Consider the following 138410-nt stretch of genomic DNA (forward strand, 5'->3'; position numbering starts at 1 on the left):
TTGGCATTACATGGTTGTAGCAGGTGAGATAAATTGAGGCTCTAAAGTAGTCCTGTGCATTTAGAACACTGATGTTCATTCACAAGGCTCAGCTGCCAAGCGATGCACAGACACATGGGAAATAAGCCATCATTACTGACTATTGCTCATTTATCTTTAAATGGCTGCATTTAAACATAATTATCTCTATTGCAGAGCCCATCAAGACGGGATGACTTAGGATGTGTGTGTGTGTGTGTGTGTGTGTGTGTGTGTGTGTGTGTGTGCTTACACATGTGCCGTTAAGCCTGAGGAGAGCTAGAAAATTGAGATGATGACGTTCCACGTTTTTCTTGGTCTGAAATTGCTGTATTTTTCACTCTCTCTCACATTAACACACACACACAACAGATGTTTTCATGTGTACCGCCTTGTTTTTACAGCTTTGAAATAGTCACGGCCCCTTCTGATAATTCATCTAATGCGCTGTCGTGTTGTGCTCCGACCCGTAACTTCATGCTTGTTAGTGGACTGATCCGCTGTCTGAAAGAGCAGTCTACGTTGAGTTAACCATTATCCATGTTTGGCGTCTTTTAATATACATTTTCAGGATTAATGGATTAATCTGAGGTTTTTTGCTGAAAACAGCTGCTTTTGCTTCTGGAAATGAGGTTGTGAGGCTGAACCACAAAAGTAAAGCAGTGGGCCCTAAATTCAAAACAATGAGCTAAAAAACACTAAAGCGCTCTGAACTCAGGGCAAGTCAAGGCAGCTTTATTTATATAGCACATTTCAGCAACAGGGCAATTCAGTGTACAAAACAGTTAAAAAATAAAAACAGCTTAAACACAAGAATAAAAGTTACAATGCAGTTTAAGAAATTAAACATTAAAGAAATGAACAACCATTTAAAGAAAGGCAACATCAAAAGGAAGGTCTTCAGCCTTGATTTGAGGGGGAAACTACAATACGTCAATACGATCGACCCCTTTCAAATTACACAGACATTAGTCTCACATTGCCAGACCGTCCTCCACAGCATTCCGGGATGGGAAAAAAAAAACGTGTTCTGGTTTATTGACATTTCTTTAAACCAAACACAATTGTCTTGGGGGGCGCTGTGCGCCGGGAAGAGCCACAATGTTGCTGCAAATTAGCCTCGGGAAGGAACTTCTTTTGGTAGAACATTTGTACGTTCAAAGGTTATTTTAGTCGTGCAACAGAAGACTCAGATTGGACAGATAGTCTAGCTAACTGTCTGGATTTACCCTGCAGAGATCTGAGGAGCAATTAACCGTAGTTTCAATAAATCAACCGTAGTTTAGAAGAAGGTAAGGGGACATCCGGCAAAATTTCCGGCAGCACCTGAACAGCCCCAGAAGTAAAACGTTGTTAATATAGACTACACAGACTTTAACTATTTTAAATGAATGAACGTCCGTTTCATTCAAGCCGTTGTCAGATGAGTTGATACAAATTTAATTAAGCCTATCAGCTCCACAAAATTCTGTCTGTATTAGTCAGTATGGCTGTGTTTACAAAATGGTGTAGTCTGGCGACATTTGCGTGCAGCAGCTCGAGTGATGTGTTTTACGTCACTGCTAGATTTTATCTTGTTAAAATTACAAGATAATTACCCTTTCTGAAGAGTCCATTATGTTTTTTAATCCTCCGTGTGTGTCCTCCTGGATTTGACTGGTTAGCAACCGTGCAGAGGAGGGGTGGGGGTGGTGCACAATCGCCAAAGACTTGCATCATGTGGATTAACGGATCAAATACTCCGTATGTAAACTTGAATGTAGTTGTATTACTACTGGTGTATTTTTAAATAATTTGTATGCCCCATTTTACTTGGACCCAACAACTATTCACACAAAATTATTTGCCCATAAATGTAGGATATCATTTAAAATTAGCTTTAAATGACTTTGGGCCAATGAGCAATCAGGCCTCATTGTGAAGATGTGGAAGTCACCCAAAAGCTGTTTAAATGAGCTATGCAGCTTCTATAGAAAATGCTTCACTGGCCACACAATATGTACAATAGCCTAAAAGGAGGAGGAATGTGTGCAGCAACATGTTCAATGTGATGATTAGGCTGGATCCTATACAAAACAACCCAGCTGGAGGGTAGCTACCAGTCCGGAGGCACTTGTAGCACAGGTGCAGCTCTGGTGTCTCCCTCAACTAAAAAAAATATCTCGACCCTGTGACATTCAAAGAAAAACAAACACTAAGCTGTGCACCGATGGTGGCCATGGTTATTCTTTCCGTTTTTCTGCTTCAGCATTTTTTCAGGGCAGCCTCCCCTCACAAAGCTACAAAGCAAACAGAGTAGTGTGAACACGGAGTGGAATAAGAGTAAACACGGGTTGTTGTGACGTGTGTGGTGAGTGAGTGACTGTGTGTGTTGGACATTCCTGATATTGAGCCTGTGGTGCTATTTCTTTTCTTGCAGGGTGAGATGTTTTGAGAAGCCTGGTCCCCCACCCAGGGCTCACCTGTTGAGCCATGACAACAAAACAAATGGCTTCCATAGCTGCTCTCAGTGACCTTTAACCCCTGGGCTTTGAGTTGCCCTGCAGTTTGAGAAGCCTTCCTGGTTCAATAACATATTTTGCCCCAGAGCAGCTAAAGCGCTTAGCTGTTTAACACCTGTGGCTCCATCCGTTGAGCTCCAACACAACTGCTCATATCTTCCCTATATCCTCGCACAATGTGCAGTCGTTTGTCATGCTTGTTTTTTGGACACCTGAACGCAGCGGCAATTTGTTAGATTTGTGTGCGACTGACGAAAGCTGCATGAGTCTGAATCTGTCTTGGAACCATTTCAGGATTTGAAGTTCTGAAAAAAGTTAGAACAGAAATTAAACAAGTCAATGAATATATGTGTAGACATATTTACAAGCAAACCACATTATTAGTAAAACCATAATTTACAGTACTACTGCACTTGGCTTTTTGCATGCCTCTAAAAGGATTGGGCAGATACCAGTCAAACATGTCTGTATTTTCATATTCATTTTGTGCAGCTGCTTGTTCATTTTCTAGTGCATTCATCAAGCCATTTAATGTAACTGTGGCTTCTGCAGCAGGGTGCCAAATAGAAAACAAATTACATTACTAGCTTGGTAATTTAACAAATTAATGTGACAATGTGACATTACAGAGATGTAAAGTATCTGGCCGGGATATAAAATGACAACACAATAAACCACACTGTGCCACATGCTTATTGCAAGGTAATGTCAACCTAACAACTTCAATGAACTAATTTGTAACACAAATATTTAAATAGAAGATGTGAACAGAGCTATGTTGGCTGATGTTAATCTGTGGGATGACAGTTCTTAGCGGAAAAAAATACACAACTTAGAGAGCTGATCAAAGTTAGTAAAGTTATACAGATGTGTGCCCCCAGAGGTTTATTGTTGTGTTTGTGAACCCAAAACATTTGAACAGCAGTACTATATACTTTCTCCTCTCTTCTCCTAGCCAAGTCTTTCTTCCCCCAAACCCACTTCCACTTCCTTGCACTACACCAACTGTGTCATTGTGGACACATCCACCTCCGATGTGCACGCCTCTAGTTAAACATGCACTGCTCATCAGCCTCTAATTGGAGAAAATGACTCCACACTCACACATGAGTACAGTCAATCTGAGGCAGATATTCACTCACCTACTGCATGATTGGTTTGTTAACGTGTGATGTGCAGATTTATGAGCAGCAGGACCTATAAATGTTACTTTGTGGCCCATTCTCGGAAACCTTGAGGAAACACACTATTTTCCTTCACACCTAGATGATGTGGTATAACCACAGGAACGACCACACATACTCTATGTGCACTCACATAACGGTATGCAGATGCTTACACAAGTGCACACACACAAAGATATTGAATGCAGTTAGGTAACTATTCTGTCATGTGGAAACAGTTCTCTGAGAGGCATGAAACATTCATAGACTCCTCATTCAGATTGAGAAACAGTTAGGCCCTGTGAGTTAGGTCTGCAGCATACCACTAGGAACACGTAATTGCTTGTATCAAGCTGAGACAGATGCACCAAAATGCTGCAATCCAAGACTGTACTGCCAAACGTCCAACAAACAACAGCAGCACCTGCCTGAAATCTAAGAGTGAGTGTAGCATAATGCCTTGGCTTCAGAGAGGGCATGAGTATTTTAGGTGTATGCGTGTGTGTGTGTCTGTATGTTCCTTCAGGAGTGATCATGATGAAGCAGGGCTAGCATTAGGTCACCAGTTCTGCTGGCGTCTCTACAGCTGCTGGGCTTGACTGGTTGAGACATGTCCACATATGGAGGTTCTTGCTGCTCACAAAATATTTCAGATGAACAGCACTTTGCTCTGAATTGGAACCAGAAATATTACTTTCTGGGTTATAATGGGTCAGATGATTGGCTACAGCTTTTTGGAGGTTTTTTAGACTCAATTACAGATATTAAATGCAGATGATGCGGCTCGAGTTTTGAGTTCTGTATACTGCATGAAAGATGTTTTCATCAAAGTCAGATTCCAGTTTTTGTCAAATTACTACTACTACTACTACTACTACTACTAGTATTTTTGTCCATGATGCAGTTTTTTTCACCACCTTTAAAACTGTGGCTAATCACACTTCGGCAAGGACAACGTCAATCGGCACAGGACAAAATCTGCCTCCTAGCTTCCCAAAAACTTCTATGGAGCAGAAATAATCTCAAACACTTGCAATTGAGTCCAACCAAAAGTAAACACTGACGGGCGAAGTCAAATATTGTCTTTGTGTCAAGAACACAGTAGGCAGAATGGCAAAGAGAAAAAGAAAAAAAAAAGAAATTTGACCAACAAGGTGCAGAGGCATTCCTCAAAAAGTCAGGGAAGGAAACATGAATAGAGATTAACCGTATTTGGAATTTAATATCCTACTCCCTGTCTGTCAGTGCTGTTGTGTGTGTGTGTTTTTAAACACACAACTTCAGTCTATGAAAAAAGATGTTATGATTTTAAGTGGAAGACACCCCTTACATGTGTGCTTCAGTTACCATCAACTCTCTGAAGATGCTAATAATGTCACTGTAACTGTGTGGCTGTTAGAGCTGATCTTTGTGAATTGGACTGTTTTTGCAGTAAGGCTCATCTGCATAAAAAGGGGGCAATTTTGCACCAAAAGTTTGCAAATTACATAATTTAAATAGCTGCAGTTAGCACAGAAGCACCAACGGCCAGCGCAGTTAGGGTGAATTTCACACACACACACACACACACCACACACACACACACACACACACACACACACCACACACACACACACCACACACCACACTCACACACCACCACATAACCACCTTCCTTTGTACTCCACTTCCACAACCAGAAACCCTTACACACAGTCAAACAGTATCAGTGCTGTTGCTATTCCGCTGAAGCTGCTGGGTGCGAATCTGTGCTGTGTTTAGCGAAGAGAGATTGTGTATTTTGAGAGTGTATTGGGAGTACAGCAGGTCAATAAATATTTGATGACAGTGCCACCTCGCCTCAGTGCCCAAGCCCAAGCAGATGATCTCCTGACCTTCAGACACCCAGGGCCAGATGAATTATTAAGAGCAGAGCTGTCAGTCATGAGCACCGGGTCAGCTCCAGGTGGAATAGAGAGGGAGGGCTATCTGTGATCACATCTCACTCAGATGTCAATCACCACACCACCACCTACTGATTGGACACTTTGACCGAGAGGAAAAGGAGTTTCTGTAAACATAGCAGAATTATCTTTGTAATAAATGCACAATGTAAGTGTTATTCAGTATTCATAGATAGTGAAAAGATGTATAGATACGTTTCCTTTTCATCTTTTAGCATGATGATGGATGCTTATGATCTGACATCAAAGATTAATGTGATTCTTTTATCATTGTGGAGTTAGGAATGCTTCCTGCATCATATTGAAAGCCTGTCTTTTGATATGCCAAATGTTTCAATTGTCGTTGAAGAGACTTCTGCGTTATATTATCTTATTATTTCCTGCTCAGATATTTTCAATGGCATGAGTGTAATGTCTAATGTTTGATGAGATTATAAATGATTGTTCAGGATTTTGCACATGGTGTGGAGTTCCTGTGGTCCAGCGAGGGACAGCTATTATTGAACAGCAACTATTAAACTAATTGGGATCTGCTAAGCTTTGTTTGGGTGGAACCCTACAATTTCACCTCTCAGCTGTTAGAAGCGGCTGTGTTTGTGCTAGCCCATATGGATTAATCAATGAGTGTGTGTGCTGGCAAACGGGACTTGCTGAGAATGTGATCCGATGCCTGCCTTCACCTTTGAATATGTGTGTGTGAATATGAGGAGAGAGTGTTTGTGTGTTTGTGTGTGTGTGTGTGTGTGTGTGTGTGTGTCTGCATATCGGTCTGTGTGGACTTGTGTATCTGTCAGCTTTTCCTGAGGCCTGTGGTCCTGGAGGCTGCCTCAGCCCGGAGTAACCTTCTCGCATGAAGGTGTCGCATGTGATACTTCCTCAGGCCTTGGCCAAACATCACTCGATCCCACGTCCAACACTCCAGCCTGATCCCTTCCATTGCCCGTATTCTCTTTCTGAATTCCCACCACCGCCGCTGCCGCCACCTTACCACTGCTCCTTCCCTTCTCCCCGCACTGGACATTTCCTCGCCACCCCACCCTGCTCTCTGCTCCAGCCCCAGCAACAGCTCGGCTCAACTTGCAGCTGATCGGCACTTTTGCTTTGTTTGGCTGTGACTGGATGCTGTAGCTGGGTGACATGGGAACAAGGCCAGCTTCTCGGACCAGAGAAGATTGTGTCTTAGGCTGAGGCACACATTTTAAAAGTTATGTTTTTACAGAAAGAAAACAAGATTAAACTGTTTTGATTGTGAACTTTAAGGATTCATGAATAGGAACTCTCATTTCTCTCCGGGAAGTTCAAAGTTTAGGGTCAGCTACTATACACATTTGAAGCTGGGTGCGTTTCGGAGACTTGCTAAGCAACAACTTCAGCAGGACATACTACATGTGTGCTGAGTTGAAGGAAGGACTCTTTCGTCCACCCTGCTGCACTTTTATTACTTTGTTACTATTGCTAAAATTGGCAAACATTCAAGAAACAAGAATGATCATTCTCAAAAGTCATAAGAGAGGAAATTATTTGACTAGCACGTAACTTACTTTATTAATCCTTTCTGAGTACTTACTGCAATTTAACAAAACCACACACATTTCAGAATTAATCCATGCATCCATGAAAGATTTCTATCAGACCAAATCTCCATCTGAGACTCAGTATCCACCTTGTCTTTCTGGCAAGCTTCTGTGTGCTGTTGACTGCAGGTTTTCAACCATGATAAGCAGGGACAACAGCAGGGCATCTCATTTTCTTAGTGAGTTTAATGCTGGCAGGCCCCTCTAATCAGATCTCTTGGGGGCCTGATTGATTTAATAGCGCTCGTGAGTGACAGGTGACATTGTCGTTTCTCAAAGGCAGATGTCCGTGAGAAGAGGTGGGTTGGCGTGGTTGATACACAGCAGATTGCCTCCAGCTGTCATTGTGCGGTTGGAAATGAAGGGCTAAGGATGTTCCTTTGCTTGTATCTGACAAACAACATTAAACTGAAGTGAGTCTTATGGATTGGACTTCAAAAGAAGCCGATTGGTATGACAATCACAAAATGAACGGTGGAGATGAATGTTTTTTCTCCTTGTGGGTTGGCATGAGAAGGTTGGAGGAAGGGTATCACATTAATGTGATGTGTCCTTGAACAAGGAAGCACATGCATCCTTCAAATGTGCACACAGACACACACACACACACACACACACACACACACACACACACACACTCTCTCTCTCTCTCTTGTTTACAATATAAAGAAATTATTCTCTTTTTTCAATGAGAGTAATTAAGCCAGCAACAGTCTTATTGCGCCCAGTGGACACAGACTTGTGTTTATTTCAAACACAGTGGCCCCTGTGCCGTCTTTGCTATCTCAGATATGGGTGTCAGGGGAGGCATTCTGCTCAGGGCTTGGATTCTTATGGGTTTCCTAAGTGAAAAGACAGGCCCTGCCAGGATTACTCCTCCACTTTACTGCAATGGTTTTTCCAGTGACTGGACACTTGCATTCACTAAAGGTCTTCTGTAAGGGTTCTGTGCTGTCAGCACTTTTTTGGACAATGCCTTCACAAAAGCTCATGTTCAACACTGGTCTGTCTGCTTTTTACATCTCTTGTATCTGGCAGAGAAAACTAAGACATATTTCATGTAACTTGCTATCAGCGTGGACCACGGAATCATTTTTCAGTGTCTAATGTCTCAAGCAGTGCATTACTTTATGACTTTATGTAGAAGCTCAGAAAAAATAATCAGCCATATCATTTTACCTCCATCAACACAGTGAAATATTATCAAGTTAAAAACCCAGGTGTCGGATATGATCAATCACGGGTCCATTTTTGTAACCTGTGAGGAAGACATGTGGCTGGTATCAGTCTCTTTGTCAAATGATCTCCCCTACTCCATGTCTTGCTTGATTTTCAATTTCATATTTCTCACACTCTTGGTGTCTCTTTAACACATAACTCTATCCATTACTATTTCCCCTATTCACCTTTACCATTTCTCATCTTGTCTCTTGTCTTTGTTTTTGTCCCTCTCTCTTTCCTCTTCTGTGCATCTTCCCTCTGCTGCTGTGTGGCTGGTCATCTTGTCACAATCAAACTGCTTGTGCTGGTGTGTGTGTCTCGCAGTCGCACCTATGGGGTTTTGGATTTCTGTCATTGCACAAAGAAACACTTTAATACAATAACACAAAATTAAACCGGGCACAACCAATTAGCACAAAGCCTCATGGGCACAGCAGTAACATATATTACTGAACAAATTCTCCATTCACTGTTTGAAATTACCCTGTGATACTGTAATACACAAATAAACAAATAATAAGAAATTAGAATTTCAACCCTCGAGCATTGATTCTCCACTGTGCTCATTTTATCACCCAATCAACTATGTCTAACTCATGATAAATCAATAATTTCTTAATTCCAATGACTTTTTCCTCTCAGGATGAGAATACCAGATAATTACAGTAGACGAATCCAAGGAACATACTTCATCTTGTATTTCAGTGGGAGGCTCTAAGAAAGAAATTGAGGGAGAGATTGAAAAAGAGTTTGGCGGCTGTGATGTTGAACTTTTACCCAGTTCCACCTGGCTGCGGCGGAGGGCTTTTCTGCCATGACCGGCCCTTGGGATCTGGTGCTCAGCGGAGCGGACCTTGCATATGGGCTGTGATCCTGGGTGTGTGTGTGTTTATATGTGTGTCTGCAGAGACAGCTGTCCAGCTCATCTTCCCCCCTTGTGGCCTGCTACATTTATAATTAACCCAGATGACCAGGTGGCTATGTCCCTCTGTCCCTGCCAAGGCATGCTTGTTTCTGACCTCTGAACTTCTATCAGACATTCCTCGGCTCATGTTTACCGCTCATGTACTGCTTGGTTGACCAGACATATTTGCCCTGGTTTTGGAACAGTACTCTGTGGATACATAATGAAAAATTATACAAGATAGAGTAAGGGCAACAGTTCTGAAGTCGGGATTGTCGGGAAGTTGAACAGTGTCGGAAACCCTGTCCCTCCACAATCAGACAATTTACTGTACAGTCATGCTCGAAGGTTTTGGCACCCCAGGTCAAAATTTGTATCAATGTGCATAAAGAAGCCAAGAAAAGATGGAAACTTTTCCAAAAGGCATCAAATGACAGATTAGACATTTATATAATATGTCACAAAAAGTTAGATTTTATTCCATCATTTACACTTTCAAAATAACAGAAAACCATAAAATGGTGTCTACAAAGGTTTAGGCACCCTGCAGAGTTAATACATTGTACCCCCCCCCCCCCCCTTGGCAAGTATCACAGCTTGGAAACGCTTCTTGTAGTCAGCCAAGAGGTTTTTTTCAATTCTTCTTTGAGGTATCTTCGCTCATTCGTCCTTACAAAAGTCTTCCAGTTCTTTGAGATTGTCTGTCATGCACTTCTCTTTTAAGGTCTATCCAAAGGTTTTCAATTATGTTGAGGTCAGGAGATTGTGAAGGCCATGGCAAAACCTTCAGTTTACGCCTCTTGATGTAATTCACAGTGAATGTTGAGGTGTGATTAGGATCATTATCCATTTGTAGATGCCATCCTCTCTTTAACTTCAGTTTTTTCACAGATGGCATCAAGTTAGCGTCCAAAATTTGCTGAAATTTTATTGAATCCATTTTTCCTTCTACTCGTGAAATGTTCCCTGTACCACTGGTTGCAATATAACCCAAAGCATAATTGATCCACCCCCCTGCTTAACAGTTGGCCAGAGGTTCTTTTCATTAAATTCTGTGCCCTTTCTTCTCCAAATGTACCTTTGGTCATTCTGGCCAAAAAGTTCTATTTTAACCTGATTGGTCCACAGAACAGGGGGAAGATTTTCTTCTGATGACTCTTCCATGAAGACCATATTTGTACAAGTATCTCTTTATAGTGGAATGGTGTACCACTATTCCAGTGTCTGCCATGTCTTTCTGGATGGATTGCGCAGTCAAAAGTGGGTTTGGACTTGCTTTTCTCACAATCCTGCGAGCTGTTCTGTCTGATATTTTTCTTGGTCTTCCAGATCTTGCTTTAACTTCCACTGTTCCTGATGACTGCCATTTCTTAATTAAATTCCGAACAGAGGATATTGGCATCTGAAAACGCTTTGCTATCTTCTTATAGCCTTTCTCCTGCTTTTCAATTTCAGTTTTCTAGACAACTGTTTAGAAGAACCCATGGTACTGATTGTTGGGGCAAGGTCAGATGAGTCTGGGCATTTAAAACTTTAAGATTGACATCAACTGGTCTTTCCAGACGATGATTGAGAACAATCCATTACGCTGTAAGGTCTCAGCTTTCTAAAGGGGCGGTGCATGCTAGAAACTCTGCAGGGTGCCCAAACTTTTGCAGACGTCATTTTTTTGTTTTCTGTTATTTTGAAAGTGTAAATGATGGAAATAAAATCTAACTTTTTGTGACATGTTATACAAATGTCTAATCTGTCATTTGATGCCTTTTGACTGAACATTGTTCAGTATTTGCACCATTGTGATCAGGTTATTTCTTCCATCCATTTTGGGTTCAATGTTTAGCAATGGCCCAACAGGTCGACAGTCAAAAGCCCAGAGTAGACAGACAGGCTGTATGGGTCTGGACCTGCATGATTATAGTCACAGTCCTTTTAGCTAAACTTTGGCTTCACAAGTGCTCTTGCTCCTCTCCCAGCCTTTCCTAACTCAACGCCCGATTCCTCTGCATGTCATTGCCATGGTAACATTAGATTTTTCCAGATGTGTCGAGGACATTTAGCTATTTACAAGCTTTCATCTTCAAATATGTCCATACAGCCAATAGCGCTGCTCACCTATGTCAGTCCAGAATAGGTTGAAACTCACACATTCTCTGTGCCCTTCTTTCGTCACCCTCATAATGGTACAAAGGGGGCTGAGGGCAGGACTGGGACCCAAGGTTGGCGAACAAGGCCTATCCAATTTCTGTTGTGTAACAGTAATACCTCCAGGCTTCCTGTGCACATGTTCTGTGTAATGCTCATGTCCTGGTGATTGGGTGGGCCATTAGAGGACATGAGGCAAGTGAAACTCTACCTGATTCATACTTCCTCCCACTTTTGCTGCTGCAAGTTAGAGCTGGACTTCAAAGTTGTCTTACAAGTGCAATTGGATGAAGAGTTGATTGCCCTGCAAACACTGCCTCTTTGTTTGGCTTTGAAATGAAATCTGACTTGGACGTTTCTCATTTTCTGTCTTGCATTATTTCATACTGAACTCTATTTTGAGGTCAGTCATTCGGCACCTTGCTTAGAAACACACAGGCATGATGCAGCAGAATGTGACCCTTTGTCCTGACACCTCTCTTTTTCACTGCCCACACACCCATGTGCTCCCTCCCCTTCTCCTATCTCTTAAGGGCAGGACCATGGCACACTAATCTCCCTATACCCGCTTTACACTTCTGACTGCCCCACCCTGACCCCACCTCGCCTCCCCGTGTTTGCTTTGGCACTCCACGGGACATCCGTCACAGCACCTGCCACTGCGGCCGGCAGCCTGCTTTCACCCATACTCCTTCAAGCGTGCTAAAGGCTGAGCCACATGTCCCCAGCACCCTCTAAATGGGTGACAATTCCACTGTCCTCGCCTGTCTGGATTAAGCACCAGTACAATCCACTCTCTATGCCCCTGTGGCTGGTCCAAGGGGAGGGCGTGGGGAAGGCGTTAAAAGGGGGGAAACAGGTGTGTGTTGTTTTTTCTTAGCTGTCCCCTAGGCTCCCACACAAAACATTCCCCTCTGTCCCAGCAAAGTAGCACTGGGGTTACTCGGAAGGGTCACAAACTAAGGGGCTAATCATAGTCATGGCAGTAATTAATTGAATTGTTTTTTTTAATTTTTTATTTTTTTGTGGCTACTAGACATAATATCCTGTGGCTACAGCCTGCTGAATGTCACAAGATTTCAGGATCTAAATTTCGATATGCCATCCACTTTACACATCCGGTGGTCTACATAAAGACATTTTGAATGGCCAAAGTAGAAAAAGGCCTAGCCTTTTGGGGCCTCTGTTGCTTCGTCCCTTAGTAGAAAGTAACCTAAGGATGAACTCAGCACAAAAACTAGTCAAAATGACTGGCACCTCTTGATATCGGCATCAAGGCCTCTTTGTAGGTACCCATATGTGCAGCGTAGTGACCCTGCATTGCCACAACCAGAACAGACTGAAAGGGTGAGAAGCTGCTTTTGTCCTCAGGGGTCTGTAATGGACTGATAGCATCGTGCTGACCTCTCTCCGTCCCCACCTGTTTCTTTTCCTCTCTTTAGTCTGCTGGCTGTTAAAGGCCCCATTTAGGGCTGCTGATATTCCCAACCTTTGGCAATCAGCAACTGAGGGCCAGTGATAGGTGCAGATTGTGTGCTCTGATAGATGATGTAAGAGAATGGGGAGAATACACAGGAAACTCTTGTTCTTAGTGAACTCTGTCTTGAACTAGTATTACACATTCTGTAATGTTATATGGTAAGCATTTATCTTCACTGATACAAACTCAGAAATGGAGATTGAAGGACACAATTTAAATTACAATGTGGAGGTGATATCTGAAGGGTGGGCCAAACTGAAAACAAGCTCCTTTTCAATTTGTTGATGCATATCTATGAGTTAGATTCCTGCCAAAAGGTTGTACCAAAAAATGTGTTCACCCAAAAAAAACTTGTTTGTACATGAAAAACAATGTGTTGCACACAATCAAACTTGTTTGCAAACTGTCTTCAAACGTTACACACACATACACTTGTTTTAAAACTGTCCCCCAGAACGTTGCACTCAAATATCATTTACAAAGTCCCGATACAAACGGTCTCTGCTCCTCACAACAGCCCTCTCCTCGAGTACAAACAATTCCACACCCCTCTGTGGCAAATTTCTGCCAAAAGTCACTGATACATTGGGATAGTTCTGACTTTGTGACAGCAGGGGGCGCTCTCAAACATTGAAACGCCCGGTTTGGCTGAGGAAGACAGACGGCATTTCACAGCTAACACCATGAGCACCCCACAGGGAGTTTCCAAACTTTCACGGTGAAATATTAATATCTGACTATGCCATAACTATGCAGATAGAGCATTTACAATTTCAGTTAAAGGCACCGCTATGTCACGGCAAGGGACCATGTTACTTTCAAATCAAATATTGTTGTAGGCTTCAAGTGCCTATACATAGACAGTTATTTTTTTGTTAAAAAACAACCATAAACCCGAATTATGATCTGTTAACAATGCCTTTATCTTGGTATCCACTCTGGTTCTATCTATTTAAATACCACAATAAGGGAAGCTAACCAAGGGTCAATATTAATATTTCACCGTGAAAGTTTGGAAACTCCCCTGTGGGTGCTCATGGTGTTAGCTGTGAAAGAGCGCTCCCTGCTGTCACAAAATCAGAACTACTCCTAATGTATCATGTGACTTTTGGCAGAAATTTGCCACAGAGGGGTGTGGAATTGTTTCGTACTCGAGGAGAGGCTGTTTTGAGCGAGCAGAGACCGTTTTGTACTCGGGACAATTTATAAATGATATTTTGAGTGCAACGTTGGGGACAGTTTGTAAAACAAGTTTTATGTGTGTGTAACGTTTGAAGACAGTTTGCAAAACAACTTTTATTTGTGTGCAACACTTTTTTTATGTACAAACAACTTTTATTTGTGTGAAACACATTTTTTTGTGTACAACCTTTTGGCAGGAATCTAACTCCATACATATCAGTGCTGATGGCTTTGCAATCCTTGTGGACTTCATAACATCACCACCTTAGAAACTCCGCCTCTTAGACCAACTTGGAAGGGGATAACAGAGGAGGGATCAACCCTATGTCAGACCTCCCGTGGGGGTGATTAGGTCCCCCGACCAGTCTGACAGCCAACTTCATATCGTGACTCTTACTGTGTGTGAGAAGACCTCTGTCATTGCAACCCACAATGAAAGAGACCATTCCTTTCTCCCCTTGCAGGGCCATCTGACAATTCAATCTACCAGGCCAGCAGTAACATAATATCCTGCTTCTGATAGGGGCTCTCTCCCACTCTCTTTACCCCATTTGCTTTTCTTCTCTGTCTTTTTCTTCTTCTTGTTGTGGCAGGGATCTGCAGAAAGGGGTGAAGGTTGGCAGGGCAGGTGTCTGATTTTCATTAGAATTGCAAATAGGAGTGAGTGGACGCCCGATCAGATAAGAAGTAGAGGCAAGTACAATGAGGAAGAGGAGAGGGAAGAGAAGAGGAGACGGGAGGAGAGGAGAAGAGAGGTCGGTGTTTGGGTTCGACTGTTCTGCCTTTGATCCCTGTGGGGTACAGCCAAGGCTCATCTAACTCCCACCACACAGGGGACGGGACGCCTTACCTAACGTATTTTTCCTCCTTCCTTCCATCCATCCACTGGAGTCCCTATAGGTCAGAGCAAAGGGAGGAAGGGTTGATGACACACAAACTTGGTTAAAAACATCTTTACATGTTGTGATTTTTTCCTGTGATCTCCATATCACTAATATGTCACACCTCCTTGCCGCTATCCAGTCTCTTTCAAGCTTCCACATCTCATTTCAAAGGCATAATTACTTGGTGAACATTAAACTTCATTAAATCAGCTATTAACAATTTTGCAAAATTAAAGTAAATGGACTAGGGACGGAGCCGCTGAATAAGTAATGAACACTTGTATGGGCATATCAGCCACACAAACACACACACAAACACACACACACACACACACGCACAGACCGAGACCAGCTGTGCCCTAAAGCTGTCAAACCAAACAGCTGGACTTTGCAATTCTCCCCTCTCAGTGAAATATCACACCACATTTCTGGCACCAAAACCCAAATTAACAGAAAGGATTTGCTCAGCGTGTCTGAATAACCAAGTTTTGGAGGAAGGAGCAATCGGTAGGGTTGTGTGAAAATCAATGGGTTTGGGGAGTGCTTTGCCCGATTCAAGAATTTTCCATAATAGCCCTAAATTTAATCATTGTTTTCTATGTAATAGTTTTTTCTTCGACGTAGACATACCTTGCAGTCCCAATTGACAGCAATCTACACACTCCCAGATAGTGAAGTGTTGAAAATCATCAATTCCACTGGGCTTGTTGCCGTGGTAAAGGCTTGCAGCAACAAGGTTGGCAGGGTGTGTTTGTGAAAGGACAGGACAGGCCGGAACGAAGGAACAGCTATGTCAATAACGCCAAAATGGGAAAAACAAACACTTCTGGTTGAAGTGTCGTTTCAGTTATTTTTCCCCCTGAATAGTTTTCCCTCTGTAAATGTCCTCCTAGTATGCAGACTAAATAGCCAGACAAAACTTTTTTCCTGCAGATATTTCAGTATTTTTCCTCTACATGTTTGACGTATCCTAGAAAAACTGTAGATAAGACAACCTTTTGCTTGCTTTGCATTAACAGCAATTATAAAGGAGTTAGAAAAATCATGGTGAGTTACCCCTTTCCTATCTGTGCAGAGCCTCATGAGGCAATGTTAGCCTGCGTGGGTGAGCTGGCCCTGTGTTAAACTCTTCTCTGTCCCGGATCAAGTTTACAATTGTGCTTGGTTTAATAAAGCGGATTCCCCCGCAGATGAACATGGCTCTGGAGCACCTGGCTTTGCCCTTTTCCCTGCGGGATCTGTGTTCTCACGACACTGTGCCGCTCTGCAGCACCTGTTGGACGGAACTCGGGGAGCAGATGTTCCTGCTACATTCCATCCAAAAAAGCATGACTATTGATTTGAAGGAAATCCCTGCCAGAATCCATCATGTTGTTTGCTTCTGAAAGTGCTCTGCACCAATTTGTCCTGCTTTTAAATGGCTGGAAGTGCACATCCTTTTTGCAAGGCGCTGGAAGCTATTTGTCATTAGAAATAAATGATTGGTAAATACAGATAGTATCTGTATTACCAATCTGTCAGATACCCATGAACGTGTGCATTTAAACACACACACGATTATAAAACACACTTTTTTTCTGCCCTGCTCAGTAAACTGTCTCTGTCATACAAATCAACAATTTACTGCTATCTGATATCTCTCTTGGGACATAAATCGTATTCCCATGTCTTTAACGATCACAATAACGGCATTTACCATGAAAGGTGGTGTTTTTCCTGCCGCTGTGCTGACACAAAATGAGTTCAGCGTGACTCAGGAGATATGTATCGCAAAGCGTGTTTGCTGACGGATAGGAGTGTCCAAACCAAGCCGATTCGACAGCCTGACAAGTGGGTGACTTATGGAACAAATTGGCTGTACAGTGCATGGTTATCTTGTCACATGCAGACATACCTGACGGGCGGGGGGGGGGGGGGGGGGGAGAAACACAAGGGGAGTGAATGAGAGTGAGTGAGTGAAAAGAGTAAAGAGGGCATGTGACATACCTGCTGACATAGTTGGGGATAAGGTGGGAAAGTGAGTGAGTGGCAGGAACAAACGGTGAAAAATAGGTGCAGAAAAAGATGAGGACAAAAAGGAGGGACAATTTTGATACTTCTCGAAGATGAAAAAAGTGGGAAGCCCCCATTACACACACACACACACACACACACACACACACACACACACACACACACACACACACACACACACACACAACACACACACACACATCCCCAAACTCCCTCTCCTTGCCATTATCCCCAATGGCCAAAATAAGGCTCTGTCAGAGAACAGCCCATGCAGCTGCAAGCTCTAAAGTACTATTGGACAATTACTGGCTCTGGTTGCCTTGGCAATATGTTGCTTTCTTCCAAGCTATTCTACTTACCACAATGTTCAATAATATGAACAAAGCCAAGGAAAGGCCAAACAATAGACCTTTGAACATTGCCTTTCTCTCTCCCCTTTTCCCCAAAATGATGAATCCCCCCTTAATGACTTCAAATATCCCAGTTACAAAAACATTATTGAATGTTCTGTGCAACCCAGGGATTCAGGGGTGCAAGGCCACTTGTAGGGACTGAGGGCTCCCCAAACTCCCTCTCTTGGTATTGTGCTACTTTTTTTTTTATTAATGGGACATTAGAAGGGTCTGGCATGGGTGTGTGTGACATGTCCCGTGGACCGTTTGTGGCTGTTTGTGGGCAGTGTGTTTTGTGTGTGTGTGTGTGTGTGTGGTGTGTGTGTGTGTGTGTGTGTGTTTGTGTGTGTGTGTGTGTGTGGTGTTTGTGTGTGTCCTCTGCATACAGACCCCATCTGTTTGTTGGCCGGACACAGTCTGGGAAAGTGTGTGCAGGCGAAGAATTCACACACAGCACAAAGGTCCAATTATGAGCCCCCACTCGGAGAAGGAGAAGGGGGGTGGACGGGGGATAATAGGGGCTTGTCCATCTCGGAAGGGGGTATGATGGTTTCCTTGCCTCTCACCTCGCCCCGCTCTGTCTTCCCTGACCCACCACAAACAAAAATGTGTCAACAAGAACTGAGCATGCTGAAATTCCTTTGCAGATAAACAGGCCTGCTATTTGAGCATTATTTGTGCTGTAAATCAACAGTTGTAAAAACAAGGCTATATAAGAAATTATAACATGAAGCGTATATTCAAAATATACAAAACACAAATACACGGCATATACCTTCTACAAATAGTTTTAATCTCTCATGTACATGCAGAGAAAGTGCCACTTCCACTCTATGGTCCTTCTGTCTCCAGCTTCGTCTGATGTGAGTTTAATCTCTGGCGTCTAAACTGCTTCACCTTCAGTCCGACTTTAATGTAATAACTGATTAGATTAGCCAGTATAGGAAGAAAGTGATAGTAGCTCTGCTAGCGTCACCTTTCAAGCCCCAACGGTGGTTCAACTGGTGCCAGCTCAACTTGGAGTCCTTATCTTTAACTTTAGCCACACACTTTTTGCTGTTTGATTCAGGATTGTGACGTGCCTTTTTTATCTCAACAAAATGTCAGGCGACAACAATGCTTTACTTTGACATCACAGACCTGTGGTAGTTATGAGTCTAGACACTCTTTGATCCTACGTGTCCTGTTTGAAGCGGTCAGGACAATGTGTGAATTCCCTTAACGTGCTATCAGTGAAGAGCTGTGTGCATGGGTGCAAACCTTAACAATTGTGGCTTGGTTCTCGGCTGGGACCAAACAGCAAGACCAACGTGACCAAGTTAAAAATGATGAGGGTTGAGCTGTAGATAATTCACAATGTCAAAGACACTGTTAAAGTGTGCCTACCTCCAGCCTTCATACTGGGCCTATCAATCGTTTGCCAAACACCATAAAAATAGCCTTTTGCAGTCAATAGGTACATTATCTGAGAACTTTTGAAATTAACACATTTTTTGAATACAGGATAAGGTAGATCAGATTGCGATGCTCAAATTTGCATTTCCCATGGATGGCGAAGGCATGACCTGCCTTACCCTGTTTCTGGTTGGGAATTACTTGCTGCCTTTGTTAGTTGGATTGGTTTGGATTAGGCATTAGGCGGAAGATGTTTAAGGGTTAGGGTAAGAATTCCAGGGTAAGCCAATCAGAGCCAAAGTAGGGCCATGCCTTTGCCATCCTAGGAAAATAAATATTACTTGGGATGCTCTCCAAATGAGAAGGCTTCTGGATTTGTGTATTATCACTATGATACAAATGATACTACAAGGGAAGTATCTTAGTAATTATGAAGCTACCAGCAGCTGGTTAGCTTAGCATAAATACTGTAAACAAGGTGAAACAGCTAGCCTGCCTCTGTCCAAAGGTAAAAAGAATCCACTTTGTCATCACTGTGAGGTTGCTAGGCAACCAGCGGAGACTCGAGGGAGGTACTGCACCTGGCTAAGAAATAGTCCTGTGCATAAAATAAGAGATTTCTTTTTAATTACTGACCTTTAGAGCTGTTGGTACGGGGACTTTGTTATGTTAGGACAGAACCAGGCTAGCTGTTTCCATCCGTTTCCAGTCTTTATGCTAAGCTAAGCCAAGCTAACTGGCTGTTGAATCCAGTTTTATTTTAACAGGACAGAAATATAAATCTTCTCATCTAACTCTGAGCAAGACAGTGAATAATAATATTTCAAACTATAACTATAAAATTAAAGGTGATATCTATTTTCAGTATTTCAGTTTTATTTAACATTATAGATACTGAGGCGAGTAACACATATGATATTTGTTAGGCTTCCATTATAGCACTGTACTGGATGTATTCACAGATTTTCTGATTTGTAATAGTCAATATCTACTTATAACAAATTCAATAAAGTATACCTATATATCAATCTCCTGTGTTTAGAACAGTTGGCAGAACAGCCTGTCATAGAGTGCATTCAGGTTCATTGTGTTCCTGGAGGAACTGCATTCAATAGCTTATTGCAGTGCGTGCCATTCTTTGTTGAGAATGTGAATGTAGAAATATGCATTCATGCATTATATGCCATGCGTGACACGAAGGAGCATATGTCAATGCAAGGGTGTATGTATACATGCACGCGACGCACATTTGTAAGGAATGGAATGAACAAATATACCGTTGTGTGCATACAGAATAAATGTGTGTGTGTGTGTGTGGTGTGTGTGTGTGTGTGTGTGTGTGTGTGTGTGTGTGTGAGCATCTGACACTCAAGCATCAGCAGCTGGTGAACTGCTCTCACACACCAGGTGTGACTTGTAGCTCTAGGCGCTGTGTCAGCACATAGTGCAGCAATATGAAACTCTAAAGCACAAACACACACAACACACACACATACATACACACATACACACACACACACAACCACACACACACACATACACACATACACACACACACACACACACACATACATACACACACACACACACACACACACACAACCACACACACACACACACACACACCACACACACACACACACACACACACACAGATTTTTACCGTACTGTATGTACACACAGAGTATATGGTAGAGGTGTGAATCTTCACTAATCTCCAGATTTGATTAGATCACAATTATCATGTCTTCGATTCAATATCACGATGCATTACGATGCATCAAATATATTTTTTTATTAAAGCCATATATATAGGATATTTAATTTATAGCTTTTCAAGATAAAAAAAACAAAACATTTTGCAGGGCTCTAATATTAAATAAATTGGATGAATAAAACTGCAGCACTGAGCACATGGTACTTCCTGAATGTGCAAACCATAACTGAATATGTAAACAGAAATGTTGTTATGTCTACAATAAATTGTAAACAGAAATAATCGATTATAGCCCAGTCGATTATTGATGCATCGTCCATGTCCGCCATGCGATGCATCGGTTATTTGATTAATTTCAACACCTCTAGTATATGGTCACACAGATATAAACATAGACAAGAAGACACAGATGTGCAATCAGAATGCAGCAGATTTAAGTTTGAAAAGCATAAATCACTGCTTGCATTCATTTTGATCTGATAGGCTGACACCCGGGGGGACTTGTAGACACAGAGAGAGAGAGAAGAGGAGGAGAGAGAGGAGAGCTTATTCAGTATATTGCAGTGTTCCGACTGATGTGCCCGGGACCCAAAGTTAAGGCGGAAATAAAAGGCTTGGTTGCATCTGTTCGTGGTTTTCATTCAAACGTTGGCTGTCAGGTCATGCCATAACAAAACCAGGTACCTTTAGCCATAAAAAAGGCCCCTTTATAGACAAAGGGTTGGGTTTTCTATGGTCTGTCTGTGGTAGATAGTGGCCATAAACAATGACGTAACTGTTCAGTAAATACGGGGCAAAGGGAACGGAACAAAAAAAAGGGCCTTAAGGGGAGGGTTTGTTATTGTAAAAGAATATCTTGGGACTTTGGGAATCTATTTCTTATTTACCACCCCCTTCCCTGGGTTTTGCTTTTTCAGGGATTTTACATCTAGGATAATTGTGGGCTTGCTTTTTAACCCAAAAGGGGAAAGCGGGGAACATTTCCCTCTCAAAAAGCCCACTATTGGGACGTTTTCCCTTTTTAGGCGTTTGTCAAAGGGTTATTTGTTTATTAAAATTTTTCCCCTAAAGGAACGTTCAATTTACCTTTAATTTTTTGGGAATGTTAATTTTTTTATTCTTTTTCTTTCTTTTCTTTTTCTCTAGAAGCAACGGGAGGGGCAAAGCATTAACTTAGATATATCCCACAAAACTAAGCAGCCTAAAGAAGGGCCAAGATAGGGGGAAATGATTTTGACCATGCGGCCACAGGTGTACCGCCCCAAAAATTCTGTAAAAACGAAACGTTCGACAGTTTTTTTCCCAGACTAATCCTTTTCGTAAATAAACAAAATGTTGTGGAGCAAACATTTTCTTTTTTTAAAAGTTCCTCTACAAAGCTGCACCTTTTATTAAACTTTGAAAATGAAATCTGTTTTTGTTTTTTTTTACAGCTTTTTTACGCTTTTTTAGCTTTTGGATGCTTTTTGATTTTTTTTTTCCCGCTTTAAAAAGCTTTTTTTTTTTTTACATTTTGATTCTTTAATCCATGCTGGTTAAAAGGGAGTATGAACAGCATTAAACTTGTTTAAAAACGTTAGTTTGGGAGCATGCAGATCATGTCCCACAGCAATCAAAAGAAAAAAACAAAAATTTCCAAAATGACTCACGTTCTAAGGCCAATTTCTGTTAAAATTACGATTTTCAACGTTTTTCACGGCCCTTTCCCTTTTTTGACCGCCCTCGGACTTTGGACAAGGCATAAACTTCCCCAAAACCACGGGGTTACAGTAATACTTTATTGAGCTTGTAATCCAAATTTAAATTTTTTTTTATGGGGAAAACAAGTGGTGAAACAGCGTGAAGACACGTGGGGGACCCAGACCGCCGCCTCACATCTATCCCTCTCGACAGCAGACTTCCCCATCGTCTCCGGCTTCCTAACCAGTCTTTGGTTTTGAGGTTTTCTTTGTGCACTCTTTTTTGTCTGAGGATCATCCTTTTGTTTTGGGTGAGATCGGGGTGAACCAAGGAATGCGGGGAATGGGTAATGCAGTATGATTTTGAAAAAAAAGCTGAACGACTCAATTGAGGGAAATAATCTTGTGCCTGGGATGGGGGAATTTCCTAATTTTTGTCAGGGGGGAGGGAAAACTGATGGGAAAAAGGTAAACAGCTTTGGGGAATCGCCCCCCCCCTTGAATGCCCCTTTTTTGGGGCCTTAGTTTTTTGAGCACTGAAGGCGGGGAAACCTGTTCCCGCTCATCCCAACTCAAGTGGTCCTGGAAGGGGTGGGGGGTCTCAACCCCCACCAGAGCGTAGCACAAAACCTCCTGTGTTCGTTTCCTGCCTCGAGCAAGAAAAAAATTCACTGAAAAGGGGATGAAACAGCCAAGTTTGTATATAAGGGTGGGAAATTAATTTCCGAGGTGAAAGGAAAGGCATGCATGCCTTTGAAGAAAAAAAAGAGTCACTCTGCTTTAAAGCCTTGTTTGAACAGCACACTCAAACTGCAGGCCAGGCTCAAACTTGAATACTTGGGCCAAACAATTTTGCCACTTTTGTTATACTTACAAGACAGATCTGTTCTTTGAGCAACTGCAGCGTACTGTATTCATGACTCTGGTTGTAGCAGGTCCGCATGGACCTACATTTAAAAGGGGAGAGTTTCCCCCCTTTGGGAGGCGATTGCACCCCTATGTCTGACAAGGAACCGAGCCAGAAACTCCAAACCCCCAGAATAATAAACATTTTGCAATGTAAAATTGTTAAATACAAATTTCCCCTTTTAATAATCAAAACAGCCACAACAAGCAATGTTTGCCAAAGGCTGTCTGGTTTTATTTGGGGCTTTCCCGTTGGGGAAATTTTACCCGTTTGTGCGGTACTGCGGGAAACCGTGACCTCTTTTTTGGTCGTGGTCACACCGGCCCCTTTTTTTTTTTTAAAATTGGGTTGAAAAAAAAAAAAAAATAAAATAGAACACCTCAACAACCACAGATTTTTCGCCAACAGACCGGGATTTTGGGGAAAGCTCTGCAAAAGCAGAAAATCATCTGCTCCCAGTGTCTTTAATAGCCTCCTGTTTCCCAGCTGACTTCTCTGCAGCTGAGGCGTGAAACTGCTCCATGTTAGGCCCGGCCTGGCCTAAGCCTCCTTACATGCCACTGTGCTTGCAGCTGTATCCTGACCATGCTAACCTCACTGGGTTTTTCCCCTCCCAACCTCCTCCCCCTTCCTCTTCTACTTTTCTTTCTTTTTTTTTTCTATGCCCCCCCCTCATCCCCTCCAAACCCCTTTTAATTCGTTTTAATAGCCTCTCTCAAACTTGCCCTCGCCATCACAAAATGATTATATGGTTTTCCGAATGCATCCATATGTATGCCACGCTTCCTGAGAAAACTGTGTGACCCCTTTCCAAAATATTGTTTTTCTAATGAAAACAAAACTACCTTTAAAAACTTTTTTTTTTATTAAATTTTGAATTTTGATTATAAAAAAAGAAAAAATCATTTTTAGACCTGAAACATCTTACAGATATACTTGCAGACACAGTGTGTGGACAGGCAAAGCTGTTTATCAATATGTGTAAGAATATACAACAATACTTTGAAACAAAAGAGTAGTTTCTGCTCATATTTCATTAAAAACCATTCTGGGGGAAAAACCCCCAAAGGGATCAGGGGCCAGACCTCTCTGACCCAGCTCTGACCCCTTTTAGGGTTGGTTGTTCAGCTGGGGCATTAGGGTGCGATGAAATTAATCTAACCTTTTCCCCCCCCTCTGGTTTATTTACCCTAATCACTACCCTTTCCCTGTTTACCGAAAGGGGGGTCAAACATGTAGCAAAAAAATACTATTTTGGGGCTGACACGCCTCTTACCTCAAGTTATGGGTCCCATGGTGCACTTGACCTACAAGCAAACTGTGTCATCCGGAAGGGAGTACCCACGTTATATTCTAAATCCCCATTAAAAACACGAAAAAAAAAAAAAAAACAACTACACAACCGGGTTTTTTAATTTGTGACTTTATGTCAGTTTCTTTACTTTTCCCCCCCTGTATCCGGTTTTGCTGGAATAGCCGTAATGGGAGCTGACGCTGTTTGGGTTACTGAATTTTTCAGCCAAACGGCAAACCCCCCCCCGGACGTGGGAGGGTTGGGGAAGGAGTGAAACATTTACAAATGCACACACATCTGGTTTGCTAGCGCCCAAAATCTTCCATCTTTTTTTTTCCCCAACGAAAAAGCAGGGCGCAGGTTTTGTCTCTAATCTGAGAATGAAAAGTGGCAATAAAGAAAGAAAGAGGATGGGGGAAACAGCTGAACCCAAAAGGAACAAAGAAGCGCTAATCCTTTGTTCCTTTGGTTCAAAAGCTACCCTCGTAATAGTTTAGTTTTTTTTTTGGCATAATTGCCCAATCTGTTCACTTGCTTTTCTTTTGGGTTTGCATGCAAATTGTTACTTTGCCAATCACAAAATCAGCTAAGGGTGATGGGGAAAGTCATTTTGGGTTTTTTAGGGGATTTGGTCATAACCAAAGTATTACACATTGAACTTTTGACCTGACAATGGCACTAAATAAAACGTTGCAGGCTCACCAAAGTTATTACAATTTATCCTGAGGAGGGAGATTATTGTCTGCGCCAAATTTCATGGAAACCTATCTAAAGGTTGTAGAGATAACGCCCTTCAAAACCACAAAATAGACAAAAAGTTATTGGTTATTGTCTGGTAACTAGGAATGTCCGTAAAAAATTATGTGCCAATCTAGCGGATATTGAGAATAACTTTACAGAAGGTACTGAATTAGGGGACCGTCAATTTCCGAATGCATATGTTGTGTATCTTCAGTTAGAAAAAGCTACGCAGGAAGTTCTTACTTCTGGTGTTGGTGGATTACTTCGAGACAGAAGCAGGACTCTCTAAATTTGGCTCATCAGAGGAACTTATCGATTTGGCTGCAAAAGACCTCGTTTGTTTTCCACTTGGTGAAGTCTCAGATGACAGAGCTCTTGCATTTTACCCCCTGCAAGTGGCAGCCAACATCAGACAGAGAGACTGAGTATTAATCAGGCCTCGCTTTCCCCTCTGCCGCCCCTCTTCTCACCCTCACATCTCTAGATGCTCCCACAGAATGGGCATCTGTGGCCAACGCTGGAAATGAGCCTTGAAAGTGTAATTAATGAGTGCAATGGTGAGATAATTAGAGAGAACAAAATTATTGATCAGGCCAGCAAACTCCTGAGTCTTAAAAAACGTCTGACCTGAAAAAGTCCTACCTTATACTTGTGTCAGGAAATATGGTGAGTGAGGTAATGCAATACAGTGGACGATATTTGGTATTTTTAATCACTCCTGGGAGATTATTGGGACTCATAAAGAATGTCTCTAAGTGAGAAAGGTTCTTAAACTCTGACCTTTGATTCATCGGGAGTGGATATTTGTCTTTGGTGGAATGATTGATGATTTTGACTTGAGGGATTATGACAGCAGCACAATGCCAAAGGTTATCTAGGAAGTATTTGTGGTAGCAGTGTAACTCAGTATTAAATCAAAAAAGATTAAGATTAAATCCTTTAGCAGTTTGTCCAAAATACTTTCTGGGTGTAACTACTGACTAATGATACATTATCCTTACATTATATGTTTTGATCTGTGAATATAAGAACATGATGTCTGCATAATATCTTTAATAGTGTGACCTCCGGCGGCTTCAGTTTACTCTACCAGGTTAGGTATACGTGGTATTTAACCAAGGAGTGTATACATGCTGTAATTCATTGGCATCCAAACTCTTGTAGTAGGCCGCTTTAGAGTAAAGTGTTGTGATTCTGGTGCTGGCTCTAAACTCTACACTAATAAGAAAATCTGTTGACATAACATCACAGGATTTTTGGTGATGTTAAGGGCATGGCTCAAGGGACAATCTATCCTATTGACTTTGGCAATCCCCTGACATTTTTTCTTCATGATTGTGAGTGAAATCCCTCAACAACAATTGGATTGATTGCCGTGAAATTTGGTCATCCATTCCCCGCCTCATGAGAATTGCTTCGTTGATCCTTTAACATTTTATCAAGTGCCGTGCCGACGTCAACCTTTTAATTAAATATGTTAGTTTGTGACCAAATACCTGCAAAACTGCTTACTTTCTAATTATCAGATGGTGTTTAGTAATTAGTAAATGTTAGCGTGCTAACATACTAAACTAAGAACGTGTTGAACATTACCTGCTAAACATCAGCATGTTAGCTTTATCATTTGTCAGCATGCTTATTATTTATGGAAAGTTAAAATCTATTTTGTAATGAAATGTGCTAATGTTGACTTATTGTTTCAAATGTTGAAGAAATAAAGAAAACTAATAGCATTACTACAAATATTCCATTTTTGGACCATGACTTTTTTGAAGATAGTTTTAGGCAGTATGGGTCTTGCACATTTCCTTTTAGTGTGTGTTTATGTCAAATTGTTTTTGCACTCTATCACTTAAAACGACTACATGTAGTGTAGCCTACTAGATCACGTTTGTATTAACAGAGTTTCGCTTTGCCAGACCATCTTCCAAAGCGGGAAGTAGTCTGGCTACTCCACATAGCATTCGGGGATGGGAGGAAAACGTGCTCTGGTTTCACCGCGTTTCTTTAAACTAATCAGAATTGTCATGGATGGTGCTCATCTCCGCACAGATCCGCTGCAAAAAAGTTGTGCAAGAAAGCTGTCTCAATTTACCCTGCAGAGATCTGAGGAGCAGTCACCAATAGTCTTTATAAATCCACTAAATTCAAAATTCCAATGGAATCCAAGCGGAAGGAAACTGAAAATCTGGCAGAATTTCCTGCAGCACAGGAGCAATCCTGGAAATCGTACGCAAAGGATTTCGCTTCCCTGTGAGAGTCGAGTGCAGAAGTGCTTCGCGCATGCGTCACTTTGGAACGAGTGCAGATGTGAGATGCGCATGTAGCCTATATGATGCTAACGAGAAACTTCTGTATTGTCAATACAGTAAAAATGGACCTACTTAATGAAGTCCGTTCACTGCTGGCTACAAGTTAGCTATCAAACACAACAAAGGCTGTCAGTTGAATGAAAAACCAGGGAAGCTCTTACATTGCATTATGGGTACTGTACTCTCTAATCCTACACCTCCTCTTTTTAGATCATTAATTGACTTTTAAACATAAGCCATACTTTTAACTTAACTGTGTAGGCTTCTTTCCATTAATTATTTAATTATTTTATTTATTTAAACACTTAGGAACAGTATTACCTGTTTAACAGATTTACATGAACTTTTAACTCATAAATCAAGTCTCTCAGGAACCTTTGAAATTCTGCCTGCCCTAGTGACTGTCAGTTGTTAAGGAGTATTTCCTGTGTCTCTAAGGTGGTTTCTGTTCTTCCAAGAATGACCTTGGCGTTTGGCAGGTCTCAACACAGTTCCTAGAGCTTCCTCGGTGGTGATCCACACTTTCTGTCCAGAGATACCTGGCCACCATACTGATTCCTGGGCTCTGGCACTTGGAGATGCCTTGATGACTTTCATGGAGCTTATTCATTGTGTCCAATCTGAGTACCTGGGGTTCATGATGTTTTCTGCAAGATGCTGCTCCATTCTGACCTGCCAGTAGGGTGCCACATCTCGTCTCAATCCAAGTTTGTCTGGCCACTCTGTTAGACAGTAGTGTGCCAGTGCCACTGTTTTGCATATTTCATCTGTTTGTTGCATTTGTTTGATTTCCTCCAACCGCTTGTCTCTAGCAGAGAGTGGAGACACAGCAGAAGCCACAAACACCCGGACCTCTTTCTCCAGTTGTAGGTCATCAGAAGACGGCATGTCTCTCAGTGGAGCTCTAGACAATGTGTCTGCAGTGATGAGGCTTTTACCTGGGACATGGACAATGTCATAGTCGTATCCAAATAATCCCAGACGGAACATCAGTACCCTGGGTGGCAGATCATCCAAACTTCTGGTGCTCAACATTGGAACAAGGGGTTTATGGTCTGCTAGCAGTGAGAAGAGCAGACCCTGTATATAAGAGGTTAGTCTTTCACACGCCCATGTCACTGCTAGAGCCTCTTTCTCGATCTGCACATAGTGTTTCTATGTGTCCGTCAACCCTCTAGAGATGTATGATGTATTGTGTGAGAACAGCCCCTATGCCGTACGCTGATGCATCTGCTGCTACTTTTGTTTGTGCTGTGTTTGAGCAAGTTCTTTTTGCGAGCTCAATTCTTCTTTCAGCATTTGAAAAGCTCTCTGCTGAGGTACACCCCAGACCCACTAATTTTTCTCTCTCAGTAGATCTTTTAATGGCTTGGTGAAGGTGGCCAAATGTGGCACAAACTAGGCCAGATAGTTTGCCATGCCCATCAGGCACCGCACGTCTTCCACGCATGTCGGCCCTGGCATCTGTAGGATCGCTTTAACTTTGTTTGGATGTGGTTCAATGCCTTTTACCGTTACTTTGTGACCGACAAAATGATGTGCTCTTTAACAAACTTGCACTTCTCATTTAGAGTGAGGCCTTTGTCCTGCATTTTCTGGAGTACACAAAGTAGTCGTTGGTCCATGACATACCATGCCCTCAAAACTCTCAAACATCTGCAACATCTGTCTTTGAAAGTGTTCCTGAGCCGATGCAATGCCAAAGGAGATTCGGTTGAAGAGGTATCTAACAAAAGGAGTGATGAAGGTTGTGAGGGGTTGTGACTCTGGTGTTATGGGGATTTGCCAATATCCGGATCAAGCGTCCAGTTTTGCGAACACTTTTGCATCCAACATCATTGCAAGCCTCAACAGCCGGTAGAATGTGATGTTCTCTCTTCACAGCTGTATTGAATGGTGTGAGATCTACACAGATCCTGAGCTTGGTGAACTAGTGTGTGTTGTAGCAGTGTTTTGTCATTGAGAATGAGCTAGCATGCTAGCGCCACCTTGTCTCGGCTAGTTACGTAGAAAGTCGTGGAGATTTTGAGCAGCTCATCAAAGTTACGCACTAAAGCTTTAAATTATACCTCTCCTTCTAAATTATTTAATTAATTTGATGTATATCAGTATATAATTTAAAGAAAATCATAATACAGGTGTAACGCTGGGCTGAACCTTAACCTGTTACATTAAGTAACTATACTGTAACTAATGCACTGAAGATATAAATGTTGTTAATTGGCAGACTATGTTACTATATTCATGCATAAGTATGCATGCTAAGGGGTTTGGCTCATAGCCTGTACTTTTAGCAGGTTAAACTGTTTGTGTCTCATGGCAGGATTACTTAAAAATACCTACTTGAGATTTGTATTTGATGATGCAAAGTGAGCTGTAATATCTTAGTGGTTTAGGATCACGTCTGTAGGGAGTTGGGTTGAGAAGTCCCCTTAAAGAACAATGTACGGAGTGTGGATTAGTAGCTGGAGAGATGCCATGTCACCTCCTGGGCACTCACTCTTTAGGTCTTTAGCATGTATTTCAGGCCTGTGTGTAGTGACTACTAACCAAACAGAGTGTAAATTGTAATTTCCCCACTGGGGATCAATAAACAGTATACATCAATTAAAACAATAATGATACACACTTCAAGAATGTACATCCAATTTGTCAAATAGTAACTACCATAAATGAACCGTCTTGTACAAAACACTTATGTGTAATGCATCACAACTGTAATTTGAAAGTGGAACCAAATATGTAAGTGAAATATTGATTACAGGACAGAGGAAAGATGATGATATGGCCTGAAATGAGATCAAATTATCTGACATAGTGCCTGTACAGTACCTGTTAAGTAACTGTGTGTGTAAGAGAGCGAGCAAGAGAGGTAGAAAGTATGTACTGTATGTGTAAAAGTGTGTGTCCTCTCCGGTGACTTTTCCTCCCTCACCTGTAATGTGTGGGTAATGAGGTTGTAAGCGGATGGCCAGATGAAAGATGGACAGTAGGTGTGACAGGTTTATTTTTGGCCTTCTGAAACAGCACCAAGTATAAAAAATGACATGCCAGCTTGAATAATTAAGTATCTTCAGAGCTCCACTGATCCACCTGTCCACAGATTAATAAACAACATTCAGATAGAGCATGCCATATGTTTTAAAGCGGCCCACACCACCACAAACCTGAGAGAGGGCAGCTTAGCAGTAATGAAAATGCGTCCTGGATAGTTTAACAAATTTGGGCATCAAATGAGCTGATTCTTCTTTCAGCAAGAGGCCTGGTATAGTATCAAGTTGTTAGACCAGCAGAGGTTATGAATGTCTTGCTCTAAACACAACATCATATCTAATAATAATTCCATAATACCCTTCCTTCCCTGTTCTCTCATGGGCTAATACCTAATGAATACTCGTGCTGTCATTGCTATGTTCTCAGGGCTTAATTTTCTATTCCATTTCTGTGTATTGAACATCAAATGCTGTGCAGGGCCCCTGTGTTGGATTAGAGGGCTTGTTCCTTTCTAATAGGCCCTTGACCTTCGCAGCTCCCTGACAGGGCTCTGGCATTAGCCCTTTGCGGTTGCGTCCGCTGCCTGGGCTCCTATGATGCAAATTTCATGTCACAACATCAAACGGTGTGCTGATCAAAGGTCAGCCCTCCTTTGTGTAGGTGTTTGATATCAAATTTTCTATTTCATCTCTAGCTGTCAAGGGCTGTTAGAGTTGAAGAGCAAAGGATGGAGGGAGGGAAAGGAGAGCAGGAGAGGCTGTCTGATTAAACTATCTACACTGCAGATTTAAAGCATTGCAGAAATGATAGTGAGTTGCAGTCAGTGGTGTGATCAAATGCTACATAGCCATAGTCCAACTGTTTTTATGGGGAGTTTTTCTGCTTTGATTGTGTTTCTGTTTCCTCATGCATTCCTCATAAGCACTTGAAAATTGAGGAGCAAAAGGAAAAAGGAAGTTGGAATCGATGCCTCATTCCGTTTAATTAGGGACATGATTTGCCGAGGTGTCTCAGAAATAAACCAATCTGAAAGTGGAATTAGGATTCAGAGGAGAACAGTCGGGTTGCACACGATCCGGATCTGTGACATTATGCATGAAATTATGTTTAAGAAAGAAGCCATCTCTCTCAATCATAATGACATACTCCTGTGGCATGCGCTGAGCGTGTCTCTGTGTGTGGATGGATGCACTTTACATGTTTGCATGTGTGCTAATAAAAAAAGAAAGGTCATGCAACATACACTCTGATGTCACAGCTGCCATCCTAACAGAGCAAAGCCACATCAACCACGTTTAATCACCTGCACCACTTTCCATTGTAATCTCTCACACAGACAGACAGGCCACTCAATAAACTGTACTCTTCACTAAATTAGCCGGGATAAATTAAATCACATCTACACAAGGCACCGGTGGGAATTTTAAGACCGGCAGCAAAGCAGGATTATCATTTGACAATGTGGCAGCATCATCGCATCCCATGCAAATACTCTACCTGAGCGCAAGCCTGAGGAATAAATCTCAGAGAATTCCCATCCAGGGCCAAGCTGGCTGCATTATATGCATAAGGAATGTCAGTAAGTAGACCATCAGCATGTCAGTCAGAGCAGAAGAGGGTGCATGTTTGGCTTACATAGAGTCTACTTTTTATCACAAAACCGTAATTTTGAGGGTATATCAATCACTTCAAACCTACTTGGTATTCACTATGATTTATTCATTTACTCTTGTTGATTATATTTGATGTTTTTTTTTCTATTATAGCATACAGACCAACAAGATACCACAGGCATGGTTTGGTCACATTGTTTTTGCATTTCGTCCAAAGTCCTGATTTGTTTTATTACTATCTTTATTTGTAGACTCAGTGTTAGTTTTTTGTCAGGTCATATGCAATTCTGTTTCTCAGTGATAGATGGCAATGTTGCTCTTCCATAGAATACCAGCTACTCTTGGAGGTTTGGATATTTTTAAATAGCTGCTTCTTGCGAACATTACATTCCGTAATTGTTCAATTTAAGTCTGCCAGAACGCACTTTTGGCAAATATACTGTTATAGGGAAACACAAATGAATGAAACACTTTCAAGTTATGAAGGTAGGGAACATGTATTATGAAGGCTTCCGAAAGGGATCCGATAAGTCTCAGTTGATACTGTAACTCCAAATATGTTTTAATTTTATACTTGAGCAGTCACATTTAAAACATTATGATATTTAAAAATAAAAAAAGTAAAACCTATTAATTTGCTATCTGTGCATAATCCATTCAACGTCCCAATTCCCTTTGGGGCTCTTTCTACATGTTTTTTTCCCCCTTGTATGTTTTGATTACAATTTGAAACTTTTTTTTTATTTTTTTATTTTTAACTTTAAATTTTTTTTTGTGACTTTCCTCTCCCATATTTCGTCATACAACCACTTTTATCCACAACCTATTGTCCTGTTTATTTATGTTTAGCGAAATTGGAAATATGTATGCTGCATCATCTACATCTATTGCTGCACTTGCCGTTCACAATTTTGTCTCTGTAATCCGTAATGTTTCATGGAAATTTGAATTAAAGACAAAAATGGGGGATGCCTCCTTAAAAACGTTGCCACATAGAAGAAGAATCAGTGGATGCAGAGATAGATTAGTTGCATGTGGAGTAATTACTCTCCTCCTGATACAAATGAAGGCACGGGGGTTATCTCCCAGCTCATGAATAGGCTTTGTTTATAATGGAGAGGCTCTCCATAGCCGCAAAGAGCTACATTAATTGCCTGACAAGCCTAACCTCACCATGTCCATGGAAAGGCATGAGGAGCAGAAAAGGGGGATTAATCCCTTTCTTTACTTTACTTTCTTTCTGGCCTCCCCACCTGTGGAGAGACAGGGAGAGAGGGAGAGAGAGAAGGAGGTGGAACAGAATTTAAATGAAATTGGAAAAGTTGAGGAAGTGAGAAATGATAGGCAGAGAAAAATGGGTGATACAGACTGACAGAAACATAATCAGCGGCAAAATGATACAAAAAACGACCACAGAAGAGGACAGGTGAAGGAAGGGACGAGCAAAGAGTATTGAAGAGAAAAAAAGAGACCTTGTTTCCAGAGGCAGTTCAAATCCTCCTTGATAAACTACAGTATGCCTCTCAAGGAGCTAAAAAAACTGACATGTTTCCAGTAAGTGAGATATAATGGAAAACATCTCACTCTTGCTGCTGTGAATGTAGAGTTTTGGGGATTATGTCCCTTCATAATCACCAAAAAATCCTCATAATAGGACAAATGAGGCAATTGTTTTGCCCCTTCTGACCCATATCTATGAGGATGATAACCACTGATAACAGCCATTCAATCGAGTGATGGAGTGAACCTTCCAAGCTGGTGATCAGCACCAACCGACTGAGGGCAAGCCAGGTCAGAGGTAATAAACTCTGACATTTCCAGTCCTATTGTGGCAGACGCTGCACTCAACCCCACAACCACTGTGCTCTATTCTGACACTTCAGGTCAGTAACTTTGACTCACTAACCACCCTCATTAGTATTCTGGAAAGCTCTGTGGCAGACATCCAGTTTCTGTGTGGGGGAAAACAAAGGATGGTGGTGTAGTTGTACTGTAGAATTCAGCTACTTCCAAATTGCTGTGATATGACTGCAGTGGAGCTGAGGATGGAGGCAGAGGGCTGAGAAGAATTGGGAACTGTCTCTATAATACAAGTTGTAGTCTCCAACGGAAACTCCTGTAAAAAAAAAAATCAAAATCTAGAAACGTGTGTGTAAAGTGAAGGGCCATGTTTTTGCCTCGCAGGGTGTTGACACCTCTGGTGGAATGCAACTAAGCACATTTACTCAAGTTCTGTACTGAAGTACAATTTTCAAGTGCTTGTACTTGACTTCATTTTATCAGATACCAACATTGTACTTTTAGTTTATTCAAGAGCTTTTAGTTAGAAGCTACCTTGAATATTTTATATGCAAAATACTGATGTTCTTTAAATGCACTGTAATGCAATGCAGTTTACACTGTGGTATTTGCTAATGGGGAGGCTGGTGATTTTCTACATTATCAACAAATCCCTTGAAAAGACCAAAACTAACAATGAACTAATCCTGCTAACAAGTACTGTTTGTGTAGCTAAAGCCCGTTAAATCATATTCCTCCCCATATTACTCCTGTTTGAGTAAAGTTAGCTCATAACTACAGTACCCGACTGTATATTTGTGAGCTGTTGTTAAAGATATCCATCTTCGATGTAATAAATAGATCAATCAAATGAAAGACAACCGACAGAGAAAGAAGCACTTTGAATTTTAGGCATATGCCGCAACAGACCTGAAAAAAATCTGCTTCCAATTTCTTGACAGTGTGGAGTTGAGCATTTATAGACATTTTATATTTATATTCAACATAGCGCCTTAACATTTATTTTGGTGGCGCAGCTTAAAAACACAGCCATCTACAAACGTTAATGCTTCGCTTTCATACTGTACATCACATGGAGTCGGAAGGAGAAATTAATGAAAAAAGGGTGTGAAAAAAAACTGTTTCCAAAAAATAAACAGTGTACAGGATATAAATGTGATTCATCTTTAGTATAAATCCTACATGTGCTTCTTTTAGATATGTCCTAAAAACATCACCAAGCTTATTTATCACACAAATAGCTTTTGGATAAATCTTCTGGTTAAACAACCTTGCCCCTGAAGTTTAAGCAGCAATGTTATGCCTTGCCCACTAATTCAGTGACTTGGCCTGTGGTCATGGGATTAAAAGAGATAATCACTTGTGAATATTCCACAGCTTTTGAAATGGAAGTCTGCCGTTTATCACCCAGTGAGACCAGTGAATAATACATGGGCTTGTCCAGTCCACACACAGTAAAGCAAGGGCACTTGTGGTAAAAAAGTATCACCCTTGTCTAACCAGTTAGGCCTCCCCGAGGCTTATTCCGACAGGTCTATTTGGAACAGACTAGTTTGACCTCTCCCTATGTCTTCCCCTGGAGCCATACGTGCACACACACACACACACACACACACACACACACACACACACACACCTCCCTGTTCATTTCTATGCATGTACTCCTACTTTTTTTCTTTTTTTCTTGCAACACATTATGTCTTTACTATATTTGTTTCCCATCAATGTGCACTCTGTGGCCTTGAAACACGAAACAGCAATGTCTGGTATGCATGTAAGCCAATATCAATAAAGCCCCACATCACTCTGCTCTGGCATGCATGGTCTTTCTCAGTGGCACGGCATTGATCACACTAGAATGAATCTGATTGCCGTGCACTCCTCAGTGAAGAGATGGGATTCATGAATCCAAATGTTCCAGCAGGTGCCGGCAGGTAACATCGCACCCAACTGAGGTCTTTTTTCGCATGGGCTGAATTGACATATAAGCACAGGTCTGAGGCAGAGAATTCGCTGATCTTCAAATGGGAAGGGGGGATATGGAGGGCTGAAAGCCCCCAACCATGGGGGACACACAACAGAATGCCCACCATGAGGGATCTGGTTTCATATTGTGTGGAAAACCTTCCCATAGACTGGTGTGGCAGCTATGGGTGAGATGATTAAGTGCTAAAGTTGCATTTTCTCCTCCGAGCAGGCAGCCCTGAGGCCAGAGAGGCTGCATGATTGCCTCTGTGTGCTACATTACATTGACATGATGGAGAATACTCTCCTGGGGCCTGAAATAATGTAAAAGGAAAGTGGGAGAGAGGAGAAAAAAAGCCCATTCCAGCCGTTTCTGCCGGGACCTCAGAATTCTCTGCGTGCAATCGGATTTGCTGATAGATCTCCCCGCGCCACCGCCTCTATATTGATGACAGGCAGAGCATTCACACACGGGTGCATGACAGCACACACCAGGGGAGTCCTCTAATCCGATTCTGCTATTAGAGACCCAAACCTCCCTGCTGGGTTTCTCGAGCCCCCCGGCCACTCTGGCTCACCCTGACACATAGAGAGCCTAGCCATGCTGTGGATGCACAGGTCTGTGAAGAAGACCACAGGAGAACGATTTAGAAGGAGAAAAAGGAGGCTTGTCAAATTGGACAAAATGTGTGGAGTGCGTGTCTTTTTTTCTCCCTTAACTAATTAGCGGCAGGCTAAAAAAAGCCAAATTTTATAAAACCAAATCCATCAGCCGGACAAGTGGAACAAATGAGTCGACCTCACAGTGGGAGGCAGCGCAGCCTTATTTGTTTGCTTTTACAACTTGAAGGGCAGACTATGCACGGTCACCCAGCCGCAGTTTACTGAAATTGTCCCCGAAGTTAGAGCCAATGTGAACCTAGGCTTTCTACTAGTCACTGTGGGTTTTAGCAGACAGATCAACACATGAGCTCTGGTCCAGCGTTATCAGTGCGCTTACATTTTCAGCACAGTGTCAACATAAGATAGGACCACCCACTCTGATTGCAACAGACTGGATAATACTCAGGCAGCTCCAAACAGATATTTGTACAATCTTATCTTTCTTTAAATAGACTCAATCTTGAGGAATCCTAGGTTGGAGTATTGAATTGTAAATATAAATCTTTATCTCATACCTTTCAACTCCTTGGTGCAAATTAAGTTTGATGAAAACTAGACAGAATTAAGTCACACCATTTAAGCGGATAGTTTGGCATTTTGGGAAATAGCTTTATTTGCTTTCTTGCTGGAGTTAGATGAAAAGAGTCTTACCACTCTCCTATCTGTCTGCAGCATATGAAGCAACAGCCAGCAGTTAGTTAACTTATACAAGGTAACGACTAAAACGGGGGAAACAGCTAGCCTGGAATCTGTCCAAAGGTAAAAGTCCACCTACTAGCACCTCACATTTAATATTTTGTTTGTTTATGCTGTACAGAAATCAAAGTGTAAAACCACATTTGCCGTTTAATAGGGGGTTATGTGCGGGACACCAGAAAGTTACTTTTCACAAGAAAGTATGGCAAAACTATTGAAGTTTTTTGTACATTTTGACAGAACCAGCTGTTTTCCCCTCTTTCCAGTCTTTATGCTGAGCTACGATAACCGGCTGCTGGCTATAGAGTCATATTGTGTGTACAGACACGAGAGTGGTATCAATTTTCTCATCTAATTCTCTGCAAGAAAACAAATGAGTAAATTTCCCAAAATGTCAAACTGTTCCTTTAACATCCAAATGGGGAGTTATCCAGCTGAAGAACTACGATTAGCAAACAACTTTGTCAGCAGTTTGAGTTGCTAGCGTGGGATTTTGCAGAAATTAGGGGCTTTTGGGGAAACTCAGAACATCTGCTCATCGGCTCCTCAGTTAGAGTTAGTGCAGTGGTGTAGCGTAATGTATTGTAGTGGGTATACTGTATCATGTTTATACATTATATATATTTATATATAAAAAATTTAAGTGGGTATATGGAAATCCTGGATCTTTCTTAGTGGGTATACCGCGTATACCTGTGTACTGCGTAGACTACACCACTGGGTTAGTGAGAAAGAAAGTCAGAGGAAAATAACAAGAACTTCTAAACATGGAGAAGGACCTCCAGGTCTGTATTTACAGCAGCGTCCCATTGTGCTCCTATTTGTCTTCTTCAGAGTGGCGGGGTGGGGGAGCCTGTGGCTCTTCACAATATCTGCAGGCATTCTTATACAGGCCCCCAGAAGCATATAATAACCCATTACCTCCATCTCTGACAAAAACACACATTTAAACTACAATTACACCCCCTGCTTCCTCTTACTCATGCATCTCATCTTATCTCCTCTTCTTCTTCTGTTCTGCAACTTAAACGTTGCCAACCTGAGACTCCACCATTTAACCCCCCGCACTGTTTCTCTTTTTTCAAGAGATAGGCTGAAAAAAAGAAAGACCTTGTAGAGAATATGAGAACACTTAGCACAATTGTAGACCCTTTGTTTTCATACAGAACACAAACACTCTTAATCTACAATTAATCACTTTTACAAAAATATCAACTGTGATTGATATAGACCTTTATTTAACTGAGAACCTGACAATGACAATTCTACTTCAAATAAAAACACCAAACCGCAGCTGTTTCCAGATCTGAGATTAAGTAGCAAAAAAAATTATCCTATCTATTCCCACATATTCTCTGGGAACACCTTTTCTAATCCCATTGGGTACAGCCATTCTTGCATTTTTTCGGGATGAACCAGTACCATATTGTGGATGCACGCTATAATGATACATCTTTCGTTCAGATTGCTGTGACCAGAAAATTCTGTGCAAGATGGGGATGAAGTAGAAAGTGCAGATATCAGGTGATCAGTTTCAATGTAACACAAGGACATCTGTGGAGGCGTAAACAGAAACCAGAGCTAGCATCAAATAACAGCAAATCCAGGAAGCCTTTTTCTCTCATTCAACAATAGGTAGGCCCAATTTCACAGGCAGCACTGTGGTTGAATGGGAAGAAATTGGAGAAAAAAAAGTGAAATCGATTCCTCAGATTGCAGTTGTACTTTTCGTTGTCTCCCCTTCTGTCATTTTACAGCGTTAGAGTGCATTTCCAGCCTGCACAACATTGATAATGGCACTGCAGTAAAGGTGTTACTTCAAGGTTTTGAACAACCTACTTCTGAATGCAGCAAACAATGCGAGAATGGGCCTAATGTCGGCTGCTAGTGTTGGTTCTGACTACATGCTTATAGACCTTTTGTCGAATTTATGTACTTGTACAGTATCCGTTCAAAATGTGCCTGTTTGGAACAGGCCAATTACTTGGCTTGTAGTATTGCTGCTTGTAGCTTTCTCCTGAACCATTGTACCCCAAAATTACAAACAGAAGGACCTCAAAGCACTTAGGCAACCCCACTGTGTAGCCTACTGACTTACTGTGTATTTCTACTTCAGACATTGTACATTCATACATTTACCTGACAGAGAACATGGCAGATTCAGAATTTATTCACAAAATATCACAATAATAAATATAAATAAATGTGGAGTTAATCACAGACATTTTCCTCGTGGGGGGTGGGGGATAAAAGGTGGAAGGCAATGGAAATTATGACAGTTTTTTAGTGTTGTCTTTTTTGTCAACGATACATGTTGATATCAAAACAGTCAGCGTCTGTGTTGTCTCGTCTCTTCATATATTTTTAAGGAATTTAACACTTAAGCAGAGGTGTGTTTTCAAACAGGCTTAGTGGCTTGACGGTTAATGTTGAAGTATGGATTTGCTTCGCGGGGTATTTTGCCAATGGTGATGTTATTAGTGTTATAAGTTAGCAGCACACTTCAACAACTGGACCCAGGGTGAGTCTGAGCGGGAAGGAGGAAGACTGCTGTGACATTATCTTCTGCTGTGCGCTTAGAAGTGGGGAATTTATAGCTCACAACAATATAATAAGATATAGTTTAGGGCTTTTGTTTGACATCTAGTGTCGGTAAAATTAATTTTAATTGAGTTTCCTTTTAGTGAAATGCTCTGAATGAATTTAAGCTGGGCTTTTATTGTGAAGGGTGGAACTGCCTTTTTAGTGACTTTCCTCTTAGTGAAATGCTCTGAGTAAATTGGAGCGAAGCTGGACGTTTATTGTGAATGACACAGAAGAGCCAGCTTAATGACAACACCCCTTTTTCCTCAACCTTTATTGTGCGGTCATTTAGTTTAATTCCCAGTTTATTATTTTCCCATATCCAATACTGTCCAAAAAATCAAATTCCAAAAACCAAGTTCATTGGGTATCTAGGAAACCAAGTGTGAAGTAGATTGAATAAAAGGTTCATGAGATGTTTCAAAGACAGACAGACAGACAGACAGACAGACACACACACACACACACACACACACACACACACACACACAGGGAGATATATCCCAATTTATTAAAGACATTGAAACATCTTCATAGAAAACACTAATAACAATGAATAACATCTTTACAACATCATCAAAGTCAAACAAATCCTGATAGACAATGCTCATGATACTGGTTACGTTGGGGCTGCTGGCAGTATTCTGCTGAGCCAATACTAGTTAAGTTGGAAGTTAAACAATGACAAATCCATTATTTGCTTTGTACTTGAGCGACTGCATTTGAAATTAATTTGAAAATAACAAATTTATAGTCCACTAAATTTAAATAGTTAGGCAACACCACCTTTCCAAGAGTTTATCTAATGTGGATGTAAACACCCTCAAATCAAAACCAAGTCAGCATTTCAACATCCTTTCATGCAACTTGTTTCATTTCAAATCCAGTAAGTACTTAGAGCCAACACAATAGAAAATATTGTGCTATCTAAATACTTATGAACTGCACTGTATTTCTAACTAGAAAAGAATGAGTTTTCTAAAGAACATTTTCAGATGAAGCTTTTAAAATGGCTAAAATAGATTCAAATACAATCACTGAATAACAGTTGAAATGACAGTTCAAACGGAAGTCCTGATAGAAGTTAAAGTTTAAGTGCTGAGTGAAGTTGAAGTTGAAGGCACTGAAAGAAGTTGAAGTTGACAAAGTGCGAGTGATCAATTAAACTACAAATTGATGTCAGTTGAAATCAAGGCCATATAGCCAGGGTTTAGAAATGAGTGAGGTCCAGATTTTTCTCTTTCAGTAGAGATTATTTACTACATTTCTGGATGTGCAAAATTCATACCAAAAAGACACATGTACAAAACACAACCCGTGCTATACACTACACACAAACTCAGCATCTATAATTAAATACATACATAAGGACCTTGTGGGAAAAATACAATTATATTATAAGTACTGTACTTAAGCCCAGTTTTGAGGTACTTTTAATGTAATGTACTTTACTAGTATTTTCATTATATACTACTTGGTACTTCTACTATATACATACATTTAGTTTAGTTTGTTTCTTTTATTTTCAGTGTATAAATCTAAAAGGAATTGTACTAATGTAAAAAGGGTATGTGTAAAAAGCTAAGGCTTCAGGCTACACCGTTTTGATGAGCATTAACTTGCTTTGGTGCATCACTTCTTTAAAAGTAATGACTTATTATTGTTTATTTAATATTATTTATTTGTGTATTTGAGCTGCATAAGTTGAAAACAACAGAAATAAACTAAACAGGAAAAATTCCCTGAAGATTCTTGGGCTGTGTGGCAGCTCTAAAATGTTAACATACAAGCTGAAATGAAATACAAAAGGTTCCACTTGTGACTTGTTAGAGTATGCAATATGATGGGGGGCTGAGAATGGCATTTAAACAGAAATCCTGGATGATTTGTGGGGGAAACATTGTATTCCTTTTTCAGATATTCAGATTTTTAAGAATATCATGACCATTTTCATAATCACCGGGTTATTTAAGCCAATAAATGTAAACTGTGGCAAATGTGTAACAGTTATGTCTCACAAAGAAACAACATAATTTATGTTTTCAATGTTTTTAAATAGTATGTATTATAATAAATGTATTAAATACATGAAAAAATTAGGAAAAACACTTTTCCATCCACTGTCCCCGCTGCTCAAAAATTCACATGCCTCTCCTAGGTAAAAATAAGAATGCCAGGCTAAACAAAACCCACCTAAAACACTTTATTAATCATTGAAAACATGAAATACAGTTATGAGCCTTTCAAGTACACATAATCTTGTGTAATCTCAAATGCACATACGATGAGTAAAACACGTTAAATGAGAGGTTGTATAATTCTTGAACAAAAACATGAAAACTCGCTGGGGATATAACAAGTTTGGTAACATTTACACTTTTGGTTTTATTGCCTTTGGGTATGCAACAAAAGCTGTACAATCAGACATTTACCATTTAAAATTTACCATTTTTTCATGATTAACATGTTTTGTATTATTTTTAACACAAAACATACAACTCATAAAATGGACACATCACATCCCCAATACAATACTATGCAATAAAATTGCAAAAGAAACAAACTCTAAACCAAATAAACATGTACTATATATAACACTGTAAACACATTGCATATGCCTATCCCCAGTACATTGCATCCTAGGACCAAAGAGCTCAGGTACCCATTTTTAGTGTAAACATTTAATCTTGACCTTTTTTCAAATGCTTCTTCTCTCGCCATCTCACAAGCCCGTATTTGAATTAAATATACGCCTTTGTTTCTCCATACTCTCAGAAAAATCTGTCTGGCTATCAAAAAACTGGTTTGGACCCAACTTCTTGTGTGCTAATCTATCCCGTTTAAATTTGACCTTTCTCCTAGATCAAATAGTCTTGGGCTGAATGGTACCTGGGTCCCTGCAATCTGACATAGGTTATCATGTATCCTTGTCCCAAATTCCTGGACCTTGTTACAGGACCATAGGAAATGAAGTAATTGGCCGTCCTCTGTCTTACACATTTCCGACACTTTGGTGTGTCTCTTAATCCAAATCTAATCAATTTGGAGGGAGTCCAAAAGAAGCAACGCATAATCTTAAACTGAATGAGGTGGACCCTCATATTGCGTGACATAGTTTTATTATCCCCACCAATTCTGTCAAACTCCCCATAATTCACTGTTACATTCAGATCCCTTTCCAATGTCTTCTTGAGGGCAGACCAGGCTCCATCCCTGAAGTTCTGAATAAGCATAGAATAATACTTATAATAATAGCTTCATGCCCTTTTCCAAAGTTCATCAACACCTTATCTAAACATTCTGATGCCTTTGGGGCAGATGAACTAGATCCAAAAAATAGAGATGGTGAAGTTCAAAATAAAAAAATAAAAAATTGGAACCTGGGGATTCCAAATTGTTGTACCACACCCTTAAAGGATTTCAATATCCAACTGAGATACAGATCCCCCAATGTAACAATTCCATTTTCCTGTCAGTGCCTCCATAAAATGGGAGATCTACCAATACATTTCCCATGTTACCATTTGAAAACCCCTGCCCCAATAATTGTGCAAGATGCAGTCTCAAAACTTTACAGGAGTGTAGTTAAGATTAAAAATGAAGGCAAAGTTTATAGATGGGTGAGTCTAAGGCTTAGACTCACCCATCTTTAAATTTTCCCTTCATTTTTAGACTCTAAGCAATGGTGCCAGAAGTGAACCCAGGAGCATGATGGCTGCTGAAGGGTTGGGTAGTTTGTCAGGCTCCACTCCAATCCTTTCTAACTCATTTCTGCTGCTAATTGTCAGAATAGCCATTGCATTTAATTATATAATTACTGGTTCAACGACAAAACAAAGAAACCAGTCAAACAACAATCATGGAGATGAAGGAAATGTTTGTGCATTACTGCTCTGCTGTGCTTTACGGCTTCTGCCACTACCACTTGGTCAACACCTAAGTGCAAACAAACAGATGTCCCAGGCTGATAACAACCAGTTGGTAAATGGGAATGAAATTTCTGAGACTGAACTTCTTCAGACATGCTATCTACTTGATCATCAAACAATCTGATCACCTAGCAAAAAAAACAACATTGCCATCTGCTAAAAAACCTATGTCTAAACCTAAGGGCATTCTGGGTGGACATTCAAACATTCGGAGCATATTGCCAAAATGTGATCAGATTCAACATCTGCTAACTAACTCTAATTTAGATTTTTTTAGCGTTGAGCAAAACTTGGCTGCACAGCAACCTCCTGATTTAGAAAATTAATGTAACTCCCTGATGAAAAACCTCACAAATACTAAGACATGTAAAGTTAAACAAGGAAAAGTCTCCTTACCAAGGGTGTACAATGACACTCACCAGCTAATGGAAAAAAAAGAGACTATGCATTGAAAAAAAGTAGGAAGTAAATGGAGTTACCAGCACTAACAATTCAGCCATTGCAAATAAATTCAATAACTTTAGTCAGTCAGTGGAGAAGCTTGCTGAGTATTTTGAATCCGCAACCCTAACACAGACTATAAAGTCTGAGCCATCAAAGTTTTTCCAAATTAAGGAGGTCACTCAGGAAAAAGTACATAAAATCCTTAGTGAACTAAATAAGTCTAAGGCAAAGGACGTGTTTGGGTTGGACACTGCCTTTACCAGAACTAACTGCTCTGCCCTGGTTAAACCTGCAACCCACTTGGTAAACCTTTCCATCAGCAAATTCCCACAAAGTTGGAAACAAGCCATCATTACTCCAATTTTTCCGTCTGGTGCAAAGGATCAGCTAGGCATTTATAGGCCAATCTCAATATTGCATGATCTTTCCAAAATTTTAGAAAAGATTATCACAGAACAGTTAGTAGAGCATCTTAAAAGCAACAAATTTATCAACTACAAACAGTTTAGATTTAGACTAGGGTACTCTACAGAAATGGCTAATTGCTACCTTACCGAGAACATCAAGAGTAAGTTGGACGAGGGTAATGTTGTGTGAGCCATGTTTATAGACCTAAAAAAGATCTTTGACACCGTGAACCACAATATACTCTTGAATAAACTCACCACCTTCAACTTCTCTGAACATGTAATCAGCTGTTTTGCATCATATCTGGGGCATTGAGAGCAATGTGTTAAAATAAACACTGAACTCTCAATGTCATTACAATCCACAATGGGTATAATACAGGGCTCCATCTTGGGGCCTCTGCTCTTTGGTTTATACATACATTAATTACCAACATGCTGTCAGTCAGCCAATTGTGAAATATATGCTGACAACACAGTAATTTGTGCAACAGCTGGGACACCAAGTGCAGCAGCAGAGATCTTGACCAAGGAAATGTATATACTAGTGGCTTAAAGATTACCATCTAACACCCAATGTCAAAAAGACCTTATCTATGCACTTTTCTATTAGAGGGAAGGCCAAGTGTACGATCAAATTAGACCAAGAGGCCATAGAGGAAGTCGAGGAATTTAAATTTTTAGGTGTCATTTTGGATTTTCAACTCAAATTTAATAAACATATTAACAAACTTTGTAATACTGTCCGGACAAACCTGAACTGCTTCAAAAGGACAAGGCAAAAATCACTTTTGGCCAGTCATGTTTTTCAGTGTTAGGGACACATTTTTGGAATCATTTACCAACTGAGATAAAAACACAAACCAAACTGAAAACCTTTAATAGAAAGGGGAAATACTGGCTGAAAGAACACCAAAGAGAGATGAACTTTTGGCAGCCCAGGCCCCTCACTATCGGGGTGGATATGGGTGAGCAGGTGCAAGCAGCTCGATGCTTGGGGTTTGTGCTGTTACGTGATGTGTTGGTTTGTGTAATGTGGTCTCAACTTTGTGAAATGTTGATGTAATATATTAGTGTACAATGTATTTGCTGCATGACTATGTAACTCACACTATGTAGTTCTTTTAAAAAATTTATTTGGATTATATCTTTTTAGAAAGGCCTGACCAGGGATTGGGGTTGCAAATTAGCCTATTGGCTAGAAACCTTTTATGCAACACATCTACACATATTGTTATGGCCTTGACTGTTATTATTATGTATGTAATAATGTGCGCTCTATTGTCCCTGACAAATAAATTGATAAAAAATAAAAGTAAAAAAATAAAAAAGTAGGGGTTTAGAAAGTAGGGAAAGGGCCATGGCACCCCGACTTAAAATCCCTGGCCCGATTTGGCATTGCCGCCGGTGTGATCTCATTGCAAGATGGTCTTGAGTTTAATCACTTAAGATATTATATCTTAAGTGTGATTCTGGTTCCACATGCCAGAACACTGCTGCTGCCATGGGACTAGTAACACAAAATGGTAAGATCTGGAAAAGAGATTTATGTCCATCATGCCAGATGAATCGGGAGCCTCTCAACTCACAACAACGTACAGGCCAAAACAGAAAGCATGGGGTTTATGATTAGGCTACAACATGTAAAAACAACAGTTTTAGAAAATCAACTGGGAACATAGTAGCAACTTACAACATTATGCACAAACGTGTGATTCAATCTTTGGCCTTTATGGCCACAGCTGCACTGATACATTCACTGTACATAGAAGCAGCACGTAACTATAAGAGGTGAACTAGCGAGGCAGAAGACTTTTACCATTGTGAATTTAAAATCTAATCAACATACCAAAACTCCTTTGACTGAGTGCAACAGATGTGTTCAATGCAAAGAGAGGATGTACAATCACATTTACATCTGAGCTTTAAAAACTCAAACAAAATCACGTACATTCAAAACTTGTGGCCTACAAAATGTGTTACTACAAATCAACATTGGCTAATGTCTTTTGGAGGAAATGTAGGCCTACTGATCTGCCTAGATCTGGGCATATTAGTAGGGCCACAATTCAGAGCTTCTTGATTATGTTAGGTTAGAGTATAATTTGAAAAATATTCTGAGCTCTAGGGGTGCCTGGAACCCTTTCAATGTAATTTTTTGAAATGTTAATCTACTGTGCTAACTGTGCATTTTAACAAGATTTTGGAATATCATGATAGGGGAAACAAGGAATTATGTAACTAGAAAGACACCGAGAATTCTGAGAAAACAATAATGCTGAGCCAAAGCGCCAATACTACAAAGATGAGTTGGTATTACAAATGAAATTGGATATTCATCTATGGAGAAGCAGACATTTCCAAAATGCAGTTTCAATAACTTTTGAAGTTTTGAGTGATCTAGGCATCTAGATTTGGGGTTTAGTTTCATGATGTTGTGATATTCCTATAGCAGAACTCCTTAGCTCACAATAGATTAACACAGACTTTATTTTATAGCAATAAATTTTTTTTAGGGGTGCCAGGATCAAGTTTAAAAAGGGTTAAAATCACCCCTGTCATTAAGTCCTCTGTGTACTTTTAATTTTAATACATAAGACATTGGTCCAAGGGCCGATTAAAAGACTGTAGGCAACTGTACAACCATTGATTAGAACAGTCTATTGGCAAACCAGATGTTGCATAATACAACAATACAATTTGTAAGAAAGTTTGATTTGATTTTGTCACTCACTTTATTGTTTTAACACATACTCAAATTTATTTTATTTAATCTGTACGCCTAGCTATATGACTAAGTATACAGGGATAATACAATCCATGCAAAGTAAAATGATTCCTCATCAGTTAGTAACATCTACCCCCAATGCTTCAACTTATTTATAGTACTAGACAGCTCAGGTCACTGCACTCAGAGTGCTTTCTCTCTGCTATGGACTACTCTTTATCCACCTGTTCCATTCCAGATGGGCTGCTTTGACTTTTTTTGGGTCAGTTATATCGAGTGAAGTCTGTAATTCTGTTGCTGTGAATAATTTGCCCATACGGCTCCCAACTTTTTTTTTCTCCCTATTTCAGATGAAAGCAATACGATTGGCTGTGAGATCCGAGATTCTCTTGTGATTGGTTGTTCCTTGTTTCCGGGGCCCCGCTGAGCCCTCACTGACGTTTCTCGAGTCTGCCCCGAGATAGACTGGAGAGAATGGCTGCCAGTGGAGGTTAGCAAAAATCTTCCTTGTTTTGTGTACTAGTCGGACTTAAATACGCCTTTTAAAGTTAGAATTTGTGTGTTTGTATGTTCGTTGGGTATAGTCTTTTAGACTAATAGAAATGGTCGTGACATGTTGCATCCTCGTTAAAAGAGGTCAGGCTCTAACGACTCCTCAAAAGTGTTGGTTATCCTTAGCCTCGCTATGCTGCTAATGTTAGCTGTCTGGCTAACTTTCGGCCGGTTAGCCTGCTATCCAGCTGATTGTGTAAACACTTGTTTATTTCAAGAAACAGCCATGTGGTGGTTACAATTGCGGCTACCAGTAGAAATGCACTAGACATTGCGTTAAATACTAGTATGTTTTTCTAAAATTGAAACTTTAGTGCTGAAAGCATTTAAGTTTGTCTCACCATTTATATCTCGCAATGTTGTGTCAAAGAAAGCTTGCTAACATTAGCTCGGTGCTTAGCTGTCTGCTAAAAGTTAAGCTTGCTTGTCAACTAACGTAACCGCGAGCAATGCTGTTTGTCGTGATAATCAAACATTCCGACGAACTATTATACATTATTAAATAACGTTAGTTTGTATTATTCTAGTACAATTAGCCCTCCACACAGTTGCAGTCGTCGCAAAAGGATTTGGGATGTTATCAAGCTAGCTACCACCTTGCGAGAGAGTCGTTTTCTATTCACTCATAGCGAGCCTTTGTCCTGTCAAGGAGTTAGCGTCATACAACACGAGGTATTTGTTGGAAAAGTTTGTGTTCCTTAACAGCTGAAAATACAAGACTGTACTGAAACAGTACAGAAGGCATAACGTTGGGCAGCCACTTGTAACGTTTTAACTTGCCACAACACGCCTGACAAGGAACACGTTAACTTTGCTATAGGTAAACCACGAGTATATAGACTCACATGTTTTTCGTATGTTCAGTCGGTCAGTGAGAACATGAATAACTTTGGCCCAAAGTAATAAACAATCAGATGAAGAAAAAACGAGTAACGCAGATTAGACGTTTTTGTAGTTGCCACGATGATTAATGTAACTGGGCCAAACATACTCTTTGCTCATACACGATTTTTCAGACCAGAATACGTAATGTACCTTTCTCAGTAGAACACTTCCTCAGTGACCTTTGCCGTATGTATTTGCAGTAAAACTTTTTTGTCAGAAATTTTGGTTTATCACTATTGTGTCAGGTTTGTCAGTATTGTTAATAGTCACCTTTTCAACATATCAAACTCTACCATTTGTTTCATCTTGTGTTCTTTTAAAATGCATGGCACAGTACAAGTTTATTTTTAGATTTTCATTAGACTGCACACCTATATAAAGTGAATTATATCAAGAGTTTGTCAACAGGAATACTTGTTTACCAGTTAGAATTTTATGACCCTATCAAATCACATTTTTTTAAAAGAGTACTGTAACTATCTCTGAGGTACTGTTGTTTAAAACTAAAAGAACAGAGATCTTTTTTGTAGTTTTTACTGATTATTTGAAGGTAAATTGTTAGTGTTTCTGCTGACCTGCAAGTGTAACACTTATTTTGTTGCATTTCTATGTTCTTGAAATTAATAATAAAATATTGGTCAGTATTTTGTCATTTCATCAAGAATAGCATTATCATAGATGAATGTTTGTTTGTGTTTTTGTTGTGATATGGATCCCTCTGGTTCAGAAATAAAGTTTAAAGTGAAGTATACTCTAAAAATGGCGTGATATCATTTAGGGGTGATGTAGTCCCCCGCTAATGTCTACACTGTTACCAAAGGTGCTATTGTGATATTTTTCTCTCTCTTTGTGCTGTGTTGTTCAGAGGTAGGGAAGCTGTTACAAGTACAAAATGGGACACCACCGAGCACCAACTACAACGGAGTAGATGCTGTTCATGCCTGTAACATCCTTCAGCAGCTCAAAGCCTTGTATGATGAAGCACAGCTCACAGACATTGTCGTAGAAGTGGACCATGGCAAGACTTTCGCATGTCACCGGAATGTCCTTGCAGCAATTAGCCCGTATTTTAGGTGGGTAATGTGGGATGTATACAAATATTTGTATTTTCACAATTAAGAAGCCAAAAACATACTAAAAACAATATTCAGATCAAAGTTCTTGTCAAGTTTTATTATGTTTGAATCATGCAGTTGTTGTGTGAGAATTGATCAATATAGTTATAGCATTTGTTTTTTTTGTTTTTTTTCTACCATCACCACCAGGTCCATGTTCACCAGTGGCCTTACAGAGAGCAGCCAGCGTGAGGTCAGAATTGTTGGGGTGGAATCTGAATCCATGCACCTCGTCCTAGACTATGCCTACACATCCAAGGTCATGCTTTCTGAGTCCAATGTCCAGGCCCTGTTCACTGCAGCCAGCATTTTCCAGATTCCTGCATTGCAGGACCAGTGTGCCCAGTTCATGATCAGCAGACTAGACCCCCAGAACTGTATTGGGGTCTTCATGTTTGCTGATGCCTATGGACATCAAGAGCTGAGGGAACGCTCACAGGACTACATCCGCAAGAAGGTCAGTTTAACATGAGAACAGGATTGGTTTCTTAAGTTATTTGCATTGTGATTTTGCTTGCTGCTGCCATAGTCCACTTTTCATAAAAAAAGCAACAACCTCAGACTTGTTTTATTCTGGCCTTGAAATAGTGCTTCCTTAGTTACGAGTGTGTTTGCTTCCTAAAATCTGAAAACGTTTATCTTTTTGTGGTAGTTCTTGTGTGTGTCAAGAGAGCAAGAGTTCCTCCAGATGACCAAGGAGCAGTTGGTCAGCATTTTGAACAATGATGACCTCAACGTGGAGAAAGAAGAGCATGTCTATGAGAGCATTGTCCGCTGGCTGGAGCATGATCTTTCTGGCCGTGAGGCCCACCTAGCTGAGGTTTTTTCCCAATGCATCCGTCTGCCCCTGCTGGATGAGGCCTTCCTCAGTCGGATACCTGCCTCTTTTGCTTGTGCCCTATCCCTGTCGAAGGACCCTGCTGAGGCCAAAGCTCGCCTCACTGGCACCAATGGTTGCCCACAGCGCCTGGGTATGACTGCTTCTGAGATGGTCATCTGCTTTGACGCAGCTCACAAACACTCAGGGAAGAAGCAGACAGTGCCTTGCCTAGACACAGCCACAGGAAGAGTGTTCAAGCTCTGTAAACCACCCAATGATCTCCGGGAAGTTGGTATCTTGGTGTCCTCAGAGAATGACATCTACATTACTGGAGGTTACAGGCCGAGCAACAGTGAAGTGTCCATTGACCATCGGGCAGAGAGCGACTTCTGGCAGTACGAACACGCAGGCAACCGATGGCTTCCACGTGCACCTCTGCTGAGAGCGAGGATAGGCTCCAGGCTTGTGCACTGCTGTGGGAAGCTTTATGCATTGGGAGGCAGAGTATATGAAGGTGATGGGCGCAATGCATTAAAGTCAGTAGAGTGCTACGATGCCAGGGACAACTGTTGGACAGCAGTCAGTCCTATGCCAGCCGCCATGGAGTTTCACACTGCTGTGGAGTACAAGGATCGCATCTATGTCCTCCAAGGTAAGTTTAGGTTTGGGTTACTTTATTTGTACCCTTAGGTATAATTAGTCAGCAGCAAGAGTATGACATCCATCATAACACACAATAAAAAAAAAAAAAAAAGACAAGTACTTAAAATGTAATGTAGTAATACTGCTTATATGAAACAATGCAATGTCTACAGTGAGCTGAAGTTGATTTGATAATGTCATAATTCTCATTCATTTAAAATATTCTAAAAATATGTACAATATTTGACATTTATGTCATACAGTATATGACAAAGTATGTTAAAGCAGTTGACCTAAATATAATAATAATAATAATAATAATATTTATTTTTGTTTTCTGCAGGTGAATATTTCTTTTGTTTCGATCCCCGTAAGGACTATTGGAGTCATCTTGCACCGATGACTGTCCCTCGGAGTCAGGGTCTGGCTGCCTTGTATAAGAACTGCATCTACTACATTGCCGGCATCTGCAGGAACCACCAGCGCACCTTCACTGTGGAGGTCTACGACATTGAGAAGAGCACATGGAGCCGCAAGAGAGATCTGCCCTTTGACCAAGCCACAAGCCCGTATATAAAGGCCATGCTGCTGCAAGGCAAACTACACCTGTTTGTACGAGCCACACAAGTGATGGTTGAGGAGCATGTGTTTCGCACCAGCCGCAAGAACTCCCTTTACCAGTACAACGATGAAGCAGACGCATGGACCAAAGTTTATGAGACACCTGACCGCCTCTGGGATTTGGGTCGCCATTTTGAATGTGTCGTGGCCAAACTTTACCCACAATGTCTACAGAAAGTGCTTTGAGGTAGCTTGGTTTTTGTAAACCAATCTATAAGGCAGAGGGAGTAGTGTGTCCTGCCTGCCTTGTGCCTGGTGTTACCTTGGGTTTGCACCGCAAGGACCATTTTGGGCTAAGTCTTAAGTCGTTCAAACTTTGGTTCAACATGATCAAAATGGGGGTGCTTTTAAAGATTGCAGTATTTTTTTTCCCAGACAGCACCAACTACCCACACAGATGCTTGTTTAAAAAACAGTACAATGAATCATAAGTGCAATTATCCTATTTTTTGCTTGTTGTTGAGCCATGTTCTATTTTTGTTTTAGATGCATATAGGTAAGGATTTTTACAAATCATAAGCATGCGAATGAGGGTGTTGGCAGGATAAAAGTGCCCTCTGGAGATTTGGATGCTATGTGTCGGCATAAAGTGAAAATCTATATATATATATAAATGACTATATAAACTATGTATTCATACGGGTAAGATGAGTACTATAGCTCATTAGTAGGTTGCTGGCTCTGAAGCTTTTGTGTTTGTGTGTGTTTTTACTATTATTTTTCAAGTCTTTCATCTTATTTTATAGAAAGGTTTTGAAGTGTGCTTATGATTTACATTACCTTAGTGTTTTTGAAGCTTATATGATATATTTAGGCCCCCTCTTTCTTCATATGCGTCGGTGTGTCAAACAATACACAAGTGTGGCTTCTGAGCTATTTTTAAGTTTTGCTTGAGATTCCAGTTGCATGGGGGTCTTATACCTTCCACTCTTTGAGTTGGCATCCATTTTGTGTCACATGTGAAGACAACAAGTGAAATTGTCACTCCCCGATGTAAGTTGAGCGCAGATTTGAGTCGCGCATGCGTCACTTTGCGACGAGTAAAGATGTGAGTTGCGGATGTGTCACTTTGCGCCAAGTAGCATACAAAATGCTAACAAGAGACTTCTGTAATGTCAATACAGTAAAAATGGACCTACTTAACAAAGTTTGTTCACTGCTGGCTACAAGCTAGCAATCAAACACAACAAAGGCTGTCAGTCGAATGGCATTTTGAGCTAACGTTAGCAATCAAATAATCATAGATAGCTAAAACTTTATTGCAATGATTCCTATCTTCAGTTATTGTTTGTAATGAGAAGTTTATTATTTCACAAATTTCAGGAGGACACTTTATGCCGTAAACCGTTTAAATCTGAGCATGCGCGACTCACATCTGCGCTCACCACACATCGGGGAGTGGCAGAAATGCTAGAATACTCACTCTCCACATTGGAGAAACAAGGACAGAGTCAAATTTGTGTCAACACTAAGTGGAACGTTCAGACCAACTAACAGGCTTACCTCAGAAACTTCAGATATGTTTGATTAGGAGAAAAGGGACATTTCAGGCCATAGCGTTGATTAAGCAACTGTGTGAAAAGCTCAGTTAAGCATCAAGCTCTGTTGAGGTTGTTTTTTGACATTGGATTAATAATCATTTGAAAAAGGTTGAAAGAACCTTCATCTTAAATGCCAAAAAAAGCATTTGAGGTCTTGTTATAGTTGATCTGGACATTGAAAAGAGTTTTGTGGTAGCAATAAGTCATGGAACTGTGATTAGGCTATATTACATTATATTACCTTGGTTAAAGTGCATTCATTGTTTTGTGTGCTTGTCTCTGCTAGTGAAAATCCTAGTAGTTCCAGTGATTGTGTGGCTGTTGCATGGGTGCAGGCTTGAAGTGATGCGTAATTTAGTGCAGATCATTTGGGATGCCGATGTGCCTGTGGCTTGAAAAGGGGCCTCAGAATCAAAAACTGTTCCTCCTGATGAAGAATATCTGAAAAGTCTTACTCAGCGTTGCACTGAATCACTCTCCACTTCAGCAGTCCTTAACTGCAAACTTTACGAAGCACCCTCTTGAACAAGTAAGGGTGCCTCAGGTTGTGTGCTAGTTCATCTAACCATGAGCCATCAATACGTCTTTACACGCCATCACACAGAGGACACAAATTGTTGGTGCTGCTTATTGTTTTGTTGACAATCTTGTATAGAAGAATTAATACAACCACTGAGTGGCGTTCTTGTAAAAGTGGGACATTTTCAGTGCCGTCAATTTCCTCATGCAGGTTCCTGTGTCATCTTTGCACTACACATTTCTCTTGTATTTTATCTTAAAGAAGAGTACCCTTCTATTACAAAAAAAGGTTTTGGTAACCACATAGCAATCATCACATGACATGGAAATTAACACCAGAAGAGTCACATTCAATAAGGACTATGATGTAACTTCTCCAAGAGAAGATCCACTGTTGTCAGACTTGGAGCTCATTTTGAATTGACCCTGCTTGAACAATGCCCTCAAAACAGCCCTCATAGAGTGTGAGAGATGGTTTGAGCTTCATCCACATGCCTACAGATGGCCATTTGAGAACCAGGAACAGAGAACTCTCAGGATTTCTACTGATACACAGTACTGTATTAACTTTTTGTTTGTTATGTGTAATATACTGTACTATAGGTTTGCTGTACTTGCACAGTTTTTTTAAACTTCTTTTCAGTTTCTTTTATAACTTGAAAAAAATAGATGTGATTTTCTTTTTGTTGTCTCAAGTGGCTGTTTTTTTCTTTATGTTATTACCTATTTAGTTATGGTAGAGTAATCCAGCTCTGTTGAGAAAAAATGACTACCCGCACGTGTGATTTCCCCCCCCCCCCCCCCCCCCCCCCCCCCCCCCCTCTGTAGTACAGTAGTATTCCTTTGTAACATCTCACGAAACTAAGCATTACAGATCTAGTAACTGCATCGTTACATCACGATTTAAACACCAGTCATGTAATACAACAAGCTAAAAAACTGCTTTCTATGTTAAAGAGTCATTGGCCGTTGGCTGCAATACATGGGTCATTCTGGTCATTTACATGCATCACCTATGGGTGCTATTCTATTGTGTTCATGCTTTTCTTTAGCTGGTTTGTCTGTTTTGGGTTTCGGGTTTTAGTGGTGGTTGAGGTCTAACTGTGAAATTCACATTGCACATAATTTGAAAATAAAACTATTAAAAGTGAAGTGTGTGTATGTATTCGCCACTGTTAACATTTCAACATAATTTGTGTCACACCCTAGTTAGTCACAGGATTTTGTAAGCTAGTGTTCCAAACCCTTTTCCTTAAGGGACTCCTGTCATTAAGTAAACTGACAGCCCTAAGTGATACATGTTTTTACAGTAAAGAACAAGTGATACACTTTAAATTTAAACCAGATAGTGAATGCAGTGACTGCAGGAAGCCAGCAGATGAATGAATGCCAGCATTTGAATGTATGAAAGTTTTCCTGTTATGCTTAGGAATGTTTAATACATTTCTCTATAATATGTATCATTGCTATCATTGCATTAGCTCTCTGGTTGTTTCAACAGAGTACTTTTCTAATGCAGGGTGTGGCTGTTTAGCATAGATGGAAGGCTTGTGTTCTTCAACGTACCCTGTGGGCTTCCTCAAAGTTTGGATCTTTTCTCCACAAAGTATGAATGAAATGCTGAAATACAGGACAACTGTTTTTGTAAGAAAAGAAGAAGATGAAGAAAGTTGTCAACCCTGCACCCCAAGGATCTTGTAGATATTGTAGATTCTGAAACTCGCCAAAAAGGCGAGGGAAAGCCCCCCCCACCCCCAGCCATCAGTGAGCACGTGACCTGATGTCAAATAAAGCAGCAGGCTGCAAATTTGTTCAGTAATTACTGTGGAGACTAACGGGCTGCGAAGGCGCTCAGTGAAAGGTAACGTGCACTCGGGCTTTGTATATGTTTAGGAGCTAGTCTGTCTTTAATGCTTTGAAAGGTACAGCTTTACACAGCAGTGACGCTGTGTCACTGATTCCGATCATTGTCCACGTGTATAGTAACGTTACATCTCCTTCCGTCTGACTCCGCGTGGAGATGCAACCAAGAACCTTTCTTTCACTGAAAACGCTGTTTTGACCCGATCACATCTGGAATAGCATTTGCAGACTTGTGCACTGGTTTGGAAAAAAACAACTTTTAAGTTAGTAAGTGTGATCCAGTCTCAATTAAGTGACAACGTTAACTAAGCGTCTATTCCAGCGAGCGCTCTCGCTGGAATAAGAAACATTACTTAACAAACACAACCAAAACTTCAGTTGTTTATACTGCATTTATAAGACATGTTACACTTTGCTCAATGCTGTAAGTCTCATAAATAAGGAACACTGTCACAGCTACGGTCTGTACTCGGCAGATCTTCGTATTACTAATATTACTAAACTTATTTAAAGGCGCGGTGAGTAATTAGTTTGACCATATAAATTAGGCCTACAGGTTTATTCACATTAAGATAACCGAGGAGCTTGATGAAATGATGAAACCTCAGCCTTTGGTGTTTCTCATCATTATGACATTTTTTTTAGGCCAGTTGCACTCTTGTCTTTACAAACATAACTCATGTAAACCAGTATTTTACATCCTCACTTTGGTTTAATTGGCATATTGTATTAATCCATGTAAGACCTGCAAGTTTTGGAAGTTATATGTTGATTCTTTTATTTTGAAATTTGGCTACTCAGTTTGCTGACGAAGTTCACACACAGTTTAAATATAAATGCCTGCGGTACATCATTAAACTTTTTATTTTTTACATATATAGTGTACGCACACGCACACGCACACGCACACACACACACACACACACACACACACACACACACACACACGTCCACACACACCATATATTTTGTTGTTTTGATATACAATACATAATATAATACAATGTTATGAATGTTTTTCACTCTTTTAACAGGAACATGTCCCCTGCTCCAGCAGCTGAGTTGGACTACAAACCCCTGGATGGTGGTTGGGGTTGGGTGGTGGTGTTTGGAGCACACATATCCATTGGATTTGCATACTCTACGCCCAAAGTCCTCTCCATTTACTTCAAAGAGATCCAGGAGGATTTAGGAGCTGGCTCCAGTGAAATGGCATGGATTTCCTCTATCATGCTAGCTGTCATGTATGCAGGCGGTGAGTTGATTCAATCACTAACCCTAGCTCTTTCATTGTCTGCTCATAAGGAACACTAATCACTATCAGTAGCTTTCCTCGTGACAAAATTAACACAAAATCGCTCACACATCATTTGCTTATACTATTTGAAAAAGGTGGGTAACTCCCTGTGAAGTTTTTAGTGATGGAGTTCACATTCATTCCAGTGGTTTCACACTGACCCCTTTTCCACCTGGTATTCTAATTCGCCCTGAGTAATCCAATCACAAGTGGATAGCTTTAAGTACGTGTGTTCATACTTGACAGTAGAATGTGTCTTCAAATGCGAGTGACCACATGTGATTGGATCTCACTTCACCGCTCTTGATTGATCAGTGTTTTTTAATTTATTTTAACAGAATTTCCAACAAATACAATGATATTCAGTTTAACCAATTTTCAGCCATACATACAACCATTAGTTCAGTATAATTCATAATAAATGAGGTCCTTTTTGTGTTGAGGACATTTTGAAACGATTTACTAAATAGTAAAAAGGCCGTTATCCTTTTTCTGAATAGTTTAAAGAAGAATTGTTCCTTATGCAACTGCTAAACATGTTATGACTTTTAGTTCATTGGAAGCATAGAATAAATCACCAAAACTACGTATGTAAACTACATGCAAGTTGATGAATCAAAGGATAAAAACAAAAAATATGTGACCAAGATGTGTCCTGAATGGGGCATTTTACAATTCGGAGCAGTTGTCTTTGATGGATAAACTATCTAATTTGTGACACTTTTTCTAAGATACCTAAAACATATCTTTGGCATTGCTGTACTGCAGTTTCTTGTTACTCATCAAGAAAACCACCTGGTTACCATAAATACAATAACTTCAAATCCAGAGTTTCAGCAGATCTGTTTGGAATTGAGTGAGGTCATGTACCTTCAACCCGTTCTGTAGCCTCTAAATCAATACTCCTTTACAGGACTAGAGAATGCATTTGTTGTCTTCTCTTGACCTCCGAGAACCAGCACTGATATCGGTCTGCTGATCAAAGACTCCTTATTAAAATCCCTATGAACATTGCACTTGAACACACCACAAAGACTAAAGCTATTGGTCAGCTGGATGCAGACATGTGCGCCGGCGTGAGTGACTCCAGTTATAAAGCAGATTAAAACAATCTTTTACTTATATGGCATCTGTCTTCTCTACAAAGAAGACCACTGTTGTGCTCATTTGGAAGAGATAGATAATTAATAAACTGACATCACATGAGTAACTCACGTGAGTTACTGCACCCACTGAAATAGTCTTAAGCTGCCTAATTTGGGGAATGATGTTAGCATGTGTTGCTCACCTGACTTAAATTCAACTATCCACACTTAGACAGTTTCATTTATGAGAAGGTTTTTTGTTTTGTTTTTCCTTCAGCACACATGCTTATTCAGAATGTATATAAGTAATTTCATGTCCAATGATCTAAGACCCTAAAAAAAGAGCTTTGGTGTAATGTGCTGTCATGGTTGGATGCCAGAAGATGCTTTCCCTTTCTTATAATAACATTACAGTTGGCTGTTCAATGTGTGCAATTACACTCTGGCTTGGAATGGCACTAAACACCCAGGCCTGAAATGGCACTCTGAGACTAGACAAGAGTTGTCAGCATCCAGGCACTACTTCTTGCAACGTGGTTCTCAACGGCTTTTGACCTTTCTTAGCCAAACAAAGCTGTGAGTAGTTAAACCAAACAGTGATGTTCCTTTCTCAGAATGTTTATAAAGAGGTGAATCTCTGTCGTGCAGTTGTCATAGGTCGCCGCCTATGTTTGCCGCACAGGATTGTTACAGGCCGCTACAACAACAGCAGAGCACTTCAATTAATTTCCAAACATTCCGCTGACGGTGAGTGTGAGGCACATCTGCAGCCTGCAGTTCAGTGCGGCTGCCAGGAAGCGCAAAGCTCTTAAAAAAAAAAAACAAAAAAAAAAAAAGAGTCACAGAGCGCACCTTTACTTTTAATTAAATCAAACAAAGAGAAATTTTAAGTCTAATTCGATACTAGAGTAGCCTACTTCCTTGTCCGGCTGCTGCAATACATATGCAGAGCTGAGAAATCACTCTGCACAAAATCATCTGAGAAGTGCTTGATGAGTTATTTAGTTGTGCTTTAGAATGTAATGACTGCAAAACAGTCGTAAAGTAAACTTTGTTTATCTTCCCCTTCTGTACAATGACAAGAAGCTACAAAACGTTAGTTCTGCTGGTACACAGCTGGACTGGAGTATGTGATGTTAGCTGTTCACTGAATGACGTGTAAAGCCCCCCCCCCCCCCCCCCTTTTCTAGCAGTTAGGGTAATTTGTTATGCATTACTCCCGGGTTGACCAGTGATATACCCATGTATGTAGACTGGCTTGGTTTTAATTTCCAAAAGGAGGGTTGAACCCTGACAACCCTAGCCCAACTCTGGTTAGGTGGTGTGAAAAAGTATTAGTGCCCGTCTGTGTCTTTTGGCTTTTGGGTTTCCTCCATCTTACACTGGCTGGATCTACGACTGGTTGACAGATATCAGCTCTGAGTTGCTGGATTCACACTATATCTGGCCTCTCACGGTTCTAGTCTGATCCCATTTCTTTGTTTCAACCACAAAGTACAGCAAAGTACTTTGTTTCACCAACATGGATCACAAAGTACCTTTTTTTTGTTTTTTAAATACTGTTGGTTCAGTGGTTAAAATGTAAGCAACATTATCATTTTAAAAAGGATACACGCAACATTATTGTTGTCACAACAAGCAAAACAATCTGAGAAACCTAAGTTGACTTTTCCACTGTGGAGTTCCTTAGAGATCCGCTTCCACCATCTTCCACTCCAGCCTCAAGACCCATCTCTTCATCTCTGGCTATCCGTAGCCCCACGCCCCCCTCTCTTTTCATCAGTGCCAAATCTTGTTTTTTGTTTTTCTACCTTGCCCTGTAAAGCGACTTTGATTTTTGAAGCGCTATACAAATTCCTATTATTATTACTATTATATATTTGAAACTATTAATTAACAAAAACACACCAGGACACCAGGGTGTGTGACTCACCTGCACTCACCTTTAGAGAAGCCTAACTGATGAAATATTCTTCTCCACTGTGACTCAGGCACAGGGCTTTATCATATTGTCCTTGGCAAGGCTTAAGCAATGTCACCCAGTGGAGGACAGAGACAGGGGGAATATATCAGAGGACGGTTCAGCACACTTGGGTCTGACACCAGGGCCCCATGGGAGAGACATGACAGCCTTTTCAGAGAACCTCTGACTCAAGGAGTCCGAATGATAAAGTTATAATGGAAGTAGAAATGGTGGCAGTGCGGGAGATGCCCTATTGTGACACAGTTACATTAAGAGAAATGATCTATCTTTGACCCCCTGCAGGCACCTGGTTAACTGTATAAACAGCAGGATGTATATTTTTTTATTGCATGTACTGTAGTGGTACAGCGGCCATACAATTCTTTACAGCTCATCATGGAATAAGGATAAAAACTCTCCTATAAACAAGCTCCTAGTTGAGATTAAATAAACAGACATGTATAAATGTGTGTATGCTTTTAGGCATCAATGTGCTTTTTAGTGTACAGTTAATGACATAAGCACATACGAGGACTTTTATTAATTTGTGTATTTGAATATCTTTTAGTCCTTTTTATTATAAAGGACAGCTGAAGATGTGTAAGGGGAGAGAGAGAGGGAATGACATGCAGCAAAGGGCCGCAGGTCGGAGTTGAACCTGCGGCCTCTGCAGCAACAAATGAGCTTTTGTACGTGTGGCACACGGTCTTCAGCCGCCCCTTATGGGGTCGTTTTTTAAAGCGAAATTTCAGATCTCAGTTGTGATATTAGTGCATGGACATTAGCCCAGTCGGTCTGTAATACGCACCCATTTCAATTATTGTTTTTAAGTTGTTTTTGAGGCAAAGGTGCCAAACACATTGTGGTTGTCTTTGTGAGGTATTACTCCATACAATGTTAAAGTAAACAGAATATCTTTTGTGTTTTGGAATGATATGCAGAACAAGCAATTCTAGGACATCACATTGTGCTTTAGGAAATTGTACCTGTATATATGTTTTGATTTTTCACAATTCCTGACATTTTATAGGCCAACAATTGTTTGATAAAGTAATGAGAAGGTTGATTTGATAATGAAACGAATAATCTTTTGCGGCCCTGTATCTTGGAATTACACTGTGTTTGTTTGTGGAAGAACACTGCAAAGCAATAATGTTTTAATGTGGTCTTAAATGTTTTTGTTAGCTTGGCCTATGGGCTTCTGCTTCTGTTTGACAAACTGCTGGCTTGATGCTAAATCCTTAAAAGTCCATGCATGGATATAATGTTAGTACTTTGATATTTTGTTGGAAATTTTCAAACGTGATCTATGCTTTTATAAGTAGTTGTGTATATCTACGTTTAGAAATTCTCACTTGATATAAAGAATGTGGTCATAGAAAGCCATAACTGGTTGTAACCGTATTCTAATATAATCACTATAAAAATATATGCACTTACTTTCCTAGTATAATTTCTCATGTACTGAGAAGTTAATCATCAGCCTTGTCTTGAAGACATGTTTATCATGATTGCACCCGGCATATAAGTAAAGTGTCTTTGCTAGTTTAAGACCAACGTTGTTTAAAAAGCAAATGCACCTGCTCCCACCTCGTAAGCCCATTGGTGTGCAGGTGTTACAGGGAGGTGTTTTTCAGGTGCATTCTTGACATTTTGCTAGTTTAAAGCAGTGGATTGCGCCATTGTCCAACAGAAACCTGGTCTAAATTCAACAACGCATCATTTCATTATTTTAACAGCCCATTAGTAAAATGTGCCTAGGTTCGTGCACATTTATGGTTGTTACACACACACACACACACACGCACGCACGCACGCATGCACGCACGCATGCACGCACGCGCACAGGGACGCAGCACAGCAGACAAACATGAAAAACAAAAAAATAAAAAAATATTACAACGTAAGATGGTATTATAAAATGATCTGCTCACAAACTTTCACTTCACGCACGGGCAGATCAGTTACTTCTCCTGAAAATCTCTTCTTCTTGCTTATTAAATCCGCCATCATAACAGCAATGCACCAAGGTACAAACCCGCCTGGCTGTTAAAGGTGATGGGAGAAGACACTCTGACTGGTTTATTGCATATTATGCCCAAAAACACTAAGTACAACCCTTTTGAACCATGCACCTGGCACACGGACCCTTTTTTCAACTGTTAAACTACCAAAAGTGGATTTGGACAGGCCCTAAACACACCTGTGCCACGTGCTTCATGCCGTGCGCTTAGATCATTAAAATAGGGCCCTAGGTGTTTGCCAAACATGTAATCCTCTTATGGCTCACTGGCCTGTTTTCAATTATCACCATCCACATTAAAGTACTTCCTACCAGTGCATTAAAAAAAAGCTAGTTTTATTGATGCACTTCCCATTTTTATATATGAATTGAGTAAAATAAATGTATAGTGAAACAATTGGTCTTTATCCCAAGAAGAAGAAATTTTCGTTATGATTGCCTACAGAAGGACTGGAGGTTCAATGTCACTTTTTCAGGCAAGGTTATAAATGAATGGAAAAGTGACAGCATATAAAAGGCTGTTTTAATTGCTGATTGATCAGAGTGTAGCATTTTACATTATAAGGGGTGAGTATAATGAGTTGCCAAGTTGTGTCACATTGGACGCAAAAGTTTGAGGTTTCCTTTTGCCCTTGGTTTAGACCTAGAGTAGAAACTGCTGTAGGAACCCCCTGATCGCTAGCAGTGGGTACATTAATTACAGACTAACTGTTTATATTGAGCTGTAACATGCAATAATACTGAACCTCTCTCTCTCTCTTTCTTTCTTTCTTTCTTTCTTTCTTTCTTTCTTTCTTTCTTTTTGTCTTCCTCCTCCTTGCAGGACCAGTGAGCACTGTGTTGGTCAATCGCTTTGGAAGCCGGCCAATAGTAATACTGGGTGGACTGATGTGTGGGCTCTCGATGGTAGCTGCTTCTTTTGGGAGCTCCCTCCTTCACCTCTACTTTTGCATTGGTGTCGTTGCAGGTACAGTACTTGGATATGTTTTTTTTTTTATTTGTGACACTGCTGCCCTAAAAATAAACCTGGCTAAAAAGTTTAGCAGTCTTGGCAATCCTTAGACATTAAGTTGATCACAGCTCATAACTATGATAAAATAGATTAAATTAAATGTGTAAATTGATGTGCCACAGCTGCAAAATATAAGACAAACAACACACATACAGATAATGCAAAAATAATGTATATAATAGAATACAATAAAAAAATACAAAGGAAAGAATGGACAAATGTAAAAAGGACCCATATGTTTTCTATTGAATAAACCAACTAATTCTTTGATACAAGACATATTTACCCTTTTGCTTACTATTCCCATTACTTCTAAGACACTCTCTGGTAGGGCAAGTCTGTATCTTTTCATATCCTTTCTGAATGTCTGGGTTGCTAGATCTGCTTCTTTTGAATGGGCTACCGTGCTGATTGTTGGGGCCCAGGGCATCTGTCCCAGCTCCTGGGGTGTAGTTAGAGCACCAAGGGGACCAGGGCGGTAATTAAGAAACCGTCGCCGATCCCAGAGAGCGTGGTCTTCCGTTGCCCTCTGTACTCTCCCGTAGGCTCCCATCATGCTTGTCACAAGGGGTCTCCCTGCCACCCTGCGAGGCTCATTACCCTGCCAAGGACTGCTGGGAAGGATTAATAGGCCCAGCAAGTGACTAGGCCATGTGTGGTGCCCGGGGGCATGTGTGTGCCACGCTCTGCTCCCCTGTGCCCTGGTGCACCTAGCAGATATATCCCTACACACATGTATACACAAATACACACACACAGGCAAAAAGATGAAAAACACCCCAGACTCATTGAGTTGCTTTTAGTAAGCACTTATCTTTGTTTATACAGCTTCTAGTCCAGATTTTAGATTTAATTGATTGTCTTTCTTTGTTGCCCTTTTAGGAGGGACTGTCCTATAAGTGCAGGAATAATCCAGGTCAGCTTGTCATTATACAGGGTTGTAGGTGTGGACTTCTGCCCGGGTTGGGTTAATTTTCAGCACCAGAAGTTGCTGCTTTGGAGTGAGCAGTGATAAGGATTTTGAGGGGAAAAAAAGGCAAAATTGGAAAAAGACAGTTGACACTTGAACAGAGGGTGCTCTGGGGGCTCTGGTATGCTGATGGACTTTATACCATGTATTGATAAGCACCCCTAACAGTAAACACATGGAAATAAGGTTAAACAGTGTATTTCTTTTAACAAGAGTAAATTAAACCAAATATCAGAATCAGTCATAAGTTGTAAGATGTATGTTTAATTTAAATTTATCTTAAGTTAATTTTGTAAATTAGTTTTTAACATACAATTTAATTTTACTCATTACTCATCATCATGTTTGAATGACCAAAATGTCCACAGATGTTGACATTATTTTGACCTCTCACAAATCTGATAAGATGTCACACACGTGTGTGTGTGTGTGCGCGTGCGTGCGTGCGTGTGCGTGTGTGTGTGTGTGTGTGTGTGTGTGTGTGTTTTCATTTTATAAATCCCCTGTTTAGTTCTACCTTTTTTCTTGAGGCTTCATTATGGAGCCAGAGAAAACGATTACATTGACATTGGAAAGGAGCAGAGCATCCTAACCATCTACCTGTAGCTCTTCATGGGAAAATAAGGTGCTATTAAATGGAATGTATTACCGAGGCGCTCTAATTTATTTCTACTTCAATGGAGAAATTATTTCTGAAATAATTCCAGCATTCTGTAATGAGATTTTTGCCAGCAAAAGTGAAATGAGATGGAACATTAATGAGCACCAAATCAGTCTTGATTTAATTTAGCGAGTACTCTTTAGAGTTTATGTCCAGGAAGGTTTTCAACTCTGAGGATTTTTAAAATGTGACTTTTTTTTTTTTTTTATCTGTCTAAAAACAGGTTTTGGACTCTCCTTAAACCTCAATGCGTCTCTCACCATCATCAGCAAGTATTTTCTTGCCAGGCGTCCTTTAGCTAACGGACTGTCCATGGCTGGGAGTCCGGTGTTTGTGTGTGTACTGGCCCCTGCCAACGAATATTTACTCCAAAAGTTTGGCTGGAGAGGAAGTCTCCTTATCCTCGGGGGTCTGATGCTGAATTGTTGTGTTGCTGGGGCCCTGATGAGGCCTGTCATTCGGCCTCATAAACCATCCACTTGTGCACTGCAGAAGAACATGGAGGAACAGCCAAATACGTGCAACACAAAGCTAAAAGGAAGCTGCATGAACAATGCTAAGAAGTTCTTGGATTGGACCTTCTTCAAGGATAGAGGTTTCATCATTTACCTCATTGGGAATGTGTTGTTCATCTTTGGTGCCTATGCGCCCTTTGTGTTCCTGTCAGCCTATGCTATTACCCAAGGCATTGATGAGTACTCTGCAGCCTATCTGCTCTCCATTACGGGCTTTGTGGACATGTTTATTCGGCCTGGCACTGGCCTGATAGCCAACAACAAGTGGGTCAGGCCCAGAATACAGTATTTTTTCAGCTTTGCCATGATTTTCAACGGAATGTGCCACCTACTGTGCCCACTGAGCAAGAGCTACGCTTTCTTGGTGACCTACGCAGTATTTTTTGGCATGAGTTTCGGCATGGTTTTCGCCCTAATATTCGAATGCCTGATGGACCTGATGGGAAATCAACGCTTCCCCAGTGCTGTTGGACTGGTCACCATCATCGAGTGCTTCCCCATGCTACTGGGACCGCCTGCTGGAGGTAACAGTGCACACTTACCATACACTATCCATTTAAAAGACATGACAGAAGCAGCCTGACTTACTGGAAAAAAAAAACATACCTCTCTTTCCTTGTTTGTCTGCAGTGTTGAGTGTGATAAGATAGGTACGTATTTACTTTCAGCTTACTTTAGATTACCATACGCTGATCCGTGCAGCTGATGGGCAAAGAGGGAGTAAATAATGTACACCTACTGTATATACAAACACACACTTGTGGAAAAAAAATCTATTGTAACAGCAGAAAAAATAGCCAGTTTGGTGCAAGCTCCTTTGTAAATAATGCAGCACACCGAATTACAAAGACAGATTATTTCTCCGTTGTGTGTTTATCTGTGTCTTAGTCATGGGCTGTGCGTTGTGTAGCAGTAGAGCTCAATTACTTGCTAGGATGTTACTACTGTAAAACAGAGTAGGATTGTCACTGGTGAGTAGGATGGTTTTGGGATTCACATTAGAGTAGCAATTGGTCACGGATCATTTACTGCTGTAAAGTAGCTGTATTCATTGCTGAGACTTGTAAGAAGTGTACTGGATTTGGCTATGTACAAATTATGAAACATTTAGATCTCAAAACTCAGAAGCTCAGGTTTGTGTGCATGATATTGAATATTGAAAATATGTTGGAAACACAAACAAAGAGGCAGAGCTGTAGCCCTGTGCTCCTTTTTAAGAGACCCTATTATGCTCATTTTCAGGTTCATATTCAGTTTTCTTGTGTTTCTTGTCATGTTTACATGCTTTTATGGCACGGTTTCTGAATACAGACTGGATGGAATGGATTGAGCGTTATTATACTTTAAAAGTATTTATTAATATGAGACCTTTTCAAAAGAAACTTATATAATATTTGATGTTTTTGACATAGATATTAAAAGCATGTGCACCAGATGTCACCTTACTTTGATGACTTTAACCAGAAACAGACTTTTTCGGTTAAGTCTTGTCTTTATTTGATTCTATAAATAATTAAGAAAATATGAATTCATAAATTAAGTGGCTACCATTTAATACATGGTATTAGTAGGGGATTATATATGGGTCAGACTGACTAGTTATTTGTATTGCTCAGCATCAACCTCCAAGCTGAATTACTTTACTCGTCTACTTACCAGTCCAACAAAGACGAGAAAAAAATCTTTCATCTGACTTGTATCTCGAGCATTCGTCTGTCTCGAGCTTAAGATTGAAGTGCGAACAGCTACCTTCATGGTCTAAATTACCTTGTAATCAGAAGGATATTGTTTACCTTCTCTGCTTTCTTGCCATTTTCAAGATTAGTGCACTTTTGAAAGACACCACTATAAAACACTTGAGTCAAAACAGAAGCATGGAACCAAATGACAGTAACTGCCTTTTTTTTTCTTTTTCTTTTTTTTTAAAAAAAAGGAGCCATTGGAGAAAATTATTTGAAGTGACAATTAATCATAGAACAGAAAACACTTTGAATTGAGATATTGCAGTTCTCATCAGGGCCTGTAAAACTGCCAAAGTAGGTAGAAAATCAGTTCTGGCATGTATATTTGTTAATGCTTTCTGCTGAGGTAACGACTTTGTTGTAGTAAGTAAATATTTTCACAGTGCTGGACACATGATGTGTAACAAACTGCACAAAAATTCAAACTACCACACTTTTCATCTCTTCGTCATTGCATTTTTAAAGTTAGGAGCCAATATGTATGTATTTGCAGTGATCATTTTAAAGCCTAAATTATGATTATTTTATTCAAGTCAAAGTTGAATGTAATCATCGAACAATATCAACTGGATTTTTTTAAAGGAAGGTTTGGAACAATAAGTTGTGTTGCTCCTTGGTCCAGACGGGTCAAGTTTAAGGCTGAAATGATTAGTTGATTAGTTCAGCAATACATATTTGGCAACTATTTTAATAGATTCCAGACATTTTTTGAAGTTTCAGACATTTTTAAACAAAAAAATCACCATTAGTTGTAAAGAATTGTTAATTGAAGCCCTCAAGTTATTTATAAAGCCCTAACCAGTAACATTTACTGAAATGCCAGTACTGTAGTTAAGTACAGTTTTGATATTTTGAGGTACTACAAAATCCGATTAAACTACCTTGTCAAATGTAAAATAATTAAAATGCTCCACCTTTACCAGCTACAACATACAATGATGAACATTTTATGTCTCACAAGTTAGAATTCAGCAATATAATAAATAATTTTTGAATAGGCTATTCTGCATAATGAGTACTTATATTGTTGGTACGTTAAATACATTTTGATGCTAATACTTTTTGTACTTTTACGTGATTAGGACCTTTACTTGTCACAAAGTATTTTTACAGTGTAAAGTTGTCTAAATACTTCTTCCTCCACTGGCCCAAACACCCAAATTTGTCTCAGAGAACTTCTGTAGAACATACTTTTTAAAGGAGAATTCCGGCCAATTTTTATGTTCATCTTGATTGCTAGAAATATGCGAGTACTTTTGATTGAACCCCCCCGACCTGAATCAGTGCAGGCAACACGGAGCGGCTGCAGCTACGCGTATAAGCTTTCACTGAGCTAAAACTGCAGTTAACGGGGCAAGTTTTAGAGTGCCTTTTGTGCTTCTTAACCATCAAATTTAAGAGGCTCTTCTGTGTGTTGTATGTGAGCTATATTCTCCTAGTTACTTTACTCCAAGCTTCTTCCCTTGTGAACAACTGCGCTCTTCACTTCACACACACAATCTGCATACTGTTGGCTACCTTTTCCTGCTTCAACTGAATTCCCAGGAGGCAAGGCAACAGCTGTGTGTGTGTGTGTGTGTGTGTGTGTGTGTGTGTGTGTGTGTGTGTGGTGTGTGTGTGGTGTGTGTGTGTGTGTGTGTGTGTGTGTGTGTGTGTGTGTGTGTGGTGTGTGTGTGTGTGTGTGTGTGTGTGTGTGTGTGTGTGTGTGTGTGTGTGTGGTGTGGGTTACCTGGCTGCGATACAGTATAATGGTGTTTGTTGAACGCCCTTTCTCACGTTTGTATTTTAGGTGCATTATTCACATGCTACAGTTAGGCTACACGGCATTAACATAATGTAATTATTAGTGGTTTATTGTTATTATTTACCAGCATATATCATTCCTATGCATTGTGTATGGTAGCCTTTGCAATGTTATTCTTTCTTTGCGGAACCACACACACACACACACAGCCGTGGCAGAGCCACCCACGCCCATGTTTGTACTGTTGCTTGATTGTAATAAAGCATCAACAGAGAGAAGTTGTTGTCTTCTGTGTTTTAACAGACACAACTAGGGTGACGTTGGAATCAGCTTTAAATACAGTCCTAATCTAGCCCTCACTAACAAGTTCCAAATAATTTCACTGGATTTACCGTTTTTGTTTGCGTCATCAATACCAATTTCAATCTAATTGGCTGGGAATATACACAGACTTCTCACAGAATCACAATTGAATTGATATCTTGCTACTCAGTCAGAGTCTTATTAATCTAGAGTCACAGTCTCTGTGAAAATAATCATATATGGGATTTTTTACGCCTATTGGCAGACATCCATGCACTGGCATATAAAGAGCCTTTTTCCCATGTCCACTGAAGTTTCTCAGCTTGCACTAAAATGGTTATTTGCAAGGTTACTTTTACACTTTAAGTCTTTACTTTGTTACTTTTACTTGAGTAAAGAAGTTAAATCAGTACTTCTACTTTTACCAGAATATTTTTTAACACAAGTATCTGTACTTTTACTTGAGTATGGGAAGTGAGTTCTTTTGCCAACTGAGATTTTCTGTTTGGAAATCACCACACATAAAAACATCAAAATTACTAATTGCAATAAATTGAGGTTGATTGTTCACCTTTCTGAGCCCGATTAAAATAAGTATTTTTTATTTTTTTGCCATTAAATTAACCACATGCACAGTGTCCCCCTAAAACCTATACAAGCAGTATGTGGAATGAGTGTGTTATGCAGTTTCAATAGCAACTTTCTCAACCATAATTAGGCGTGCACTGGCGTGAATTTGGCAAAAAACAATTTTAACATAGGCATTAACGATTTACCAATGTCAATGTGATCAGAATGAAACAAGTTTCTCTGATATTTGGACATACGGAAAAATGTGTAAACACTCTGAATTTGAAAAATAAATGTCTCTTTATATGCAAAACATTTTGAAAAGCCCATAAATCATAGATTCACGGTTTCCCATGAAGTTACAGGGCCACCGTGTAAAACACAAGTAACTAACAGTGTTAGTTTTAGGCTACCTTTTACAACTTATTAGCAAGTTTATAACCTAATGAAAGTCCAGTTTAACTCAGTCACAGCTGTGAAAAAGTTACAATCATAGATCAGTATATCCTGTTCAGCTTTTATGACTATCTGAGTTGGCAAGTGAGCAATCAAAAAACTTGAAGGAGCGGCTTGTCTCTAAAATGAGAATAGTTGGACGACCGGAAAGCCAGCCCACCTTAAGTCAGTGAGCCTGTGCTGACGTTATTGCTAGCTCCATGGCTAACCCGCTTCACTTTAACCAGCAGGTAGCATGCAGGGCACAGGAACATGGCTTGGGTCTTCAGTTGCAGCATTTGTTCAGAAACTGTAAATACACTGCAGTGCTTTGTTCACTTATAGCATTACTGCTAAATTTATACTCATCAACACACACTCACCTCCCCTCTCTCTTTCTCGTTTAGGCTGCTTGCTAGTAGCTTGCTCCTGATTTTGTGAACATCTGGATGGCAGTTCCTCATATGAGTGATCAAATAGGTGGTGTTGAATTATTTGACATAGCACCTTCCTTGCATTACTTCAACCTTGCAAATATTGCATCCTTCACGCCGTCTTTTTTCACCGTGAAAAGCCTCCAGACCTTCGAGAATACTTTGTCTTCAGCATGTAAATCTTGTGCTGCGTTGCATCATTGCGTCACAAACTCTGCATGGCCAAACAAAGCAAACACAAACGCACACATAACGACAGCTAAACAGACAAACATAATCATCACTTGTTCACATCAGACCAGTTTTGCTCATCGACCCGATGTATTAATGTTACTGAAATGATTGCCCATTTATCGTTCAGCCCTAACAATAGTGCTAGTGTTAAGTTAGTGATGTGCTCTAAAAACTCACACTTAATAAACAATTAATCAAAATGTATAAAGCTCTTATTTAGACTAGTGCTCAGCCAAACTATGTCCACTTTCAAGTTCATGTAGTGGCCTGTTTAGTACCCTACATAAATATGTTGAGTCAGTGCAGTACTGTAGCTGCCCATGACGTTATTAAATGTACATATTGGGACACTGACTTTTCCTTTGCCTCCAACCTGAGTTTTAATGAGGTGAAATTATAGAGGCCCCCCAGTTTGTCTGTTCTGAGGCGCTCATTTAATAGGATAAATAAGTGCCTCCCTGCACGTCTAACATTCTCCTCCAGAGGGCACAACCGTTATGTCTACCCTAACTATGCTGCTTGTTACTGCACCCCCAAACCTCCGGGTCAATCCAATTAGGAGGAAGTGAGGTAAGCTGGTGTAATTAGCCTTTTGCTTTGGGTGTTTAATGATGCTCAGTTCAAACTATCATTGAAGTCCTGTACCTGGGCCATAATTAAGCTGTGAATACAATTAAAAAGAAAGAGGTGACTCTGCCAGATGGACTTAATTACCGCTTAGCCAATCAAAGGCTGTCTTAATGAGTGTGATGGTCATTGTCGTACACACACCAAATGAGTGCTATCAATCAGGTGATACACCGTCTGAGATCCAAATGCAAAGTGACCCCTCCCAGTATGGTACATGCACACACAATTGTTATCATTGTTTGTTGTAAAGATGGTGATTGACACACTTAAGGAGACCTACCAAGGTAGACCTTGTAATTTAATAGATTTTGATAAGATACTGTAACTTGCCTTGCAACTTAGGTGCCTTCGAAGCTGTTGAGTAATGGAGTTGTACAAGGTTGGAGGGAAATGAACCTGAACCAGGTTGTCAGAACCTGAGTTTTTTTTTTCTTTATTTGGATGATGCTAGTGGGAACATATGGTTTTGAGAATGCTTTTCACAGCTTTTTCAAAATAACCCAGGTATTTCATCACACTTTCGTTGCTTTAACAAGGCTAAAAAATGGTATAAAGGGGGGTTGTAATAAGATGGATAGACAGGCCGTCATACCTGCTGAGAAAGAGAGATAACGACACTCGGCCTTAGATCTGTCGCGGGGGGAGGGGGTCTGGGTGCGGTTAACACTCTGAAAACTTGGAGGCTGAAATCTGATCTAAACCACATTTGTCACTTTTCTGCAGACTTGAGCTCGATATTTATGGCTCTAAGAATGGTCCTCTCTTCTGATTCGTTTTGGTAGCAGCCGTCCAAATTGCCTTCCCAGAGATGCTCAGAGAGCCAGAAAGGGTGTAATGGCCCTCTGTCATTTCCGACAGGGCTCTTCTCAAATTGTCGGTGCCCACTCTCACTTCCTCACACACACAGAAGCCAAATCTGAGTTTGGTCTTGCTCTTCACCTTCAAAGTTGCAAAGTGGACGAATGAAGATAGTATTCAGTGACATATTGCGTTTTTGCTTGTCGTAGTGCACAGCATTTCCCAAGTGTGTTTTTTGTTTAGACATAATGTTGCATACAATAGGTATAACTGACACTCTTGGTTTGAAATGTAATTTCTTTGCACCCTTCTGCCCTTCTCCACCCAGGGTTACTGGTGGACATCTTTGGTGACTACAAATACCTTTTCTTAATGAGCGGCTCTGTGATTGTGATTGGCGGGCTCTTTCTCTTGCTCATGAACATCTGCAACTATTACATGCTGGAGAGGAAGAAGCCAGCAGAGGACAGAGAGCAGAACCAAAACAACACAGAGAACCCTGACCAGAGCACCTCAGACGAAGAGATGAAAGCAACGATGGAACAGACTGAGCCTCAGGCTAAAGAGAAGAACGGAGCTCAGAGAGATTCATGTCCGGAGAATGCAGAAACACCTAATTAAATCGGAATTTAATGTAACTCTCCATTTATGCGCCATTTAATCACTGCAGAAGAAAAGGGTTCAACAAGATGATCCAATTAAAGGAGCGACAGTTGAAGCTGAAAAAAACATGTACAAAATGTGATGGAAATATGGCATTCCTCTTTGTATTGTGCCATTTGACAAAGGCTACTGTCTCCTTATCGCTCTTGATGTTACGTCTGTCCCTGTTTTTAGTCTCTTCAGTGGAAGTCTGCGTGATATATAAGTCACATGCTTAATGTATGCCATTATTTATTCAGTCTGTTTCCAATTGACTTTACTGTATTTTGCTTTTATTGTTCCACCATCTTTCTACCTAAGTGTTTTTATTTACTTTTTTCCATTCAGGTTTTTTATGCACAAATTGAAAATGCACATAAAACAGTTGTAAACGCACTTCCACACTCATTTATTCTGTCGCTCAGCATTCATATTTGTTTAACCATTTAAGTAATTTAACAAGCAACATGAGCTGTACTCGGGCACAGCAAGCTAAATGCTAACATTAGCATGCTAACATTCTCACAGTGACGATGCTAACATGCTGATGTTTAGCAGGTTTACAATCATACCAATCTTCAGTGTAGTGTGTTAGCCTGTGAACGTTTACTAATTATCACAAAGTACTGCTGATGCCAACGGGTATGTAATTAGTTTTGCAAATATTTTTAACATTTAACTCTGGTGATGGCTTTAAATGAAGAGTCTAGGACTCGCTAACATGGTTACAATTGGTGCTAAGGGTATTTAATGTCTGCACTAAATTAATTTTAATTAATCCAAAGGTTTTTGAGAAATTTAACTTAAAACCACAAATGTCAATTGCATAGTAGTGATATCTAGGAGAAGTTAGAAATCTCAAGACTAGGATTCATTGTCTTGGCAACAAGAATCTCTACCAACCTTTGGTCCAGTCCTAAGTAGATGTTGAGCTATTTAACCGGTAAAGTGAACATCTTAGTTTCACTAGCAGAAAAGTCAGAGGATCACTAAAGTCATTAGGCTTCTTCCTAGGGAGACCGTGAATGTTTGTACAAAATTCACAAGTCACAGGGAATGTTGAAATGTGCACAGCCACATATGAGGGTGAATGTTTGCAGTAAGTTTTACTTCTTTCTCTCACATGATCACAAACAAACAATTTTTGTCTTGTGATTTGTAGCTGTTCATTGCACAGTGATCGGTCTAACGATCTATGAACTAATTGGTCTATGAACGTTTAATTGTTCATGTGATGGGCATAACCTCATTGTGAGATGTGTTGCACTCATATTGTACATCATAAAACCGACAATTGGTTCATAAACTACAGTGTGTGTTCCACAGTGATGTAATACCTTTTGTGTTGACATTTACCAGTGACATTTGTTCAATGGGCGAGAATGGATTTGCATACACTGTTAATTGATTCGATGTTTAGTGGATTTGCGCATGTGAGTGAATGTGTTTGTTGGAGTGAGTGACAAAAAGGTGAGATACACTGAATGGCAGCTTTTTGGATTATGTGTTCTAGAGAATTTAATGACATTTTTAGTTTACTAACTTGATTATTAGAACTGTATTTTATCTTCTGGCATCTTATATATGCACAATGTAACATAGATATTCTGGATAACACTATATTGTTAACCTAAATAAAATCCCATTTATTTCATTGCATTTTATTTAATATACTGTATATTCCAAAAATCTGTCCTGTGTTGTGTAAGGTAACTCTATTCTTTAAATTAGGTGAATAAATAGTCAAGACTCATTTCCTTCATCACTTAGGGTACAGTTTTTTGCATTCCACATCCAAGCAGGGAGGTAAATGACACTCGGGCACAAGAGAAATGTCGTCAAATCAAGATCTACCACACAGCTTCTCAATGTCGGTGGCCATGGCCAATTTTTCACAACAATTACAGGAATGGGGAACAAGTTTGGAAATGTCAGCACCTTAAGGGCGTGAGCACCTAATGAAGCAAGGCCCGGATGTTCCAGGCTACTGCTCTGAGCTGCATGCAGCCCCACACACATCAGCAAATCAGTTGGCCAATAAATTAGACATGCATGCGCAAACACACACACACACACACACACACACAGGTACTATCTCCTGTCCCTTCTCTGAGTATTCGGCAAGGTCTTTGGACATGACAAGGTGGAAAGGTACCCCAGAGACGAGTCGATGGGCGCTGTGACCTGAAATCTGTTTATCATTATTATATTTCCTCTCACCTCCTGTTCCCCTCTGGCCTGCTGACCCTCCTACAGCCCGCCCGTCCATGTGTGTTCTCTCTGAACTTCATGCCTGTTGTACTCTATGCTCAATGGTTAAAAAGACTTCTGGGTCTCCAGAGGGTGTAGGTGGTCAGGTGACAAGGCAACGCTAGTTAAAACATACTTATGAATAACATGCTTTTTGGTAGATTCCAGTTGTGTTTTATTTATATGTAGTAATTTCATAGTTACTCCAATGTTATGTGGTTTATCACATCTCTCATGGGTGTCGATGTTGCGGGAAAAAAAAATGTAATTGCAAAAGAGCTTGTAATAAAGTGGCCTCAATGCCTGCAAATCACAGGGATTTAGAGATATCCCCAAATTGCCTGTGTATCGTCGGATTTATGTGTTAAGATCATTACTGTGATTGGATGTAAAACTTCCTGCTTCAAATGCAACCGATAACTTTAAAATGTGTTACTGTTAACCCTCATTCCCCACACCCCTTAACACACACTCCCAGGTGACAGGAGAAGAAGCTTTGGCTGTCTGGGAGATGTCAGCCAAAGCGTCTGTAATACAGTTTTGTTTATTACATTTTATTTATTATATACAGTATGCATGTATATATGTGGGTATATATACTTGTATTCATTTGTTTCTCCAATTTGTGGTGTCTTCTAATCCCGTATAGGATGGGCCAAATGTTTGGCATGACACGGAAATAGAATTACACTAACTAACTGACTATTAAAGATAAAATAAAGAGTTTATTTGCAAAACAACATCTTAAAGAAAAAAACACAGCAGTGTGTAAATTCTGCAATGTAACAATAACCGACACAGCTGGGACCACCTAAAATATGTATCTGCACTCAGTAAGGAAGCATAAAGAAAGATAGGCTAAGTATAAGTGATAATAATTATATTTATATTATATTATTATTAACATAATTATTATTTATCAATCTGCCTCTTTTCCAAAACTCTCCAGAAATCTCTTCACACGACTATTAGCTATACATATTAGCTAGTTATGTATATTGTATGTTTCAGTTGTTTGGTCTGGTCTTGGTCTTGACTCGGCCTTGCCCTGTCTTGGTCTTGGTCTTAACCCCTCAAAGTCTTGGTCTTGTCTTGGTTTCTATACACTCTGGTCTTGGTGATGGCTTGGTCTTGGTTTAGGTGGTCTGACTACAACATTGCCAGTTCTTGTTATACTAGTGTTAAACTTGGGAGCACATGATTGTAATTGGGTATCACTCTTCACTAAACATTTGTTATATAACATATGTTCATCAGCATCTACCTAGAATAAATGGAGCCAGTGTGGACAAGAGACTGGTGTCTGGATGTTGATTATCAGCCCTTCTCCTGACCTTTGGATCTGTGCGAATCAGATCTCAGTTGTTTACAATAGGTGGCTGACCTGATGAATCTGGAGTGGTCTTACACAAGCGTATCAGAGACAAACTGTAAGGAAAATGTGTTCCCAGAGGGCTCAAAGAGCACTGGCATCTATCAACAGAAGAAATTGAATGGGATGTTTAAGAGCTGCAGAGATTAGATAGTCTCGGCATTGAGCAAGCACAGGCCACCAATGTAATGCTTCCCTCGCTGGAGTGAGATCAAACTTACAGAACACAGTGAAGCAAGGACACACACGCACGCACACACGCGCGCACACACCACACACACACACACACACACACACACACACACACACACACACACACACACACACACACACACACACACACACACAGTGGCCTTTAGGTTTGAAGTAGCCTACAGATGTGATGCTTTATTTGCTCAGGGAATACACTGAAGGATATTGCTAGATAACACGAGAGATGTGCTATTTCCAGGTTTCCCCAATCTTAATTATAACATGTACATGTCAAACCCAACTGCCTTGTGGACGAGGGTCTGACAATGCGAGAATATTCGTATTAACATCTGAGCAAAAGTTCATCAGAAAAGGCTTAAATAGTATGTTTTGTCAAGAGCCATTTGAAATGTCACATGTTCCTATAAAGAAGATGATATTTCTTTTCCACAAGTTTAATTTACAAGGCAGACTAAAACTTTGCCTTAAACATAGAGAAAACATTGAAGGATTGAAATAGCCTCATCTGGATCTCTGGCAAGATTATCAAGAGACAACAATACATCCAGAACAGCGCTGCTAGGATCCTGATGAGGGTACACAAACAGGATCACATCACCCCCATCCTGAAATCTCTTCACTGGCCACCTGTCCCACTCAGAATAGAATCTAAGGTCTCCCTCCTCACCCACCAGTGCCTTTGCGGACATGCCCCCCTTTACCTACAGGAACTCCTCACCTGCCAGAACTCCTCACGCACCCTTCGGTCTGCAACCACAAACACCCTCCAAGCCCCCAGAACCAAGCTCTGCAGCATGGGTGATAGGGCGTTTTCGTCTGCTGGTCCAAGGCTGTGGAACACCCTCCATGAACACCTGAGGGCCCCACAGTCTACAGAAGTTTTAAACAAAACATATCTTTTCAAGAAAGCTTTTTACTAAATGTATTTCATAGGTTTTCCTCTTAACTACTTATTGACCTTGATCTTTTTATTTTTTAATTATTAGCTTATTTTAAGTAATTGCATTATTATATGCCCTGTAGCACTTTGAGATTGCTGAAATGTAAAGTGCAATACAAATAAAATGTATCGTTATTATATAGTTGATTCAGTCTGTAACTTTAACACATCATTCATTCATAGTTCACAATCAGCCCACTGATTGCCCACTGTAATATTACATCTGAACTGTGTACAGGAACACAATGTCCTTGATTTTCACCACAGGGATGTATCAGTACTGGAGTATGGTCTGGCTATACCACCTGTCTATTCTGGGATAGGGGAAAAAAACATCTTTAAACAAATCTCAACCGTCCTGGACAGTGCTAAGCCCCACTAGCAGAGATAACGAGATGAGACTATGTTTAACTTTTTATGAAATACTATACTATGACCATGACATACTACACTCCTTATGCTTTTCTATGATATACTGTGTTATGACTATTTCACTATGACCTTTTGCAAAATTTTTATGGCATACTATGGTATGACAGCATGACGTTTTATGATGTTTACGACACTTTCATGACTTTGATTTTTAATGACATTTTGACTGACATATTATACTATAGAAGGTTTTCACCGACGTAACGTTCTGGGCAGTAACCCGGATGCGGGGCCATATTGGAGGCGCGAAGAAAAGGCGTGATATTTCTAGAAATTACAGTTTATTGGCGGTGCAGATCCCTACGAATTGGCTCCCTTTTCTTGGATCCATGACGACCGGGTGATTCTTCCTTCAGTTGCATATATCCCGATATAGCTAGTCCACTACCTGCTTTTCTCTCCGAGCCCATACACAGCTGCAGACCTTTAATCCTACAAAGGTTTGGAGGCCTATAACCAGATGGTGTGTGGATGAGTGAGGGAGACGCAGTAGCAAGTCATTAACGGCCGTTGTGTTGTGAAGGCCAAAGAAAGTAATGCAATAACGTCTTTATTCAACCTAACCTTAACTGCATGACATCATTGTGATACTCAAGGTGTAGCCAAGAGACTCTCAATTGTTTTGTTTTTTTTTCATTTCAAAAAGCCCCAGTTTGCTATCTACACTACCTGAGTGAGTTTTAGCTTTGCCAACCTCGAGTGCTTCTTTTCCTCTGATAACGCCTGGCATTCTTCTCCCTGGTTTTAAATAACTTTTGGAAGTTGATAATATTCCAAGTGTTTTTTCTCGGTCTGACCTAAAACACGGCAAAATAACCATTTTCCTTGACGAGCTACTTGAGTGCCTGTGCTTTGTTGTGGTGCAAATCACCTCCAATATGGCGACTTCCGGTCTGATGACGCGTCGTGAAAACCCTCTATGACTTTTCTACAATTTTATAGCATACTATACTATGACTTTTTATGACAAACTACATTACAACTTCTTATGACTTGTTATGACATACGATACAATTACTTTTTACGACATTATGACATGACTGAGTTTTTATGAAATAAACATTTTTTATGAAATACTATATTATCACTTTGTATGACATTTAATGGCATACTTTACAATGACTTTATACGTTTTAATGGGATACTATACTATGACCTTGTATGACTTTTTATGGTATACTATACTCTGTCTATGACCTTTTACAACATTATTTTATAGCATACTCTACTATAACTGCTTATGAAATTTTGAATGCAATATGATACTATGACTTTTTCCACATTTTTTATGGCATGCTATACTATGATTATGACATTCTTTATGACATACTATAGTATGGCTTCTTATGACTTTTGTGGCATACTCTACAATGACTTTTTATGACATTTTTATGGTGTACTATAATTTGACTTTGCATTACTTTTTATGGCATACTATACCATGACTCTTTATGACATTTTTATGACAATACTAACCATGCTTTGCATGCATTTAATGGCATACTATACAATGTCTTTACATTTGTAGGGCATACAAACAATCACAATTTTAGGCATACTCTACAATGACTTTTTTATGAAATTTTATGAAATACTATACTATGACTTTTTCAAATTTTATTTTATGGAATACTAATACCATGACATTTTTGTGCCACTAAAGTATGACTTTTTATGAAAAATTGTATGACATACTTTAAGTTGACTTTGCATGACTTTTTTTGTGTACTATACCATAAGTTTTTATGACATTTTTATGACATACTATACAATCATTTCGTATCACTTCGTATGACATACTAAATCATGACCTTTTACAATATTTTTAAGGCATACTCTACTATGACTTCTTATAAAATTTTGAATGCAATATGATACTATGACTTTTTCCAAATTTTTTATGGCATACTATACTATGATTATGACATTCTTTACAACATACTATAGTACGGCTTCTTATGACTTTTATGGCATACTCTACAATTACTTTTTATGACATTTTTATGATAAACTATAATTTGACTTTGCGTGACTTTTTATGGCATACTATACCATGACTCTTTATGATATTTAATGGCATACTATACAATGTCTTTTTACATTTTTGTGACATACTAAACAATCACAATTTTTATGGCATACTCTACAATGACTTCTTATGAAATTTTGAATGAAATACTATACTATGACTTTTTCAAATTTCTTTTATGGAAATGCTGTGACATTTTTGTGACATACTAAAGTATGACTTTTTATGAAAATTTTATGACATACTTTAAGTTGACTTTGCATTACTTTTTTTGTGTACTATACCATAAGTTTTTATGACATTTCTTATGACATACTATACTATGACTGTGACATTTTTCATAACATACTACACAATACATTTCTTATGACTCTGTATGACATACTAAATCATGACCTTTTACAACATTTTTATGGCTTACTCTACTATGACTTCTTATAAAATTTAACACTATACTACTATACTACTTTTTGTATGGCATATTATACTATGACTCTTTATGACATACTGTAGAATTACTTTTTACAACATTGGTATGACATACTATATTATGACTTCTCATGAGTTTTATGGCATGTTATACTATGTGCTATGTCTTTTTATGACAATTTTTATGGCATACTATAGAATGACTTTGTGTGATTATGTGAGTTTTATGACTTTTTTATGACATACTACACACTATAACTTTTTGTGGCATTTATTACGGCATGCTATACTATCTCTGCGGTTGGTTCTTATGTGCAGTTGTAGCCTTACTCACAGGTTTTCAGTGGAATATTTCTTTACCAACCACAGTCATAAAGGGCTTGTTTTGGGGAACTGCTTAGCATGCTGCCCCTACAACTCAATCTGCAACCTGACTTTCTCCAACTATCTAGTTTGTGTCACAGTAAGAAAAAACAGTCACAAGACAGAGAGACAAACAGTGACAAATATGGAGGAATTGGTGCAAAATAAAGAATAAAAGAGTTAGAGAAAGTAAAAGAGGGGGCATTTACTACTAGGGGAGGTATAGCAAATCCCTTTTCATCCATCATCCCTGTCTCTCCCATGTCCACTGAGCAGGGGAGGTAATGAAAGTAATTTAACGTACATCTATAATTAATATGCTCTCTTTGGGCGGTGTGGTTGGGCCGAACAGGTGATGGAGTGTGTTTATTATGTGTGTGAGGGAGCCGGCGTGACGGGGCACTGGGCCACTGACATGCTAATTTACTAGCCATTACTCCAGCAGCGCAGAGGTCAGCTTGGTGCAGCTATATGGGGCAGAGTCAGATTCAGCGCTCCCATAGGTACGGATGGAAAGTGGGTTTTTGTTCTTTCTCGTCTAGTGTCTTTTTCGTTCCTCCTCTCTGAGCTTCCCGAAGAAAGAGGAGAAAGGAGGCGCAGCACGTAGCAGCGCCCCAGGCCAACGTTCTCCCTCTTTCTCTATTTCTTTCTCCCTCTGACTTTCTTCCTCTTGCCTTCCAGCCCACAACTCCCTCCTCTCTCTTATTCCTCTCTCTGCTCTCTGGTTGGTAAGTAAACTCACTTTCTCTCTGGCTCCACCGCTTTCAATTTATTTCCCCTAATATTCTCTCCTCCTCCAAAAAAACTCAGTGATTGCATTTCAGGAATTAATTTTTTCCTTTTTAAAGGAAGACTGCTTGCACAAACACAGTTCAAACCTGACTGCCCTCAGTGCTGTCTCCTTTTGAAACTCCCTGCTCTTTGAATACCATCCGTTTGAAGAGAATGCCCTCTGCATTTCCACTGCACAGTCACTCAAGTGCACTCGCACACACTCTTGCATTTTCACACATACACAACCAGGCATATTAGACTTGCAATCACACACACACACCACACACACACACACACACACACACACACACACACACACACACACACACACACACACACACACACACACACACACACACACACACACTGATTTGCACCAAAAAATACATATGTACAGTATATACACAGTCACACACAAATGTGCACCAGTGTCATTGGTACAGCGAGCAAATGTCTCTTCATCTTTGAACTCATACTCCCCCATTTCATGTCTCTCTTTTTCTTTCTCAGGCTTCACTTATATGCATGGCCCTACTCCAGCTACAGGCCATTCTTCTGTATAGGGCTAATTCAGGTTAAACTACTTACGTACACCTTTTAAACCCTACAGCTGAGATCTAATGGTGTTGCCTTAAATAAAGCAGTTAAAGCTTAGGTCTACACAAAAGGCAAATTAACACATACCTCCAGCAGTATATATGTGCCCAGGAACCTGTTTTTCTGGAGACAATGTCACTATTACAAGGGATTGTCCAAAGAACATGCCATCACCAGGTGTTATATGTTGTATCTTTTGTAGAAAGTAAGTGATCACCACACACACACACACACAGGGAAATTCAAGTGTCAGCAGAAGTACAAGAACAGATACATACACAAATAATTAAAAACAAGAATTAAACAAGAATACATCATACATTATGAACATCTACAATTTATGAATGATGCATGAAAAACTAAAATGAACGGTATTAAATACTATATGCACCAACATAAATAGTAATTATACTGAACATAGTCCCAAAAAAAGGACAAAGCCAAAGATGTTGCAAAAAAACAACATAGAAAAATTGCACTTGTTGTCTTCTGTTTTGTGTATGTATTCCCAGTGTTCACAGTGAGGTCTGTGGATTATGTGGAGTTGAACACAGTGTCTGGAAAAACACACCACCTGCTCAGACATTTCTAAAATATAACATTTCAAAGCTGTGAGCACCACTACATATTCTATTCTAAATATTCTATTTACATACAATGTATTTGGGTGGTAGCAGAAATCTCAGATAAGGATAGTTAAAAAACAAAATGTCTTTAATTTTTTTTGTCTGTGTAGCCCAAATCTGATTTACAGCCTATATGCCATACACCTCCATTGTGTTCAAACAACAATAAAAACAAAACAAAAAAAACAGTTGACCTGATCCCATACTACATTCTGCTGAAAGAAATACTAGCACATATTAATCCACAGTTGAAAATAGTCCCCAGAAAATGTACTCCTGTTTGAGTCATCTTTGCTAAAAACTAAGATGCCCAGCTGTGGAAATACTGAAAAAAATAAAAGTATATATTTTTGAGAGAGTTTGGATTCTTATCAATAAGAAATATTATTAACAGCAGCTTTAACCTAATAACTGTGTAATTTGAGCATACAGACCATTCGCATTATCATTCACACTCTCTTTCCCCTGTTGACTGTCCTTTCCCCCTTCTCCGTGCTGCATGTGTTTAAGGATTTGTCAACAGATGTGGAAAGGGTCACAAGGTGTGTGGACTTTGCCAGCCAAGTGCCCACATGTCTGATTTTAATGGGCAGCATATGGAGGTGGTGACTGATGCGTGGGACTCGGCTGGTGACAGGTGCTGAGTCGTCTGTCGCGCTGACCCTCACCCCTCAACGGACCAAATCAGAGGACACCTTCACTTAGCAGGCCTGACCCAAACACACACACACACACACACACACTCACAAACACGCACATGATGATTGTAGTATATAGTGTTAGATATATTTAATATAGTCTTGATTTAATTAATTGCATTCAATTTCACTTGTTTAATTTAACTTGTTCTGGTTGTTCAAGTAAATTGTAGCATAAAATAAAATTTAATTTTTGTAGAATTGTGGCTTAAAATGCTGACAAGCTAGTAACTTTGGAAAACAACTAACCTTAGCTAGAGTTGCTGGGGAGCAAAAGGTTCATATCAAGCCCTGCTTGTTAAGGACAAGCTACAGGCTAACTAACTGAATACTAGCTAGCAAAAATGAAATGTGTTAAGGAGTAGATACAGGCTAACTAACTAGCTATAACTAGCAAACTAAAAAAAAAAGAGTTGCTGGGGAGCAAAAGGTTTATATCAAGCCCTGCTTGTTAAGGACAAGCTACAGGCTAACTAACTGAATAATAGCTAGCAAACAATGAAATGTGGTAAGGAGTAGATACAGGCTAACTAACTAGCTATAACTAGCAAACTATTACATGTTTTGTTAAGGTGTAGCTAGAGTCTAACTGAGTCACGTTTTAGCTAGCAAACAATAACATGTTTTGCTACTAGGGTTGCCACCTATGTCTGATAAAAAACCTGGACATATCGATGACTGACCGACAGCTTTGCTCACAAATGTCCATTAGATTTTAGACCCACAAGACAAAATTGGCCTTTTCTGCAGTAAGATTGTGCATAGTAATGAATATTTTAAACAGCTCAAGTATTTCCATAAGAGGAAACTTATCTTACTTAATTTATCTTAGCTTACCTGATTGCTTAGATACTGGTGCTTGTGCTTGCTACGTCACGTCCCATGCAGAGCCAATGATATGAGCGCATTCTACACACAAGAGACACTGACTGCTCTGTGCACAATGCATAGTCTATATAAACTGGAGAGAAAGTAGTAAATTGAGCAAACATATTCACGTAGCCTTGTGAAAACCAGGACATTCAGTGTCCTGTGAGAATGTCTCCTGTCGACACTGCTAACCTCCTAATATCCTGCCGTCTCTGCTAGCCTGGGCAAGTTAGCCAGTTGGCTCAAGTTTTCAAATGCAAACATCATAGTAAAGTTTTCATCACAGACAAAAAGGTGGAGAATAGTGCTCAACATGAGCTGGCATTCCTGCTAGCCAGTGTGCAGGAGTTGGGCGATGGGCTGGATGGCCTGCGTGCCTCTGTGTCTGCTTCGGTGTCCGGCAGGATGTTGTGAGCTGTGGTGTCTTTTTGCCAAGAGTTGGCTGGGTCAGTGCCATTCAACCGGGGTACTCTTTTTATGTGTGCGGATCTGACAACCACGCTCTGCTTCATGATGAATCATGCATGTTAAAGGAGCTGATGGGATTGCATTTCACAGTAATTGTACCTTGTACAATTTCATGTGACAAATACAATTGATTGATGGATTAATTGATTAATATGGACCATATATACATGTTAGTACCTTATGAATCAACTATGACCCTTTGAAGGAACATCATCATCAGTTACCTTAGAGAACATAAATGGATCTCAACCGTAACCTTTTTTTGACATTGTGGACAAATCATGAGCACAATGGTCCAACATTTGCTGGACTAATTTATTTTTTATTTTTTATAGAACTTTGAAAACAAGTCTGCTTCTTGCATTGTAGGCCTACCTTGATTCCGAGTGTGGAAATGATTTTGTGCACATTATAATTTTCTATGGTAATGACCTTGCATCTCTTCAGTTCCTCCCCCTTTTCCCTCTTTCCTATGATTCAGAGATGGGAGATGCAGTTTGACGCATGGCCCAAAAGATGTTGTCGGATTCTATGGCTACTGGCGCCTGCAATAAGGTCGCATAGGAGGAGGTGTTTAATTAGTGGGCCACAGCCGTCCCTGCAGAGGAGCTTTTTATTACCGCAATATGTCACAGACTGCATCGGCTAGCAGCCACAAAAACACACACATGCACAGACTAGGCAGCCATGTACACAGGGAAACACACACCACACAAACCACACCAACACACACACACACACACACACACACCACACACACACACACACACACACACCACACACACACTAGTGCTGCCCAGCAAGAGGATGGCAGGGCAGAAAAAAATGAGTGTATTGTGTGATAGAAAAAGTGGATGAGACAAAGCGATTGGCAGAATGAGAGAGTGAAAAAGAGACAAAAGGGAAGAGGAGTAGGTCAAAAATAGAGTCTAAGGGTTAACAAAATATCAGCTAACTAAAGATCAGCCCCAAAACTGGCAAGAGCAGGAAAAGGACAAACAGAAAGTAGGAGAGAGAAATGCGGCCACTGTAGCGAGGCTCCACGCTGTGCTGTCACCCAGTAGAACATTCATAACTTTCATTACTAGCTTGCTGAGGTTGTTTAGGTGTTTGGCCAACTGATTGCTGGGTCATTTTCACTAGCAGAAATGAGTGGCATCTGTTCAGTCCTGACTGTACGTGTGCCACTAAGCCAGTTGGATGTATCACATTATCGTAGGCTTGGGGTGCCAGGGCCATTAACTCATGCCAGCCCTGTGAATGGCTACGCAGCTAACGTGTGTGCCAGTACATCATTAGCAGAGGCAGAGGATGTGAGACAGAAACGCATGCACACACGCACGCACGCACACACACAGAGGGTGTGTGGTTTTGTAATGGTCATATGGTCTCTTATGGCTGTTAGCTCATGAGCTTGATCTTTTTTTGTGCTGAATAAACAGTATATGTGGATAGTCAAATCATATAGAGACTGGGAATAAGTGTGAGGTGTGCGCGTGTGTGTGTGTGTGTTGTGTGTGTGTGTGTGTGGGGGGGGGGGGGGGGTATGAACAAACAGGTTTTTTGGAATTGTCTGTCATGTTTAAGCATTCATATGAGTGCTTGGATGAATAAACTGTCAATTTGAATGTAAAATGTGGCCTCATCTCTACATGCCTTTACATCAATGTGTGTGTCATCACTTTTCTGGCAACTCTTCCACTTGCTCTTTGTTGTCTGTGGCACGCTGCATAGACAGAGATATTAATTAGCACGTCTGGACCTTTTAGGACCCCCGGGGCAATCCCTCTCTCCTCCCCAACACGCTCCAGCTGCTATCAGCTTGAGGTGGCATCCTCAGTACTGATCTGAAAATCAACTGAAGCTTTTAGAGGAGAATAGAGTCGTGCCAGGGGGTCCTGATGGGCGAAAATAGTTTTATGGATGTGGATGAGAGTAAAACCCTGCACTTCTCTCTGTATGTCTCAGTTCACTAAAAGGTGCGCACTGTAGCTATGTTATTAACAGGAGTGCACCATTACCTCTCCACCCGTCGACCTTTACCTGTCGTTGCGGTTGTGGGGTGTTAAACTGTGGACTTCATTGTGGGTGGCCCTCATGGGAGCGTGTGATTGATTACATTTTTATAAGAGCAATGTAGAACCTGAGCCAGTAATTGGCACAGTGCTTTGTGTTTTTTTCCGTATTATTTCTACTCCTCAGTGTGTTTGATCTATGTTCCCTCTCACTCATATGGCTGGATGATTTAAGAATGCAATTTTAAAGCCACTGGTGAGGAGTTAAAGCGTGTACAAACACTGACAAGAAAGGTGTGTTTGCCAGTAGAGGTCAGTCTTGCTCCATTGATGAAGTTAAAGGCCAGTTACCTCCCTCTATCTACCATCCCTGCTTCATTCTCTGTCTGTTTTCTCTCTGTCTCATTCTGTTTTCTCATTCTCACTCTTTCAATTCAACTTACTCTCTGGATCATGCTTTAGGAGTACTGGGAACCGTACGTGAAAGTCCCAGTATAGCATACATATCGTATCTCCCCGTTCCTCCCTCAAATAAAGCAGATACTTGCTCTAACTGAACAGTGAGCTGTAATTGCGTTTGACTCCACTTAATCTAATGGCTTTACGAGCAATGGAACATAAAAGATGCGCTTTAAATGAGGAAATCCAATGAGCAATGTTGGAGAGAAATTAATAGAATTGTGTGTGAGAGATGCTAACAGGATATTGACACAGATTAAGACACAAAACATGAGAGAAAAGAGATTAAAACTCCAGCATGAAAGGATCCCTCCCATTCTATATTGATTGGTGACTGTGTTGTTGTCAACGTTTAGATTTGATTACCGCTGACATGCAGGGCTGAGAAACACAAGGCTGGTAATGGCTGCAATGCCTTGTGCATATCAAATATAGCACAAATCCTACCGGAGTAATTAATATTGCACTGTGGTTATGAATTTCCTGGCACAAAACGGCCAATCGGATTTGCATGGCTTGCACGACGGTAATTAAGATGAAGCATCAGGGAAAATGTAGCATGAATGTTTCAGCTAATTCACCCGCTCTGTGTTTCTCTCTCTCCGAGGACTTCTCCTTTAGTCACAGTTTTCTTAAATATTTGCAGGGAAAACTAGGTGTTGACATTTTGCCTTTTCATCGTCATGCAGCTCAGAGGAGACGCATTGGGGTACTTTCTCTGCTGTGCCGGGTAATGGCAAGGAGTAACACAGGCCATGCCGAGTTATTTCTAGCATTAAATATTCTTCCTCAGAAAAAAGGCCTTATGGTAGGTTGTCACAAAATGCTTTCCACAGCTCTTGATTTTCACATGTTTCAGCTCCCTTTAGACAGCTTGGAGTGCTGTGTGTCCCTCTAGGGGGATTTCTTTGGTCTTTATTTTTATTTTTTTAAACCTCCTCTGTCCCATTTTACACTAGATTGTATTTCCCGTGTGCTATTGGCCCAAACCTCCAGAGCTTTGATGGCGGTTTCTCAAAAATCATCCCATCAAAAAGCTGTCAGAGTAGTTGGAAATCAGTCGGCTGTCATCAGGTGGGGGCAGATATTGACCTTGTGGTAGGTAAGCTACACCGCACCGTACTATTTCCAGCCATTATGGGCAGATGTGGTGGTTATTGGGTCACGTTTACAATTGATTTTGTTGCAATTTTTCTGTCAGAGTGTGACGGGAACTTAACCATGATTATCAGCTCTTTAACTCCCTTTAACTTGAACAAGCCTTTACTAAAGCCAGATCTTAACAATTATTTTTTTAATGCTGTGAGGACCACAAAAGTAATTTTACCTCAATTGTTTTGGGATGGAGGCAGAAATCCGTCCTGAAATCTTAAAACCTGGATACATAATGAACAGTATTATAGTGTGACTTTTTTGAGTGGTGTTGGAGAAGTTTTTGTATTTTTTACTGTGTTTGCTATATATTTTGTTGTGAGTTTGCAAGTTATAAATCGCCTTTTGTCAAAATGTAATGTAAAAATGTCTTCAATCCAAAACAATTTTCTTATTGGGTAGACAATAAAAGCAAACCCCAAACTATCTGCATGGCTAGATACAACCAGACATGAAACATGCTTGTGCGTGTTTTTGTGATTTAGGTGAATAGGCCCTTAAAGCTTTAGAAGCTTTATAAACTGACTTTTTTTTTTAGCTGTGTTGGGCACCATTGAAGAGATTAAGTTCCCTGGATGGATCATAACTAGCATAATCCTTTTTAAAGCCATACTTAAAAATCACAAAAAATATTTCATGCTGCTGTGTTTGTCTGTGTGTGTATGTGTGTGAGAAAAGGCATGTGTGTGTGTTTGTTTGTGTGTGTGTGTGTGTGTGTGTGTGTGTGTGTGTGTGTGTGTGTGTGTTGTGTGTGTGTGTGGTGTGTGCCCGGCGGTGGGACGATGCATCTTTGTCCTTCCTCCTCTCCCCCTGCAGATGAGATGACTGATTCTGGTGTATGGGGGCTCTTCCCTCACTCTGTGTCATTTCCAGGCCAGCGACCTCCAGGGACCCTCCACGGCAGTCCCTACCCAGCAGCCCCTGGAGCCCGCCGGGCCTGGGACACACATAACACATTGGCTCTGTCACCACAACAGCTTATTTTAGAGCGGCCTTCTTGACTGCCGGGAGAACTTTAACTTTATGTAAATCATATTAATACATTTGCGGGAGTTAGGGGAAGGGGGGAGTGAAGTCGCTCTGAGAATTTCAGCACACATGCCAACACCAGAAGGTGAGGGGGATATCCTGTCATTTTTGGAGCAAAAAGAAAAAAGTGAAAATGAAAATAGTGCATTAGAAACTGAGTAAGGCTAATTTACGGATCACATTCCCATGCCCAAATGTGTGTGCATGCGTTTGCATGCGTTTGCATGTTCCTGTTTTCCTTTGACAGAATTGCATTCAGTCAGCTATGGAAAACCAAGATAACAGTGTTTCTGTTTGTTCAATTGAGACCCTGCTGCTGGTGTCTAATGGGTCTTTCCACTGAGCTCATCTTCTCTATTTAATCTAACACCTGCATCCCTGTCACAGACATGGAGAGAACATGAGACAAGAGTTGCGGGTCAAATTATTGCAGTATTCCTGAATTTCTGTTCTTTTTCTCTCCCCTAAATAATTAGGAAAAAGGAGACTTTCAGAATTTTGGTTTAGCTTCAAAACAATTACACATTTAATACAGGCTATATATCAGTGTTAGAATCGTCAGCAGTCATCAAAAAACATCAGTTTGAGAGATAAAAAGCCAGAGAGAGTGATGATGTTTGGTAAAATCCTGCATGTTGAGCACAACTCAGGACGGCACAGAGAGTCATTGATTGGTGAGGAGGAGATACTAATGCAATCGATGCAACACACTGATGAGGGTGTTTGCAGGAAGTGAAGCCCATCATCTTCCTCTCTCCCCTCATCTGACACTAACATCAGGGAGGCAAAGAAGGAAAAGGGAATGGAAGGAAAACGTGAATAGAAGATGGCTGGATGAGTTACTCACCTCTGACAGACAGTTAACCTTTATGTGCTCATCTCATCTACTGTTCACTTCCTCTGAGATTTTGTTTAGGGTACCATTGTAAATTATAGGTGAGCTTCTCTGTTAATGCATCCTTTTATAGTTACCATTGTTAATGGTGAACTGTATTTGCCTTTATCTAAAGGCAAAGGTTTAAATATGGTAAATGGACTGCATTTATATAGCGCCTTTCTACCTTACTGGACAAAGCACTTTACACTTTGCCTCTTATTTACCCATTCACACACACACTGATGATGGCAGAGCTGCCATGCAAGGCCCTGGCCTGCCCATTGAAAGCAACTTAAGGAACAGTGTCTTGCTTGAGGACACTTTGAAGCTTGAATTGTATGGAAACAGGGCTATTGTTTGTTTTAATCTTATCATATTTGTTGACAATTAGAAAATATTGCAAGACTTATATATTGTATTAAGATTTTCATATACAAGGAAAATGGATTTCCATTTAATTTTCTTTTTCTTACAATCTCCCACTTAATCTGTCCTGTCTCGCTTTATTATCTCAATGGATAATACTCTCTCATTGTATTGCTCCATAGATGCACACACACACACGCACACACACACACCACACACACACACACACACACACACACACACACACACACACACACACACACACCACACACACACACACACACACACACTCCTCCACTGTGTGGCTCTTAATTACAGGCAGCCTTTGGCGGAATGGGAGGACGGCAGGCAGAGTGAGGAGGCAGTGGGGTCTGTGTGGACCCGAGGGTCACTGTCACACCGCTCTTTCAGTTAACTGAAAACCACAGACGAATACTGATCACGTCTTACACAATGGAGGCTTAACACAAAGAGAGAGAGAGAGAGAGAGGAGAGAGAGAGAGAGAGAGAGAGAGAGGAGAGAGAGAGAGAGAGAGAGAGAGAAGATGCATCTGCCAAAGTAATTAATTAGCCTCTGTCTGTGGTATTCAAATGACAACTGTTTGGATGTGTGTTTGTGGCTGTAAACTAAATGGATAATCCTGTCTGTTCAGACACTGTAGATCTGATTTTGTTTACCTAACACAATCGAGAAGGAGAAAACCTCTTTTTCATTGCTTTTTGGCTTCTATATCTGAGCATGTTTGCGCATATGTGTGTAATTTGGATGCATTTGTGTTGTGTCTATTTTATTGCCCTCAGACCACGGAGAGAAAAAGTGCATTCATGCCCTGGCAGTAGCAAGAGCTTCACAGCCCATGTGCTGATTACAAGGCCCAGCCCACATACATATGTTCCCTGTCTGTCTGGCTCAACAAGATACAAGCTGGTTACATGCTTTACTAATCATTCCAACAGCACAGGCTCTCCAGGGATACAAGCCAAACACCATATTTCAGCACACACTTAAAATAATAATAAATAAATAATAGTATAAACATCCTTAGAAATATGATGTTATGGGAGAGGAGGACAAACAGTACAGTCTGCTGCCTGCCTACGCCCCCTGCTTTTGCAAAGAATGACGGAAGTAGTACTAAAGTCAGTCATTGTAAAATTAAATTGAGTTGTAAGTAGTATTACGGCTATTTTCATCATTGATTAATCTGCTGATTGATTGCCCAACTAACTGCTTATTAGCCTGGTCTATAAAATGTCAGAAAATAGTGCAAATGCCCTTGAAGTTACCCTTCATTTCAGGCCTGTGTGTAATGTGTGTAACTGAACAGGGTAAAAATGTAATTCCCCATTGGAGGATGAATAAAGGCATCTCTTCATTTTCTTTCTTCCTATACAGTTCCCTAAAGTGCTAGGTTCAGTTTACCATCACATATGACAAAGAAAAGCAGCAAACACTCACAACTGGACTCAAAGAATGTTTTTTTGTATTCACTAATGGCATTGATTATGAAAATAGTTGCAGATGAATTTCCTGTCAATAGTTTAATTGATTTCCTGCATACTAGCATTCCTTAGAGATAAATCTATGAGATTGCTTTGGCAACATTGTTAAGACCATGACAATAAAAATGCAATGAAGACGTGCAAAATTGCTAAACTATTGACTACAATCACATTTGAGTTCAGTTGTATTTTATTTCATCGTAAAATACGCCTGGTGTTTTTGTTTAGGATATTGTTACGACCTGTGGGATTTTCCACAGGTTCTTAAATTCTTTACTTTTATTTCTATAATGTTTTACATTTCTATATTATACATTTATATTATTCTCATTTAGTTTTTTTTTTTACTTCAATCAAATGTATTCAATCCAATGTAGTTACATTTCATTACCTTCTTGTATATGGGGTAGGGAGTGGAAGATCTTTCTGCAGGATTGTTTTCTGTTGGTGATTATATAAACGCGTCAGCAGATTTGTCAGCCTATTGAATTTACCCAAAAGATCAACACATGAGCGCATTCTCTTGCTGTTTTTGTCCACTGGAGCTGCCTTGTTTTCTTCCCATTCTTCTCTTCTAATTTTTTTCTTTGTGCCTCATTACTGTTTTATCCCTTCGTTTCTGTGTTTTATCACTGCGCAAATACACAAATACAAATTTGCTAAGACTCAGAGAGAGCACACAAAAGCAATTGTTCCCTGATCTTAAATCAAATACATTATTAAAGCATTCCAAATAAAAAATCCCAGTTATCACCACATAAGTACATATAACAATCACACTCTTATTGCATGCTTCTTTTATTCCTGCTCAAGAACACACATTCCATAATGCTACTTTTTTATTTTTAAACGTTGTACCATCTAGGCTGAGCAAAAGGACAAAGTGATATGATGTTAAAGCAGACATGGACATTGTTAAATTTTGTCAGAGTTCTACTTAATGAATTAAACTAATAATAGTTTTATATATAATCCCTCTAAACTATATTTATATTGTCTTTTGGATTTTGGCATTATAGGCCAACTTCATTAACAGTTTGCTACTTGCACAACATTTGGAAATACATATGATACAAGTGCTGATGTGCAGAAACAGGGCGAGGCTCCAGTACGTAGTATAAAACTTGTTCTGTGTGTAAAGCGTTCTGTCTCTGTGGCGTAAAACCGGGGGAGCAGGGCGTTCAATCATCTTCACCCTGTCAGCACAAAGACAAAGAGCTGCCTCCGAGCAAGCAGAGCTGGTCATAGGTGAGTCACACATGCACAGACGCACATGCACACACACAACACACACACACACCACACACACACACACACACACAGTGAGCCACTAGAGACAAGGTTGCCAAAGGAGTGGCCGGCTGGAGTGCCCTTGGCTTAATCATCGGGCCTGGCCACTGTTAATGGAAACAACACACACCACACACACACACACACACACACCACACACACACACACACACCACACACACACACAACACCACACACATGTTTCATCCTACCCCACCACCATCCACTAACCTTTGTTGTCCCTCTAACCCCCCCACCTCGGGCCTCTTGTGTTCTGTCACACTGCTGTGAGATCACCCCCAGTCTCCTGCTGGGCACTCAGGTGGTGATCAGAGTTGGGGGCACAGGGTGTGTGTGTGTGTGTGTGTGTGTGTGTGTGGTGTGTGTGTGTGTGTGTGTAGAGGAAAACAGTACTGGGAGCATGTCACATATCTGTGGACCTCAATAGTGGAAAACCAGCTGATATATTGACCACTATCTGTCAATTATTCCAACTATCATTATAGTCTTTACTTTTCTCATCTGTCCAGTCTATCTTTGTCCAAAAAGTAGAATGGAAAACTGCAGGATTGGGGGAAGGGGGGGTAGCTATGTTCTCCTCAAGTGACCCTGTGGCTTGTACGTTTGTTCAGGCTGCATAATTTATAAAGCTGCTGGGTAGGTCATGTGATCACCTACTACCCACTGGCAGCAGCTAGAGCGACCAACACAGTGTAGGGAAGGGGAAGAGAGGGAGAGCTGCGGTGGTGGGGTTTGGTCCAGAGGTGAGAAAGGCAGCTGCAACCCATACTCCCTGTGCTCAAAGTCCCTGACATGTTTTCTTCTTTCTCATCCAGTCACAAACTGCCGATCGGATTGTCACTCTCTTTTTTTTCAGGGAAAGTGTTTGCTTCTGACCATTTGTAACATGCACTTTGAGTGTTACATAGATAGATAGATATATAGATGGATAGATAGATAGGGCATTTATGAAGAGTGAATGTGGTTTGTTTGCACAGTATTATTATTTGGGCTTCTACACACTTCAACAACAATCTGAGCCTGTCAGTGGTGAAAACAACAGAAATTGACGGTGCACATTTTCCCAATTGGGAATACAGAGCCAAAATTAGTGTTGACATTAGTCACTTAGACATAAATGCATAGGAAAATAGGAATCAGGTTGAAAAATACCAAAATTCCCCTAAAAGACACCACTGATTTTATTCAATGTATAATCTGGACAGCTGAGCTTCTAAGCCAGGACCACAACGCCGACTGACTGTGTTGCAGAGATATGAGTCCAGGTCTTAGAAAGTGTCTCCTGAAGGGGTATTTTTTGGGGGAAGATTACAAAGTGCTCAGTAAACCCGCTCAGGAGGAGCCCGAGCAGAGGACGGATTAATTGGCGAGAGTTCTTACTGGGTGTCCTCGCCAGTTTTTCTGTCTTTTTTCTCACGTCTTGGCATCAGTACTTTCTTACTTTCCAGTTTTGCAGTGTTTATTTTTCTGGCCCTGACTTTTGCTCACAGTTTTGTTCTCTTGTTATTTCTCTGTGTGTTCCCCGCTGTTTGATTTCTTGGCTTGAAGATGCCTGACTCTGCTGATCCCGGGCTGTGTTTCTGAAAGTTTATCGTGCCCAGTGTGAATGTCATATGTGACTGGCTTGTATTTGAGAAGTGTGCTGGCTTGCATTTCTACTCCTGTACGCATAAGGTTCCCCCATATGCATCAACATGTATGTAAAGTGGGCAATGTGTGTGAATGCAGTGTAGTTCACCTCTCTCTACTCCTTCCTTCCATAGAGCGGTAATTCCTGGCCAAAACGGAGCCTGTCCAGAGCCAGGGGACCTGCCCTCTGCACCTTCCTCCTGTTCCTGCTTTGATTTCCAATATGTCCTCCCATCACTACAGATGGCTGCAGAGAAAACATTTCCTCAGCCGACGGTGCTTGCAAGGCCCTTGGTCCCCAAGGCTGATAGGGGGCAGAAATTGGAGAATAATGTAATAGAATATTTGATTGGGCTCTTATGGGCAGGACACTGGGAAGACTGCCATATTAATGTGTCCGAGCTTGGCTGGAAGGGTGCATTTCTTCCTTCCACCCCTTTCCCCCCCTCCTCCTATTTCTCATCTTCGTCGAGCTTCAGGTTTTGATTTAATAATATTTGCTACTTGGCGCTGCAGCCCTTGAGCCTGGGGGCCGGAAACAGGAGCCTTGTGCTTCCTGTGGGCTGTCAGAAACATACAACAAGACGAAAAATGTTTGTCCAGGCTGTAAGAACCCAGAGGTGAATATGTAGCAGTGTCAGCAGAGGCATGGGAAGGGGATTGGCCAGATTGGCTTCATAGAAGAGATGAGATGATCCACGTGATACAAGGTGGAGGCTGGGGGTGTGGCCTTGCTTGTTTGAAAGCCATGATGTCTCTCTCTCATGGGTGGGCCAAATTCTCTGGGCTGGCAAAGCAGAGAAAGGGGGGGGGATTCCAGATCGGCCCATCTGAGCTTTCATTTTCTCAAAGGCAGAGCAGGATACCCAGGGCTCGGTTAACACCTATCGCCTTTTCTAGCCACTGGGGGACCATAGGCAGACTGGGGAACGTAAATTAATGTCAAAAAACCTCATAAATTTATATTTTATGCCATGGGACCTTTAAAAGTTGTAATTATGTGAACATGACTTATGCACCCATTTCCCCACTGTGCAGAAACTAGTCCTGGACGCCATCAGAGTTCTGGATAATGTTTGCAGCTCTGTCATGGTCTTTATTGGATTTGTCCTGCATTCTGGATGGTTTTGTTCCATCCTTCACCACACGCCATACCACACTGGGGGGCATTTCAGAAGCGAAGCGTCTTGCCTGCCCTGTCACGATTGTGGGTTTCTGTTGTTTTTTCTGTTTTATTATTTAGTAGCCCCTCTCTCCTGTTATGTCTTGTTTCACTTCCTGCCTTGTGTTTTCTGCCTTCCTGATTGTCTCTCCCGCCCTGATGTGTTTCACCTGTTTCTGAGTCCTTGTGTCACCTGTCTCTTGTTTCAACCTCGTCACCTTGTATATTTAGTCTTTGTGCTGTCTTTGTCTCATGTTGGTTCATTGTGTTTCCTCCTTGTCTTCCCTTCCTGTATTCCCTGCGTTGCTACTTTGTAGTTGTTTTCCCCTGTCATGTCTTCTGGTTATCTCTGTTTGTGCCTGCCTGCCTGCCTGCCTACCTCAGGACACAAGTCTGTAGCTCAATAAATACCTAAACTCTGCCTTTTTGGATCCTGACAGAATGAACCAACCAGAAAAGGACCCACCAAAATGTTTTGAGGAACTTGACAGCGCTGATTGGACTATGGCTGGATACTCTGCCCTGGCCCCAGACCGGTTTCTGGGAACCCAAATTGCGCTGGGTGGTCCTCGTAGAACCAGTCCAGTCAACCTCCAGTATGTCTCCTCACCAGTCTGCTAGCACCCCGCCTCCTCACCAGCCTGCAAGCAGTCAGTCTCCGCAGCTCCCGAGTTTAAGCCGCATTTTTACCCCTTGGAGTCTGATGGTGAAAATATCCTCAAACTTTTCCATTTGTTGCATAAAGGGGACCCAGCCTTGGCCAAACACCTTATGGAGCATTGCTGGGTGGCAAGTAGGTCTCCTGCAATATTTGCGGCAACTGTGGTGTAATTCAACAGAAGATTCATCTGAAAAATCCACTTTCTTCCACTTCTCCAGTGTCCATCCTTTTAGCAGGCTGTGGGCCTTGGCAAATGCCACATAGTTTTTCAATTGTCTTTTGTTTAGTGCTGGCTTCTGGGCACTGATTCGACCATGGAGGCCATTTCGAGACAGAATCCGACAAACCGTTGTGGTTGACACAGGGACTTCAGGGGACCAGGTCTGGTGGAGCTCTGCTGCAGTGGAAAATGGGCTGGCCTTGGATTTTCGAGCCAACACGGTCCTCTCGAGCAGTTGTCTTGCGGGGTCTGGCTGACCTGGGCTTGTCAAAAACATCTCCAGTGTCTTCAAATGTTTTTTTTATCCTCTGTACTTGACGCTGAGACACATTGAAGGTGTCTGCCACATCAGCAGTGGATCTGGTCTTCAGCCTCTTGATAATCAAAACTTTAGTCTCGTGGTGAATCTTAGGCATGTTTGCAGATGTCTAGTTGCAGTTAATGTGAAGGTCTAGTGTACTGGGGTTGTTTTTATACACACCTGAGACCTGATCGATCCCTTATTAGTCACAGGTGAAGCTCATATGACAAGGCGACAACACTTATGTCTTTGCAAAAATTGACTCAATGGGCTTTACCAAGCTGTGAATATTAGAATACTTTTTGAAAGTTTCTTTTTGCACTGAAACATTATTACAAAAGCTGTTGGGATTAAAATGAGCCATTTCTTGTAAATAAATCTTGATTAGAAATATATTTCAGCGGCACTTCAGGTCAATTTGTACACAAGCGACAAGACTTTTGTCAGGGATTGTAGATCTACCACATTATCTAAACTGCATATGCAAGATTTAAGTGCTATACAGATGAAGCAACAGTAACTAAGGGAGGAAGTAGGGATGGTAAATGCTACTTTTCTTTTGTGAATTGAGATCTAAACTGTGATGGGTCTTTTATGTGCTGTGTTCATCCTCCAGAGTCAAAACCAAGCAGATCTCAGGAGTGAAAGAAAGAAACCAATCTGTAATAGCAGCTCCAGTTTTAAATAAAAGACATCATCTGCTACCTCTTCCACTGAGACAGGTACCCCAAAAGCCATCCATCAGTAGGGACAGATGCAGCCAATCATGTCTCCTCAAACCAGCCAGACGTTTATCGTGCTCCCAGGTGGCTGGGCGGTAATTGTCAGGCACAACTTTGCCCACCTGGCAAGCTTCCATGGGATGCAAAGAGGTAAGGAGAAGTCTGACAGAAGGAAGGGTGGACGTGAATGAGAGATATTTTCATGGAACAAAGAGACAGTCAGGGCTGGCATAGAGAAGTATGGCTGAGCAAACCTGATGACTCATCTGAGATACACAGTACGACGCTCCTAATTCCATTGTTAAGTCACTGTCTTGTCTTCGCTTCTCGCTGAGTGTGGCTTGCGGTGCTTCCCCCTGTAAACACCCGTGCTTTGCAGCTCTGCCATCCTGGGCCACTATGGTGATTGTCATTATGCTGCTTCAGCAGTGCCCCGAAGAGAAGAGCAATCACGCTGGTCGAGGATTTTAAATTTCACACTCGTACTGTGGGAGGGAATGGGACATAGGGGGCTTTGGATAAGGTGCTAATTGAGGAGGAGATACACCGCCTGTGTGTGTGTTCAATGGCAAGCATTCATCCAAAGAGCTGACACAGGGGCTTCAAACCAGGCTGTGGAGTGAGGTGTTGGCTCACTACTTTCCTCGCTTGTAAGGATGCTGAGAGAAGCTATTCTGAATGGGACCCTGATATACTACAAAATCTGCCTTAATTGCACTTGAATGTGGAAAACAGCCAGCTTATTGTTATTTAATTTCTGCGTGGGTGTAACACACCACGGTCTACCAAAGGTGTAATTTTTTATTTTATTTTACTGCACAGGCATTTCTACCTTAGATTTTCCTTCAAAACACAGAGCAGTGCAGGCACTGTACACCATGAAATCTGCCAGTGGTTGTTGATGGCGATTCAGATGTCCGCTTGCCGACTGGGGCTGTCAGATAGGCTGGTCGGGGGAAATCAGAGCAAAGCAGAAGACTACTCCAGTCATCAATCACCTGCCTGTAGCCAGCGTGCAAGCCAATCCGCCCAGGCCTCGGGCCCCAGGATTCATCAGAGGGGACATGGCCTGACATCCAGAAAAATGAGCTCAACCTTCTACACATCAGGACAGATCGGAACCCAATGTCACCGACTCTCTACGCATGAGAGGTCTCCTTTCAAAAGAGATAAAAGAGATAGAAAATGTGTATCCATACACTATCTTCCTTTAGTTTTGTTCAAATTCTGACAGTTAGTCTCCCATGAACATTTGGGAGGGAATTGTAGTAGAACTGCACAGTGTTTTTTTTTTTTTGTACATGTCTCTCACTCACTCCCCCCCAATCTTTCACACACACACAAACACATGCACGTTGAAAAGATGAAGGGGAGAGTCATCAGGCTGAAAATGATTAATGCACCTTTTTGTCCATTCTGGCATCTGGAGCACATCTGCCCCGCTGGGATCAGGACAGATATGGTACCAGCTTCAGGGATTAAGCTGCCCTTCGCCCCCTCTCTCCTAAGGCTGCATGTTAGGGATCCTTCCCTGCATCCAGCACTGCCCTCGCCTCCAACACCCCCCAGGGTAGCGCAGTCTGGGCCCACCTTGGAGCTCTGCACATTAGGCGAGGATGATATTTATGATGCGGAAATGGCCTGCTATTTATTCAGCGTACAGACTCTTCTTTTTTCTCATTCTCTGCATTTAATTATCCTTTCCTTCTTCTGTCTCCCTAGAGAGAAGTGAAAATACAAATATGAACTAAATTTTGGTAATACATGGACAAAAAGATTTTCTCACTACACAGATATTATTACCAGATAGTTTGGTGCAAAAGTAATGTGTAGTAGCCTGCTGTCAAAGAAACGATGGTGCAGATTTCCAAAGAAGATAGGCTCATCAGGTTAGGGGAGCTGGAGTAGGCATAACTGAGGAATAGACGTGCATATCCAGATTGTTCAACAACAATACAAAACATGCAAGAATTACATCCCCCTTCCAATACCATGGATAGTGCCAATACCGTGGATAGTGCCAATACAATGGATAGGCATGCCAAAAACACTCTTTTATGATCTTTAATATTCAATGGAAAGAAATCTCAAAATGTAAATAGCACAACGTAATGTCAACATAACACATACCACTTTCAAGCCTGGTGAACGCAGTTTGTGTTTTAATCCAAACCACGGCCTTTTTTCTAAACTTGTCGTTTTGGTGCCTAAACTTAACTGTTGTCGCCAAATGATGCTCACTTTTTCTAAACTCTACTACCATGGACCCTAAAAGCACCGTCATCTGGCGGTGCCTGTAGCCGGTTCACAGTCACCTATTGGCGGCTAAACACATCCACCAACTGCCGCTGATACGACGGAGCTCTGATGGAGCTCTGTAGCAGATTGTTGACATTACAGCGCTTTACTCAGTTTAAAATTTAAAACTTAGGTACACTACATGGTCTATTGGTGAAGAAGCATTGATCATTTTGAGGTGGGGATACATTTTTGGAAATCACACGCACACCTATCAGATAGGGGACCCTGGGACGAAATCTTATCAAAAGGGGGTCCGTGGTCTAACTTGTGTCAGTTTAGTGTCCTTCATTTTAAAAGATTTGGGAAACACTCCTCTAATCTATTCAAAACTTAAAAAACTAAGAGAGGAACCATCCTCTGGATTAATATATTTCTAAAAAAGTACTGTTAAAGCAGTCTATGATGTTTTAGTGACACTTGATTTTACGGGTAATCATTAAACTGGGAGGAAAATTGAGACAGTGTTCAATTATTACTCTTACAATGAATGAATTTTAAGTAAATGCAGGGTTAATAATGTTAAAAAGCTAGCAAGATTTGAAAGTAACATCTCCATTTTGTTGGTTCTTTCTAAGCAGACAGTGATTGGTGGGCTTTTTTACCGGATTTCGGCAGCTACTCGTTTTTTCAGAGCCCATAAGATATTTATTGCTGTTGGGGTGTTAGGACCATTGCCAATGTGTGTGTGACTAAGCAGACTGTTACTTATTTTCCCCTTTCTTTTATATTCTTTATTGGCAGAGGAGAACTGGTGAGCTTTTAGACAACCAAAAAGTGGCTGGTTATTTATTACTGTCAGGGTGTAAAGACCATTTCAAACAATATATTGTACATATAAAAAGTATATATTGTAAATAGTTACCAACCCTGCCTTTAACTGCTAGTGTAATCTGCCGGACCTATCTCCACAGCGCTGTGGAGCAAGGTCGGACTACATCACACATACTGTACATTCTAGGATAGGAGGAAAAAAAGCTCTGGGTTGTTTCCATTTCTTTAAACCAATCACATTTGTCCTGTACGGCGCTAAGCTCTGGACGCAGCAATGGGGGCTTAGCAAATTAGTCTTGGGACAGAATTTGCACTGAAATTGTCACATACAATATTGAATGACATTTGCATATCACACAACATATTTACACATAATACAGTAACGAACATTTAGATTTACATTTAAATTTAACATTTAGGTGTAACATTTAATATTTGGAAAATATCTCTAAGTTGACAAATATTGTTGTAAATGTGCAAAAAAGTGACACTCAAAAATTGATACCAGTTTTTTGAACATTGTTTGAAGCTAAATGTGACAAAACGTTGCTGTTATTTTTTAGCGCTTTACAAACGGCACCCCATACCAAAGAACCCAGCAGGCCTGCCTTGTTGCACGACCCAGATATTTAAAAACTGGCCATTTCCAGCGTGTAGCTTGCTAGTTCGAAGTTTGTTGTTGTTTCCCGAGGTGAAGGACAGAGTTTGAGAGTAGCAACACACCGAGAGCGGAGGGTGAGGGACTACTGCGAGTGTCAGCGTGCAGCAGGTCAGCTGAACACGCAAAACATGTGAAATGTGTCTACTGGCAAGCATAGAGTTCAATGTGTGAAAAATTGTTTGAAAAAGTTTCTGATAAAAGATTCTAATTACCTAATATTTACTTAGGTTCAAATTGAGATGGGTATTTCTATAGAAATCAAAAACTGATTATAAATGCAATACAACTAACCACAATAAATAAAATTAATGATATCACAATACTTTGTTTCTATTTTTGCTGTAATTAGTACCAAATTAAATAGTTCTGTACAGGGAACAGCATAGAAAATTATTGTTTACCGACACAGATTTTTTTCTATGTGCTCTGAGCAAATGTATCACATAAATCTGGATTGATTTGCTATATTTTACTTACTATATACTTCATATTCCACTGTGATCGCAAGCAACGCGGTTTTGAAAATTAAACATTTCTTAATGAGTGTGAAAATAATCTTCACTTAATGTGATACATTCCTTATAGAAACAGTATGTTGGCAATAACTAACACAACACAAAAAAGGATCGTTCTACATTGTAAATCAATAAAATGTCAGTCACGGAGAGAAAGTAAGGCAAAAAAAGAAGCAGGTAAAAAACGTAATGCCTAGTCGTCCAGCATGAAATCACCATGAATGATTCACTTCCCATATTATGGAGTCTAAATGATCATAGTTCATATTTTGAACACGTACAATGCATGGCATGGATGGCTATGAATAGATTTAAAAAAGAAAAAAACAGATGAAAATAAATAAATAGAAACATGATGCAAAAGCCAAAGCCCACAGGATGCCAATAACACATCAATAACCCCGATACCACATGGGATCTGGGATCACTTTGGAGGGTATTTTTTTAGCCTGGCCATCTCCATCTCTCTCTCTCACTCTCTTACGCACACACACACACACACACACAGGCGTCTAAGAGAAAAGAGAACGCCGAGGGGAGGAGCATGTGAGAGTATGACAGTGGATCAATAGTTGTGTTTGTGGCGGTTCTCCCACAGGAGTGGAGCAGTATATGAAAAGCCGCTGCTGATGGCTGAAGGTCCTCTCAGAACATTCCCTGTGTGTTTAGCCCTGAGCCAAGGTTAAACCCAACACAAAGACGCCACAAAACCTCTGCCTGCCTCCCTGGGGCTACATACACTCACACAGGAAAGGGCCCACAGGAGCCCTTTTTTCTTTCCGTGTGTGTGACACTGTGTGAGTGCCTTGTGGCAACAAAACAGTGAATCCTCAAATTTCATGACACAACCACAGGTCTGCACAGAAGCTACTGCCTAAGTCTTTCATTTATTTTCTGTCATCATTAGTGTGTTTTATTACAATCACTATCTGTAATCAAATTATATATATTGGGTCAATCATTGATATTGGGTCAGATTTCTTGCAGTGAAAATGTTGTAGAGAAGGATTATATGACAGCTACATTTACTCATTTCCATGCAATAATCTTGTTGTAAATAAAGTAATGCATTTAATTAAAGGCAGACTGTAATTGTGAGCCAAAGCAGAGTTAACCTCTGTGATTTATCCAGACTTTATTTCCATCTTTATTGCTTTTACTAGCATAAAACAGCTCCTCTGAGAGAGAGGCAATAACTGCGGGGCCGTAACACTGCTAAATCATACATTTAAAGCAGCACAATGTATGTATGGAAGTTTCAGCACACCCAGGGTGACTAGAAACTACAGAGGCTCAGACAAATAAATAACATTAAGTAACATTCCCTTTCTCTGGTTGAAGTTTGAAAAAAGTATCTCTCCCGAGGCTCATTTTCCTCGCAAATTGTATCTTATTCTCCAGATTCTCCCCAGGCAAAGGAATAATGTTGTTGTTGATTAGAGAGACGGCGAAAAATAGGAAGCTTGTCATACTTTCTACAGTAATGATAAGATACTCTGTCAAGCTCCCTTCAATGTGTCGACATTCCTTCACTATAGCCATCCTCCTCGCGTACAGGCCGTAACTAGCGGCGATGTGCCTCGACAGGCCGTCATCGCCACAGAGGACTGATGGAATACTAATTAGCATGCCACCACTTGAATTATTCATGCATCTTAATTAGGGGAGAGATTTCCCATTAGGCTTTTAGATGTGGCTTAAGAGTTTGGCTCATATTCTGTGTGAGAGTCAGTGTGTTTGTGTGTAAACAGGTGAACGCACACACAAACATAAGCTTCCTCAAATATATGGCTTTATCAAAACTGTTCACAAAACGAAAGATCGACACAACTTTTTTTCCGCTTAAAAGTACATGAATAATAAATGACAGCTGCTTCTATGCAAGGCTGCACAGAGAACATGCAGTACACATCCTGCTGCCCTGCTAAAGGGTTCACTAATTAACTAATGTGCTACAGCTAAGACAGCAGTCAGTAGCTACCAGTGCATAATATTCCTCTCCATCTCTGTGCTTTTCTTTTATGCTGAGGTACAGAGCGCTAGCAGGCTGCAGCCCAAGCCACATCCATCTGCTGCAGTTTAGCAGGGAAATTAGGCACTCAATGTAGCATATTTGTTTAAGTAATTGGAAGGTAATTAATAACCCGAAAATATAATAATGTGCTCAGCAGCAGCTCTTCTTCTGCAAACCATTCAGGGAAAATGTAGTGGCTACTGCCAAGTGTGTGTGTGTGTGTGTGTGTGTGTGTGTGTGTGTGTGTGTGTGTGTGCGTGTGTGTGTGTGTGTGTGGCATATTACAGTGAAGCAACTTTATGCATATCTGGGAGTGAGATAAATAGGCAGTATGACAGTAGAAAAAAGAGAGGGGGGATAAATCAAATGTTGATTCATAGGTGAGGCACCTACAAGGTGCTGTACAGTGTACTTGACATCGCTTGGCAGGGTGCTCGTTGGCAACCCGGTCTCACGGCAGTTCGTGAAATTGTCACGTTATTTTGATTTATTGATTTGTCAATAGTTTGGGTGTAGACACTGCGGCACTGGCGCCCATAACCACACAGCTAGGACAGCGGTGAAATAGGAGCCCAAGGATTAGGTCGACATTGAACCCAGCCTCTAATTACACTGTTCGGAGATTGTTTTTAATAAATATTTGATGAAATGTCATCTGTGGCTCTAAGGTGCTGGGAGAGGGGTGTGAGTGGGGCGAGAAGAGTGCTGGTGTAGTCTCAGTTTCCACACTCACACGTATACACATGTAAACAGTCTCTCTGTTCCCACATTCTTGTTTTAATCATTTGCATAAACTTCACTAATTATTTCTATATACAGTCAGTGGACATCGTCAAGTACCAGCAGAGACAAACAGACAGGTGCAACACCAGCAGGGTTTGCCTACAAAAGGTTCACAAGGATTTGCTTTTTCTTCCTATTAAAAGTAGAAACTGGTAGGCTACATGTTGTCTAGTAATTTCCCCAAATAGACATATTTCACAATGTTTTTAAGAGCTATATTTTTTTACTTTAGTTCCTGTTAGTTGCCGTTTTGTGGAAGATTGTATTTGTAGAGCTTGGGATAGGAGAAAATACATTTGTTAGCAACATACTGTACATGTAAAATCTTGTTTTGCCACTGCAACAGTGTTTTGGTTGTCTCATAAGTCTATCCGGGCTGGACACTTGTAAGTGCATGCCACATTAAATAAATAACTGTCATAACTTCCAAGAGCTACAACTAAGTAGGTAGTATCTGATCACATCCGATTTAACAATAACAGTTGTGCTAAATATAGTAGATGAGCTTCTTATTTAGTTTACAGAAAGTGTTTTAGTCTGTAGTTTTCAAGAGTGTTTTGCTACAACTTACTTGCACTTCCTGGGAGCCTTTCATTTACAGATAAAGAACTGCATACAACCTGTTCTTAGATCACTTAGATGCTCGTCTTCTTTCTGCCTATCTCTCACACACACTTTTCCCTGGGTGGACGCCTAAGCAGCTGCTGCACATGGCTCTTCGGGATGGTTGCCTACATAATCGAACTCCACTATAGTTTGCCGGGTGTCCTTGAAAGTATGCGTCAAGAGCGATGGATCCAGGTGGAGGAAAACAGGAGGGATCTCCCAGCTCGCTGCCACCACTTTGTGGCTCCACCAAGATAGCAAATTGACAGCTGTTTCACTGCTTGACAGAGCAGTTTTGAAATTCCTATTTCCTACTCTGTTGAACAACAGTGAAACAACTCATAAAGAACAGTGGGTGATGCAGACATGGTGATCCAAAGATCTGTCAAATAAGGGTAATTTAACTGTGTGGTTTACATTTCTAGGTTACTATATCAGTGAATATGGGCCATGGATTGAATGTTAGTGAGCTATTACGTTGACTCTGTATTTTTCAGTTTCAGTGGCCATGTGTATATATGCCATGTTTTCCTAATATTTAATATTTTGTGTTTCTATCAGACAATAAAATCATCTATGTCCTGTAAACTAGAGTTTTACATTCCAACTGACATCAATTTTTCCAGCTCATAATTTGGTAGCACTACTTCTTGGCAGCAACACTATTAAGCAAAGCAACAGAAAATTCTTTTCAGTCCCTTTATACATATCCATTATGAAGGAGAACAAAAAAACTGTTAATAAATTTAGACGATTCAGAATTGATCTATTAGATGTTTGTGATTAAAGAAACATTTAAGTTTTTTAAAGCTTGTGTCTTAAATTTTCCTAGTTTTGTCCATCAGTCCTAATATATAACACTGATCCATCCATCTATCCATTATAATACTAATAATACATTCTAATCATCAGGTTAATTGAATGTTTACTAAATCCTGAAAACAATTGCCAGAAGTTACAAAAAGCGCCTTTCAGGTCCAGAACTTGATAGCAAACGTAAGCAAGGGTGCTACTACATCACAATTTAGGCCGACGTTAGCCACAAAGCTCTTCATTTTGTTTGGGGAAATTAACATTCCAGCAACCTAAGCCCTACTAATTAACTGAGATAGTGTTGCGTTTGCTTAGCATATTAGTCCTTATCATCAAAGCTTTTGCTATTCTCCATTAGCCTATTTGCCCAAGACATGTAGCATTCACCTCTGTCTTTAAGCATGAGATCCTGTATATAGCAACAACATGAAAATGCAAGATACTTTTACAGAGTTCTCCTCTCCTCTTAAAACATTAAGTCAGTTAAAGTTATTTAAGTCAATTGGAGATGGAGTTTTCAACCAACTCATGGAGCAAATCTTAGCTTAATTAGCTAGCTAGCTACGGCTACAATCTGCTAATGAAAGTTGTCATTTCAGCAGGCATAATCTATGGTTGCTTGCTATAATGATTAGCCTGCTTTTGTTCAGGAAATAAGCCTTATTTGTCCAAAAATAAGCCTGAACTAGCTAACTCTAGCACATCTGTTTTTGTCTGCGATGGGAAAGGTTACAATTGGCATATACTCCCAGGACAAATGACACTGCAGTAGGCATGGGTGGTCTATTTCTCGGCTGCAGCTCCGATTGGCAGTGATGAGTGCAGGACACTCGCACAGATATGCTAATTTACGCTAAATTTCTCCCTTTTCTGGTGCGATCCTGTTATGCGTGTCGGCTGCATTGGTAACATCAAATTAGTTGGCACAGAGTTAGAAGGAGTGTGTGTGTACGGTGGTGTCTGGGGAGTGTGTGGTGGAGCAAGTGAGAGAGAGACAGAGAATGCAGAGCAATCATTCTGATCAGAGGAGAGCTTACGTTTATTGGAGGAGATAGCAAGTGAATGTAGAGCAGAGTTTGCAGTTTTGGACACTGTAACACATCTTACAGAGCGCTGTGACGTCAAACTTGACACACAAGAAAAACAAACTAGCAAAAACTACAGGCATACTCATCTACTGGCAATGGGAAAAGACTCCATAAGCTAGGTAACTTGCAAATTTTTATGGAAAAAAGGGTATATTGTAGCAAAAGATTCAACAGAACCCATGCACACATGTTCCTCTCTAACGTGAATCCCTTTAAAAATATCCACTGGCCACTGTGCAGGCCTCAGGTCATCTGATTTGGTGTGAAATACTAATCCTCCTCATCAGTCCAGATAGGATCATTGATGGCAGCAGACCAGATAAATATGTATACTTTATCATGAAGCTGTACCCTGAGGCTGCAGTGGAGCCTTCATCTAATACATTATCAGCAAGAACAGGTAACTGAAGTCTCAGGGATAGGGAGCAGGGCTATAAAGAGAAATGTGGGTGTGGGGATGGATATGTTTCTGGTCATACCGACCTTGGTGGCAACTTTGACACACTCAAAAACATTCAACCCCGCGCATCTAAAAATGGAGAAATGAGCTTGTGCAAACACACGCAGTCTGCAGATTCAAAAAGAAAATATATTTCAATGTTGCTGTGCCATATGACCTTGTCGGCTTACCAGAGCTCATTACAAAGGAAAGCAGCAGTGGAATCAGTGGCAATGAAAAGAAGACATGACCCTCAGATTGGTTGAGCCAACATAAAAGCGCTCAGTTATCAGGGAGAGAGAGGGGGGGAAGGGGTGGTACTGTAGAACGAGCAAACGAAGCTGTCCACAAATTCGAATGTGGACCGTACTGGTTTGCATAATTTAAGGTTAATGAGGAAACAACGGCAGATACAATCTCCTTCGTTTCATCCCAGCTGGCTAAGCTCTATACCGGGGAGCTTTTCATTAAAAAGGCATCGGAAGCAGTGCTTTAATGACCTGTGAATTCATCAAAGTTTCAACTCATTTTATATCACGTCATGTACATGAATGTTAGAGCCTTTTACTTTTTCAAAGGGATGCTCAGCTATTTAGCTTTTGTGGATCAGTGAAGCAAACATGCAGTAATTTCTCCACCCCTTTCCAACCAATATTCTAATGTTGCCATCCACTAATGCTCACACACTGTAAGATTACATACATATTAACATTTCCATTGATGTGTTGATGGTACACATTAATAATAAAAGAAGCTCTTAATTGCCTTTAAACCAAACGTTAAAGGTAAAGTAGTCATTCATACAGCTTTAATGCAACTATTCACGGGATAATCTATATAAAATGTCCATAACAGCATGACAAACATCACGTTACTGTGTTCCTGTATATTTACCATTTAGAAAAAACGTATTACTAAGTGTGTGTCAAAAATGCACAAGACCTTGGCTCTTAGTGTTTCAGAGGCAGAGGCCGCCTTTGGCCATCTCTCTCTCAGTTATCCTCACAGAAGTAATTGGACAGAGGGACACACCATTCTCCTCTCCAACAGCCACGTCTCCTCTGTGTCTAATCACACCTCCATTTGCATGGAGAGCCCCGAGAATCAGCCTCAATAACGCCGTGCTGCTTTGAAAGATGAGTTTTTAATCTGGGAGAGGAGATGAGTTTCTGACCCGCACCTGTTTGTTTCCGTAGTTTCTTTTTCTTGCCGTACAAAAGTGACCTGCGGGTAAATTTGCAGAGGCAGGATAGCTGCTTGGCTCCCTAAGTACTGTCATTGTGCATTCATTAATATCCCCATATCTGACATGGCGGAGAAAATGGTTCTTGGGGAAAAAGGGTACTTGTCGTGGTGGGTGAGACTCCCTAACAGGTAATCAGATGGGCTGACAGAGAGTGTCAGTCAGTGTGTGTGTGTGTGTGTCTGAGTAAGTGTGTGCAGGCCAAAGAGAGGGCTGCGGTCTTTGGGAGACGTGTGTATATTTATTCTTCTCCCATTGCCCTCTATTGACCCATGTAATGGAGAATTTTACAAGGAGAAGTGTTTGAAATATCCTTTGGATGTAGGTAATGTGTTCATCTATGAGAGCGTGCCCTGCTGTCATTCCTTTATTATTTGCCTCTCTCTTTCTCTCTCTCTTTTTCTCACTCACACACACACAGAAATGCTGGTGTGGACTATGCATGTATAACATATAAATACATATAAATATAAATAACATCTATTTTACTTGAGGTTTTGATCATATTGTTTTCCAATAAATTGGAAAAAACTTGTATGTCATAGTTTTGCATTATGTCAGACTTTAAACTTGATTCTCACAGTTTTGAAGTGCATGTTAGCAAAATGTGCTGCAGCACGACATTTTTACACGTATTGGACCTTGGGTCAGAGAAGAAGGATATTTTGAGAAAATTAAACAATAAAGTTGACAATAGTGGCCCTTCAATATAATGTTGACATAAGTCAACCGCTTGAAAAAGCCAATTGTGCGTTGGCAGAGCGCCACCTACTGTTCCGGAGGTAGAGTTACTTCCATTCCCATTCTTCCCCGCTCATGTATATGGGAAGAACGGGCATAACCCAGTTATTCTCTTAACCAGGTAAGACCAAACCATATTACTGATGTCCATGTAAACACACTGACAGTGTTGACCAGCCACCGTTGACATGCCCATTAATAAGGCATTTAATCTGCACAATGGCTTCTCAGCAGCAGCCAACAGAAGAAGAGGAGGGCTCTGCTCTACAGTATGTGGAAGCACCCTGATGAATGTGTGCTCAGCAAAACTACAGCAGGGAAACAAAGGTAAGACAAAGTTTACAATCAGTCATCGGGCTGTCTAACGCGTTCAGCTCATGCAGATTGCTGCCATTTGATTTAAATGTTCCGGGCCAGTATGTGTTAAGCTGGCATGAGTTTACCTTTTGGGAAAGCAATTCACTTGCAAACCTGAATACAAACAAACCTTCAAGCATATTTGACAACACAAACAGCACATGGCATCTTTCCATAGAGAATAAACAGAACACACAGACTCGCACGCAGACACGCACACAGGCACACACACCGGTGGATTTACACCCACATCCATAGTACACAAACAAAAAAAACCACAATCACACCTACTCTGATTACCCACAGCTCTCGCATCAAAAAACATCCTCAACAAGGCTGATCTTCGCACGCATGCTAAACTACATCACCTTGTTTACTGTGTCTGTTTATAGTTGGATGTGTGAGAGTGCTTCTGCGCGGCAGCAAGCCTTCATCTTGCCATTACCGCTTCCCTTTATATTGTTGCCAAAATCACAGGTGACAGGCCACTTTACCCGGGCGCTCGGCACAAACCCTGCTCTCAGCGCACGCTGCGGGCAGAGTCATTTGACGGCGATAGCACCCGACACACACAGGTTTCATGTATTCAGCCTGAGTATGAGACAGCAGAGGGAGAAAGGAAGGCAGTGAAAAGCTACCTTTATCACTATTAACTGTCAAAGTCACCTTCACCCCGAGTCACATCCCTCGCTCAACACACAAGCACGCATACACTCGTATGCTGAAACTAGCATGATTCGAGAAGTTGGTGGATCAAGTCAAGATGGAGAGTGTGTGATGGAATGTTGATTTGAAAAAAAAAAAGAAATAAAGCATGAACGACATGGGAGAAAAAATTCACAAACAACCAAAGTGTTTCCTGAATTGCTGCACCGTGTTCTCATAACTGTGCCATATCTTCGGACCCTCAGGATTGCGTCTCATCTTTTTTTTTTTTTTTTACTTAGCAGACGGCATTAGAGTGCGGAATTATGTGACAACGGAGTGTCTGTGCGTGTCAGCTGAACACCTGCCGAGCGCTCCACCAGGATAACTTGGGAGCCTAATTATCAAGCAATTTGAAACAGCATTCTGTTGCCTCTGCCACTGTTTTAATTAGGGGGCGTTGGCTTTTAGAGGTCACACCAAATGAGTATTTAACTACTGTCATTCCAGGAGGAGATTTCTTCCCTTTCTGAAGGCAGCTCTCCTGATGCTACTTTGAGGACCGTGGGCGGGCAGCTTGCCAAAAACAACAAAGTAGCAGGAAGAAAGTTTATTGCACGAATGGAAACTAAGTAATAGTCAAAAAGTGTAGGACATATTTACCCACTTTCCTCTTATACCTCTATGAGCGTACTCAAAGGGTAAAGGGAAGTAACTAAGGAAGGAGGCAGGTCGGAAGCAAGAAAGCAAGAAAGGAATAAACAAGGTACAGAGGAAGGGGACCAAAAGGAAGGGAGCACAAAAGGGTGGAAGTAAGCAAGGATGTGTGCAAGACGTCACAGTGGAGTGGAATGAGCATGTGACATAGATAGATATGAGAGGAAGGAAGTGTAATGGCACGATGAAAAAGAAAAATATGATCAAATAAATGGATGTCTGTACAACGGGCAGTTATGGCAGAGTCATGGCAGGAAGAATAGAAAAGAAGCGTGATGGAGAGATGGGATGGATAGAAGCCGAATGACAACAAAGACAAAGTGTTGGATGTATTCAGCTCTGCCTTGCTTTTTATTCTTTCGGTTGTCTCTCTTTGCTGATGCTTTTTTTTATTGAAAAAAATAGTAATTATCGGCTCACTCCAAGGAGAGTTAAAAAGTGTGGTTACACTTTCCTTGAAGGTATCTACATAAGACTGACACGGCACTGTTATGAACGTGTCATGAAACATTATAAACAAGTCATAAACGTTCAGGACATAATGCTTCTTTTAGTAAGTTTCATTCAGTTTTGTCATGACAAGTTATGGTTAGGGTTAGTGCTGTTTTGGTTTCTGTTGGTTTTCAGGTTCTGTTGTTGTTTTCTGTTATTTTTGCGCAGTTGTTCTGTTTCTTGTTTTCTGTTATACTCCTAGTGTCCTCCCTTGTCGCCTAGTGTTACTTCCTGTCTTGTGTCTTTTCTGTTTCCTGTTGTGTTCTGTTTCTCTGTCTAGTCCTGTCTGGTTTTACTACCTGCCTTGTGTTTTTCCGCCTTTGTGTTTGTCGCCGTGGTGTATCAGTTCTCAGTCTAGTTCCATGCTGTTTTCTCATTTGAGTTTTTTTGTCTCTTGTTCCTGTTAGTTGGATTACTTTTGTTTTTTGGACATCTTGTCATCTTTATCCACTTTCAGAAAAGTTAGTTTTTTCCTACGTCATTCAGGCCTACTTTTGTTTTGTGTGTACCGTGTTTTTGTTTAGTAATAAATTCTCGAGCTCAAACTTTCTCCTGCCTGCTTCTGCTTTTGGGTCCTCAAACTCCCTGAGTCACGACAAGTGCTAAGGTACTAAGGGAAGGAGGCAAGCAGGCAAACAGCAAGGATTGAAGAAAGGGATGACAACAATTGCAGAAAATAATTATAGTTGCTGAAACAGGAAAATTCAGGTGATCACCAATGTCATAAGAATTCATCCTCTGGAGACCTGAATGTCTTTCCACAATTTCATTGTGTTTTTTTGTAGGGTCAAAAAAAACTATGACAGAAGAAAACTAAGGGAAAAATGGAAAGAAAGCATGATTGTGAGATGGGATCAATGGAAGCAGGATGGAGTTTAGGAAAAAAGGAAAGAATGAATTGATGAAAGTTAGAGTCAAAAGAATATAATAAGGATAGACAGATGAGAAAAGATTTTTTTAAAGTAATGTGGAAGGAAAGAGGAGAGAAACTAGGCAATGTTGGAGGGATAGATGCATCACGCGAGGACATAAAAAAAGGGGACAAAATACAGTAAGGTTTGATTGATGGAAAAAATTATTCTAGACCAACTTTGTGTGTTCAAACTTTGCACTTGTAAGATACCCTTAAAGTGAATTGATTGTGAGAGTGGCTCTGAGTAAACAAGACATTGTCATGGAAAAAGGAAGATTCAGGAGGTATGTTGCTTATTGCTACTTTTGAAATCTGCCTCTCCTTCGCTCAATTTCTTGAGACAGCCAAGGTAATTCCAATCGATTCCAAGTCCTTCAATTACACACACACTGACAACAGTTTGGAGAGAGGGAAATGGATTTTTCTGCTCATCTGCGAGCCAAGGCCAAATCTGAGGACCTCAACTGCAGCACGCTGCTGACAGCCTCGACTCCTCCTTCACTCTTGACGTTTTTACTCTCTCCCACACTGCGTTGCTTCTCCCCAATAAAACCTGTCAGCCACTATTTTTTATGATTTCAGGATAGTGGTGAGACAATAACAGCTGCGGAGAGGTGTAGGCCGGATGAATGAGAAGAGGAAAACACAACAAGGATGGAAACCTCAACATGCTCTCTCTCTCTCTCTCTCTCTCTCTTCTCTACACACACACACACACACACACCACACACACACACACACACACACACACCACACACACCACACACACACACACACACACACACACACCCCTTATCGGTTTACTGGCTTGTCAACAGATGCACAGGCAGAAAATTGTAAATATTGAGCAACCCCTTGTCCTGAAAATGAAGTACAATAGCCACAGGCAATTCGTACTGCTGTTGCTTTATGATGAACTAATATGCTCATAGTTGTTGTTTCCAAATGACTCAATAAATATCCAATGCTTCCTGAGAGACGGCCTTGACCCTGTTGTCTGAAAGAATGCTTTTCACGAGCACCAGCTCTCCCAACACGCTTAAACACTGAAGGCAGCTTCATAAAGTGGCAATTACTGTTTTGACATCAATACAGAACCAAATAAAAAAAAAAACTGCCACGTTTCGAGAAAGCAAAATGGACAATTACAGAGACAAATAAAGTGAGTCACCAAGGGTGAAAAATAAAACTCCCCGAGCATAATAATACAGCTTAATTAACGGAGCAGCCCGCCCAGAGGGTCGTTTAAAACGACACCCCCTTCTCTCGACTCCAGAGGTATTAGCCGAGTTAAAAGCAGCGGGCTACATGATAGAAGTCTTCAGGCTGACCTCCAAAGCTTCTTTCCCCCTCATATATATTTATATGAAGGAGCGGCACTAATTTTGCCAAGTAAATCAGTGTGCACATTTCGTTGTGACCTCCAGCTTGACACTGAATTAAACAATATCAGGGCCCGAGAAGCCCGCTTTAACAAGCCTTAAATTCCTCCGTCCAATCCATCAGCAGGGATATTTCTGACACACGGAGTGAAGAGCATGAAATAAGGCAATTATTGAACCCTTCAGCCCATTTCTACGGCTTGGCTGGCTGGCACGGTGTAGCACAAAGCCACAGACTCCTGAAGTTGTGTCTTGAGATGACTCTTGGTGATAGGGACACTAATAAATAACAAATAAATTATCGTAGTTTGCCAACAATTTAGCTTAAAATCTCCTTTTACTTTGTGTCAAGGTTGGCAGTTAATACACAGCATGTCACTTCTAACTACTGTATATGGAAAGATTTCTAGCAACAGCCACAATTACTAAAAGCTCCCTATCTGGAGTCCTCTTGACTTTGTTAGTAGTATTTAAGAGGCGAACTCCAGTTTGAACCTGAGACTCAGTTTTCTCAGAGTGTTCCTGTCTGAGAAACACTCCTGGTGCATGCAGGAGGGGGAAGAAATGCTTTGTGTGTATGTCTTTCATGGAGGTGGCAGTCAATCCTGTGTGTCTGGGCGTCCTCTCAGATTGCCTGACAGATAATCCATCACACAGTCAGTGTGTCTGACAGGAATAGGTCTCAGTCAACACTCTGTGTCTCTGTTCTGCTCACACAGGGCCTGTGAAGGACAGTCTCTCCTCTCAAGTCTCTCTTAGGACAGCGACGTACACTAGAGTTTCATTAGAGGATGGAAGGTGTGTGACTCGAGGAGTTAAAGTGTGTGTTTAAACTGTATGTGTGGGGGTACTACTGGGGTGCTCATAAGTAAAGGAACCCATGCTTAAGTTGACTAAAATAGGACTTAAAAATCATCTTTTGGAAATTGATCTTAGTGCCTTAATTAAAAAAAATGAGGAAAAATACACCAATTTTCTTTGTAAATGAATAATTTATCATAAATAAATAAACGGTCTTCCTTAAAATATAGGGGATACTTTCCATAAAATCATCTCTCAATGCAAATCACACCAGCTATTAGGCTAACTAAAATATAATCATGCCAATCTTTAGGTATGAAGGGTAAGGGTATGTGATGATGAGGGGCTATTTTATTTCCAAAGGCCAAGGGAACCTTTTCAGGATGTATAGTATCCTGGATACTATGCATCCTGATAAAGAGATGATAAAGAGATGATTTTATGGAAAGTATCCCATGCCAATCTCTAGGTATGGTGAAGGGTATGAGATGATGTGGGGTTATTTTAATTCCAAAGGCTAAGGGAACTTAATCAGGATTCATAGTATCCTGATCCATGAAATAACTGGCCTTTAAAAATAAAAATCTGCCTGCCTCTAAAGGAATTTATCATAGAGGTGTCTATACTTATGCCCCCTGTATTTTAAGGAAGAACATTTATTCATTTACGATAAATTGTTCATTCACAAAGAAAACTGGTGTCCTTAAAGGTTGGATTTTTCCTCATTTTTTAATTAAGGCAATAACATAAATTTCCAAAAGATGATTTTTTGTATTCCTCTTTTTAGTCAACTTAAGCATGGGTTCCTATACTCATGAGCAGCATGTGAGTATGTACCAATCCACAAATGAAAAGCCAGGCAGAATAGACAATAGTGTAAAATCAGTACGTATGTAACATACTGCATATACAGTAAATGAGCGAGTTCTTGAAAACCTAATCTCATTGGCTTTTTACACTAAACTACAGCAGATGAATCCAAATCAATGCATAATCTAATCAACCTAATATAATCAATGGAAAGATTAGTCTTTTGTAGAGATTGGTATTATTTTGTCTTTGCATAATCTTTAATTAATATGTTTTTTTTGTTTTTTGTTTGACTGCGGAGATGTTGTCACAAGGTACGAGGCTGTTTAACGCAACAATTGAAAAACATTTGAAACATCCATCTTTCTTTGCTCATTTCAACATTAAAACGAAATCCATTATGCAGCTCAACAGCCGATCCTCCATAAGAGCTTTTGCAATGATGTGTTAAAGTGTGAGGCTTGTGTGTGTTATCTTCCTTCAAAAGTTGGCGTTGGCTTTTAAGTGAAGATAAGTGGAGCTTTGACTGTTAGTCGGTTAATCGCTTACACAAACAACAGAAAATTGATTGGCTACTAATTTGATCTGATTTTTTTTCAAGCAAAAATGCCAAATAGTAAATGTATTACTTTTTCAGTGGATTTTCACACTTTGCCAAGTCATCCAGTGGGCCTGATTGGATCCTTTGGTGGGCAGGTTCTGGCCCACGGGTTGTCTGTTTGAAAGTCCTGGCTTGACCTATAACAACAAAAATGTATTTAAATGAAACCTATCCTTCTATATAAACTAAATGTGTAACTGATATGTATGTTATAGTTTGAAACTAAATATTTTAGACTATGTAACCCTTAGACTAAACATACAGTAAGTTGACCTAATGCAAAAATGTACAATAGCATGATGCAGCAGCTATATTGACAACTTGAAATTCCAGGAATAAGGACCTACTTTATGTTCTTAGATATTGTTATCTCAACGCTGGACTGTGTTTCTTTGTTTAGGTAGTGGGGTGGGCTCAAAAGCATGGAACTTTACAAACTACAGACATTACATTTATTCTGCAAATTTGCTCTCGTCTTCCTCAGAGTTTTGATTTCCACGTCTCTCCTTCTTTCATCTACCTGTCTATTTCCTTATTCTACGTCAAATTAAAAAATAAATGAGACGGTAGTCTTGAAATATTTCTTTTTAATCTAAAATTATAAACACAGAATTGAAACTGTATTCAGGATATACTGCTAATATACATTCATGATTATAAAAAAGCTACAATAAGTACAATTGCATTTTTCTCACTCTGTATGAAACTACTGCTGGTACTGAAAGATAGTTTACAAAACTCTTAGATTACAAGCAGTCATGAAATAGGCACAGATCTGAACAGTTAACACTCATAGCCATCGATCACTTAACAATTAAGACATGATGTATAAAATTCACAGCGTAGGTACTTCATCCACCTCATTTAATTCACAGATGAGGCATTGGATGGATTCATGGATTCGTTTGTCACTTGGAAAACAGACAGAATAGTGTTAAGTGCCATGAAAATGGATGAGCGTTTCAAAGAACGAGCGGTTTGTACCTTTAAAACTTTAGTGCATAACTTTTTTTATATTAACAAACGTCTGTTACATTCAAGCCATTGCTAAATGAGTTGATACAAAGACTATCAGCTCCACAAAACTCTCTCTGTATTTCTCAGCATGGCTGGTTTTTTTTTATTTTTATTTATTAATTTGATTAGGACAATGCACATTAATGAACATTTCTGTAAATGCGCCAGTTTTCAACTGTAGTCCTACCTAGGATGCATGTTTTTTATGGTGGGAAGAAACTGGAGCACCCAGAGGAAACCCACGCAAACACATGGAGAACATGCAAACTCCACACAGAAAGGCCCGGAACGACCTGGATTCGAACCAAGCACCTTCTTGCTGTGAGGCAGAAGTGCTAACCACTTAGCCACCGTGCTGCGTGACGATGGCGACTTTTGAGCACAGAAACTCGAGTGAAGATAATAATAATGGTTCATGTTTTTCTATCCTCCGTGTTCTCCCTGGCTACAAGTAACTGCGTGGAGGAGGGGTGGGGGCGGTGCGCGATCACGGAAGGCTTGTGTCTTGTGGATGCAACAACAGTGGTGTTATTATTGCTTAGAATTCCTCATTGGGACGACAGAATCTACACACTGCAGCTCTATGACAACACCGTGCCCCATACCCTCATCCGCGCGGTTGCAAGTAGCCAAGGAGGACATGAAGAATAAAAAAGAAACTCTTTAGAAGAGGTAATTACTATCAAATTTTTGAGTGCAAAAGTTTCCAGACGACACCATTTCATGAACATAGCCATGCTGAGAAATACAGAGACAGTTTTATCAGTTTCTGATAGTCTTAATTAGCTTCGTAGCAACTCATTTGGCAATGACTTGAATGTGAGGGATGTTCATTATTATCAAAAAGTTATGCACTAGAGCTTTATGGTGAAAATCTTTATTTAACTTATATTCCATACATATTCCACATTATGCACAGAGTAGGCAGCATCTTTCACCTTGGAAAATGGAATGCACAAAGTGTTGGGTCTCCATCTAATTTCTGACTGAGGTCACTAGAGCGTTCCAGGACCAAGATTATGTTGACAAGCCTGAGAATTAGAGTGATTTATTTCAATTTGTATAAATATAATATAGATTGTGTTTGAAGAATTTAAAAGCAGCTAATTTACACTGCATAGGTGACGTGACTAAAATTTAAATTTTTTAAGGTGTTGAGGTGAAACAGCATCTCAAAAAAACGTAGTTACTGAATTGGCAATGAAAGTATTTTTGGGTAGCTTGTGTTATAACAAAGAAAAGTAAAGGCCAATGAGAGCAAAGGCTTAACGTCCTGGAGGTCTGTATGTGTAAGAAAAGGCTGACGGTGATGATCTGAGACTGCATTAATGTTGGTGATGGGTGGACATGAGCCTGGTGATGTTACACTAAGAGTTTCCTATTTCTTGATGGCAGCCACTGCTTTCTTGGCAGCGTCATCCAGGTTCTCTGCTGCTGTGATGGGCAGGCCGCTCTCGGACAGAATCCTCTTGGCCTCATGGACGTTAGTCCCTAGAAAACACAGGAAAACTCTGTTACAACAGGCAACAACTAAAATGACAAAATCTGGCTTAACAAGGTTGATCCCTGATGTACTGATGATGCACTGATGTAAAAACCACACTGTGTAAAAGACAAAGAGTTCATTTGAAGGAATCAATGCACATGATGACAAATGGATGGAGTTATGGTGGCAGCTTTTGTCTGAATAATGTCAGTGAGGCAATAGGCATTGTGAGTGTGTGTGTGTGTGTGTGTGTGTGGTGTGTGTGTGTGTGTGCGCGTGAGCGTGCCCCTGGCTACAGCAAGGGTCAGGGTAGCAGGTGCTGGGTGATACGGTGGCGTCCATGTCTCGGTAGATCCTCAAAAACCAGTGAGAGAGAGAGAGAGAGAGAGAGAGAGAGAGAGAGAGAGAGAGGAGAGAGAGAGAGAGAGAGGAGAAGAGAGAGAGAGAGAGAGAGAAGAGAGATCCATAGACACTCTCCACAGCACCGAGGCTCTACAGACTGAACTGGCTGCCTCCCAGCGCTACACACTGTGTAGCTAAACACAGGCCGGACATGCCTGTCACAACACAGGGCGGGGTACGCCACAGTGGACGGAAGGACACAAAGAACGCTGGCAGAGAGGGAGTCAATGAGAGGGAGAGAGCAAGAGCGAGAGAGAGAGGGGGGGGAGAGAAAGAAAGAGAGAGAGCAAGAGAGAGAGGGCAATAGAGCAAAAGGTCAAATGAGCAGAATCACCCATGCTGCAGAAACAACAGAAGCCAGCTGTTTATGTGGCATTTACTGATTTCACACATGAAGGTATGATGGCAAAGAATCTGTCTGAGCTCATATCATCATTTCTCTATCCTGTCTGGTCTTGTATTTTTTTTCTACATACACCCCTTCATTTTTGTTTTTTTTCCATGTTCTTATTTTTACTTTATTTTTAACTTCTTATTTACCCATTTATTTAAAAATCTATTGATCTGTAATTTATTCTGCATTTATGCTGCTGCAAAGCCTGTATTCCCCCCTGGGGATCCACAAAGGTTTATCTTTTTTCAAATACTCATTGGGTCATCATATACTTTACCACTGACAAGTTAAACTGCATTGTGTAATCTCATTTGCTTTGTGCTTAAAAGGTATCATCTGAAACCATTTTCAACAAATAAGCACCCTTTTTCAAAACTTGACTGAATTATAATCTGGTTAACTCCTTGTTTACATATTGATAAATGTTATGCCCTACATGTACAGTTGCAACAATTACTCAATCACAACAACAGAATATAATAATACATTATTACAATAATACAATAATTGCACCTCGGTGTATGGTGTCCCTGAATTTAATTGGGCCAAATCTTTGATGTGGAGGTGTGTGTGTGTGTAAACGTATATATGTTTGTACTGTATTTATGTGTGTGTGTGTGTTCATGCTCAGACACTTACAGGTTGACCTTAGCTCTCCTGGCTGGTGTGTAATTAAGACTGCATGATATGTGAATTCTCCGGAGGCCTGGCCACCCTGATCAATAGACCTTTCATGAGGAATTCTATTACCAGCGCCACTTAACGACTAATATTTCATCTCTTTTGTCCAACCCGATAATAAGTGATTCCAGACACATTTCTGCAGGCTCACACTCCAAACAATCAATTCTGCAATGCAATTAATTAGACTAAGAGCAGGAAGAGACCTTGCTCTGGCACATAAACAGGGGATTGGGTGTCCCAAGTCATCGTCTCACTTCTCATCAAATACTGTAGCAAGACTGTGACAAACCTAGTCTCAATGGAGGGGGCGGTGGGCAGTACTGTATGCTTTACATTTAATACGCTGACCCGTGAACTTCATTAGGATTGACCAATCAATAGTCTCATACTGACAGGCTTATTTGTCAGATGATTAAAACAAAGTTGGAGCAATGTTGAAAGAACATAAGATAAAACACCAGGAGAAGCAGCCAAATGAGCCCACAGCAAATACATAATGCAAGAGATTCTCTGAAAAGACAAATATGCCTATGGAACGTGTATATATTACCGAAATAAAGTAAACACCACAAGCATTTCTGCTATTTTTTCATTACATAAATATTCATGAGAAGCAATAGTGTGTGCAACATTGTTAAAACACTGCATCTGTGCTACCTGTGTTATCTATGTTTTGTGTAAGGGGGGAATGGCACATGGTGGGAGTGAGAAAAAAGAGAAGTACATTTACGTGGGCTTTTTCTGTATATGAGTGTGAACTGACTGCAGTTCCACTGTGAGCAGTAGGGAGCACTGATACCTCACAGTAGCAGAGGCAACGACAGAGCCCAGCTGGATAAATCACCACATTACCAGGTTTTTTTGCGAGTGTGAGTGTGTGTGTGTGTGTGTGTGTGTGTGTGTGTGTGTGTGTGTGTGTGTGTGTGTGTGTGTGTGTGAGTGTATGTGTGTGTGTATGTGTATATGTTCAGTATAAGAATGTGTTCACCTGCAGCCACTAGGTGCTGCCAGAGACCTACTCAAGGCCCGGACCCAGACATATACAGTATAAAGCATTCAAACAAAGAAAGACTTTGATTTTAAAAGTAGATTAAAGACTGACCTTTAAAGAAAAGGTAAACAAAGATTTTCACTGTCCCATAGCAGATATACTATCTCCAGGGTTTCATTGGGTTAGGGACGGGCATTGGAATTAGCAATAGCTTTCCTGTGATGCTGTACATTGGAGATTTGTTGCACAAATGGTGTGTCTTAGCATGTGTTCCAATTCAAATAAAACTAAAAATTATTTATCACTGCAAATGAAATCAAAAGTCACTTGCCATTCGGAACTTTTTTTCTACAAACAAGAATCTGGAAAATTGAATTCAATTTTCAAATTAACACAGGCCACTATATTTCAACAACGTAATAAGGCTTGGGGCTGTGCCAATGGCTTGTGCCAAAAAAAGTTCTGTTGACGCCGCAGTAATGCTGGGTAAATCTGTGACTAATTCTGCCTTAACAAACTGAGTTTAGTGAACCTAAATGATGAGAGCAGAAGCCTCGGCCATAGTCTTGGACCTACAGAGTTACTCTGTTTCTCATGATTCCTTGGAGGGATGACACTATACGTGTTTTTATTTTGTTGTACAAAATAAAAGATACATATTGTGAAGCTTTATCATTTATGTAAATCTGTTTCCTGTGGTTGTGAAGTTAGCTTGATACATTTGCTCTGAACTTTTTTTTTTTCAATGAAGCGAGAAGTGTAACTTTTTTCAAAGAAGAAAGAACAGCATATTTCTTTTACAAATGAACACCACTTGAATGCAACACAATGCCCTATCTTGCAATGTTAACAAAAGTGATAAATAATTAGTTCATCCGCCCCGTGATTCTGATCCACTCCCAAATGTACCGGGTTCTTCCTTGACCCATGCTACACCATTCCACCATGTCTCATTAAAATCGGGCCAGTAGCGTTTCAGTAATCCTGTTGACAGACAAACAAACAAACAAACAAACAACCGCCTTCGCGAAGGTAAAAAAAAAACACTTGATTAAGTACACTGAAAGGTTTTGTTGCTATAGTCTTTACTTGGTTTGGAATGTCTAGTGGTCGCTAATGTAAGTAAACCTAAGCTAAACACTCCAACATACGTGAGCCAGTTTGCTGACTCCATGACTCAATCTCTACCTATGCTAGTGTTATGCTATGATTTAGCATTTATCATAGGCCTTTTTCACAGCAGACACTTTGACTTGTCACACAGGTGTTACTAATTACATTAACAATGGATCTGCTTTATTCAAGTGTCCCAGTAAGCCATGACGGTGTGACACAATAATTTTGCCATCATTATTTTTTTAATGTTTTCAACCTGTGCTTTTCCTACTGTGATGTGTCAAAAACAGTAGGGGTGGGAACGTCTAAGCACCTCACGATTCGATTCAGAGGCCAACGATTTGGTTCTAAACCGATTATTATAAAAAAAACAAACTGTATGTACATTTCCATGGGTGATTTAAAAAATAAATACATTTAAATTTGAGTTTTAGATTTTTACATATACAGTATTTGTCACACACACGTTTTAATGAAATGTTTTGTCTACTGAGGATTTTATTGTGTAGTCATTCCATGCTTAAGCTTTAAACATGCTTGAAATTATATTTAAGGGGGGAGAATTAGTTTCTTAGAACATGAAACATGAGGTGGTCAGATGTAATGTGATGTGATAAAGTAGATGAACAGCTGTTGTGTGTTTTGCCAAATTATTGTTTGTATTTCTTATTAGAACATGTGTATATATGCAAAACTTATTTGTTTTCCTTTTGGCCATTTTTGTGTGTTTTTCTTTCTGCACTCTTGCCTAAACTCTAAGTTGTTGTCCATTATCACGTCCTCTTTCAGTCACTTCTGATTTGTACATGTCTGGAGACAGTAACTTTTAAATAAAGATCAACACCTTTTTTTTTTTTAAATAATCGATTATTATCTTATCAGAATTGATTTTCTGAATCATTCTAGAGAGAATCATGATGCATCTAAGAATTGATTATTTTTCCCAGCCCTAGAAAACATTTTATTATCTTGTCACCTTCGGCCACTCTGGCCAGTGTTCAGTAGAACTGGTCCGATGGATGATGGCACCGTCACAACCAACATTGTGGATATAATGTAATCTATGTCAATTTGAAATTTGAACAAATCCTCCCCCCCACCACCAACTGCCAATGATGTCATCGCCCATCTTTGTTGGAAAAAAATGACTTAGTAAAGCTAGTTTGAAATGCATCCCTCATGTACCTGAATCTGTTTTCTGAGAATTGTTGGCAGGTATTCAAAAGTAAAACACAACTGACATTTTCCTTCCAATATTTTTTGGCGCCATGATTGACACCCGACTAGTCTGATGAACTATACTAGGCAGTTGATGTAAAAAATAGAACACTTGATAATATTACTGAATATTAAAGAAGAAAGACACTTTTTAGAGAATTTATGTGACAGTGAGCATCACAGAAAATACCAGTGGCTCTGTGTCTAGCTGCCCCAGTTACCTTGAATAACTGGTGTTAAAACATTTTCTTTTATCACTGAATGTCATCATACTTGTTCTGACTTGGATTTTTAATCCTCATAACAATCAGTAAACAGTGAGAGTTTTTCCCTTCACAGTCTAAAAAGGATGAGGCCTGCTTCTCCCTCCTTCACCATGTGGGTCAAACATCAAATGCTTCTCATTCGAACGCAGAGCAAGATACTCCTGAACGGAGCAGACGCGTTTCCTTTGAAGTGCTTGTCAGTCATTAATAAAAGTGTTCATGTTTCTTATGTTGTCTAGACTCTTTATCAAGAGAAACACACACACTATAGCTAAGCTGATAGCTGGAATATTGAAGCATGTAGGTTTTCAAATGTATTTCATCTATTCTATTTATATACATCACTGTGTGTGTTGTGTGTGTGTGTGTGGTGTGTGTGTGTGTGTGTGTGTGTGTGTGTGTGTGTGTGTGTGTGTGAGGGTGTGTATACACTGTCTGTGTGTACATGCATACCTGTTTATGGCTGTGTAGCTGCAGCAGATAGCTATTTAAACTATGGTGACATAGTTGTGGTGACACACCATCATGACTGAAAGTGTCATCTCAACCTCACTATTCTCATCTCTTTTAAATCAATTCAGTGAAAAAATGGCCGGATCTCCTTTTAAGGTGTAAACAGCCACCACTGTTTGACAGACAGTTGGGAACAGTTCCGTAAATCAAGAGTGCAAATGCTGTCACCTTTTTTCCTGGACCCTGAGGGCTATTCAAGGGGAAATTGCAGCCATCACCCTCATAGAGCAATATGTCCATGTTCATGCTGTGGCCAAAGGGGGCAGTACAGTACTTCCTCATGTATACCTTTCTATCAAAACCTTAAATATTTGTGTGCATATATTAGTGCTGTAGTCAAGACCACCTAAACCAAGACATCACCAAGACCAGAGGGTATCGAGACCGAGACAAGACCAAGACTTTGAGCGGCTGAGACCAAGTCAAGATGAAGACCAAGACGTGGCGAGACCGAGACAAGACCAAGACCAGATTTGTGTTCGACAGCCAGAACTAGAACTTCTTCTCCTGTCTCCCGCATTCACTTTCTTGGGAGTACGTGTAAAGGGGTCAGGGAGAGGGGGGGGGGTTTATGGTAAAAAATGTCAAATTAGATATGAGTTAAATTATTGGTTGCATTTGCAAGTTTTAAGACATAAATCAGACAATGCATTTTCAGGAAATCCCTGTCGTTGTGATCTTAAACGGTTTTAAAATAAAATCCAGAGTCCTCTTAGTCCTAGACCAAGTCAAGACCGAGTAAAAATGCGGTTGATTCCGTGACGAGCCCTTCAAAAAGTGGTCTTAAGACCGATAGAGTACTACAACACTCGTATGTGTCTATATACGTTCTGTGCTGAATCTGTTGCATACATTTGCAATAAAATGCTAATTCTGTAGCCAAAAAAAACTGGTGTATTTTATGGCGTTTTTCCACAGCATGGTATCTACTCGACTATACTCGCCTTTTTTGTTTTTCCATTACGAAAAAACGTCCCTGGCCTTCTGGCTGTGGCAACACGCCGAGAATCAAAAACAACACACCTTTAACGCTTTTGTGTGTGTCGCGTTAGGTCACGGCAGTTTCCTGCTATGACGACGATAATCTGCAATGGAAACAGGAGGACGGGGCACCGCGGTCGAGTCCAGCCGAGGCGAGGCGAGTTGAGCAGGTACCATTAATGGAAAAACACCATTAGTTGGACTCTCTATCAGCCCACACATAAAGCAACCCTATCAACTAATTCAACCATATCAGCATCTAGTGAACATGGCCCTCCTCCACATATGGGAATACATAACTCCCCACCAATGTAATCATCCTAGGCTTTTTAAAAGAGCTTCCCCAATTAAAAGTGTGGCAGTTAATCCATTCTGATCCTGTTGAAGAGCGCTGGGCTGTTCTCACTGCCCTGCGGTCAGCCTAGCAAGCTGAGCTGATTGATTCTGAACCAATCTTCTCCACAAGACTGCGGCCCAGGATGTAATGACCCATAGCTAAAGCTTGGATTAGGCCCAGGCCAGGAAAACGTGGTTGGACCAACCGCCAGCAGTGACCTTCTGGACTCAGCCTGTTTGTGAGTCAGGTTGATTTACATGGCCTATGGCATAAGAAATGTGTGGTGACCAATTAAGGGTTTGTTTTTTTTGCAAATCCAGTCATTTCTTTCAGCAGTTGTGTACTCACTCTTCAGCCCTGTGGTCAATTGGCAACATGAAGACAGACAGTGGATATAAATTACACAAATGCCCATTTTGCTCTCTAGGTGTGTTTGTCTATAGGTCTCATTTGACTGAGAACAAAACCTTTAGATGTTAATATAACAATTAAAGTTCTCAATTGACAGCCATGTCTATACTGCACTGTAGTGCCTTGGTGCACAGTTGGGTTCTAGAAACAGCTTACACACCCTGACCTACAAACCATAGTAACAGTGTGTGTGAGGACATACAGTGTAAGGTGCTGAGGGCTAGCGGGCGGGGGGGGCGGGCGCACGAACACACGCACACACTTTTTTTGCTCTGGACACACTACTCAGCAGGATCTTGACAATTAAGCTAACCACCAACTGGCCCCGTGCCTCCGGAAGTCAACGCTGACCCCCCATTATTAGCATATACAGGTGAAAGGTGAGCCAATCAGTGCCATCTCTACAGTTTTTCTGGCTGGTGCTAATGATGGGTGCGGCAAAATGTGACAGGTAAGAGAAATGCACTGCTGTTCTTACTGGAACACTAGGCCACGATGAAGATGGAAAAGCTCCAGAGAGTAAAGCAGCAGTAATAATGAACAATAGCTCCAGAGTTGAAAACAAGGTGGAAAGGAGGTCATTTAAATCCTGCAGCACACAATCAATTACACTTTTAAGTGATGTTATATACATTTGCCACTTCAAAACAGTAACTAAATACATTTAAAATCAGATATAACTGGCTACATTATTTTTGTGTTTGTATGCTTTATTCCATTGAAACTGAAGCTAGTGGCCATATGATTAGTAGGTGGGGCTAGTGGTCAAAAAAGGAAACATTTGTAGACATGATGAATAAAAGCATAGGCTTTCTTAAATAAAGTTAGAGATTGGCTGAACCCCAGTCTGTCAGCATAATGCCTCTGCTGGTGCTACCTGGGCCTTAAGATGTACAGTATGTCATATGAAGGCAAACAGCTCATCAAGATGATTGACAAGTGCTGTAGGTGGAAATTTCATTTTAAATTGCAGCTTTAAGGCCAGTGTCATTTATACAGCATCATCAAATCCTCATTAAGATCAAATGCTTTAAATCCTGGCTAGATCGAGATCAATGGTCGACGTTTCTGATGGGTATGATGCACATATCAGTGGGGGCCAGCTTGGTAAAGGGCTAGACAGGCTAAACCTAGATTTGTGTGTGTGTGTGTGTGTGTGTGTATTCGTACCTTCAAGCCTGACCACCAGTGGCACCTTTAGCTCCAGCTCTCTACAGGCCTTGGTGATACCGTTGGCGATGATAGCACAGTTGACAATCCCACCAAAGATGTTGACAAGGATGGCCTCAACCTGTGAAAGAAGAGAATGATTAAATGATTAAATCATGTGGAAAAATGTAAGGTGTTGTGCAAAAGATGTACATTTGCCATGTCCAACATTTATTATGATTGGTGAACGAAGTTTGTCCAAACTGAAGCACAAAAAAGTCAACCATTAACAAATCCTTGGCAAAGTTCTCACAGTGGAAATACATCAGTGCAAAACTAAGTGCTACAAGATTGAAATCTCACTACTAAAGGAAAACATTCCGTACAGCAGCTTCACCACCAACTTTGTGTGCAATACATTGTGCACCCGAGGGCTTGGACGGTTACCGCATTACCATGGTCATGTGACGCCTCCTGCGGATCTGAGCACGTCACCGTCATCACCACAAAAAAACAAACATGCTTGCACGTGTGCACGTTGTGTCTAATGACATGGAATAATTGATTCTAGTGACATGGATTGTATCTGATGACATTGTGTCTTACATGGATTTAAGGTTTTCTAAAGAAAACTTATCCGCAAAAAATGGAGCAAACCCAACCTTTTGTGAGTTGGGGAACGCAGTGTTCCATGACACATAACAGTCCATTCCTGTTGACTATTAGGCCTAAATATACAAGAGTAACCTGTGTAATGTCCTTGCCTTTCCCACCATGTATTACAGAAGGAGAGGCAAAGATGTTTCTGTTCTCAGCTGAGGTAGACACATTAACGTTACAGCTGCAGTGTTTACCATTGTCATTGCCCAATGTAAGGCGAGTGCAGATTTATGTCGCGCATGTGTCAGTTTGCGACGAGTGAAGCTGTGAGTTGTGCATGCGTCACTTTGCGACAAGTAGCATATAAGATGCTAACGAGAGACTTCTGTTATGTCAATACAGTAAAAATTGACCTACTTAAAGTTTGTACACTGCTGGCTACAAGTTAGCAGTCAAACACAACAAAGGCTGTCAGTTGAATGGGGTTTTAAGCTAACGTTAGCAATCAATCAATCATAGATAGCTGAAATGTTTTTGAAATGACTGCTAGCTTTACTACAAGCTAGCAATGAAACACAACAAAGGTGAACACTTGAATGGCGTTTTGAGCTAACCTTAGCAATCAAAAAATAAGAATTAGCTAAAACGTTTTTGAAATGATTCCCGTGTTATGTTATTGTTTGTAATGACAAAAGTTTATTATTTCATGGAATTCACAAGTTTCAGTGTGATAGACCATTTAAATCTAGGCGTGCGCAACTAACATCTCCACTCGACCAGAGTCGGTCTGACTCGACTCTTATCGGGGTATGCCGTAAACCGTTTACATTGGCGCATACGCGACTCAAATCTGCACTCGCCTCACATTGGGCAGTGACAACTAGTGGTGGGCGATACTGCAAAATTTGGTATCGATCCGATACCAAATACATATAGGGTCCGTATTGCCGATACCAATACGATACTTTTTACTTAAAAAAATACTTTTGTGTAGGGGAGAGCATTTCATTATTTCGGAGGTAAATGAATGATCAATTCTTTAGGCATTATTTTTTTATTAACGTATTGAAGTGCACAAAATTATTAGTTATTAGGCACTGTAGAATGAATACAGCGAGTCGCTGCTCCTCTGCGCGTTGTGTCAGTGAGTCACGTGACGACACAACAACGAATCACAACAGAGGAGCAGGAGGGGGAGGAGGAGCAATGTGGGCCAAGATGTGAAAGCGGCGTTTGCTCAGGAAGGTGGAAGACACAAGTATAGTGAACGTAGAGGAGAAATATCTAAATTAAAATATCGATTCAATTACAGTTGTATCGATCAAATACCAATACCAGCGTTGGCATCGATACTATCGATATTTAGATCGATCCGCCCACCCCTAGTGACAACCATTGCACATTAGTCTAGCAGCTAGCAGAGTGTCCTGTTTATAGCTTTATACCGATAAAATGGCACTGTTGAATTTCAGCCTGCAGGCACGTTTTGTAGCCTACAACAGAGCGGCTGATACTGGTAGAAGGAGCAAAAATGTTGTGAACTGCCGAGTCGTTGTTTGGGGGAAACGCCATTCACTTCACCGGCAGTATTGGCAATAGATAAAGCCACTGTGTCTTGAGAAGCTCTAGTTTTGTTGTTTTATAGTTCACTTTTAACTCACTTCACATCGACTTTGCTATCTCTTTTTCGTCTCTCTTTTCCTCTCAGCGGCACTCATACCGCTCGCTCTCCTTGTGCAAGGCACCCTGCCATTCTTGCTCTGACTTAGCTACGCTACTCTCGTAAGGGAGTTGCGGCATTATCGTGGGAATTTCTTGCTTTTCAATCGCGGTAAAAAAAAAAAAAATCATACTATCCCAGCCCTAACACCCAGCGGCTATGCACCCCAAGGCTATACAACACTGTCACACTAGAGGCAGAATAAAGTCATTATTGGTGAAATTAAGAGGGCAGCACTGGCGCCAAATAATAAAGCAATATTTCAATGGGAAGAGGTGGCATGAAAAACAAAAGAAGCTACACACCTGGCTGGTTTCCAAACCTTTGAAATGTGTTTGAGCCATTTATCATTTTTATCCTTAACACTGACTGGCTGGTAAAAGACTAACATGGAATCAAGTACACACATAGTTCTCACTCAGCTAGTGACTCAATTTAACATTTAATAGCTATCATTCGCAAATGTTAAAATGTCCATTTCTTTCACAATTTCACATTTCCCAAACACCTATTAAGAACAAACCTTTGAGATTTGAACCCACCGAGCTGTGCCAAACAAACAAACAATCTCTCAGTCTCTAATGTTCAGTTCAGCTGTCTTGCAGTTTCTTTGTAACTTTCTTAAAAATGAGCACGAAACTGATATCACAAGTAGTGAAGCAAAACAGCTAGTGTGTGTGTGTGCATGCACACGTGTGTTTGTGTGTGTGCAATTACTCTAACAATCTAGCACTTGGTAATTACCCTGGCTAGCTCAGTGAAAAAGTAGACAGAGCACACAGGATTAATCCTGCATGTTTGTTTATAATCACTGCTAATCTGTTAGCGCCGATTTGGATGAGCAGCTTGTGGGTGTGTGTGTGCCCGTTGTGAATGTTTTCAGTGTGTGGTAATGATGTTTATAGGGAGAGGAGATCAAGGACTTGGATAGCGTTCAGAGCGACAGCCAAGGCACTGTCCTCTGTATGCTATCCAAATAAGCATCTCCTTATAAACAGCAGAGAGAAGACCAGGAGAGAGCACCAAAACAAATACAGATGTAGGCAGCATCCTAAAGACTCAGACGTCCCACAAAGAAATTGAGCAAGTCGTTAGGCCAACACAGAGAACTGTTTCATGGTGATTAAGTATGTCACACAGGCATGTGATCAGGAATGCCAAAAACAAGGGGAAAAAGCCAGCAAACATTAGCCCGAAACTGGAAATGAACATGACTTAGATGTTCAAATGAAAAACAAAGAAAAGACAAAATGAATCATGACCTCCACATTCTGCATGTAATAATACATGATGAGGTGTTCTAATTAATTTACATAATGTATGAGGTGGAGGCAAAGAATGCGAGTCCTTTTTTTCTAAATTAGGACACATCCGATTGCATTTTCTCCCTTTTACTATGGCCACTTAACAAAGACAAAAGGTAGGGTGTTCTCAAGATATCCATTTTGGTAAGCTTGTTAATTTAAACTAGGCTATGGTCATTTAATTAGAGAGTTAACATTGTCTCTATGACTGTTTGCACAACATCCTGTGCTCATTCAGACCAATTACTAAACCCTTGAACAAAGTTGTGCCAAATTATTGTATCAATTCTGATAACATGGGAGTCATTTTTTGAAAAATGTAATTGCTTTTGCAAAAAGGTATATATTTGTATTAGTGCATTACAGTGTCTGTCATATGTTTACCCTCTTAATTAGAATCAAGTGCATGTGTGTAGGAGGGCATTGGCGACGATACGTGGTAGGTGGTAGAGGGATGAAGTTGCGTGAAGTTATGGAAACATCACTCCGCCAGTTGTCGAACCTCCTCCCTGTAGGCTCTTTTGATGTTTTACTGCTTAATAAAAAGAGATGTATTTATAAAAGAATTGTCATATGAAAGCTGCAGAGGTATTCTGACTTTTAAGTCCTTAGTATAGGTCAAGCGCGAATAAACACTGGATCCTACATTTCCCACAATACAACTAAATAGTGTCTTTCGCTAGATGCTCTCTGCTCGGTAAATGCTTCTTTCAAACTCCACTTTCTGCTAAAACATGGAAGACATGAGCGCAATCTTAGAAAACCCTGATGACTTCAGCAGGGTAATTTCCTTAGACTGCAAAAAGCCTTACAAAGAGCCACTGCTGACATTATACAACTGTTTTCTCATGATGTACAGCACTTCTCGTGACAAGTTAACTTATCTTTATGCGTACACTTGGTGGAGTGCCCCTTTAATTTTTAATAGTGGCTATGAGTGAAGAAGACACATTGCCACCCTGGTGGACAAGAAAGAAAATATTCTATTCTTTGTAAGACAAGTCAAGCCTAAAGGTATCCATGTTGTTAATTTCTAAATGGGACTGATTCTACACTACTGATGCAAATCTGCTTCCAGTACACAGTCACCACACACTGATGTGCATGACCTAAGCGTTGAACGGCAAATCCAACAGGCATGAATGTGGGTTTTATAGCTTCCAGGTGCACAGCCAGCCACACACACACGCACACACACCACACACGCACGCACACACACACACACACACACACACACACACACACACACACACACCACACACACACAACACACACACACACACACACCACACACACACACACACACACACACACACACACACACCAAAAAGCTGTGTTAACACACTTTTTAAAGAAAATTACAGTATGAGTGATATAGCCTACTCAATGGCCGGTGTGAATGTACATACATGTGTAAAGAGTGGCATACGGTGAGAGTTTGCAGTAAGAGAAAAGCAGATGGAAAGAGGTGTGTAATGGTACTGACATGTTGGTTCTTAAACCTCAGCCGTGTAACAAACAGTTTCTCTGACAACCTGTTACTGTAGGTGTGATCTGCAGTTCACAGTGAGTGTGTGTGTGTGTGTGTGTGTGTGTGTGTGTGGTGTGTCTATATTCTCGGCTGCTTGAGGGCACACGTGTTAGTGTGTGCTGCCCCACTGTCCTGTGCAGGTGTGGGCCACAGAAGGGGCACAAGGCCAACATTACCACTGCCACTTTGAATTTGTGCACAGCCAGTTGAAAAAAAAGTGGAAAAAAAAACATACCTTAGATTAGATAATAACTTAGATTAGATAATTGGAGGAAGTGATTGTAGTTGTATTACTAGCACATGCACAATGCATTAACAACAGTTATATAGTAGACACTGAGCCATAGCACAGGACAGCATAAGACACCACTTTATGATGCTAATGTATTTGTCAAGGGTGACTATACAACATCCTGTGTTTTGACTCAAATTCACACACACACACACACACACATAAACAAGTATCCGGCCCCCACTGGGGGGCAGCAGAGATTTAGATGCCTTTTTGCAGCCTCACTAGAGAAGACTCTATTCTCGCCCTATTTGCAGTCCATTTTTCAACTCTGTCTCTATTGGGAAGAACCATTTTTCTTTCATTCATGCGTCTCCTATTGACAGCCATGTATATTAATGATACATAAGACATGATTTATGTCGTTTGGCAAAGAAGTAAATGCTGTTTATAGAAATATGGATGTGGTGAGGACTGAGTTGCACTTTTTTGCAAGTTTTTTTTCTTCTTATAATTTGTATAGTTTAGGTTTACAAGCAAGTGTACAGCCTAAGGAATATTATTATTGCTGTCCAAACCAACAACACGTTTGATGAAATTATCTACCTTATCTATCTTTTTGCCTTCACTTATGCCTATTCCAATTATAGGTTACAGATCCAAAGCTACAACACCACACACAACCACCTCACTGCAATTTGAAGTAAGATAATGTGTTTAAATACTTTATTATCACCCTTAAACTAAAAATATGCAGGGACAGAGGTAAAAGAGGAGGTCAAAGAAAAAGAGGAGGTACAGAAGTAGAAATTATTTTTTTTAAATTAAAAACTAATTAAATTGTCTCCTAGAACAGCTCATTCAGTTCTAAAATGTAATATATACTTTTGGTCAAGGTATTTAGCCCTTTTGAGGTAGAACTGTGCAGTGAACATTTGTTATACAATATACATGGCTTCTTTTTAGCAAGGTACTGGTCTGTTTGGGGTTAAAATGCCACAATGATGAACTGGCTGGAAAAATGGGAGCCAAATCTAGGGTCAATCTGGTTTGATGCCCTCTCCAATCAAAAGTCTAACACTACTCTGCTCCATTCAGCTCACAGAGGCTCAGAAATCCAGCCTTATGGTATAAAATAGCATTGCACACTCCAATCAGTCTAAAATCTCCAACGTCTCACACTGGAGCATTTTAGCTCCGCTCACAGAACCGACCACTGCCTCTTTCCTTAAAAGGTCCCATGACATGGTGCTCTCCGGATGCTTTTTTATAGACCTTAGTGGTCCCCTAACACCATATCTGAAGTCTCTTACCCAAAATTCAGCTTTGGTGCAGAATTACAGCCACTAGAGCCAGTCCCACAATGAGCTTTCCTTAGTATGTGCCATTTCTGAGTTCTGAGTTTTTGAGCTTTTAAGGAGGAGAGAGGGGGGGCAAGCTGGAGGCTGGGGGTGTGGCCTCGACCAACTGCCACTTTGCTGTCTCTCGCCATGATATGTCTGTCTCTCATGGGTGGGCCAAATTCTCTGGGCGTGCAAAGCAGAGAAAGGGGAGGTAATCAGACCATCTGAGCTTTCATTTTCTCAAAAGGCAGAGCAGGATACCCAGGGCTTGGTTTACACCTATCATCATTTCTAGCCATTGGGGGACCACAGACAGGCTGGTGGGGATGCATATTAATGTTAAAAAAAACTCATAAAGTGAAATTTTCATGCCATGGGAACTTAAAAGACGTTCATTTAAGGTGAGCTTACTTGGCAGTGGGGTGGATTTCTTTCATCAGAGCTCAGCATAAGGCATCAGGTAGAATGTGCAAGGTTGCTCTTTTTTTAGAGGATCTTTGTGTGTTCTTTCAGGCAGTGTTACGGCATGAGCCGGTGCCTTCTACCTGGGTGCCGGTGAAAGGATTCAAATTTTACAAAATAGGATCATTGCTGCCGGCATTCTGATATCCTGCCAAGGCTTTTTTGCGTCAAAGTCAAAAACAGGCCTTCCCAAGGATAACAGGCTTTTCTGCCTGCTATTATATGCCCCACTAAGTGCATTCAGGACATGGAAGAAATGTAACCCAGACAATTTGACATGCTCACGTGGCCCTGTATTGTACTTCTCCTGTGTTTTCATGTGTCTTGGATGCACGTTAGACAGAATGTGTGCATTGTTATTGTGGACAAAGAAATGGCAGATTATAAAACAAACTATATATCGATCTGTATGGACTGAAATATAAAGACAACATTGGAAAACATGTTCAGAAAGTCTTCATTTTCCTTCCATAGACTGATAAATAGCAAACAAAAATGATGTACTTCTTTCCTCCAAGTTTCAACCCAGGGGGGAATAAAAGCATTGTATTCCCTCTCATTCTGCACAACTCCAAGTCACGAGTTGCTCGCGCGTTGCTGAATTATCACTCAAATACACATTTTCATGCCCATACCACTGTTAAGCGCTGCGCTAATCTCTCTGCAGGAAAGAAAGAAAAGGGAAACCATCTTGTTTCCTTTGTTACCAGCAAGCAGATAGCTGTAGAAAAAGGCAGGACTGGAGATGGTTGTGTGTCTCTCTGTGGCCTATTAAGGGCAATTGTTCTGTCTTATCTACTGGAGACAGCCTGTTCTGTTGTCGCCTTCTTTGGCAGGCCTTGTTTATTTGTTTTCAATCTGCTGGCAGCCCCATGCTCTGCCCTGGGGCCACAGGTTAACATGCACAGCTTCCAAATCAAGGCAAGCTTGCTGTTTCTAATCACATATCTTGGAAGGATGGGACAGCTGTTGGTGAGAAACGATTATTTTGTTTTTGTTCTAGTTTTAAGTAAGACAGGAGGAGTAGTCACCTTTCATATTGCATCTGAACAAGAAAATACTAGGGATGCATGATATTAAATTTTGGCCAATATTTAATATGCCAATATTTTCAAACTCATTTTGGCCGATACATACACATTTTTCCCCTGATATACAGTATATACACTTTCATGTTACTGAAGAAAAATCCAAGTATCTCTCCTGTACTACCTTTACCTTATTACACTCATGTGTTGTAGACAAGGCAACACACAAGACAAACTACATTTGATTCTATCATAAATGTATCATTTTAAACATGTAGACAGACATTCACCCCTGAAAAACAGGTCAATTATTTCACTTGGAGGAGAATAAAAAATATGACAGTGCCACATTTTATTTTTAAGTTCAGACTTCAAACTTCAGTCATCAGGAGAAAAATCAATACAAATACAAAATAATAATCTAATCACAATCATAATCTCCTATTAAAGGTCTGCCAATTGCTTCCCTGACATAGTAGTTGACATTGTACTGAAACTTGGTTGTGGTCAATAGCACAAAAGAACCGTGCACCGGCATTGCAAGCTCTTTCTGTACATATTATAGCCGACTGTATGCCAGAGGGAGAGCTTGAAATGTCCAACTATTCTCCTTTCCACGGCCACAACATCCGCCACGCTGCGCTGAATCAGGACACCTTCATGCACTGCCAGTTGCAGAGTGTGTGGCATGCATGGTAGACTTGCAACACCAAACTCCACCATAGCTTTGGCCATGTTACCAGCATTGTCACGTAGCATGACATGCGCTCATTCACTTTCTATTTTCCAAACATATCAAATGTGGATGCAATTGCTGCTGCTGTGTGAGAACCGATGCACTCCTGTGAGTGTTAGACTGCTTTTTTAAGGGTGAAGCCTTCGTCTATCCACTGGGCAGTGAGGCTCAACATGCTAACAGGACTCATGCTTGATGTCCAAATGCCTGGGGTGAAGCTAATATGACTAACGCCGGCGAGGAGCTTTTCAATGTGACTGGTGACAACACTCTGGAAATCAGGTAAGGCCACATGAGAAAAGTAGCGCCGGCTAGGCACAGCACACCGATTTAGCGTTTATTGGCTGATTCCAATGTCATGCCGATATCATCGTGCTAGAAAATACTGATCTAAGCCACCCACCATTTACTTAATATGATGGGACAGCCAAAATGGACAAGATAACTAGATACTGTATATCTGGACCCATGACAAACTCATGTAAGTATTGAATACACATTTTCCTTACACAAAGCAAAGACTGTGTTTGTATCAAATTATCACTGCAGATCATTGTTGATACGTGTTTGAATAGAATGATAAAAAATGTGTACTTCTTACGTTCCTGTACTTGTTTGTCTACACAAATAAGCACTGCCCTGCCTATTTACAAACGATAATGGAAAACACTCTCACAACACAGCATTCAGACTTAGACACAGCAGATCGTTTCTTAGAATCATCTCATTCATAGAAATTGCTCACACTGTAATTGTGCTTCATGTCACAGCAGAAAGATAAGGCTGTGTGGATGAAAGGAAGCGCAAGATTTCATGTGTTCTTTGTCCTATGTGTAAGGAGCATCAAATGATTAAGGCAACCCATGCAAAAAAGATGTTCCTATAGCAATCTTTTATGCTACGTTTACTTCTTTGAGCATCAATTTTGTCAAACCGGGGAGCTATTTTGCATGTGCATATCTATTCTTAGAGAGGATACAGAACAAAAAAGAGAGAATGACAAAAATACAGACTGAGGGAAAAGAGGGTCTTGAAGTCAGAGAGTGAGGCGAAGTGAAACAGATGGAAGAAGAGAGATGGAGAAGAAAAGAAACGGAGAGAGCTGATGGGAAGTGGTGCGGTCCCTGGCTTCTATTGAAGGCTAGGATTGGCTCTGGCAAGGAGGGATAAGAGGGAAATAATTATCCGGCCTGCTGAAGCATGACAGCCCCTTCTTGAGACTGCAGAGAGACAGACTGAGCATTATGTCAAAGATTAGCCATGTCACCGGTGGAGACACCTCTTGACAGACAGTGGCATTTGAAGTTTCACTTGACAGTAAAAACCAACCAAAATGGGTAGCTAGATATCTGATCGATGCCAGGTGGAGACAATGTTTCATCTGGAGGATATATGTAAACCCTAAACTCAGTCTACCATCCACATTACC

General features: G+C 40.6%; 3 protein-coding genes and 2 long non-coding RNA genes across 6 annotated transcripts in view; 3 read left to right on the forward strand and 2 right to left on the reverse strand.

Annotated features, from left to right (window-relative positions):
• The first annotated feature begins 20499 nt into the window (after positions 1 to 20499).
• On the forward strand, positions 20500 to 39271 carry LOC116688112 (uncharacterized). The gene is made up of 3 exons (XR_004331712.1): positions 20500 to 20896; positions 23688 to 23689; positions 39262 to 39271. It is a non-coding gene; the product is annotated as an uncharacterized LOC116688112 (long non-coding RNA).
• An 8487-nt stretch (positions 39272 to 47758) lies between these two features.
• kbtbd8 (kelch repeat and BTB (POZ) domain containing 8) lies at positions 47759 to 52763 on the forward strand. Its single transcript, XM_032513925.1, has 5 exons — positions 47759 to 47774; positions 49587 to 49794; positions 49987 to 50293; positions 50489 to 51308; positions 51642 to 52763. The coding sequence occupies exons 1-5, from the start codon at positions 47759 to 47761 to the stop codon at positions 52103 to 52105; spliced, it is 1815 nt and encodes a 604-aa protein (XP_032369816.1). The 3' UTR covers positions 52106 to 52763.
• A 2978-nt stretch (positions 52764 to 55741) lies between these two features.
• On the forward strand, positions 55742 to 74554 carry LOC116688346 (monocarboxylate transporter 2). 2 transcript variants are annotated; one of them, XM_032514347.1, is made up of 5 exons: positions 55742 to 55840; positions 56877 to 57097; positions 63034 to 63177; positions 65077 to 65892; positions 72587 to 72879. In XM_032514347.1, the coding sequence occupies exons 2-5, from the start codon at positions 56881 to 56883 to the stop codon at positions 72877 to 72879; spliced, it is 1470 nt and encodes a 489-aa protein (XP_032370238.1). In that variant the 5' UTR covers positions 55742 to 55840; positions 56877 to 56880. The 2 variants fall into 2 exon arrangements, with proteins under 2 accessions (XP_032370238.1, XP_032370239.1); XM_032514348.1 differs by lacking the exon at positions 55742 to 55840 and having other exon boundaries at positions 56881 to 57097; positions 72587 to 74554.
• A 3411-nt stretch (positions 74555 to 77965) lies between these two features.
• LOC116688125 (uncharacterized) lies at positions 77966 to 101728 on the reverse strand. Its single transcript, XR_004331716.1, has 3 exons — positions 101620 to 101728; positions 95543 to 95548; positions 77966 to 77980 (listed from the first exon to the last, which is right to left on the reverse strand). It is a non-coding gene; the product is annotated as an uncharacterized LOC116688125 (long non-coding RNA).
• A 15902-nt stretch (positions 101729 to 117630) lies between these two features.
• Positions 117631 to 138410, reverse strand: part of suclg2 (succinate-CoA ligase GDP-forming subunit beta) — a 113054-nt gene continuing 92274 nt past the window's right edge. Inside the window, exons 10-11 of the mRNA XM_032513560.1 lie at positions 128047 to 128167; positions 117631 to 119568 (exon numbers count right to left, since the gene is read on the reverse strand). Coding sequence (XP_032369451.1) covers positions 119456 to 119568; positions 128047 to 128167 — 234 coding nt within the window. The 3' untranslated portion in view covers positions 117631 to 119455. The remainder of the gene's footprint in view (positions 119569 to 128046; positions 128168 to 138410) is intronic.

This window comes from Etheostoma spectabile, chromosome 4 (assembly GCF_008692095.1).
Source record: "Etheostoma spectabile isolate EspeVRDwgs_2016 chromosome 4, UIUC_Espe_1.0, whole genome shotgun sequence".
NCBI lineage: Eukaryota > Metazoa > Chordata > Actinopteri > Perciformes > Percidae > Etheostoma > Etheostoma spectabile.

Bases quoted from the DNA above. Each gene is read 5' to 3' on its own strand.
- kbtbd8 (XM_032513925.1), top strand. The intron at 49,795-49,986 runs GTGGGTAATGTG...CATCACCACCAG, and splicing joins GCAATTAGCCCGTATTTTAG to GTCCATGTTCACCAGTGGCC. The intron at 51,309-51,641 runs GTAAGTTTAGGT...TGTTTTCTGCAG, and splicing joins TCGCATCTATGTCCTCCAAG to GTGAATATTTCTTTTGTTTC.
- LOC116688346 (XM_032514347.1), top strand. From the start codon at position 56,881: ATGTCCCCTGCTCCAGCAGCTGAGTTGGACTACAAACCCCTGGATGGT. The intron at 63,178-65,076 runs GTACAGTACTTG...GTCTAAAAACAG, and splicing joins TTGCATTGGTGTCGTTGCAG to GTTTTGGACTCTCCTTAAAC. The intron at 65,893-72,586 runs GTAACAGTGCAC...TTCTCCACCCAG, and splicing joins ACTGGGACCGCCTGCTGGAG to GGTTACTGGTGGACATCTTT.